Source organism: Nesoenas mayeri, assembly GCF_963082525.1.
Source record: "Nesoenas mayeri genome assembly, chromosome: W".
NCBI lineage: Eukaryota > Metazoa > Chordata > Aves > Columbiformes > Columbidae > Nesoenas > Nesoenas mayeri.
In genome coordinates this window covers 7,526,909-7,671,087 of record NC_137553.1, presented here as the reverse complement: position 1 = coordinate 7,671,087, position 144,179 = coordinate 7,526,909, and the positions used below count along the sequence as shown (strand labels likewise).

At 40.3% G+C, this 144,179-nt stretch overlaps 1 protein-coding gene across 2 annotated transcripts; it reads left to right on the top strand.

Moving 5' to 3' along the window:
- Positions 1-58,722: 58,722 nt before the first annotated feature.
- On the top strand, positions 58,723-143,196 carry LOC308051438 (transportin-1-like). Of its 2 annotated transcripts, XM_080361865.1 has the most exons (25): positions 58,723-58,848; positions 59,005-59,118; positions 73,408-73,483; positions 92,418-92,567; positions 99,559-99,665; positions 103,085-103,218; positions 112,688-112,769; positions 113,488-113,610; positions 118,498-118,616; positions 122,374-122,434; positions 123,096-123,264; positions 125,344-125,496; positions 127,212-127,437; positions 128,399-128,570; positions 130,057-130,143; positions 130,885-130,992; positions 131,221-131,379; positions 131,475-131,562; positions 132,700-132,798; positions 133,008-133,103; positions 135,884-135,959; positions 136,831-136,930; positions 138,490-138,564; positions 141,412-141,554; positions 143,087-143,196. In XM_080361865.1, exons 2-24 carry the CDS (start codon positions 59,014-59,016, stop codon positions 141,517-141,519), a joined length of 2,673 nt encoding a protein of 890 aa, XP_080217991.1. In that variant the 5' UTR covers positions 58,723-58,848; positions 59,005-59,013; the 3' UTR covers positions 141,520-141,554; positions 143,087-143,196. The 2 variants fall into 2 exon arrangements, with proteins under 2 accessions (XP_080217991.1, XP_080217992.1); XM_080361866.1 differs by lacking the exon at positions 133,008-133,103.
- The last annotated feature ends 983 nt before the right edge of the window (positions 143,197-144,179 follow it).

Below are 144,179 nucleotides of genomic sequence, written 5' to 3'. Positions count from 1 at the left end.
ATGAATGTGATGGTAAAATTTTGTGTGTAGTAGCTGTTATTTTTATTTCTAGCATGCTACCTTTATTCCAGCATTCAGACTTGCGCAACTCTGTGATAGGCTATGTCTCATCTCAATGTGCTTTTGTATGCACACCAATTAAAGAATCCTGGTTTTGCGATAACAGTTGTAGAGCACCAGATGAGGCACTAATAAAATCCTTGCCCAGTCCAGCTTGCTGCGGCAGCAGGGGGCAGGTGCTGATTGGGCTCCAGCGTGCACTGACCTGTTTTGTGAGGGAGACCCAGCGGTACTTCCGCCTGGCTGAGCAGTAAGCAGTTCAAAGGTGCAATGCTAAAATCAAGATATTGTCTTGAATAAGTGTAACTGTGATCCATCTGCATATTTGAACTTGGTATTTGGTTTTCATATCTGAGCTCAGTATTTTAGTTTGCATATATATATATTTGGTACCAAAAAAATTTTATTTGGGGAGATAATTACAAAACGGGAACCAGTTCTGCTGCTAAAATACTACCTTGCTCCCCCTTAGGATGAGTCCTTACACATTAGAGTAAATTTTGGGGAAATATTCTGATAAAAGAAAACTTGAAATGATATTGTACTTTAATGTGGCTTAAATGTGGAATTCTGGGTTTTAGTGCTGTATTGCAATTAATGTTGTTCTGCAGAACTTTGGAAAAAATGGGATGAAGTATGGTACTGTAAGTTAATTTGCTCTTATTGTTATCTAGTAATTTTGAGACCAGAAAAGAATTTAAATTGTTAAACTCTGATTCGCATTGAAAAAAAAAATAAATAAAAAAACAAACAAAAACAAACAAAAACAAACAAACAAAAACAAAACCGAAAACAAAACCACCCCTACATGCTATGATGAATGTGAACTTGGTGTTGTATGAGGTTGGATTTAAAAGTTGCTAGAATATGAACTGATTTGGATCTAGGAAAATGGAATAATGGATTGATGTTTAATATGCTGGTTTGTGACATCTGTAAATTGCAAAAGTTACATGGAGCTAAGGAATGTAACTATTGCTGAGCTACTTGGAATTGCATATAAAGTGTATTATGGTTGGAATGAAATGGGAAAACAAAAAAGCAAAATATCCCAGGCCTGTGTTGTGCAGTTTGAATATAAATCTCAAGCCTATGTCAAGCTGCAAGATAAACTCAGCTCATTGTAACCGAGGAGTTTGCCAGAGCCTCCCACTTCCTACCAGCGATTATGCCACCTGTGTGGCCTTGGCTATATCTAAACTGCAGCAAGAGAAAGAAAAAAAGAAATGGAAAAACCTGTTTGCCCGCTGCTAAGCAGAGAAAGGGGGGCTTTATTCACCCCGCTCTGTCTTTTTTTTCCTGGAGTGTTGTCATCCATCCTTGTTGTGGCGCTGCATTGCTTCTTGGCTCTGAATCTGAGGTTGTCAGTGCTGTTTCTTTTTGCTTCAGTCTTGTTTCTTAGGTTCCGGCACATCTTTGGAAAGAGCTCATCATTTTACCTCCTGAGATGCATGAATTGGTAAAACTGTATAAAAATACACTTGTGGCAATAAATGGTATCTACTCCTTTCATCCTGGAAGAACTTGGTCTATGTCGTTTGCCCGTCTCAACTGCATCACAGGTTATTTTTTCCTCTCTCCTTGCAACTGTAGGCAGTGACATTAGAAGAAACAGATGGACACAGTCCATTAATACATGCCTCCATGACTGATGTCACCACCACAATTTTTAGTTTTTTTATAATGGGATGGCCTACACAGGACCAGGCTTGCTGGCATCAGATAGGATTCACCTTTCTCAAAGGAGGAAGAGGATCTTTGCTCATGAGCTATCAGGGCTCATTAACAGAGCTCTAAAATAAATATGATGGGGGAGAAGGACAATATCAGGCTTATCCATGACAAACTGTGGGATAAGACGCCAAGGTCAGAGGGGCAGCTGAAGTGCCTCTATGTGGAGGGGTTTCTGTTAGATGGAGATTTGTTACTGAACCAGCCAGGAATTTCAAGGCCAACTCAGATGCTGAGAACAGGACCTGCTGTGGGAGAGAGGCATTTCACAATAACAAGGCCTCAACATGACATAAATCAACGGACCTATCATCAGTGAGACGCCAGAACGTGGACAGCTCGTGAACATAGATGATATCCAATCAGTGAATGCATACTTGGAGCATGGACACGTGATCAGAGAATAGTTGCATATGTAAGGAGGCTTGTTTCTGTAATAAATGGCTTTGCGTGATTCACATTGAATCGGAATGCTGAGTCCTTTATCGTTCCAACATATGGTGACCCTGACGTGATACTCTGAATGGTGTCTCACTACGATCGGGGAAAAGCCTGGAGCGGCCCAGCCGGAGGTGGTTTAGCTGGACTGAAGACAGGATGGAGGTGTACAGACGCCTCGGGGATAAATTCGTCGACGGATCACCGGAAAAGGTGAGCGGCTGGGGGCAGGAGGAAGGAAGAGTGAAGTTATGGAGCAAAACGTATTTTCTGAAGAACAAGCTGTAGTTAAGCTCCTCCTGCATATTCTCTCTGTGAGAGGACTTAAATAGGAAGAAAGTAACATACATAGACTGTTAATTTGGTGTAGAATTAACGGCTACCCGGGAGAAACCGAGAAGGCTTTTAAACGTTAACTTTGGGACGATAAAGGGCAGAAATTATGGGACAAGGTCAGCAATGGAGATAAAGAACCTAAATCATTAGTAACTACATGGAAGCTTATAAAAGATTTTAAGGCTGAACGGTCTGCTGCTGCCGGAGTTTTTGCAGCGTTACAGCCTGATAAGAATCCTGAAAGTCGCTGTGAAGTTTACCTGGTTCGTGTCTTTGATACCCTCCCTACTCCATCCCCTGCTGTGCTTTCGGCGCCCCCCAATGTCTCAGCAGTCCGGGGCGGGGGGAGGAAAAATGCCAAGCGGGTGTCCTGCTACTCAATTACCCAACCCTGATGGGAACAGCAAGTCCAAAGGATTGGAATCACAACTTGCCCAAAGAACCTGTGAAAGCTGAGAATGCTGAAGTTGTAAACAAGTCCTTTTGCCAATTTGTATCTGCTTTACCACCTTTTAACCCTCCAACTTCCATGAGAGAGAAGAAGAAGTTGCCGGATAAAAACTGGTCAAAAGAACTGTGTGAAAGATCAGTTATTAGCGAGTGAATCCAACAGTCAGCAAAGCGGTCATGCTGATCATGTCAGAAAAGGGGATGCGCCTGGGAACTCAGGTTATACGAATAATTATGATGCTAGAAAGAATTGCCGAGAATGTGCACTGTTCCGAACCCCCCTGTTACTAATGATTCTCCAGTTCGTGTGGAAGGGAACGTGTAAGCTCAAATAACGTTTTCTGAGAATTCTGTTTAGTTGCATGTCCTGCAAAAAGCTGCTTGGATGGTGCAGATCTGCTTGCTGCAAGTGAGAAATCTTCAAGGAAATTTTGAATGCTGTATTTCCACTAGTATTAACAGCCAATGTTTCGATAAAGCAAATACTACACTGATAGAACTGAAACAGGACTTTGATCCAGTAAGGGAAAACAATATCCAATAAATATGACAGCTACAATTGAGTTAGAAACTTGGATTAATAAATTTATGACAACCTTACAGGCTGACTGCATTTGATTGGACTTGCAGATTTGTCTGTTTATAGCTACAACATAGAAACAACCTGTGGCCATTGTGAGACAGTATGATAAGATTGCTAACAGACTGATATACCGATTGTTACTCTGATCAAGAAATGCAGGGAATTAATTTAAGTCTTAATAGGCCATGATCCTTTTGTCATATATGTACCATTTGTGAAATTTAATTCTGATTTTTTTTTTTAATTTTTGTAATCTATGTCCTTGTAAATTGCACTAGCTGGTTTTCTTAACAGCACAGCTTTTGGCATGCATAAATGTAAATTGCTGCAGAACCTGCAAATCTTTAACATCAGGTCACAGAGCATACTTGTTTTTGGTCTGATCCTACATACTTGCAAAGCTTTTGTTGATGTTTCTGGGAAGTCTCATAAAGCTGTAGTGGTCTGGTGTGAAGATAACAATTTGTATCATTCTGTAAAAATTATTGAAGGTTCAACCCAATTAGCAGAACTTGGCACAGCTTTAAATTACTTAGAGCTTTTTAAGGAGGAACCTCTAAATTTGATTTGTGATTCTGAGAACGTAGTCAAGGTCCAACGCACGTATCTGATTCTGAACTGTTTTTTGCTTCTTTTGTTTTCTTTAAAACAAAGAAAGAAAAAGGGGGAAGTGACTGCACTACTCCACATGACAGACTGAGCAAAGCATTATATGTTTTGAACTTTTTATGCCTCCCACAAGGGTTTGATATTCCACCTATGATTTGCCATGGAACAAGTTTAAAAGGCCATCTGACAGACCTCAAGGAAAATCAGTGTCAGGTCAAAGTGCACAGTGGTGTTACTGGTGAATGGGAAGGTCCTTTCCAATTAATAACTTGGGGAAAGGGTTATGCTTGTGTCATTACAGGCCGAGGATCAAAGTGAATTCCCGCTAAATGGGTCAAGCTATGGCTGAATAAAGACAACAAAGATTCAATGAATGCAGATGGACAGGAGGGAGATAAGTTGTGAGGACTGTTTCAGATGTAAACCATGGATCCTAATTCAGTGTTATAGATGCTCACAGACCTGGTGGTCTAGAAGCCTATTAGCAAGCAGGTGGTGTACCTTCTGTGGAGAATGGCAATTTGAACAATCAGCAGGAGAGCCAAAAGGGTGATATTACACTTAGATAGTCAATGCAAAAATGAGGTAAAATTATGAGACATTCCTACAAAATCTACAAAATCACGCAGTTATAAATTTTCTGCTCCTAACATTAGGATTTTGGTTGTGCTGTATTAACTTGTTTGATTATTCAGAATCTATTAATAAAGTGCTTTAGGCAAACTAGAACAGTACATTAATAAGATTGCCGTAGTAAAGTTAAGTTTTGACACATAGCTTATAAGTTTTGGAATAAGTAGGTAGTTGTTTGATCTTATTTAATAAGGCTTAATTGCATTATGTGTAACTGTAATTATTGTGTTAAACAAGTGCTGTATATTGCAATGTATTTCAAAGATGATTCAGCGCGCTGTAAATGGGGCCTGGCTGGTTCAAGAACAAAAAGGGGGAATTGTGGAGGGCTTGCTGTTAGATGGAGATTTTTTTACTGAACCAGCCAGGAATTTCAAGGCCAACTCAAAGGCTGAAAACAGGACCTGCTGTGGGAGAGAAGCATTTCTATAATAACAAGGCCTCAACATGACATAAATCAACGGACCTATCATCAGTGAGACTCCAGCACGTGGACAGCTCATGAACATAGATGATATCCAATCAGTGAATGCATGCTTGAAGCGTGGACTTCAATCACCTTGACATCTCCTGGAAATTTAGCACAGCGAGCTGTAGGAAATCCAAGAGACTCCTGGAGTGCATTGAAGATAATGTCCTCAGCCAGGTAATAGACAACTCTACCAGAGGGGATGCAATACTGGACCTGATGTTCACCAATGCAAATGAGCTAATTGGTGATGTCAAGGAGGGAGGCAGCCTGGGCTACAGTGATCATGTGCTCATGGAGTTCACAGTCCTGAGGGACCATGAATTTTAGGAAAACCAACTTGCAGCTCTTCAAGGAGTTAGCCAGTGGGACCCCCTGGGAAATTGCCCTCAGGAACAAAGGAGCAGAACAGAATCGGCAGACTGTAACAACGGACTTTTTTGCCTCAGTCTTCACTGGCAAGCTCTCTTCCTACACCTATTGAGTGGACGAACTGCAAGACAGGGACTGGGGGAGCAAAGTCCTTCCCACTGTAAGAGAAGATCAGGTTTGTGATCACTTGAGGAACCTGAATATACATAAATCTATGGGACCTGAAGAGATGCATCCCAGAGTCCTGAGGGAATTGGCTGATATAGTTGCCAAGCCACTCTCCATGATATTTGAGAAGTCATGGCAGTCAGGTCAAGTCCCTGGTGACTGGAAAAGGGAAACATTGCACCCATTTTTAAAAGGAGGACACTGGGAACTACTGACTTGTCAGCCTCACCTCTGTGCCTGAGAAGATCATGGAACAGGTCCTCCTAAAAGCTATGCTAAGGCACATGAAGACAGGGAGGTGATTCAAGACAGCCAGCATGACTTCACCAAGGGCAAGTCCTGCCTGACTAACCTCGTTGCCTTGTACAATGGATTAACTACATCAGTGGACAAAGGAAGGGCTACAGATATCATCTATCTGGACTTCTCTAAAGCCTTTGACATGGTCTTCCACAACATCCTTCTCTCTAAATTGGAGAGATATGGATTTGATGAGTGGACTGTTCAGTGAATGAGGAATTGGCTGGATGGTCACATCCAGATGGCAGCGGTCCTTTCAATCTTTGTCAGTAAAGGTGGGGCATAATTTTCTTGCAAACACAGTTTCTCTGTCCCTTCTCAATACCCTTGGCCCTGTGATGATAATGGATCGGCCTGGTGCCGGTCCTGATGACCATCACCTTACGTTGGCTCTGGCCTGATGAGGAACAGGTCATCCACACTTACCAGACATGACATGGCATGCCTACTACTAGAGCAGAGTCGGCTTTGTCTACACCATTAACTATTTGAATGCTTGATGGCAAGGAGAGACCTATCCAGTCGTCCCCCCCCGAGCCAGCATCTAAGGCTTAGTGGATGTTATAGCAGGGCACGGGCCCTGTGAGGTCCTCTGGCCTCACATGAGATGGCAGGACCCAGTAGATTAGGCATGTCGCTTACCTTCAGTTCGAAGCAGAGTAAAATTCTTTGCATAGACAGTGAGTCTGCTCATTCTTCCGGAACCGCTGGTACTATCCTGTCTATGTTTTATCCTGGCTGTGAGCTGGAGGGACTTTGGTTCAACCGGCACGTCTGTGGGGCATAAGATCGGGCAGCCCAAATACCATCAGCTGTACCAAGCCCCTAATTCTGGAACTTCCATCTAGATGGAGATGTTGCCTTCATTTGTCCTGTGATGAGTGACCTGACTAGACTTGGTGGAGAGGACACCATTACTTAACTTGGAAAGGGAATAGGTATAATTATATGCATATTCAAAATCTGGAGGGACACCGGTAACAAGTGGCATCCCTCAGGGGTCTGTATTGGGACCAGTGCTGTTTAATATCTTCATTAAGGACATAGACAGTAGTATCAAGTGCATCCTTAGCAAATTTGCGGATGTCACCAAGCTGAGTGGTGCAGTTGACATGCCTGAGGGATGGGATGCCATCTAGAGGGACCTGGACAAGTTTGAGAAGTGAGCCCATGTGAACCTCATGAGGTTCAACAAGGTCAAGTGCAAGGTCCTATACCTGGATTGGGGCAACCCCTGGTATCAATACAGGCTGGGAGATGAAGGGATTGAGAACAGTCCTGCCAAGAAGGACTTGGAGGTACTAAAAAATTAGACATGAACCAGCAATGTGCACTTGCAGTCCAGAAGGCCAATCCTATCTTGGGCTGCATCAAAAGGAACATGGCCAGTAGGTTGAGGGAGGTGATTCTTCCCCTCTGCTCCACTCTGGTGATACCCCACCTGGAGTACTGCATCCAGCTCTAGAGCCCTCAGTACAGGAAAGATGTGGACCTGTTGGAGAGGGTCCAGAGGAGGATCACTTTCCATGTCTGTAGAAAAAGCCAACTATAACTGCAAAAAATTTGAATGGTGTCTTTCAGACTCTAACTACCATTTCAAATTTGTGTCAAGATGTACCAGTACTGCTTTTTTATTACTACTATTATTAACTGCATATCAATTCATCTTCCTGGGCAACTGGCAGCCTAGCTACAACTACTATCTATGGCAAATAAGACCTGAAACCCTAGACCTGGCTGAAGAGAAACAAAACACTTGCCGTGAGCCAAATGCTCTTCTCTCCCATTGTTGTGTGTCTTTTGGGTATTGCTGATCTTTTGTTTCCTTTTGTTTTGTTTCCAGCCTTGGCTGGCTCCTTCTGTCTGACTGACTTCACTGCTGTCCTGCCCTTCATCCTGGAGCCTGTTTTGCAGGAGAGCTTTGTAGCTGCTTGACCTTCAGCCTTGCTTCTGATCACAGCTCCTGCACAAGTTCTTGGAAAGGCGCAAGTTTCTTCACTTCCTTACTAGGACTCACCCTCACTTATCTTGGAGATGTCTTGTCCTAGCATGGCCCTAGTCATTGGCCATGTCTGGCCATATCTAAATAAATATTGTCCTGCAACAGGAAGCAGGTTATGGCATTACATCTGCCATACTATAGTGAGTGTTTTCACTAGTTCCTTTTTCTTACGTAAACTTCCAGCTCAAAGTAGCTAAAGGATGCAGCTGCTAGGGTACCTGATATTATGTGAAATATGAGTGTTGACAGGCCAGGGAATTTTCTGAACAACCAGGTTTTCTAACACATCTCCATACTCTTCAAAACAGAGTGGGAGTTGAGATGCCTTTCATCACTGTGAAAGTAGAAACAGACCCTTTTTTGCTACTGCAGCTTTATTACCCTTCACTGGCTCATCTGCTCTTTCAGACATTTTTGGTGTTAAAGAGACTAACAAAGAGAGAAAAGAAATCAACAGATGAACAGAAGATGGTAATTCTGGCACCAACTGAACAAAGGCTTTCACTGCTGTGAGCACAGAAATCTTTCACATGGTCTCTAGAACATAGTTTCCAAGAGGTTTCTGAAGGCAACCTTGCATCTCAAGTGATCAGTCCTCATTTCACCTCCTTCCAGCTCTTCCTCACTCAGTTGCACAGATCCTTGTCCATTAAGCAATGGATTCTTAAAACAGAGGGTTGGGTGGCATGATAAAGTACAATGAAGATAACCTATTGCAGCATTTCATTACAGGGGGTGTAACAGATCAGAGCCCTTATGAATTTGGTCTTCACTGAGTGCCCAAATATCACCTCAGAAGGGCACAGCAAGTCCAGGCCAGAACAATTTCTGGACTCAGAATCACATTTACCCATGTACTTGATTTGCTTGACTAATGAGATAAATAGCTAGAACAAGCGTTAGGCTGAATTTTTCTTTCTTCTTTGCAATAGATAAGAATTAGGTTGACAGATAGAAGGTTCAGAAACCCAAAGAGGTCCTATGATTTACTAACAGAGTCTTACCAAGGCAATTTAGTGATGAGAATGAAATCTGAAAAGTATTCCTTTTCTGCTCATCTTGTGTAATGCAAGCATGTGTACATGAAGAATAAAAAATTCACACTTTATGGCAATCTGATAAATCATCAATGTGCCATTGTTTGTTGATATCCCCAGAGAAAGAAATTCACTACCCTGGATGTTTCAGTGATAAGGAAATAAAATTTGATTTACTATTCTGGTTATTACAAAGATCTTTACTATCAGAAGCCAGCTTCCCAAATACCCAGCACCTGAACTGTTGCCTCCTTTCCTTTTACAAACCAGACCTTTTTCTGTTATTCAGTACTCTTGTTTGTGATTTCTTTGGACATCACAGGGGGCAGAAATTTTGGGAAGTCTTTAGGAGGATGGTTTCCCCAGCATTTTGTTGCTTGTGGGCTGGTTCAGAATTGGTACCTTGAAGTTTCAAAAGACAGGGAAAAGAAGCTAGGTATATGTGGAGGAGATAGAAAGGGAACAGGTTGGCATGGGATAAAAGAAACCAAACAAATAAATTTTAGGTAATTAACTTTACCTGTAATATTAATCAGCCTAATTGCTCATTGTCCTGGTAAAGCAAATATGTATCTTTTTGTTCTTTTAAGTCTAGGTAATTATGTACCCCTGCTTTGCCATCTAATTTATTCCCAACCACTTCTTTTCTGATGGGACTTTCAATAGTTGAATGGTTTAAAACTTTAATATTTTCACTCTGGTTCTGTTTGAAACTTCATCAGCTCATCTTTGATTGCTCCAAAGCCTCACATTAATCCTTTAGCACATGGCCAGTGCAAACTTTTAAGCAAAGTAACTGAAAATGAAGTAAAACCAATTTGTCTAAAAGTGTTTTTAGAATAATAGAATTGTTTAGGTTGGAAAAAGCCTTTAATATCATTGAGTCCAACCATTAACCTAGCGCTGCCAAGTCCACCACCATGTTTTACATGTCCCTAAGCACTATGTCTACACGTCTTGTAAATACCTTCAAGGATGGTGACTCAACCACTTCCCTGGGCACCCTGTTCCAGTGCCTGATAACCCTTTCTGTGAACAAATATTTCCCAATATCCAATCTAAACCACCCCTGGCACAACTTGAGGCCATTTCCTCTTGTCCTATCACTTGTTACCTTGGAAAAGAGACTGATGCCCATGCCCACCTCACTACAACCTCCATTCAGGTAGCTGTAGAGATTGATAAGGTCTGCCCTGAGCCTCCTTTTCTTCAGGCTAAACAACCCCAGTTCCCTCAGCTGCTCCTCATAAGACTTGTTCTCAAGACCTTTCAACAGCTTCATTGCCCTTCTTTGGACATGCTCCAGTAACACAATGTCTTTCTTGTAGTGAAGTGCCTAAAACTGAACACAGTATTCCAGGTGCAGCCTCACCAGTGCTGAGTACAGGAGGGTGAGTCCTGCTGGCCACACTATTCCTGATAGAAGCCAGGATGCTATTGGCCTTTTTGGTCACCTGGGCACACTGCCGGCTCATATTCAGCCAGTTGTCGACCACCATCCCCAGGTCCTTTTCCACCAGGCAGCTTTCCAGCCACTCTTCTCCAAGCCTGTAGTGTTGCATGGTGTTGTTGTGACGCAAGTGTGAGACCCGGCACTTGACCTTGTTGAACCACATACAATTGGCCCCAGCCCATTAATCCAGCCAGTCCAGATCCCTCTGTAGAGCCTTCCTACCCACAAACGGATCAACATTCTCACCCAACTTGGTGTTGTCTGCAAACTTACTGAGGGTGCACTGAATCCCCTCATCCAGATCATTGATAAAGATACTAAACAGAACTGGCCCCAATACTGAGCCCATAAGAATAACATTCTCATGCTCCAGAGAAACTTACACAGATGATGCTACATTTTCATTTTAATAATTAAAGTTATTTTAGTATACAGACTTGCTTTGGTTGCAATGTTAATTTAACAGATAGCTATAAACTAGAAAAAAAATGCTCTTGTCAGCATTTGGAATTTCAGTAAGCATTTCATGATGTTATCAGCACTGCAATTTTCTTCCCGAAAATTAATAACTGGAATTATATATCATCTTATATCACAAAAGTATCCCAGAATTCAGATAAAATTGAATCCTGCTTTTTTAATTATATTTTCTACAATATTAAATTCCCAAATATATCTAGACATTTCCAGGTTAAATAAACATTGTTTTAAATGTCTTGGGTACCTGTTGGAAGACTGAGTTTTAAAAAGAAACAAACCATCAAAGCAATCAGTCAAATTTTATTAGATAACTAAGATATTATTGCAACTAGCAAGAAAACGGCAAACCACTGTAATAGATAAATTAGGTTTTTTTATTGTAATCTCTTTATATTTTATCAATAAAAAATGTACATCTCTTACATTAACAAAATGGTGATTCTTCTCTTTCTTTACATTTTTTGTTGAATATGCTATCATGTCTCTAAGTACTAAAAAGTTAGTTTTTAAAAATAAATGTCAGCCATTCTATTATTAGGAGCTAGAAGGTATCCAAACAATTAGGCAAATGTGTTTGCGCATGTTGGACTAAAATGGGTTAATCTTTAAAAAACTGAAGGTATTTCTTATCCTATGGCCAAATATTCTCTTCACCCACTCGAAAAGTAAAAGAACCAGTAAGTAGGAAAACATGCGGTATATAAGTTATTCTTCAACTGATTATACAGGACAAGAAACCCTCATAAATAAAAGACATCAATATTGTTATGTTGCTGTCAGATGGCCTTTCTGATGGGCTACTTTCAGCATTTATTTCATTAATTTTTTATCAGTATAAATCTATTTTGTGCAATTATGAAGGGCAGCTGTGCCTTTTTGTTTATAGTAAAGACTGTTTTCTTAATCATGTCATTAAAAATAATTTCATGAATGGACAGGAGTACAGAATATAACAGTGCAATTTGGGTTAGGGTCATCAACAGATTATCTCCAGGTTATCACAGGATTATGCGATTACCCCTGTGAAATATAAGTGTGTTACAAATTAAAAATGAATCAGATTTTACAGAAGCTATTATTAAGTCAAGATAACAACTGTTGGCCTACATGTATTTAAGTCATGCTGCATTTCAGCATGGATTTCATAATTAATACAGTGAAGCACGAAAACACTAGTAAAACTCAAATTCTTAAACTCCTCTAAAAACTGACTCCACCAACTAGTCTTGGAGTAGGGGTTTTGTTGTTCCCAGTCCACTCCCAAATTAATTTTAAATGTCTTTATCTTGACTACTTTCTCTTCCTCCAACATTCCTTCAACAGCTTTAAAAAAGTCATCTTAATTTTCAGTTGGTAAGTTATATTCTTGTTCTTTCTGGAATATAGTGCAGAAAAAGGTCCATGTGTTTCCCCAGCTATACCAAATTCAGCACAAAGGGTCAACACTGTAGCAAAGAGAAAAGACTCCTCTGAATTTCCTCTCACAAACTAAAACGTCCCTTCCACACGATCTCATGCTCCCACTAGAGGAAGCAAGCCAATTCCACAGGATTCTCAGAGAAAGTCTGACACATAAAATAGCCCTACTCACCAGCAGGCAAGTGCAGAACTCAGTGATCCCCCTGCATTTCTTGGGAAAAAATAAGTTTAGGAAATTGTAGGGAAGAGATAGTGCCACGATGTGTAGAAATCTTAAAATCTATATGCACAGATATTGAAATCCTTCCTTTATCTATCACACAACAGAAGCTACCCTTTGACTAGAGGACTAGAAAATAAATCAAAACACACATTCAAAACTAAGTCTGAAATTTACATGCACTCTTATGATGGTATTGCTAGTATCATTTCTTTTAAAAGTATATGTACAGGAAAATGTAAGTGCACAGATGACCAGTGTTGCTCTGAATGCACACTGTGGGACCCTAATCCACTATAGGAACTAAATTAAAATGCTGACTTAGAAATGAAGGATCAAATTTAGTTCAGTCAAATTCATATTAAAAGAAGTGTGAAACTGAGGCGCGGAATGACCTTACAACCCTTGAAGTTATAAGGAAGGTATGCATTTATTTACAACGCCAGACACATGGGGAATCATTTCACCTAATGCGTGTGTAAAATCACAGTAGCTGTGAACTTGGTTAAATGCAGTAAAATGTTACATATTCATGAAAGTTTTAGGAACGCCTATACATATTCATAACCTGTCCCCGAGAAGGCGGTTCTTATTACAATGAGTTCCGGGAGACCATTTCCATAGTCTCCACCTCTGGCTCCTCCTGGTTGCAGCTGCGCAGTGATTGTGAACCGGGTCCTCTTTCTTTGTACACAGTCACCTTTGGTCCAGTGTGATGAGTTGGTTAGGTCTCAGACTGCTGAGTTGGTTAAAACTGGCGTATCTCCTGTCCTGTGCCTAAGTTTCTGTAATCTAGTTCACCCAAGGATGCACCCAAGGATTATTATTTTTGCAAGGCGTCAGTGAAGTCCTGATTTTCGTACAATAAGTTACACAGAGTTAAGCAAGTCTAGGCAATAGTGAAGTGGGTTAAAGGGTTAGCTCTCCAAGTGTCTTTAGTGATGTGGGGTAGGGTTAGTTCCTTAAGTGTCAAGTGTTAGTTTTTAAGTGTTAATTAGATAATTGTCAATTCCCTGTATCAAAATCAGTGCAACCAGTCAGAAAAGTGATTTGAGATGCAAGTTATATGAAAATAATATCTTTCTGTTATTATTAATTAAATACTCCATGTGAAGAAAATTGTCTTTCTCCCACCCAAATAATGGACACACATAATCTGTATATTAGCAAGATTAATACAGAGACACATTAATGGATCATGATGGAGATGATTTGAAAGCTCTTTCATGCATGCCTAATACTTGCTATTTGTAACTTACCTATGTGTGATTTAGGATTTCATTATTTGTAATGCATTCTAATTAATGTTACATATCTGCCATTGAAGATTCTCTGTGTTATTTGTTTTATTTTTCATGCTACCTGGTTTTGGCAAAAATAACTTTCACATCCTCAGATGCGATCATTAGGAAATATTCTGTTAACGGCAACAGCTGTCAGAGCAACCTCGGAAGTCCTGGGAGAAACCGAGAGCATCACAGGTGCTTCAGGATGGATTTGCTTCTGCAATAGCCTGGTAACGGTGGTCATGCTGGTAGCACAGTAACAAAAGTATGAATTATTTGTCCATTATTATGCCCAGCCCTGAAAAGCATGTCCTCAGCTCTTTCTGACTCATGGCCTTGCAAAAAGTAGGCTGCAACTTTCTAGTTATTTAAGCCTGGAAGTCTTCTGTAGATTTTAATGAGTTAGGAGTCTTCAATCTGCAGTGCCATAAACTGCCTTCAGATGTTCAAGTATATACGACCAGCTCTTAGATACTTCTATGGAATTTAGGAATGCCAGTACATTAGTAGATATAAGCTTCTTTGTACATAAAAACTCTAAGGGCCTGGCCTTTATTGGCATATTTTGTATGTTTCAGCTTTTATGGGGAGAAAGGCAGTCAAATATTTCACCATTGTGAAATATTAATAACTGGAAATAAAACATCATTGTTATATAAACATTTCTATCATCTCTTGCTTTGTTGCTTTCTTGATTATTTTTTTATTAAATGGAAAAATGTTAGTAGACTTCCTCTGTGATAGTTTAATTGTGACTGTGGCTAGGATTTCATGGCACCAGAATATACATCTCCAGGACTTATTACTCACTTCATGTCTGCCCTTTTATGGATTTAATCCAGGAGATGCTTAAACACCAAACTCTTGAAATGTCTCCCTTGTAGTGGTTTAACTGCACTGAGCTGCATCAGCAAATAGCATTGACATGCACAAAGGCAGCAACTGTTACATTCCAGCATAGTTTGATTTAGTGTAGAATTTTTATAGATGTAGTCTGCTGTAACCCTTCTATATTCATTAGTTAATGCGAGCCAGGTCTAAAAATCAGTTTCATGGAGTTTAAAAGACTCTGATATTCTTCTGGAATTTTACCTTGCAAATATGAGAAATACCAGCACAGGTATGGTCCAACATGTGAAGAAACATCTGAACATGTAGTATTTTTTTAAAGTCATATTTAACCCCTTATAGAAAAATGGTGAACAAATTAATCATAACTACTGAAATATTTTTAAAGATACTTCAAAATATGTAAAATCAAAGATCATTTCTAGAAGGTGAGGCATAGGACCAGTTGTGCATCTATGGCTGCATATTCAGTTTTAGTGCTGAACTTTGGAAATAAAATTTAGTAAGCCTGCCGTATGTATAAAGATACTTGTGAGTGAAAAATTGAGTGTGAAATCATGGAAATATCATTAAATATTTGGTTCTAAGCTTTACACACATCAACATGCACTGAATGAAAAGGAGATTAGAGGAAGAGGTCAGTATACTGCTAATTCACTAATCAGCCACTGGTCTCTTACCAAAACCAGCACTCAAATCTCATTAAACTGCTCTTTATCAATGTGGGAGAAGAATGTATATCAACTGCTTTCACTGAAGGACAAATGGCCTGCAAGTGTTATGGCTCTTACTGCTCTCAGCGTTGAACGAGAAGAACAAAAATGTAAACACAAAGAGTATCTGCAAGGTAATTGTTAATTAACAGACAACACTGGAACAAGAAAAGACAGTGGCTGAACATTAGTGACTGATAAGAATGAGAAGTCCTCAATTTTGTGTAGGTCTGTGGTAGGTTGACCCTGGCTGGACACCAGGTGCCCACCAAAGCTGCTCTATCATCCCCCTCCTCAACTCAACAGGTAAAAAAAAAAAAAAAAAAACCAAAAAAACCAACATAATGAAAGGCTCATGGGTTGAGATAAGTTCAGGGAGATCACTTAACAATTACCGCCATGGGTAAAACATACTTGACGAAATTAATTTGATTTATTACCAATTAAATCAGAGTAGGATAATGAGAAATAAAATAAAATCTTCTTCTTGGACTTAAATTTATTCTCGAATTCTCTACTTTCTCCCTCTGAGCAGTGCAAGGGGATGGGGAATGGGGGTTGTGGTCAGCTCATGACAGATTATCTCTGCCACTCCTTCCTCCTCAGGGAAAGGACTCCTCACACTCTTCCTCTGCTCCAGCATGGGGTCCCTCCTGTAGGAGACAGTTCTCCATGAACTTCTTCAATGTGAGTCCTTCCCATGGGCTGCAGTTCTTCATTAACTGCTCTAGAGTGGGTTCTTTCCACAGGGTGCAGTCCTTCAGGAACAGATTGGTCCCCCACAGCATCACAAGTCCTTCCAGCAAAACTGCTCCAGCATGGGCTCCTCCCTCCTTGGGTCCACAGGTCCTGCCAGGAGCCTGCTCCACTGTGGGCTGTCCACAGTGTCACAGCTTCCTTCAGGGCACATCCACCTGCTCCAGCATGTGGTCCTCCATGGGCTGCAGGGTGAATCTCTGTTCCACCATGGACCTCCATGGGCTGCAGAGGGACAATCACGGGTTGCAGATGAATCTCTGCTCCAGTGCCTGGAACACCTCCTCCCCCTCCTTCACTGACCTTGGTGTCTGCAGAGTTGTTTCTCTCACGTTCTCACTCCTCTCCCAGTTGCTGCACCCCTGCCCCCCGGCAACCAAAACCTTGTCATGTAAACCAAATACAGTTGGGAAAAAATTGTGTTCGCTAGTAAGTAACATTTCTTACAAAATAAGCATGTTGGCTGTCAAGCTCTGCTACTAGCTGAGGGAAACCATTTCCAAACTGAAACCACTGCTGATCCATGTGGTCATGATAATTGGTCACAGACATATAGGGAACAATATAAGATAGCATAAAAAAAAAAAAAAAAAGTTGTGTTTGAAAATGTAATGTTGATCTGTACAAAACAGGCTGCAAGAAAACTTGAGAGTTGACACAAGTCCATCAATTCAGAAGGCTCTGGGAAAAAGAGTTTGCAGTAATGCCAAGAAATTGATACAGACTCTAAGGTCTGCAAAATTAATAATAAGCTCCAAAGTAATTGGATATCCATTTCTGACAAAAGGAAATAAACTGTTACAGAATCTGTATATGACAGAGCATGGGGGCCCTTGAAGAATTTCTCCATGTAGAACCACTTGGAACTGAAGACTATCTGTTAAGAACTTGGAGAAAAGAAATAGGGTTTCACAGCCTTGAACGAATTTAAACTAGAAATTTTCATGTCTAAGCTTTTCTTGCTGTCCAAGTTTAAGGCAAGGCAGCAATAAACCGTGGTAGACACTCCCTGTTATCCCCTTTCCCTCCTGCCACCCCTTCCTTTAGATCGGAAAGATGATAAGGAAGATAAGGGGAAAGGAAGAGAGACTTAGACTTCAAGTTGGAGAGTTTTAAAGGGTTTTACTAATAAATAGAGAATATATACAAAATATACAAAACCAATCTCAAGTGCTCGATGTGGAGTTGGCATCACTCCAGCAGCGGCGGAGCTGGGTGTGCGGAGCTGGCAGCTCTAGCAGGTACATCTCAGGCCTCTGGAAGTCATGGGTGGGACTTCACAGCAAACTGGAACCTGGTTGCAGGGATGCAGGGCCTGAGGCCTATGGATCACAGGCAGACAGACAGGGTCCTCTCTAGATGCTGGCCATGGTCAAAGAGAGCGTGACCCTCATGATCACCCTCTTATATAGGGGGTATGACGATTATGGGATGGAATACTTCCGTTGGTCAGTTTTAGTCACCTGTTCCATCCACCCCTCCTCAAACATGCCCCTCTCTCAACGGAACGTGGGAAAACTTATCAGTCTTTCTTGGCTACCATAGTAATAAATCTAAACACGAGCTTCTTCAGCATTCCATTGGTCTCTTATCAGCACCAAGTACAGCATCCTTGGAAAAATATGCAGGCTAAAACTCAGAAAAGTACAGCCACCTAGGAGAACTTAACTGAAAGAAAAATCACTAAAAGAGAACCGGTCTTGTTTTTAACAAAACCAGTACACTTGCTTATGTCAATTTTTTTATTTAAAAGTATTCAGAATTATGCCCACTGTGACTGTTTTTCCTTTCAACCAACACTAGAAAATAGCACTGGATGAAGATCATGAGAGCCTTTTATTGTAGGCCAATGAAAGAGAGCCACAAGCTTTATTCAAAAATCGATTAAGAGTTCTCTTTGTGAATGAAAACATTATCTATTAAGACAGTGCTGCTAAAAATGAAAGATATAAACAACCAACTTTCATTCCTTTTCTCAGCTCCTACATCTCCAAGGGAAGTATGCCTGGTGCAGTACAAAGAACCTCTCTGAGACCCTCTGTGCCTTTCTGGAAGTATCCTTCCCAATGCCGAGGCTTGCAGAGATAGAAGGGACAGGACCATGGCTACCACATCCTCCCCACTCCTTCACCTTTGAGACAGAGGTGAGAACTAATAATCTTCCATGCCCAATGATATGCAAAAGGAATAAGAAGACATTGCTTAGTCTCCACTCCTCCTTTTACATTTGCAATAAGATCAGACACAATTTGATCCCAAGCAATGAAATTATTATTGCTTTCAAACTGCAACAGAGAGCGTAAGCAAGGTTGTGCAGTAAATGCTTTTAGTAATCTCCAAGCTGATTCTGGCCAGTGTCACAGAATGGAATGTTACACAGCTTTAATCTAGCAGCCATTTAGGATTTATTAAGGTAGATCACAAGTTTAATATATGATTTCTAATAATGCTTAATCAACAGCTGATTAACAAAATGATTTAAAACAATTCAATGGGATTTCTTATAATTAAAACAGCAACTTGATTACAGATTCAATTATGTCAAAGGTCACACCATACTTACAAAAGAGAAAGTTAAATCACTTACATATAGACACATACACAGAGGTATATGATTAAAAGCTTACATACAAATCTATAAACACACACATACTCATGCGCATTAATCCATGGATATTTGAATATATTAACACACATTAACCTATGGCTTTGTGCATATGTATGTGGAAGTATACCTATAAAATTTCCCTCTCGAGTTAAGCAAATTACTCACTTTAATGCAATGGCATTCCTCAACGGGCGATTCATTGAAACTCGAGAAATCTGTCCTCTACAGCTTTGTGGTGTCGGTTCATCATGAGATGTCTCTGAGGGGCGTCCCGTCTCAGAGGGAGATACTGAGTCACAGCCAACTGCGATCCAGAAGAACTCAAAGGGTCTCATTTGAGGATTGCTATTTATAGGATCGTGAGATCATTGACTTGAGTCAGTATTTTTCCACCGTAGCTACTCTTAGGATGAGGTAATATTCTGGTAGCATCTGGCACTCTCTAGATCGTATAGTTCTGGTACTGTTTCACTTGGTCTGAGTCCCAGGTAGCAGGTGTATCAAACTCTCAAAAGTGACTGCTGGTTACTACCTTTCCCAGGCAGAAAGAGGGTCTTTTCCCATATGACAGGATTTCCAAGAGCATGGAGGGTATGCCTCATTTCTTGACTCACCGCACTTGTGCCTCAGTTTCCCCAACTTCACTGCACTTACACAATGGGGAACTGTTCTCAGCAGAGCTACAGAATGCATAGGGGTGCTTCAGCACTCCATCTTGCCGCACTCGCACAATGGGAATTGTTCTCCCCAAACCATGCCTGACCACCCTGGCATCCAGGTGGTCAAGTGACCCAGGAGATGGGAGGTTGCAACCACCACAGCCAGCAGTTAGAATGCCTTTGGGGATCATGAAGAAATATGTGCCAAAGCAAGACCTCTGCTGCAATTCAGCCAAACTTAGTGCCTCAAATGCTGTAAATTAACTTAGCTCAGTTAATGACTGTTTCAACCTGTGAGGATTTTTTCAGGCTTATCTCTACTTACACTTCTTAAAGAAGATTGGGGTATATTTTGTCCAGGAAAGGTCAGTTAATGTCTTTCTAAACATGTTGCCTTACCAAGAATGTTTACAGCTTGTTCTGGAACACTTTCCAGGGACATTTGTACTTTGATATATTTCCAGTATCTAAGTAAACACAAGTTAAATTACTCATTCTTTCTTTTTTGGGGAGACAATTTTTTTTCTCATGCCTAACATGTTCATCATTCTGTCTTCTGTTTTGAAATCAGCTTTCAATTTGCTGTGTTCAACAGCCATTTTTATTGGGGAGAAGAGTGATGCTTTTAAAATTTTACTTATGATGCCTTGCTCGAGAGAAGCTATTAGATTTTTCAAAGGTGGCTGTCATGGCAGTACTGTAATCACCCAGAGTTCCTTTGTTGAAGTTAAACATAAGCATTTTACTAAATGTTTGAGCTCATAATTATATCTAAGTAGATATTCTCATATTAAATAAGTTGGTGCCTTTTGGCTTCCATTGGGCAATGATTGAAATCCTAGTACCATATAAAATGCAGGAATGTTGTCAATGCTTTTGATGATGCCAGAGCTAGTTATGGATGATGTAATAATTTCATATTTACTATATATCTTTCCTGGCTATCTAGACCTGGATATAACTTGGATATTGTAATATATTTTCAGCTATATGTGTGAAACACATGCAACTTCTTTAAATCTTTAAGCATAACAAAAAGATTAAAAATAGAGGAGAAAAGCAACCTAATCTCATTTATAACACTGAGATGTTTCATAATATAGTTATTATACTTTGTGCAATTTACATTTGTCATATTTTCATTTCAACTTTTAGTATTAAGTTGTTTACAAATATGACTTGCTGGAATGTGAGTAACCAATTTCTCTATTTTTATGTCATCATAGAATCATAGAATCATTTAGGTTGGAAAAGACCTTTAAGATCATTGAGTCCAACTGTTAACCTAGCACTGCCAAGTCCACCACTAAACCATTTCCCTAAGCATCACATCTGCACATCATGGCTGAGCACTTTGGGACCATGTATGCTAATGATCAGTAGTTGTATTTCTTCTTAATGATAGAGTATAAGAGGGCACACAGAAATCACAGCTGTGTAAAAATTAGTAGAAATCTAGCCAACCTGATTACAAATGGAATTTGGTGTTTTTTCATTCCCTAGATGAGGATTTGTTGTCATCTCTTTGAGCAGAGCTGTCCGAAAGAAAAATAATTCTATAATTTGGGCAGAATACTGCAAGATGCATTTTTATCAGAATGTTCTGGGGCACATACAGGTGTGTCCTTGGGTCTCCCTTTTATCCAGACCCTTGAAACTGTTCCTGATCCCTTTTTAAAGGATTTGGTAATCACTCTAGACCTCACAGGCAGTGCATTCTTTGTGTTCAGGACCTCCAGCTATTACACAAAGCAATAATAACCTCTGAAATTTCTAGACAGCCTTTCCCAAAGTCTTTTTAGTCAAAGACGCTCTCTGAAAAATTAGTGGTATTCCATGGATCACTGTGATCAGCCTTCCACATCTGTCATCACCTCTTCCTTGCCCTGCCAGCTGTGCTGCTGGTGCTGGCAGGACTCACACACAACCAGGCTCATCAAGCAGGCAGGACCCTAGGTCAGGATCACAGCCAACTCTGCCCTGGCTCCCCAGCATGCTGGTTCCAGGAGCACCATGCAGTTGCTTCTTCAGGGCCAAGACAGCTTCACCAGGTAAGCTCTGCACCTCACATGGGTTTACACCTCACCATTAGCAAGTTGGTGCTTTAGAATATAGCAGTTTATAATAATTGAAAACAAGGACCAACAAAGAAAGTTTTTTCTAATCAAGAACTAGGTAAATTAAAAGGGGAGAGGAGAAAACTGGAAATTCTCCTTCTCTTCCCTTTCTCTGAGTCCTTCTTGTTCCCAGTTCCACTGCTTCTATATCTTGTATCTACCTGACAACTCCACTATCTCTCTCTCTCGTTGATAACCCTTCTCTTTTTTTTTTCTCGTAGCTTTTCTTTCTCTAGTTCTTCTTCACCAAGATTTTTTCATCTTTTTCAAGTCAGCCAATCTCTAACTTCTCACAGTATTTCTTTTCTTTCGACTTCCTCCAGCACTGCTATCTGGAAGATAACCGACATTCAGAACTTCACCAGTTGCTTCTCTGGTTAATGTAGTCACCAGCACTGCTCCTGGAAACAACAAGAGGAGCTTTCAAAACTCCTTTGCTGTTGTTGGCTTAACTGACCATAAAGACAGAAGTAAGGGGTCTCAGCCTTCCTCCTCTACCCCACTCTTTGTAAATTTTGTCATCCCCACATAATAAATCTTTGCCTGGTAGGCACTTATATCTTTTCTGCTGGTTCTACTACTGTCACTTTTACACTCACAAGAAAGGAGCTGAAAACTTTTATAAAACACAATGGTAGCAGAAACAGATGACATTCTCAGTGTAACTCATTCAACTCCTTCAGGTGGTCTCCTAAGATTTCTTCTATATCTATGAAGTCCTACTGTTTCCAGATGGCCAACCAGTGGCTTTATGAAACAAGAATCCAACAGGATCCAGTGTTCTATTGAAAAAACTTGTCTGGCCAACCAAGAACAACATGAATTTGATGGAAAATGTTCATGAAGAACAGTTCTGTCAAAAATGGTATCTGGACAGGTGATAAACTTGTTTATTATGTCTGCAACTGCCACCAGTCTTGGTTAATATGTTGATGTCCTGCTTCACACCTTTTCCCTGTCCATTTAACATTCCAGCTTTTAACCTGACCTTCAACCTGCACAATGAAACTATATCCTTAATATCATATATTTAGTTTGTTTTAGCTTAAACACACTGTGGGACTAAGGTGGGTCCTTGGATTCCCTGACGGAGAGCATGGGAACAGAAATTAGCCTTGAAGATATTAAGGCACTGTTCCAAACCCTGAACCGCCTGGTTACTAATGATTCTCCATCACCATTCAAGTCCACGTTATCTGATGATAAAAGGAAAACGAGTATGTGTATGTGTTGCCCCGAGATCAGATAAAAACCAGGAATTATTATTTTCCGTTGTGTTCCTAAAAAATCGGTATTGGGAGGTGTTTTAAAACATAGGAAAGCACTTGGAAATATGAGGAAGGGAGATCTTGTGAAATATTGAAATCATTGTTGGCTGCTGTATAAGTTAAATGATTGGGAAAAGTGTCCAGAGAATAGAATCTTGAAATATAACACCTTGTTGCAATTAATGTTGGTTTTGAGGCGATGGGGCTTCAGCGCGCACTGACCTGTTTTGTCATATAAACTCAGCTCATTGATTATGCCACCTATGTGGCCTTGGCTATATCTGAACTGCAGCAAGAAGAGAAAGAAAAAAAAATGGAAAAACCTGGCTGCCCGATTTCAAGGCAGTGAAAGGGGGGTTTTCTCCCCCCACTCTGCACCGATGTTGTAATACTGAATGGAGAAGACTGAGGGTGAAATTTAAAGGCATCACCAGTGGATCCGTAGTTTTAATGAAACTGGGAAATTAAAGCAAAAATTTGTTAATAGACTTATTCTGTGGTAACTAGCTGTAAAAGACTTCTTATTAAATTCACCATGCTAGTTTTTGAGGTCATGGGAGAGAACGAAAGAAAGGCCATTTTTTGAGACCAATGGAATGCCAAATTTGGAACTAAGTTTTACCATATGAATTCTTGTATTTGCCAGAAAGCCCTATACCTCTCTTGGGTCAAGATTTGTTAAGTAAATTGTAAGCTCAAATAACATTTTCTGAGAATTCTGTTTAGTTGCATGTCCTACAAGAAGCTGCTTGGGTGGTGCAGATCTGCTTGCTGCAAGTGAGAAATCTCCAAGGAAATTTCGAATGCTGTATTTCCACTAGTATGAACAGCCAATGTATGAACAGACCTATGCAATGTAAAAGCTATAGATCATTTAGGATGGAACGATGGGCATTCATTGAAATGGGTGGGTATCCCCCAACTCTTGGAAGAGACTGACTGGCACACCAGAATTACAGGCATAATTAGTTTCTGAAATCCTGAGGCAGTCAACAGACCTTGCATATCAAGCTATGATAAAGGTGCCTGAAACCCACAAAGCAGCCAAATCATTTACAACTATTAATCAGGGTCCCAATGAGAATTACATGCAATTTATTGACCATCTCCAAGAGGCCATCAATAATCACATTGAAAACTTAAAGCTAAGGACGCACTAGTGTTGAAATTAGCAGTAGAGAATGCTAATGTTTGCTATCAAGGTGTTATCTGCGAGTTTTACAGTACTGTCGAGGGTTAGATTGTGGGGTGACAATAAAACCCTGGCAGATGTATTGTTAACCTCCTCTCCCCCCCCACTTCCCCCTTTTGCCCCTCCCTCTCCCCCCTTCCCACTCAGGACAGGCGATCGGGAGGGAAAGAAGGACAGAGAGAAGAGAGTAGGAAAAAATTAAAGATGTTTTACTAATGCTACTAATAAGAATAGAGAAAATAATACAAAATATACAAAACCAATCTTGAAAGTCTCAGCAACTGCAGAGCTGGCACCCAAAGTCCTGGATTAGACTCTGCAGCCAACCGGAGCTGGATTCAGTCTCTCACTAGGCCTCAGTTCGCAGGGACGACTAGCAAGGTCCTCTCCTAATGTCGGCCATAAGCAGAAGGGAAAAGGCAAAAAAGGGAAAAGGGACGAGATCCTCGTGATCTCCCACTTTTATATGAAGTATTCACGTGAATGGAATGTTTTACACAGTTGGTCAGTTTCTTGGTCACCAGTTTCTCGTTGCCCCTCTCGCGAGATGTCCATCCATGCTTATCAATAAGTTTGCATTCCATTGCTAGGTTTACCAAAACATGTGTCTGGTTCTCCAGGAAAATGCAGTTAATATGAAGGCTTTAGCTGACAGGCAAATTCGCTAAAAGAGAAATGTGTTTTTAACAAAACCAGGACAAGTACATATTATGTGCTTCTGTGTATTGCGTCTCTGAAAATCAAGCACCTTGTCAGGAATGTGAGTTAATTGTTTTACTGATTGTTGTTAGAATTGTTTCTTTGTGGTATAAGTACGACGTAAAACCTTCTCCCCACTTTTCTCACTTGCTCTGCAAGCAGCCCTGTGCTTCCCCTCCCTCCCTCCCTCCTCTTACATTTTTTTTACTTAGGAGATGGGGTCGGAAATAACTGTTTTCAGTTGTGTTCCTAAGAAATTGGTATTGGGAGGTGTTTTAGAAAATAGGAAAGCACTTGGAAATATGAGGAAAGAGGATCTTGTGAAATATTATAATCAATGGTGGCTGCTATGTCAGTTAAATGATTGGGAAAAGTGGCCGGAGGATAGAACCTTGAAGTATCATACTTTGTTGCAATTAATGTTGTTTTTGAGGCGAGAAGAGCAGGACAAAATAAATCTCTACATAGATCATTTCAGACAGTTTTACAGGTGGAACGGTTTGAACTTGAACAAGCTGAGAGAGAATTAACTGATAACACACAGGTCATAGAAAACTTGCAAAAGTCTGCAAGATGCTTTCCTCGTTAAACTGTTTTCTTTGTGGGTATCCGATTAAGCATGTTGCAGTTTTAGTAGGTCTTTGTTGTGTGGTACAGTGAGTTCACAGACTGTTAAATAATAAGAATCCGTTGACTCAAAATGTGCGTTTTGTGATAATAGAGAAGACCATGAGTAATTTAGTTCTTTACTGCGTGAATGTGATGGTAAAATTTTTTGTGTACTAGCTGTTATTTTTCTTTCTAGCATGCTAGCTTTATTCCGCATTCAGACTTGCGCAACTCTGTGATAGGCTGTGTCTCATCTCCATGTGCTGGATTTGGCTCTTTTGTATGCACACCAATTAAAGAATCCTGGTTTTGGGATAACAGTTGTAGAGCACCAGATGAGGCACTAATAAAAGCCTTGCCCAGTCCAGCTTGCTGCGGCGGTGGGGGGGCGGGTGCCAATTGGGCTCCAGCGCACACTGACCTGTTTTGTCAGGGACACCCAGCGGTGCCTCCACCCGACTGAGCAGTAAGCAGTTCAAAGGTGCAATGCAAATGATACTGTACTCAAATGTGGCTTAAATGTGGAATTCTGGGATTTAATGCTGTATTGCAATTAATGTTGTTCTGCAGAACTTTGGAAAAAATGGGTCAAGTATGGTACTGTAAGTTAATTTGCTAATTTGGAGACCAGAAAAGAATTTAAATTGTTCAATTCTGGTTCGCATTGAAAAGAAAAAACAATAACAATAACAAAAACAAAGACAAAAAACCAACCAAACAGAAAAAAAAAAAAAACAAAACAAAAAACAGAAACAAAACAAACCCTAAATGCTATGATGGATGTGAACTTGGTATTGTATGAGGTTTTATTTAAAAGTTGCTAGAATATGAACTGATTTGGATCTAGGAAAATGGAATAATGGATTGATGTTTAATATGCTGGTTTTTGACATCTGTAAATTGCAAAAGGTAAATGGGGCTGAAGAATGTAACTATTGCTGAGCTACTTGGAATTGTATTATGGTTGGAATGAAATGGGAAAACAAAAAAGCAAAATATCCCAGGCCTATGTTGTACAGTTTGAATATAATTTTCAGGCCTGTGTCAAGCTGCAAGATAAACTCAACTCATTGTAACCGAGGAGTTTGCCAGAGCCTCCCACTTCGTACCAGCGGTTACTCCACCTGTGTGGCCTTGGATATATCTAAACTGCAGCAAGAGAGAAAAAATTGATTTTGAGTCGGGGTTTTTGGTGCTGTTTCTTTTTGCTTCAGTCTTGTTTCTTAGGTTCCAGCACATCTGGGGAGATAGCTCATAATTTTACCTCCTTGCTGAAGTTGGTCTTTTCACACTGGTCACCTTTGAGGGGTCAGAGTGCTCAGCGCTTCTTTGGAACAGATTGGTACTAATTTGGGTGCGGAGTGGAGCCAGATTGGTTTGATGTGGAGTTTGAACTGATTTGTTTTCATGCTGGGCTGGAGGTCTTGCCATCTCCCATGGGGGAAACAGGGTGATTTTACTCCTCCCCGTGCCCCGCCCCCCCCCCCCCCAAAGCAATGTTACTGCTAGAGAACTGTAATACTGCATGAAGGAGTCTGAGGGTGAAATTTAAAGGCATTGCCAGTGGATCCATAGTTCTAAAGAAGCTGGGAAATTAAACCAAATCTTTTTTTTAATAGACTTAATCTGTGGTAACTAGTTGTAAGTGACTTCTTAGTAAATTCACCATGCTAGTTTTTGAGGTCATGGGAGAGAATGAAAGAAAGGCCGTTTTTTTGAGACCAATGGAACACCAAATTTGGAACAAAGTTTTAATACATGAATTCTTGTATTTGCCAGAAAGCCCTATACCTCTCTTGGGTCAAGATTTGTTAAGTAAATTGTAAGCTCAAATAACATTTTCTGATAATTCTGTTTAGTTGCATGTCCTGCAAGAAGCTGCTTGGATGGTGCAGATCTGCTTGCTGCAAGTGAGAAATCTCCAAGGAAAATTTGAATGCTGTATTTCCACTAGTATTAACAACCAATGTTTCGATAAAGTAAATACTAGACTGATAGATCTGAAACAGGACTTCGATCCGGTAAGGGAAAACAATATCCAAGAAATATGACAGCCAAAACGGAGTTAGAAACTTTGAGGAATAAATTTATGAAAACCTTACAGGCTGACTGCACTTGATTGGACTTGCAGATTTGTCTGTCTATAGCTACAACATAGAAACAACCTGTGGCCATTGTGAGACAGTATGATGAGAATGCTAACAGACTGACAGACCGATTGTTACTCTGATCAAGAAATGCAGGGAATTAATTTAAGTCTTAATAGGCCATGATCCTTTTGTCATATATGTACCATTTGCAAAATCTAGTTTTGATTTTATTTATTTGTAATCTATGTCCTTGTAAACTGCACTAGCTGATTTTCTTAACAACACAGCTTTTGGCATGCATAAATGTAAACTGCTGCAGAACCTGCAAGTCTTTAACATCAGGTCACAGACCATGCTTGTATTTGGTCTGATCCTACATACTTGCACAGTTTTTTTGGTGGTTCTGGGAAGTCTCATAAAGCTGTAGTGGTGTGGCGTGAAGATAACAACTGGCATCGTTCTGTAAAAATTATTGAAGGTTCAACCCAATTAGCAGAACTTGGCACAGCTTTACATTACTGAGAGCTTTTTAAGGAGGAAGCTCTAAATTTGATTTGTGTCTCTGAGTACGTAGTCAAGGTCCATAGCACGTATCTGATTCTGAAGTGGGTTTTTTTTGTTAGTTTGTTTGTTTGGGGTTTTTTTAAACAAAAAGGTGGGAGAAGTAGGGAAAACACCACAAAACCAATTGTCAAAAGCATTGTATGTGATGAGTCACTTATATCTAAGTGGTGCAGCCCAAATTTGCCCTGTGATGAAACACTTTGCAAGTGTGACCCAAAAACATGCTAAATCAGAAAGAACCTACATTAGTTATGGTCAAATCACTAGTTAATGGAAAAGGCAACATCAATTGATAATCTGGGGGAGAGGCTATGCTTGTGTCTTTACAGATCAAGGGCCGTAATAGTTGCCAGCACTAAATGTGAAAGCTGTGTTATCTTCCTGACAATGATTGTTGCAGCTGCTGTGTTTTGGATGCCCGCACAGACAAAGACTAACGTGTGGATTATTTTAGCCAACATGACTGACCAGGACTCCATATGCCTAGCTACGGCATCTCTAGAAAAACCATTCCACACGTGCTCGGTTGGCATCTTCCTTGGTGACTACAGCAGCATCACATAACTGTTTCAAAATAGTGGTCGGTGCAAAGGCATTGCAACGAACTGTAATAATGCCAACATGGCACTTTGGATTAATTGCCTCCCGGAAGCATATATTGAACCAGAGGAACTGGAATTGCTGGCATCTATGCCCATGGACGCTTGTATCCAGCTGGTTTGTGAACAGTGTCAGAACAATATATAAGAACATGAATGGATAAAACTGCAAAATGTTAATGCTACCCTTGGTGACTATAGAAATGAAACTCGATGGTGTAATGCCTCGCAGAAGAATCCAAGGGGTGTGGGACAGTGACCCCAAAACCTCCTGTATGGTGTATTCTTGATCTGTGGAGATAGAGCCTGGCCAGGAATTCCTTCTAATGCTGTTGGGGGAATATGTATTTTTGGACGATTAACTCTCTTAAAGCCCAATGTATCTATGATAATAGATCGCAGAAGAGCAAGACGAGAAAAACATTTTTTGCATGTATATGATTCAAAATGTGATGATAATGTAGATTTTTGGGGATCAGGGTTAAGAGTTTTAGGATCTCTTGTATCTGGTGTTGGCACAGCTAAAGCTTTAAATATTTTAGAAAAATTAGGATGCTGGCTAGTTAAGCAAACTAACAGAACTTCTAAGGCTTTAAGTGGACTTTTGTTAGATGTAGATTCTGTAAGACATGCTATACTGCAGAATAGAGCCTCAACAGGCTTTTTGTTATTAGCTCAAGGACATGGGTGTGAAGATTTTTATGGGATTCGTTAAATAAATTGTTTAGTGGTTGGGGGCTTTCAGGGTGGTTGTTATCAGTAGTGAAAACGGCACTGATTGTCTTGATGATTGCTGTGGCTGTGTTACTAATGTTGCCATGCATGATTTCTCTGCTGCAAAGGGCCCTGCAGTGGACAATGAAGGCAATTTTTTTAGCAAAAATACAAAAAGGGGGAATTGTGGGACTATGGTGGGTGCTTGGATTCCCTGACGGAGGGCATGGGAACAGAAATTAGCCTTGAAGATATTAAGGCCTACCCGTGAGAAAGATGGGAGTAACGGAGTATCCAGAGATGTTAAGGATGTACCTGTGAGAGAGAAGGGAGTCAGAGTAACATTGATGATAGCAAAAACAGCCAATGAGATATTACTGCTGTAACTTGTAACCAGTAGTGAAGTCACACATGAATTGGTAAAACTGTATAAAAAAGCACTTGTGGCAATAAATGGCATCTACTACTTTTATCCTGGAAGAACTTGGTCTATGTCATTTGTCTGTCTCAACCATGACAACACATTAATATCAATACACTTTTGCCTTTACTGCAGAGCATTTATGTTTTGAATTCCACTTAAAATGCACTTGGTATCCTATGACTAATCTCAGAGAGATGAGTAGTGGATATTGATTGAGGCAATATCAACTTTAGTTGCTACTGTTAAATATCTCTTTAGTTGTGACTCAAAGCCTTTAGTAAGGCAGCTTATTCCTTTGTAGTGATACAAAACAGACAGTACCTTAAGATACTCAGCAGCTAACACTAAACACCATCTTGCCTATGTGTAGTTGAAAAAATATTTTTAGTTTAGAATAACATGGATCAAATTCTCACAATCAGTGACCCAAATGTAAAAATATATTATGTCATTTTGGTTAACAGTGAGTTCTTTAAGTCTCCAGCCGAATAGAGAGAGATCATGAACTTAACTAAAAAGAAATACTCTTTGGACAGGCAAAATAGCAGTGATATTTTCATATTCTTGTAGACAAGGATCTATTTAGTAATTTCGCATATACTGGAGATCAATGGAAATTTTTTTCTATGAAATTAATTAATCTGTAATACTTCTGCCTGAGTAGCACCTCCAGTTAATTATGCATTTCTCACAGTTAGTGACCAGGTCTTTGCCAAGTATTCATCTTACTTTATTCTTGCACATAATGCTTCAAAAAGATGCAAACTGCATATTGTTGAACAAATCCTGCTATATTTTATTAATTAACTATAGATAAATATATATTTCATTAACTTCTTAGACCTTCCTTCCTTCCTTCCTTCCTTCCTTCCTTCCTTCCGTCTTATTCTTCTTTTCACCTTAAAAACAGTGTATTAATGCAAATACTCATATTTTTACCTTGTGCTCCCTTTTTAGGACAGCAGTGTTCTGTCAGATTTCTCTTTTTTGCTAGTTTTCTTTCTCTCAGTCATTTCCTTTCTAGGGAAGATGATAACTCTAGTACTCTGACAGATCCATGAACATTAAGCAAGAATAAGCATCCCAGCTACTAGATGATGGAGAATCACACAAAACAATTTTTTTTTTCCCTTTACTTTGATGGTCAACAAACCAGCAATATTAACATCTAAATATGGTCCATGAACATTTGAGTTTAAACCTCACTCATACAAACTGAACTGTAACACCCCTTCCACCTGTTGTTTTGGAATTTGCGAAATCAGGCAAATATCACAACACCTTTACATTTAATTTCAAGGTTTTCTCCAATCATAATTTTATAGTTACTTACAAATAGAAGACAAAAACTTGGAGAAATCATGGGTCATGTTATAACCATTCCTAGAACACCGCAGGTTGATGCCTGTTGAACAAACCAAAAATTCAGTTAAGTATCAGGTTGGTGCAAAAATAATTGCCATTTTGGACTGTGACTTTATAATTAGACTCAAACACATCTTTGTTAATCAAAATAGGAAACATTACAGTCAACAAAGTTTTGCAAATGAGAAATAAGTTTGTTTATTCGTGTAGCATAAAAATCTGTGCTTTGGGATTCAATGAACTCTTGGAAATCATGTTCTGCATTGTGCTGGTTGTGGAAGAGTTTTCCCTGCAAAAAGTTGTTGAGATGCTTGAAGAAGTGGTAGTTGGTTGAAGAGAGGTCAGGTGAATATGGCGGATGAGGCCAAACTTCGTAGCCCAATTCGTTCTGCTTTCGAAGTGTTAGTTGTGCAACGTGCAGCTGGGCATTGTCGTGGAGAAGAATTGGGCCCTTTCTGTTGACCAATGCCAGCTGCAGGTGTTGCAGTTTTCGGTGCATCTTATCGATTTGCTGAGCATACTTCTCAGATGGAATGGTTTTGCCAGGATTCAGAATGCTGTAGTGCATCAAACAGGCAGCAGACCACCAAACAGTGACCGTGACCTTTTGTTGGTGCAATTTGGGTTTTGGGAAGTGCTTTGGAAGTTCTCCTCAGTCCAACCACTGAGCTGGTCATCGCCGGTTGTCATATAAATTCTACTTTTCATCACACGTCACAATCCAATCAAGAAATGGTTCATTATTGTTGCATAGAATAAGAGAAGACGACACTTCAAAACAACAATTTCTTGGATTTTCAGTCAGCTCATGAGACACCCACTTAGCAAGCTTTTTCACCTTTCCAATTTGCTTCAAATGCTGAATGACCATAGAAAGGCCACCAATGAGTTCTTCAGCAACTTCTCATGTAGTTGTAAGAGGATCAGCTTCGATGATTGCTCTCAGTTGGTCGTTGTCAACTTCAGATGGCCAGCCACTACACTCCTCATCTTCAAGGCTCCTGTCTCCTTTGCAAAACTTCTTGAACCACCACTGCACTGTATGTTCATTAGCAGTTCCTGGGCCAAATGCATTGTTGATGTTGCAAGTTGTCTCTGTTGCTTTACGACCCATTTTGAACTCGAATAAGAAAATTGCTCAAATTTGCTTTTTGTCTAACATAATTTCCATAATCTAAAATATATATAAAATAAAAAAATGAGTAATAAGTCAGCAGCAAAAAAAAAAACGTAAAGTGAGAAAAGTCCATTAAAATTACATATAATATTTCAACAATGCAAAAACTGCAATTCTTTTTTTGCACCAGCCTAATAATTGTTTGTATGCTAGAGAACAAATTTGCATGGGAACTGCATAGTTTCTCTTATGACTAAGAAAATTGCTCTTGCATCCAGATGACTTATATCCACTGCTTGATCCTGCAAAGGGAAATCAGATGTTTAAAAGGTAATTGATTAGGATAACAAACGATAGTGAAAATAACTAAATTTCCTCCTGAAAAAGATCTGCAGCCATACAGAAAGAAGTGCAGCCTCTGATCAAAAGAAAAATTAAATGTATATCTCTGTAATGTACCATCTAGTGCAATGTAGCTGTTTCCAAATAAATTCGGGAATTGTCTATCACGGAACTTTGAGACTGGCTTTCTCAGAATAACCTATTCTGCTGAGAAGACAGGTTAATTAGCTTATGCTTTTTTATCTTCTGTCATGGCTAGGCTGTGTTTGTTACCCAGGCTGCAACATGCAGCCACAGGAGATGGGACAAGGAGCAGGAGATGGGACATAAGGTGAACTGTGATTTACATGCAAACAACAAGCCACAGACAAAAGGCTGACTGATACAGGAGGTGGGGGGCACATTGAAGGACACACAGCTCCATGTTCCATAGGCCCAGCATGGCACTAAGGGAGAAGATCCCAGACCACTTGAGACCCTTCAAGGTCGCCCAAGACCCTTCGGGACACTTCCATCTTTCTCAATCACCCCCCAGTGATGCCTGTGCAAAAGACCAAAGATTACGCAAACAGGCAATCCAGAGGACTATAAAAAGCCCACTTGTACAAGCACTGGCAGCGTGCCCATCATTCTGAGGACTACTCCGCCCACCAGTCTCATTGTGGGAACCGAACCAGACATCGGAGGGCGCTGCACTTCACTGGATCCAGACTACAAACCCCATCATATACATCGCAGAGCTATAAGGCTGGTGAAATCTCTCTCTCTCTTTTTCTTTCTTTCTTCCCTATATTTCTATTCTTTTACTTTTCTTTTAATAAGTAATATAGCAACGTAAGGTTTAAAGCCCCATATGTGCCGCAAAACTCTTTTATGTAAATCTTTTTGCCACTAAACTGTTTACTAATTGAGCCTAAGTAACATAAATCCTTCTGCCACTAAATCATTTGCCAATTGGGCCAAGCCACAAAATAAAAGTATTTGTTTACGGATCTTAAGTATCGTGTATACTCTTTTCCAATCAAGACGACTGACAAATCTGAGTCACCTCTCCCCATACCCATACCTCTAGATGGGATGTGACATGAGGTAACTCACCATCATGACAGACTGCAGTGCCTGTATATTCTAAATGAACATGGAGGCAAAGTAATCCATTTCCATCATGCATTTTTGACAGAACATCAGCACCATCTGAAATGCACCATCAGGGAAGAACTTTCCTTTTTACAGAAGATGTCTTTGAAGGACCCCTTTAGATGAAGTTGAACATGTGTGGAAAGTCAAAGCTATTTAAACACATTTTTCTGCTGTCTATTGTTAGAGCAAAAAGGGAATATAACATATAGTTATATTGGCCTTGTTTAGGTACAGCAGCCTGAGGTATCAAGTCTGAAGGTATATTTCAATGGAGCCTAGCTAACTGCTCCTGAAAATGCTTATAATATTTCAGTTTATTAAAGCAGAAAAATCTTAAGAAAGTTGACAGAAATTTAGTACTCTGTATTTATCTGCAATCTGGTTAAAGTCAGGCAAAGGTAACTCTCATCTTTCGTTCTTCCCTCCTTTGGTCTCTACCCAGTGAAAGACCACACTGGGCCTGGATTGTTCTAATTGCAATAGCCACCAAAAAGGCTGTTCTGGCAATTGGAAATTGTGAAGTAAAAGGGCAGTGTGGCCACGCTGGCTTCCCAGTCACTTTTAGCAGGAATACTTGAGTAGTTGATTATGTCACTTTTGTAGCTTTATTGTACTATGAACTAGCTTAAAATACCTATAGTAGGTGCAGCGATGAGGAACGACGCACACAAAGATGCACAGAGAGGCAGAGATTGTGTTCAGGAAGGAGCACAGAGCCAGGCAGAGCAGAGAGCTGAGCCAGGCTGAGGCCCCCTTTATTAACCATTCACAATTTATAGGTTTTACAGATATGGGTCTGGACTAAGAGGTTAAACAAGATGTTTTTTCAATAATTGTTATTAAAACCACACCACGCTCATATTGTGTCTGTTTCAGTTACGTTCCTACTCGTTGACAGACCAGGCCAAACAACATTCACACATCGCATGTACTTGGGGGTGGTTATCCGGCCCAAAATACCATTCTCACAAGTCTGGGCTATCACTCTTTACAATTATGGAAAACATACTTCAGCACAACAAGCCCAAGGCCATTTATATTTTGACTAGTTGCTGTGATCTAATTATGTTAGTATTATTTCTTCTTTGACCGTCCAGATGATCATGTTAGTATTGATCTTCCTTTATCATCCAGGTGGCTGAAACCAAACATCTTGCTTTCCCACATCTTGCTTTCCCACATCTCCCCCTTTTTTGTTTTGGAACATCAGGTTCACAATGAGCCCAGCAAGGACCCTGGCTTATTCTTCTTTGCATTCTGTATGGTACAGAGTCTGTTTGGAGGCCTGTAGTTAGTGGAATTCCCCAGGGGTCAGTGTTAGTTCCAGTCCTGTTCAACCTGTTTGTCAATGACATGGATGAAGAGACTTAATGTACCATCAGCAAGTTTGCTGATGATACCAAGCTGGAAGGAAGGGTTGATACAGCAGAAAGTTCTGCTGCCATTCAGGGAGATCTGGACAGGCTAGGGGACTGGGCAGAGAAGAACCTAATGAAATTTAACAAGGGCAACTGTAGGGTCCTACACCTGGGGAAGAATAACCCCATGTACCAGTACAAACTGGAACACAGGAGGTGAGGCCGCATCTGGAGTACTGTGTCCAGTTCTGGGCTCTCCAGTTGAAGAAGGACAAGGAATTACTGGAGAGAGTACAGAGGCGGGCTACAAAGATGATTAGGGGTCTGGAGCATCTTCCTTATGAGGAAAGACTGAGAGAGCTGGGTCTGTTCAGCCTGGAGAAGAAAAGGCTGAGAGGGGACCTTATCAATGTTTATAAATATGTCAAGGGTGGATGTCAAGAGGATGGGACCAGACTCCTTTCAGTGGTGCCCAACGATAGGATGAGAGGCAACGGGCACAGACTGAAGCACAGAATGTTTCATCTGAATGTGAGAAGAAACTTTGTTACTTTGAGGGTGACAAAACACTGGAACAGGCTACTTAGAGAGGTTGTGGAGTCTCCTCTGCAGACATTCAAAACCCTCCTGGATGCATTCCTGTGCAATCTGCTCTAGGTGAATCTGCTTTAGCAGGTGGATTGAACTAGATGATCTCCAGAGATCCTGTCCAACCCCAACCATTCTGTGATTCTGTGAGATAAGGTCTCCGTAGTGCACATTGGGAAGTGGTTGGGGAAGGTGTTACGGATTGCTCCTTCTTTGAGAAAAGGCAAACCCATTTGTCTTCACTCATGGATTTGGGTCTACTGGGTGGGTAATGCGGATGGCTGTGGAGACCCGCTGTGTGCCTCAAGCAGGATCAACCTTGTGGGAAAAATACTCTGTGATGCAAGTGTCGCGGTTGAGACGGACAAATGACATAGACCAAGTTCTTAAGTACAAACAGCGGTCTCCATTTATTGCCACAAATGCTTTTTTATATAGTCTTTACCAGATCAAGTGTCTTTTTGCTATTGGTTGCAGGCTGCAATAGTAACATATCATTGGCTAATTTGGTAACATCAGTGTTACTCTTTTACTCCCTTCTTTCTCATGGGTACACCTTAATATCTCCAGATACTCCTTTACTCACATCTTTCTCACGGGTAGACCTTAATATCTTCAAGGCTAATTTCTGTTCCCATGCCCTCTTGTCAGGGAATCCACGGACTCACCCTAGTCCCCTACATGTAAGTTGTAGAAGTGATGTATCAGGAACTACCTGAACTGATGAAGAGGAAGCTTTGCAAGGAATCAGGCAAGTGCAACGATGACCCAAACCAAGCTGGTGTTGGTGCCCAACAATCAAATTATGTGGGACCTGAGCATGATGCAAATGGTATGAGATAAGGGGTGGAGATTATATTTGGTCTGGCTAGGATGGAATTAATTTTCCCCATAGCCCTCATAGTTCTGTGCTTTGTATTTGGAGCTAGAAAGGTGCTGATAACACACCAGTGTTTTGGCTACTGCTGAGCAGTGCTCCCACAGCATCAGGGCTGTCTCTCCAATGCCCCCACCCCAAAGGTCAGTAGGCTGGGGGTGGGCAAGAGGTTTGGAGGAGACATAGCCAGGACAGGTGACCCATCTGACCAAAGGGATATTCCATACCATATGACATTGTGCTCAGCAATAAAAGCTAAGAGAAAAAAAGGAGGAAGAGAGGCATTCATTATCAAGGTGTTTGTCTCCTGAAGGAACCACTATGTGTACCAAGGCCCTACTTTCCAGGAAGTGGCTGGACATCTCCTGCTGATGGTAAGCAGATAATAAATCTTTTTGTTTCCTTTGCTTCTGCGTACAGGCTTTGCTTTTCTTTATTAAACTGCCTTTATCACAGAATCACAGAATGTAAGGGATTGGAAGGGACCTCGAAAGATCATCTAGTCCAATCCCCCCGCCAGAGCAGGAACACCTAGATGAGGCTACACAGGAAGGCATCCAGGCAGGTTTTGAATGTCTCCAGAGAAGACGACTCCACAACCCCCCTGGGCAGCCTGTTCCAGTGTTCCATCACCCTCACTGTGAAGAAGTTTCTTCTCATATTTAAGTGGAACCTCCTGTGTTCCAGTTTGTACCCATTGCCCCTTGTCCTATCATTGGTTTTCACCGACAAGAGCCTGGCTCCATTCTTGTGATACTCACCCTTTACATATTTATAAACATTAATGAGGTCACCCCTCAGTCTCCTCCAAACTAAAGAGACCCAGCTCCCTCAGCCTTTCCTCATAAGGGAGATGCTCCACTCCCTTAATCATCTTTGTGGCTTTCTTGTTATCTCGACCCATGAGTTTTTTCCCCCTAATTTCTTACCAGTGTCTGCTGAGAATGGTTTAGTGGGTACCTGGCGGCCAGCGAACGTCAACCCACCACAGACTCCAACTCTCTCAGCCTTTCTTCATAGGAGAGGTGTTCCAGCCCTCTGATCATTTTTGTGGCCCTCCTCTGGACTCACTCCAACAGGTCCATGTCTTTCTTGTACTGGGAGCCCCAGAGCTGAATGCAGTATTCCAGGTGGGGTCTCACCAGCACAGAGTAGAGGGGGAGAATTACCTCCCTTGACCTGTTGGCCACACTTCTTTTGATGGAGCCTAGGATACCATTGGCTTTCTAGGCTGCAAGCGCACATTGCTAGTTCACGTCCAATTTTTCATCCACCAGTATTCCCAAGTCCTCCACAGAGCTGCTCTCAATCCATTAATCCCCAGAGAAGTCCAGGAAGACACTGGCTATGTACTTGTGTTGCTAATTCAAGATTAAATACAGGGTGATGCATCTTTGCTGCCTAGCCTTTAGTCTCATTTTTCATTTTCATGATTTTTGACACATATGTCAACCAGCTCCTGCAGAGCCCCTGCAGCTTGCTGCTGCTGCTGCCGTCATTGCTCCCCTGGTATGAGGGGTGCAGGTGTGAGAAATGCAGTTGTGATTCATACTAAGATGTTTAATGTTTACAGATATAACCAAATGAGGCACGGGCTCTGAACCTGGAAAAAGGAAAAGGTGGCTAAGTTCTATGTAAAAAGTTATGAAATTTGTTTATGAATTTATATTGATAGAGGGAACTAACATTTTAAGGGTTAGCCAACTACATAATAAGGGCCTACTAACGAACTAACACGTTAAGCCACATAATGAATGTCTAGTTTAGAGCTGTATGTAACCAATTGTGTTAAGAAAAAAACAGAACCTCATTGAATGCCGAGATAAGAAGTTTTACAGCACCAGCTGTAACCTTGAGGAGACAAGATAGCCAAGATTCACAGCAAAAAGTCTGATTTCGGTCGACTTGGCAGCTTGGGTTCCAGCCAATTCATCATAATGAGCCAAAGGTAAAAAGTTCACCGTGACGAAGCTGAAGGAGCGTTCATCCAAAGACCCTCAAAGACCCCTCCTCAAAATCACCAAGTGACACTGCGCAGGCGCAACAGGGGAAGGTCAAGGAGGAGACTATGGAAATGGTTATCTGAGACTCATTTTAATAAGAAGTGGGGAAAGGTTATGAATATGTATAGGCGTTCCTGGGGTTATTATGAATATGTAATACCTTACTGTATTTAAGCACACTTCTTATTGTTAAAAGGTGTGCGCGTTGGGTGGAGGCGAATCCCCCACACACCCAGCGCTGTTTTGCTTATGCTCTAATAAACACATGTTTAAGGAATACAATTAAGGAATTGGATTAAACATTGTTTATCCATAGAAAAAGCATAAGTTATTTATTTCACAGGGAAAAGAGCCTGGCCTGAGGACCCTGGCAGTGCACCAAGGGAAGGGCACCTGTAAGGGGCCCATTTGTGCCAGTGGGTCTGAGGGACAGGTACTGCTGAGGAGGTAAGAGAGCTCCTTATGGGTAGGTACATGTTGCCAGAGGGGTTGCTGGCCCTTCACACTAGTGCCTCTTTGAGGGAGGCTGTGGTGGGTCAGGAGAAAGGGGACTATGTGTGGGTACCCCTGAGGGCAAATGTCGCCCCTGTCCTCAGGCAGGAGGCAATGCCTGGGCATGAGGCCTGTTGTGCATGTGTCTCCGGCAGCAAGCTGTGAGGAAGCAGGGAGCAGGTAGGGAGAAGCAGCCCTGTGCATGGGAGTCCGGGAGAGGCCGAGGGCGGGGGCCGGGACTGAGAGGCTGGATGGGGCCAGGCAACCATTTCACTGCCCTCTCTATCTAACGCGAGGCCATGGATCCTAGACGAGGCTGCCGTTGCCAGGGTGACCGGCCATTGGCACCCCCGCCCTCCCCCGCGCGCCAAACCCCGCCCCCCTCGGCCAATCGGAGAGGTGATGGAAGCGGAGTGAGGTTCTCTTTGTTCCGCCATTTTAGGGGCCGGAGCTACGGAGTGGACGGGTCGTTCCGTCGTCATTCCTTTGTCGCTGGGTTCTGGGATGGTGTGGGTAGGTGTTCCTCCTGCGAGGGGCTGGCTGGGGCATCCTGTCTTCGGCAGCCGCTGCCTGCCAGCGGGCGGGGGGAGGGCCAGGTTGGGTGGGTAGCCGCGGGTCCGGCTGCTGTTAGGTTTTCGCGCCGCCGCTGGGAGGGGAGCCGTGCGAGCTCAGCCGTGGGCTGTCTCTTCCTCTCTCGCTGTCGTCGCCGTTATTTGAGAGCAGTGAAATTCCGTATTTGTATTGTAGTTTTGTTTGCTCGCTTGGGGAGGTTGTTAATTTAAAGGCTCAATGGAAATAGCTGATGGAACTTGTAGGGCCTTTGTGGAGTGACTGTAGAAAGGGCCCAAATGCTTTTTGGGTTGCTATAAGTGGCCTGCTTGGTCTTTGAGCTCTTAATCTCCTTGTTGTGCAGGTAACAATTCCTTTTCCTCGAATTTATGCTCAGGACCTGAGAGATCCTCTCACTGTGAGGCTTGTTCTGCTATGCACTCTGGCCTCCTCAGGTTCATAATTTGTTTTCTTCCCTTCTTGTATGTTTAAGTAGTCCTTAATGTGGTATTTTAATACTTTGCAGATATTGTTCAATCCTTACAACACTTATTGAACAAGAAGTTAACTTGTGCCCCTTTGCTGTGTGTGGCATGTAATTATTTTTTCTGTTTAAGATCATACAAGGAGGCTTTGATAGAACTGGAAACAGCCTGTTTTTCTAATCCAGAGTCTCAACTATGTTTGAAAACGACAGTATATGGTCTATTTCTAAAAGTCCTTGCTTTGCATCTGCTTTGTGAACTGTAGTTATTTTTGAGTTGTATGTGGAAGGATGAAGGAAAGCTGCTCACAACTGAGAAGAATAGTTTCTATATGATCAGAATTTCTTTAGAATGCATTTCTTCAAAATATCTAGCTAGTTTATACTCAAAGCAGCATAATACAAAGGGATTTAAAAAGGTTAAAAAGCAGTTTACTCTTGGTCTTAAAGGAGAAAAGCTCTGGTTAAAATTAACTAAGGATGATGTTTAACATTGGATATAGGCAATGATATAGACTTCAATAACTTCCGAAATTGATATAGATGTAAGCACAGCTGCTAAATTGAGCTAGGCATGCCTTGTGGCAGGAAGATGAAAATAACATTAATGATGGATGTATGAATATAGGCTTTTATGGGATTATCTGCCATTTTTCTAGTATATTTATTTAGATACCGGTTTAGGAGTGCTTGTATACAGATATTCAAGAGAATAGATATGTGCTTAATTTTAGGTCATGGTGTAAATTGGAGCAACCCCAGGGACTGAGCTACCTTATAATCAGGTGATAGGTACACACAGAGGTGTCCAGCAGAGTGGCCATATTTCTATTTCATTTAAACGCTACTCTGGAGTAGAGTTTAGTTCAATCAGGTTTCTGCTTCAGGCGCACCAAGATGCTATAGTTACAAAGGAGGGTGGCAGAAAGCCAAGTATAATTCACCTTCATCAAAGCTGATATTCAGAACCTGTACAGTTTAAAGATCAGGACTAAAATCAATACTGAGATTTTATTTTTGAAATGTTTCACTAATAGAGATATGCTTTTGTAGAATCACTGTTGTGGTCACTGTAATATAAAAATTTGGACCACGGGTTTATGAATTCTATACGCTGATCAATGCATTTTTGTCAATGGAGTTGTGCCAGTGATATGCAACAGGGGGAGGATTTTTCTTTGCTTTGTTTTTGAAAAGGCTAGGACTGAGGGTTTTTCCATTATTTTTATGTCTTCATTATGTTGCAAATTTGGTTAGTTTTGACCACAGAAATGAATTTTACCAGTTAATTCTGGTCCAGATTCTATGAACATTTAAATAAATGTAACAGTATGTTTGGATCACCTATTCCACTTCTTTAAACTGTTTTATAGTATTGATTTGGATATCTTGGATAGGTTTTCTATATCTTTTGATAGATTTCATAACTATATGATAGTTGTGGGGGCAAAAAAAAAGTATTTATATTTGTATGTACAATATGCTGAAGCTATAGGGGCCCAAGATCAGGGCTGCAATTCAAACTGAATTTTTATTTTCAAAATATTTAATTGGTAGATATATATTTATGTAGACCCAGTGTTGTTTGGTTTATGTATGTGATCTATCACATACGTGTTAAATCAGTGTACATAATAATGTTTATGCATGTACATATGGGTGCCATGGAATGTGGCATCTTTTAATGATATAGAAATAAACTACCAAACATCACTTTTAGTGTCCAGAAGGTTTTCCAGACCAGACTCCAGAGTGTAACTTAAACAATTTAAAAATTCACTGTTAATTTTGTGTGTACTGAATGCTTTTGAAATTGAGTTTGTGTGTGTGTATGTATATATACATATATATATTTTTAAAATGAGTCAAATCTGAGATAAGGCTCACAGTCAAAAATAACATGTGTAAAGGAAATTTTTATGGTTTTAAAGCCTTGAGTATAAAGTTTCTGTTAAGGTATTCCCGTATTAAATAATTGAATTTTCTATAGCATTTTGTACAAGCCATGGTGAATCTCTTAAACATTCAAAATATGCTGCTTATGAAGAACCTGGCATTAATGGCATTGATTTAACTAACTGATCAGTGCTAAATACAAAAGCAGATGGAAAGGCAAGACAATTTTTTTTTTTTTGTTAGAGAACAGAAAATAGACAGTAGGTGAGTAGGTACAAAGATGCAAGAAAATAGTTACTCTGTTAGAACCCTGTTGTGGTTTAACCTGACAGGCACCTAAACGCCATGCAGCTGTTCGCTTACTGCCATGTTGCAGTGGGATTTGGGAGAGAATCAGAAGGATAAAAAGGAGAAAACAATTCATGGGTTGAGATAGATGCAGTTTAATAGGACAGAAAAGGGAGGGAAAATAATAGTAATAATGATGATAAAAGAACATACAAAACAAGTGATATGCAATGCAATTACTCACCATACTGACTGATGCCCAACCAGTTCTTGAGCAGTGGCACCTTGGCTAACTTTCCCCATACTGAGCATGACATATACGGTATGGAATATCCCTGTGGCAAGTTGGGGTCAGCTGTTCCAACTGTATTGCCTCCCAGCTTCTTGTGCACTCCTGGTCCCACCCCTGCTGGCAGGGCAGTATTAGAAGCTGAAAAGTCCTTGACTTAGTGTAAGCACTGCTCAGCAGAAACTATTAGGTTGGTGCAAAAGGAATTGTGGGTTTTGCATTGTTGAAACTTCTCATTTGATATTGGAATACATTCTTAAATGTGGTTATGTTATACATAATTTTAATATGCTTTTCTCACTTTGTTTTTTTTTTTTGCTACTGACTTATTACTTGCTGTTTATTTTATATTTATTTTAGACTATGGAAATGATGTTAGACAAAAAGCAAATTTGAGCGGTTTTATTATTCAAGTTCAAAATGGATTGTAAAGCAGCAGAGACAACTTGCAACATCAACAATGCTTTTGGCCCAGGAACTGCTAATGAACATACAGTGCAGTGGTGGTTCAAGAAGTTTTGCAAAGGAGATGAGAGCCTTGAAGATGAGGAACATAATGGCTAGCCATCAGAAGTTGGCAACAACCAACTGGGAGCAATCATTGAAGCTGATCCTCTTACAACTACACAAGAAGCTGCTGAAGAACTCAACATCGACCATTCTATGATCATTTGGCATTTGAAGCAAACTGGAAAGGTGAAAAAGCTCTAAGTGGGTGCCTCATGAGCTGACCGAAAAACAAATAAATAATCGTTTTGAAGCATAATCTTATTTTACGCAACAGTAACCAACCATTTATCGATTGGATTGTGACATGCAATGAAAAGTGGATTTTTATATGACAACTGGCAACAACCAGCTCAGTGGTTGGACCGAGAAGAACCTCCAAAGCACTTCCCAAAGCCAGACTTGCACCAACAAAAGGTTATGGTCCCTGTTCGGTGGTCTGCTGCCAGTTTGATCCACTACAGCTTTCTGAATCCCCATGAAACCATTACATCTGAGAAGTATGCTCAGCAAATCGATAAAATGCCCTGAAAACTGCAGCACCTGCAGCCGGCATTGGTCAACAGAAAGGGCCCAATTCTCCTCCACGGCAACGCCCAACCGTGTGTCTCACAACCAACACTTCAAGAGTGGAACAAATTGGACTATGAAGTTTGGCCTCATCTGCCATATTCACCTGACCTCTCACCAACCGACTTCCACTTCTTCAAGCATCTCAACAGCTTTTTGCAGAGAAAATGCTTCCACAGCCAGCAGGATACAGAAAATGCTTTTCAAGAGATTGTCGAATCCTGAAGCATGGATTTTTACACTACAGGAATAAACAAACTTATTTCTCACTGACAAAAATGTGTTGATTGTAATGGTTCCTATTTTGATTAATAAAGATGTATTTGAGTCTAGTTATAACAATTTAAAATTAATGGTCCGAAACTGCAATTATTTTGCACCAAGCTAATACAACTTCAGCATGTTATCAACATGATTCTCACCCTAAAACCAAAACACAGCTACTTTAAAGAAAGTTAACTCTATCCTGACTGAAACTAGGACAGTATCCACCCCTTATTCTATACCATCTAGATCCTGCCCAGGCCCCGCACTTTACAATATATTTCAATTAATCACCACTACCTTTCCTGTCTTTATATATATATACACACAGATATCATTCCCTTACTGTATGGTCATCCCTCTAAAATGTATTTTGAGTTCATTTAGTCCATGACTTTGGGTTCCATCTGTCATAACCGTCCTTCAGGGCAGGAGATAAAATGTGTGGTGTTGGACTGTTGCATGTTGAAGACAGTTCTGGTTCCATCACTGCTGCACTTGTTTGGTTCTATTATCACTGCACTTTGCTCAGTTTCATCAAAATTCATTCTTTAATCAGAATCATTGTTACTGTAATACCATAGATATTGCATATAGCAACTATAGTAGCAATAAGAAATGGTATTATATAGCAATTAACATCATACAGTTCAAATAATTGGGTATTCTTACCCAAAGTTGGATCTGCTTGAGGTACATACTGGACTCCTCCATCCTTCTGCATTACCCACCAAGTGTACCCAGCTCTTTGACCAAAAGCAGTCTCACAGACGGAGTTACCTTTGCTTAAGGCAGGAGTAACCCAGACTGTCTTCCACAGCATATTGGGATCAAGTCCACCCTGAGCAAGTTTGTGGATGACACCAAGCTGAGTGGTACAGTTGACACACCTGAGGGATGGGATGCTATCCAGAAGTGGGCCCATGTGGACCTCATGAGGTTCAACAAGGCCAAGTGCAAGGTCCTGCACCTGGGTCAGGGCAACCCTTGGTAACAATACAGGCTGGGGGATGAAGGAATTGGGAGTACTGGTGGAAGAAAGATTGGACAAGGTGTGGCAATGTGCGTTTGCAGCCCAGAAGGCCAATTGTATCTTGGGCTGCATCAAAAGGAGTCTGGCCAGCAGGTCGAGGGAAGTGATTCTGCCCCTCTGCTCTGGTGAGACCCCCACCTGGAGTACAGTGTCTAGCTCTGGAGTCTTCAGTACAGGAAAGATGTGGGCCTGTTGGAGAGAGTCCAGAGGAGGGCCACCAAGATGATCAGAGGGCTGGAATACCGTATAAGGACAGGCTGAGAGAGTTAGGTTTGTTCAGCCTGGACAAGAGAAGGTTCTTAGGAAACTTTGTTGCATGTATTAAGTACTTTAAAAGGAGCCTATAAGAAAGATGGGGACTGACTTTTTAGAAGAGTGTGTTATGACAGGACAAGGGCTAATTGTTTTAAACTAGAAGATGGGAGATTGAGGTTACTTTTTTGATCACATTCATTGGGATATGACAGCATCCATCTTGCCTTTTTACTGCTAATAAATGGATCTCCTGTGTAGGTCCCTTGACCTTTCTTTGTTTTATGGCAAAACCAGCTTTCAGAAGGATTTGGACTATTTTCTTCCCTTTCTCAAAACCTTATGTGTTGTTCCATATGATGATGTCAAAAATGTATTGCAGGTGTTCCAGAGCTTCATCCTGTTCCAGTGCAGTGTGGATCAGTCTATAGCAGATGGTAGGGCTGTGTTTCTACCCTGGGGCAGTAGATTCCAGGTGTACCAGATACCCCTCCAAATGAAAGTAAGCTGTAGCCTCCACTCTGCTGCCAAAGGGATTGGGAAAAATGCATTAGCTATATCACTTGTGGCATACCACTTGGCTGCCTTTGGCTCCAGTTCGTATTGCAGTTCTAGTATGTTTGGCATGGCAGCACTCAGCAGTGGTGTGACTTCATTCAGGCCACAATAGTCTGTCAGTAGTCTGCTGTTAGTCTCCACTCTCCATTAGAGTTGCACTGGCCATGTGGGTCTATTAAAGGGTGAGTACATCTTGCTGATCACTCTTTTGGTCTCCAGTCAATGAATCAGCTTATGGATGGGAATCAGGGAGTCTTGGTTGGTGCAATATCACTTCCAGTGCACTGTTGTGGTAGCAATTGGCAGCTGTTGTTTTTCAATCCTCAGCAACACCACAACAGAAGGGTCCTCCAGGAGACCTGCCAAGGTGGACAGCTGTTTAATTTCCTCCATCTCCAAAGCAGCTTTACCAAAAACACATGAGTATGCTTTTGGGTCCTTGAAATCCCCTCTCCTGAGGTAGTCTATGCAAAGGATGCATAGAGCATCTGGGCCAGTCACAATGGTGTGCTTTTGCCACTTTTTCCCAGTTAGGCTCACTTCAGCATCTATTACGGTCAACTCTTAGGATCCCCTAGTCACTCGAGAAATACTCATGGGTTGTGGTCAAGGGGGAGGAGTCTAGTCGGAGGCCTGTATCTAGTGGAGTGCCTCAAGGGTCAGTACTGGGGCCAGTATTATTCAATATATTAATCAATGACTTGGATGAGGGAATAGAGTGTACTATCAGCAAGTTTGCTGATGACACCAAACTGGGAGGAGTGGCTGACACGCCAGAAGGCTGTGCTGCCATCCAGTGAGACCTGGACAGGCTGGAGAGTTGGGCAGGGAAAAATTTAATGAAATATAACAAGGGAAAGTGTAGAGTATTGCATCTGGGCAGGAACAACTCCAGGTTCCAGTATAAGTTGGGGAATGACCTATTAGAGAGCAGTGTAGGGGAAAGGGAACTGGGGGTCCTGGTGGACAGCAGTATGACCATGAGCCAGCACTGTGCCCTTGTGGTCAAGAAGGCCAATGGCATCCTGGGGTGTATTAGAAGGGGGGTGGTTAGTAGGTCGAGAGAGGTTCTCCTGCCCCTCTACTCTGCCTTGGTGAGACCACATCTGGAATATTGTGTCCAGTTCTGGGCCCTTCAGTTCAAGAAGGACGGGGAACTGCCGGAGAGAGTCCAGCATAGGGCAACAAAGATGATTAAGGGAGTGGAGCATCTCCCTTATGAGGAAAGACTGAGGGAGCTGGGTCTCTGTAGCTTGGAGGAGACTGAGGTGTGACCTTATTAATGTTTATAAATATATAAAGGGTGAGTGTCACGAGGTTGGAGCCAGGCTCTTGGTGACAACCAATGGTAGGACAAGGGGTAATGGGTTCAAACTGGAACACAAGAGTTTCCACTTAAATTTGGGAAGAAACTTCTTCTCAGTGAGGGTGACAGAACACTGGAACAGGCTGCCCAGGGGGGTTGTGTAGTCTCCTTCTCTGGAGACATTCAAAACCCGCCTGGACACATTCCTATGTAGCTTCATCTAAGTGTTCCTGCTCTGGCAGGGGAATTGGACTAGATGATCTTTTGAGGTCCCTTCCAGTCCCTACCATTCTGTGATTCTGCCCCTTTATATTTTGATGAGATTATGGTACACTGTGCACCAGTCTCCACTAAAACTTTTTAGTCTTGTGCGTCTGATGTGCCAGGCCATCGAATATACGTAGTCCAGTAAACTCAGTTGTCCCTTTCCTCCACCTGGCTGGAGGCAGGGCCACTCTAGTCTGGATCGTAGTATTCATTACTTGTTGTAAATACAAATCAGAAGTCCCTTTATTAAGATCGGAAGGTCAGCCCTTCTGCTCTGTCTGGGGAACTGCCTGCTGGAAACTGGAGCAGCAATTTTCCTGGAAGAACCTCCTTTTGTCATTCTTTTTCCTGGCAACTCATGTACCTGTGCCTCCAGGATCAAGGTAGATTTTCCATCCTACTTCCTCATGTCCATGGTGTGTACCCTCTGTTTTGTATCTCTTGAGCAAAGAGACTTTTACTTCTAATAGCTGAGGTACTGGTCCATACAGGTAGGACATACCCTCTTTGAATTTCTAGACTTCCTGGGACAGTTTCTCTACAGTTAAGATGCAGGTTTGTAGGGAGGAAGAGAGATTTTCTTTGTGTTGCTAGAGTTGGCCAGCCAATTCATCCACCATTTGTTCCTCTCCGTCTTTCCAGCTCAGTACTGACAATGAGTTGGAATATGATGATGGCGTGCTCCATACAAACTTCTGCCACATGGGTCATGTGCACTGGACTTCATCTGGATCTTTGGATAACTGCTTGGTTTCCAGAGTCTCCATAAATCACCTCCAGTGCGGCTAATTCCCTCAGGTACTGGATACCTCTCTCCATAGTGGTCCACTTGCTTGAGTGACATGTACCATCTTCCTTGAAGGGATAACTTCACACCTGACAGGAGTCACCTCCAGAGGCTGGGGGCTTGCGCCTCTTTTCCAGTCACTTTGTGACCAACACCTGCAGGTCCTTTGCCACCAGGCAGCTTTCCAGCCACTCTTCCCCAAGCCTATAGTGTTGTATAGGGTTGTCGTGACCCAAGTGGAGGACCCAGCACTTGGCCCTGTTGAACCTCATACAAATGGCCTTGGCCCATCGATCTAGCCTGTCCATATCCATCTGTAGAGCCTTCCTACCGTCAAGCAGATCAACACTCCCACCCAACTTGGTGTTGTCTGAAAACTAACTGAGGGTGCACTCGATCCCCTTGTCCAGATCATTGATAAAGATATTAAACAGTACTGAGCCCTGGGGAACAAACAGGGAGTTGAATACTGTTCATATGCACCTGCCACTAATCTTTCTATGCTTGAAAGACTTTTAAGCTGGCAAAAAGCACACAATGAATTACAATGACTGAAGAACTCCTGCATTTGAATACCCACTTACCCCCTTGGAATAGATTTGGCCCGTTACGATGAGTGGGGTTTGTTACCCAGGGCACTGCATTCTACTTTGACCTCCCAATCCATAGTTATCCTTTATTTTCCATGTCTTCCCAAATCCCTCTCATGTTAGAGAATTAAAGAGGTTCACATGCTTTATGTAGGAGATCTAAGTAAAGTACTCCAGAATTTGGAGAAAGAAGCTTATGTCCTAGTGGGGAGTGAAGGGAAGGTTTTACTATTTTAGACTTCAGTTGATAGATCTTCTGTCGCAAATTCAGGTGATGGTTTTCTTAGAGAGCCCTCCATTCAGATTAAGAATGTGTGATGATTGTCACCATTAAGAATATGTACTACCATTTTAATAACTAGCAAGCGTGATTACAATGGGGAAAAGCACTAGCAGAACAAGAACTTTCCATTTGGTATCTCTATCTGCAGAAATGAAATAACAGCACATTTGAAGAGATGATATATCGAAATGCATCCTTGTCCAGAAGATTAGTTGATCAAAGGCATTTTAAATCAACACATCTCTGTAGGTTTGCATTATGCCTACAACTTGTTCAGTTAGCTGGACTTTTTAATGAATTATAAGAACAGTATTTCATCCTATCAAAATAGAATTGAAACTGTTCCTGATGATTTCCAAATTGGTGAAAGCATAAACCCAAGAACTGCAATAGACAATGCAATAGACTGCAATAGACATTGCAATAAATAAATTTGTTTTCAGTTCTGACTTGTATGTAAACCTGCGGCTATGAGGAATGACGCAGACAGATGCACAGACACAAAGTTCTTGTTAGCAGTGAGAACAGAGCTAGGCAGAGCTAAGCCAGGCTGAGCTGATTTTTATTAACAGTTCTCAATTTATAGGTTTACAGATACGGGGCTGGACCAAGAGCTTAGACAGGGTGTTTTTTCAAAAAATGTTATCCCAAACACACCACACTCATGTTGTGACTGTTTTCAGTCACATTCCCATGCATATCTTGTGGGTGGCATTCCGACCCACTCATTCACACGTCCAGGCCTAACACTCACACATCATACATACGGGGGTGGTTTTCCAACCCGAGATATCATTCTCACTGGCCTGGGCTATCACTCCTTACACTCATAAAACACATACTTCTGTATAACCTGTCCAAGGCTGTTTAGCTGGAACTGCACATCCTGCTGTTCCCACATAAACCTGTGATATGTGTTGATGTTTATAGACCTAATTTGCATTAAGTCTTAATTATTATACAAAGCATCAAATGTTTGTGCATGCTGTGGCGCATCATCCATTTTATCTGCAATGCTGTAGTGGTTTTGCACGTTTGTATGTATGGGAACTATATTGTTCTTCGTCAAGACTGGTGGCAGGCTGGGCTGCAGTGATCATGCACTGGTGGAGTTTGCAGTCCTGAGGGATATGGGACAGGTGCAGAGTAAAGTCAAGACCCTGAATTTTAGGAAAGCCAAACTTCCAGCTCTTCAAGGAGTTAGTCAATGGGACCCCCTGGGAAACTGCCCTCAGGAACAAGGGAGCAAAACAGAGTTGGCAGATCTTTAAGGACACTTTCCATAGAGCACAAGAGCTCGTGATCTCCAGGTGTAAGAAATTGGGTTAGGAAGGCAAGAGACTGGCATGGCTGACTCAACACCTGCTGGTCAAAATAAAGGGTAAGGAGGAAATGCACAGGCAGTGGAAACAGGGACAGGTGGTCTGGGAAGAGTATGTGGACGCTGCCTGGTTGTGCAGAGATGGGGTCGGGAAGGCCAAGAGGCAACTGGAGCTGAACTTAGCAAGGGATGCAAAGAATAACAAGAAGGGCTTCTACAATTATGTCAACGAGAAAAGGAAGGACAAAAAAAGCATACCACCCCTCATGTGCAAGACTGGCAAACTGGTACAATGGATGAGGAGAAGGCTGAGGTACTCAACAACTTCTTTGCCTCACTCTTCACTGGCAAGCTCTCCTCCCACACCTCTTGACTGGATGAACTTCAAGACAGGGACTGTGGGAGCAAAGTTTCTTCCACTGTAAGAAAAGATCAGGTTTGTGACCACTTGAGGAACCTGAATATACATAAATCTATGGGGCCTGATGAGATGCATTCCAGAGTCCTGAGAGGATTGGCTGATGTAGTTGCCAAGCTACTCTCCATGATATTTGAGAAGTCATGGCAGTCAGGTGAAGTCCCTGGTGACTGGAAAAAGGAAACATTGCACCCATTTTTAAAAAGGTTAGAAAGGAGGACCCTGGGAACTACTGACCTGTCAGTCTCACCTCTGTTCCTGGGAATATCATGGAACACATCCTCCTAGAAGCTATGCTAAGGCGCATGGAGGACAGGGAGGTGACTTGAGACAGCCAGCATGGCTTCACCAAGGGCAAGTCCTCCCTCACCAACCGAATGGCCTTCTACAATAGAGTAACAAGATCAGTGGACAAAGGAAGGTCTATGGATGTCATCTATCTGGGCTTTTGTAAAGCCTTTGACATGGTCCCCTAAAACATCCTTCTTTCTAAATTGGAGAGATATGGATTTGATGGGTGGACTGTTTGGTGGATGAGGAATTGGTTGGATGGTCGCATGCAGTAGTGGTCAATGGTTCAGTGCCTGGATGGACACCAGTGACAAGAGGTAATTCTTCCTCTCTCTTCTGCTCTGGTGAGACCCCACCTGGAGTACTGTGTCCAGTTCTGGAGCCCTTGGTACAAGAAAGACAGAGACCTCTTGGAGAAGGTCCAGAGGAGGGCCACCAAGATGATCAGAGGGCTGGAACACCTCTCCTATGAGGACAGGCTGAGAGCATTGAGGTTGTTCTGCCTGGAGAAGAGAATGCTATGGGGAGACTTTTGCAGCCTTTTAGTACTTAAAGGGAGCTTATAAGAAAGATGGGGACAGACTTTTTAGCAGGGACTGTTACAATAGGACAAGGGGTAATCGTTTTAAACTAAAAGAGGAGAGATTCAGACTAGATAAAAGGAAGACATTTTTTACAATGAGGGTGGTGAAATACTGGAACAGGTTGCCCAGAGAGCTTGTAGATGCCCCGTCTCTGGAAACATTCACAGTCAGGTTGGACAGGGCTTTGAGCAACCTGATCTACTTGAAGATGTCCCCGCTTATTGCAGGGGGGTTAGACCAGATGACCTTTAAAGGTCCTTTTCAACCGTAACCATTCTATGATGATTTTATGATGATTCTTTTATCTATGTTTGTTGGATACATGAGGAGCAGAGCTATTAATTAGAGAAGGAACATACTTCTGTCTTATTAAGAGTGGGATTAAAAGCTGTCAGGTTATCATGCATACTATTTTATCTGCTCAGTGGGATTCCACAGTGCAGGCTTTTATGGACATTATCTGCAAAAATAAATAGTGCTCTTCACCTTTGGGAAAAGAAACCATAAAATTGTAGACAGTGGTGTCACCACAATGATGAGCCAGAACAGCTCTCTTCCTCACAAGCAACAGTCTAGGAGATTTCCTGAGCCAGGTGCATTATCATAACTTTAGGTACTCTCAGAAAATGTCCATTATCAAGTTGATTTTCTGTGAAGAGCAAATCATATTACAGATTTATTTGCTTCTGATATTGAAATATTCAGTGTTCCAGGAAATTTGAGTTCAGCTTCATTACAAGGTGTCACACTATGGGAGCCATTTCACACGTACATAATTTCTAGTATGATACACAACATAAGTCAAAACCAGTTATAAAGATAATATAATTTCTCTTAGTTTCCTCAGCTTCTTATTCTACTTGTAGACCTATCAGCCATAGGGAATGAGTGAGAATAGGAAATGAAGATCAAATAACTACCCAAATCTGAAATTGTATTATCTGAAAGCACATACATTTGCTGCTTTGAATGGTATTAAGAAATTGCTCCTTATGGATAGAAGAAATTCTTCTATAAAACAAAGTTATTTTTAAAGATAATCTTAACCATATCAATGAAGCATATTCTTTCTTTGGTACATTCCACAAAACTTTTTACTTGAGCCCAAGGCTTACCATCATACATTGGATCATGTTGGATTTGTCTTACATTCCATTTCATGGATTTCCTGTTGGTACTGTCTTAGTCAGCCTTTTGTCATCCTCTGACATCAAAGAACTCTTAAAATGTTTTTTGTGTCTTTAGGTACCAGAAGAGATCCCACTCCCGCATATGGGAACTTAATACTATTTGTGCAAATATTACAATGAAGTCCTGTTTTCAACTTCTGGGGAATATTCTTTATGTAATTTCACTTTTATCAGTGAAATTAGTTACTGTTGCATTAGCTAGAAAGTAATAAGCTTGCAGCCTCTTATGGCTAATATTTTTATATCATTCTCCTCAAATATACTGTTGAAATCCCATATTAAAAAAATTTAAAAAGTTTCCTTAGACTTCTGTTTAAAACAATCCATCAATTTACTTGTATCACAATAACTAATCAGTTCTGGAAAAGTAGAAAATTCACTTCATAGATGTTTCAGTCATGGACATAAAATCCTTTCAGACTGTCTTTCCATTTCCATCTGCCTCCTCAGTAACCTCTCTCATGCTTCACACAGCCAAACTATCTTCTTCTAAAGATTATCCAAATAAATAATTGTGTAATATCATATCATTGTGTATCATATGTCTGAACTCAGGAAGAATGTGCTAAATGTTTTAGAATGGATTCTCGTTTGATATGCTGGGTGTGAGGACTACCAGTATTTTTTTTTAAGTGAAAGCTTAGGGCACGTTACCAGGCAGAATGCATTGCAAAATAATGTGGTGATAGCTATTCTGCATGATCTCCTTCACATAGACACATTTATTCTGTGTTCTAAGAGCTTTTTTTTTTTTTTTTTCTGCTTAGCTTAGTTCACATCTCTCTTAGCCTGAAATAAGAGATTTTATACAGAGAGCTATTATGGAATATCAGTTATTTCCTCTTCTGTACATAGAGACACTGTAAGCAGTCTGCATGGAAACTTGGAAGCCTGGATCTTAGCAATGGATTGGGTGATTGATTCCTATTATAAAATACCAATATTACAGATAGCAGTGCCTAAACTTCGTGACAAGAAGGAAGGTAGCTCATTAGAATTCTCTCTAAAAGAAAAAAAATCCAATATTACCAATGTAGTAAAACTAAAGACAGGGAAAAAGTTTCTAAATGGTAAAGTGGCTGAAATTGTCTAACAATTCTGAAATTAGGACAAAATTGAGAATTAATTTTGATTACAGAATAATTATTTGAAACTAGTTTCAAAATTGCCAGCAGCTCTTGCTGTACTTCCCAAAGGTACAGCATGGAGGTATTTGAGGGATGGGACATCTCCCTACTAGTTCAAATCTCTCTTCTGGCTGGGTGTTAGTAGGGATTTGTGCCAGAGTCTCCTGTTTCTCTTTTCAGTGCACTGAGACTACTGGAGGGGTGTAGAGGATATTCTAAGTCTCCTAACTATTTGTGCTGTCTACATTTGTCTTTTAAGTATTAACTGTCAATTATTATACAGGATGATGATTAGGAAATAATTTCTAATCCTAGTTCCTGTTAATATCTGTTTATAATAATATGGAAAACAACTTAACAGGAGAGATTAAAAGACCTAGCACCAAGTACACTGTAATGCGATGGTAAGGATACTTTCCAGAAAAAAAAGTGGTTTCATAACCCTAGGAAGAAGCAAGAATTGAAGCCTGCCTTGTGTATTCAGAGCTACTACTCTAACTACTGGGTTTTGACTGAAATAGCAATGCTATATATTTTAGCCATTCCTTTTGTTTCCTTGTATGAAAAATGCCAGAAATGCATCATTTCAGCCTGATCTAATGAGACATTCTGATAAAGGGAAAAGAGCATTGGCAACAAAACCAAAGATAAAAAATTTACTTGTGGGCGTTTTGTGTATACTCGAGTAGAACAAGGCAAGGTTTGGAGAGAGAAATAAATTGAAGATATAGATTAGTTTGTTTGTTGGGATTTTTGATTTTTTTTAATATTATGCACTGTTGTGATACCAGTGGATTCTAGATAGTGTGTGACATTTGAAGCTTGGATAATAGAGAAATCAAAGATTAGCCTCAGCATTTGTGCAAGACTCCTGTCTTCAGTGAACATTTGTCTTCTTAACATTATATATGTGGCGTTTCAAATTTATTTCTGGTGCATTCTACTGATTGAGTGGGATGAACTATAAGCCATCATATGTTTTGATGAGTAGCTTTCCTGCTTCTGCCTGGTACTTGGTTTAACATTGATTCCTAATTCCTTTTTATACAAGAAGATTCTTGCTTGAGGGAAACAGGTACTAAGAAACAAAGACAAAGGATACAAAAAGAAACAATTTTCTCATTTTTTTTCTATAATATTGCTTTCAGTCTGATTTTTTTTCTTGACTCAGTTAAATTATTTTCCCCTATCCTGTTTCCTCACAGAATTTAAAGGATTAGAGATGGATAAGAATAACTTCAAAGTAATGATCAAGAAGATAAGGTATCCATCAATATGAGATACTTGCTTTGATTTCTATATATGCTGAGTAGTTCCCAGTGGTAAAGGATCCTGTATAGAACCTAAGGAGGAACCTACCCTAGGAGACAATCATCTAAAGCTTTTAGACATCCCCACCAATTGTAGAGCTCCCATTCATACTCTGATTTGTAGGCTTTTTTCTATCTTTTCCACTGCAGAAAGATCTTACCGGGATTTAATTCTGGTCAAGTTGTGGAAAGGAAACCTATGTCAATTTTTCTTAATTATGGATCCTCTTCCTGCTTTTTCCTGTTCTGTCTCTCAGCCTTCCTTTCTGGTCTCTTCCCTTGTTTTCCATATTTAATCTTTTTTTTTTTTTTTGTCTAGTGCACTTGGTTTCCTGATAAATCAGATGGATGTAATCCTTGTGTCATAATTTCTGAACAGTAACTTTTGAAGCTCTAATGAATTTCAACCAAATTTGACAGTGGGCCAAAAGTCTCAAAGATAATCAAATTTCTACAGCCTTACTGGCAAGGCAGCAGTTAGGGTAATGAGATCCAAATTAGCACTTCCTTGATTTGTTGGACCTCACCTTTCATCTGCTCCATCTGTGCAGGTATCACTACTGAGAATTCTCCTGCCCATATGGTTGTGAGCCATCAACATAGGTTTTTAATGGTCTGGGTCTGGTTAACCCAGATCCTTTGCTTGACACTTTTCTGTACTAGAGGGAAACTAGTGGAAATTTCCACTGCTCACAAAAATCTCATATAAACCTTTGTGCCCATCCTTTCCTACTAACTTCTGGCAAGCCTTTACAATCCTACCTTACTGGCTCCATCTTGTAGGTATTTCAGTACGATAACCTCTCAAGAGGTGTGCTGCATTAGCTGTCTTCCAAACAGTTCTGTGATAACTATGACAATTGCTTAAACAGAAGAGGTTAAGAAACGTGTCCTGTTTCTTGGTTGTTTTTTTGTTTGTTTGGAGGGGTTTTTTTGGTTTTTTTTTTTTTTGTTTTTTTCTTTTTGTTTTTTGTTTTGTTTTGTTTTGGTTTTTTTTGGGGGGGGTGGTGTTTTTTTTTTTTATATGCGTGTTTGTTTTTTAGCTGGTTTTGTTCTCTTATGTGCTGTGCTGTACACTGTACACTTCTCTGCTGTGTAGCTGTTTCCTGCTTCTTTTTCTGGTGTGCATGCTTTCCTGATTCATCAAGTACCCTCTTTTACTGTCCTCATTATCCAGATATGCAGATATTACAAGTACACTGCCCATCTTACTAGTTGCCTATGATGGCTCCCTTTGCTGTTTTGCTGGACACTATGCTGTGGGTACTAGTTTTGGCTCCTTCAAGAGTGGTGGCTCACAGTAATAGAAGGAAAGTTGGTGCAGGACACTTGGCACCTGAGACTGGACAGCTTAACTTAAACACTGATTTAATTGAAAGTGTTGGAGAGGTGAGATGATGAGCCACACAGCAAATTACCTGGGCCACACTGTTAGGAACCACTAATGTTCCCTGTCCTCCATGCCTCTGAACACTTGTTAAGTCTGTGATGTGCAGCATGTGTGTGACACTCATATTGAGTACTGTGCTGCAGCAGAGGAAGCAGAAAGTGAAACTAGTTTTCAGTTAGAGTATAAGCAGGATGATAACAAACACAATGACTAAAAATAGGATTGTAAAAAGCTAAGGAATTACTGGGTTTCATTTTCATATTTTAGATCAGTTTTAAGCAGCATATGTTCTTATTTTGCCCAGTAGCATATGTATAAAATAGTGATATATATATGTACGTAATGCATATGTATTTATATATATAAAAGTATTGGGTAATCATTAATGGCATGAAATGTAACAAGAACAAATGCTGGATTCTGCACCAGAGTAATGCTGGGCACAAGTATAAATTGGGAGAGGGAGTGGCTGGAGAGCAGCCCTGCAGAAAGGGGTCTGGGGATGCTGGCTGACAGTAGGCTCAATAGGAGTCAGCAGTGTGCCCCAGCAGCCAAGAGGACAAACTGCATCCTGGGGTGCGGCAAACTTAGCATAACCAGCCGGTCAAAAGAGGTGATGATCCTGCTGTATTCAGCATTGGCGCAGCCTCACCTTGAATATTGTGTGCAGTTCTGGGCCCCCCAATTTAAGGATGTTAAGGTCCTTGAATGAATCCAGAGGAGGGCAACAAAGCTGGTGGCAGGGCTGGAAGGCATGTACTATGAGGAGCAGCTGAGGATTCTGGGTTTGTCTAGTTTGGAGAAAAAAGAGGCTGAGGGGTGACCTTATTGCTCTGTACAGCTTCCTGAGGAGTGTAAGTGGAGAGGGAGGTGCTGATCTCTTTCTTTTCCCTGGTATCCAGTGACAGGATGTGTGGGAATGATTCAAAGCTGCTCCAGGAGAGGTTCAAAGTTGACATTAGAAAACATTTATTTACCAAGAGGGTGGTCAAACACTGGAATAGGCTTCTTAGAGAGGTCCTTGAGGTCCCAAGCCTGTCAGTGTTTAAGAGGCCTTTGGCCAATGCCCTTAATAACATGCTGTAACTTTTGGTCAGCCCTGAAGTGGTCAGGCAGTTGGACTATATGAGTGTTGTAGAGTCATAGAATAGTTTGGGTTGGAAGGGACCTTCAAAGGTCACCTAGTCCAATCCCCCTGCCATGAGCATCTGCTTTACCCAGATCAGGTTGCTCAGAGCCCCATCCAGCCTGGCCTTGAATGTTTCCAGGGATGGGGCATCTACCACCTCTCTGGGCAACCTGTTCCAGTATTTTACCACCCTCATTGTAAAAATTTCTTCCTCATGTCTAACCTCAATCTCCCCTCTTCTAGTTTAAAACCATTACCCCTTGTCCTGTTGTAACATGCCTTGCATCCCCATCTTTCTTATAGGCCTCTTAAGTACTGAAAGGCCACAATATGGTCTCCCTGGAGCCTTCTCCAGGCTGAACAACCCCAACTCCCTCAGCCTGTCCTCATAGGAGAGGTGTTCCAGTCCTCTTTTGATTTTCTTTCCCCCCTTCTTGTCTAGTTGTCCTATTCTCTCTTTACACATGAAATCTACTCAGCATTAAACCAAATCATGTGGAAGTCAAGCAGACGGCAAAGCAGGTACCACGATCTTAACTTCTGGGTCTGCATTCGCATCCCTGCTTCTCCGTGGGCGGCAGTCTCCTAGCTCGCTGGCAGGCACTGCGGATGCGCGGCCGCAGCTGTCCCGAGGAGGCCGGACTAGAGCTCCGCTTCGCCCCTCGCCTGCCGGAGCTGCTGGAGTTTTCTCCTTGTTTTCGGGTGATGGCGGGGAGGGGCTGTGGAGGAGGCGCCCTATTTTCTGCCGCCCGGGACTGAGGGGCTCGTGTTTTGTCGCTCCCAGGCTCCTGACGGTGTGGGACGCACTGGGGAAAGGCTGACGGCAGCGCCGGCGTGCCCGAGGCGGCTCGGGCGGGCGGAGGCGTGTCCGGCGCTAGGACCCAGGAGGACGCGAGGCAGCTCTTAGGGCCAGATTGCAAATTCGCCGTGACTCAGTGTGCTCGGTGCGGTGTACAGTGGGTAGCGGCAGGAGCAGGTCAGTGCTGTCCGTCTGTGGTTTGGGTTTGGGGATTGGCGGGTTGCGCGGGTGAGAACGGGTCGGGCGCTGCGCGGCTAGCTTGCTTCCTCCCCCCACCCTCGGCCTGGCGCTTGCTGCGCCGCTAACTGCGGCCGCTTGCTTGGTGTTTTTCAGCAAGCCAAGATGGAGTATGAGTGGAAGCCTGACGAACAGGGGCTTCAGCAGATCCTGCAGCTGCTCAAGGAGTCCCAGTCCCCGGACACCACCACGCAGAGAGCCGTGCAACAAGTATCCTTGGTTGAGGCCTACACCGCGTGGGCGGGTGGGGCAGGCAGAGGGGGGCCGCGGCGGGTGCTGGGGAGGCCGGGAGGGCTGCGGCAGCAGCCGGGCCTGCCCAGGGAGCCGCCACAGTGAGCGCTGTGGGCCGAGCCTCTGCCGGAGCGGGTGGCCGTGGCGCGGCGTTTGAACCGCCGAAGCGGCCTATGGGTCGCGGGGGCGCCTTCCCTCGCCGGGAGCCTGGGCACCTGTTGCGAGCACGGAGCCAAGGTTCTTTTTTTTTTTTTTTTTTCTTGTTAAAGCCCTGGCTCTGGCATGGCTGCTTCGCTATCTGCTGCTTTCCCAGGTTACCCCACGCTGGGCCGCTGCCAGCACCCAGTCCTCAGCCGCAGTGGATCCCGCCGAGAGGGCTGGGGTGGGGGGGCCGCTGCCCACCAGGCTGAGTTGGTGGTGTGGCGCGGGGTACCCGTCACCTCTGTGGCAAAGCGGGGGTGGACAGGGGTTTCCTAAACTAATCTGGCGCTGCGATTCAAGGCAAAAGCTGTAGCTGGTGGGGAGGAATGTCCCTGGTGGAGCAGCTGCCTGCATGCTCTCGCTGGCCTGCTGGCTCTGACAATGTATTTTGCTACGTTGCGACAATGTTTCTGCTTGCCTAGAATCCTGAGGTTGAAATGCTGCTCGTTACACTTTTTATATTTCACAGGAAGGGGGAAATCTACTGTATGTGGCTTCTTGTGCAGCTTTGCAGTGCAGTTTATGTTAATGTTGTATTAGGTTGGTGCAAAAGTAATTGCGGTTTTGGACCATGACTTTTAAATTATGATAACTAGGCTCAAACACATCTTTATAAATCAAAATAAGAGCCATTACAGTCAACACATTTTTGCTATTGAGAAATAAGTTTGTTTATTCCTGTAGCATAAAAATCCGTACTTTGGGATTCAGTGAACTCTTGGAAAGCATTTTCTGCATCCTGCTGGTTATGGAAGCATTTTCCCTGCAAAAAAAAAGTTGAGATGCTTGAAGAAGTGGTAGTTGGTTGTTGAGAACTCAAGTGAATATGGCAGATGAGGCCAAACGTAGCCCAATTCATTCCACTTTTGAAGTGTTGGCTGTGCAACATGCAATTGGGTGTTGTGGAGAAGAATTTGGCCCTTTCTGTTGACCAATGCCAGCTGCAGGTGTTGCAGTTTTCAGTGCATCTCATTGGTTTTCTGAGCATACTTCTCAGATGGAGTGGATCAGACTGGTAGCAGACTCCCAAACAGGGACCATGACCTTTTGTTGGTGCAAGTTTGGCTTTGGGAAGTGCTTTGGAGGTTCTTTTCACTCTGACTACTGAGCTGGTCGTCACAGGTTATTGTATATAATCCACTTTTTATCACACGTTACAATCCGATCGAGAAATGGTTTGTTGTGTAGAATAAGAGAAGGTGACACTTCAAAATGACGATTTTTTTTGATTTTTTTTTTTTCAGCTCACGAGGCACCCACTTATCGAGCTTTTTCACCTTTCCAGCTTGCTTCAAATGCCAAATAGTCATAGAATGGTAGACATTGAGTTCTTCAGCAACTTCTCGTGTAGTTGTAAAAGGATCAGCTTCAATGATTGCTCTCAGTTGGTCGTTGTCAACTTCAGATGGCCGACCACTATGCTCCTCATCTTCAAGGCTCTCATCTCCTTTGAGAAATGTCTTGAACCGCCACTGCACTGTATGTTCATTAGCAGTTCCTGGGCTAAATGTGTTGATGTTGCAAGTTGTCTCTGCTGCTTTATGACCCATTTTGAACTCAAATAAGAAAACAGCTTGAATTTGCTTTTTGTCTTAAATAAATATAAAATAAACAAGTATTAACTCATTAGCAAAAAAAAAACCCAACACCATAAAGCAGGAAAAGCACATTAAAATGATGCGTAATATAACCACATTTATTTAAGAATGTATTCCAATATCAAACGACAAATTTCAACAGTGCAAAAACTGCATTTCCTTTTGCACCAACTGAATAGATTGTTGGTTTGTTGTTTGAACGTTGTCATTCCCCTCCTCAAGTCTCTCCTTATCGTAGAAGTGATGAAATAGCAAGGTTTTAAGGAAGAAGGGCTGAGAGAGGGAAATTTTATATTAAGACAAATAGAAGCCTAAGTCTTGAAAAATAAAGCTCTCATCTACTGTCTCCTAGTCCTTGATCAAACTATATAATTTCTTTAAAATATCTGAAAGTCTTGAAAGGATATCCTCCTATGAAGGATATGAGTTTAGCATCTTGATCCGTTTTTATTTAAGGTATTTGCTTCAAGGTCTTCACAGAAAGCAGCAGAATTCATTTACATAGATGAGAATATATATATATATATATATATATATGTGAATGTATTTAAAGAGTTTAGCTTGAAACCAAATTTGCTTGACTTGTAGGCTTTCCTAACAGATGCGGTCAAACTTTGGAAGGCTTCTGTTCTTATCTGAAAGGTGAAGGTAGTTTTCATCTTGTTCTTGCAGCTATATTTTGGATTCTTAACATGCTATTGCTTTCTTTGAAAAATACTATACAGAAGTGGCTAAGTAAATAATTCTGATAATTCCCCAAACTTAAACAGGTGCTCATTTTTAGTATTTCAAATGTAAAAGTGTTTATAGCAACAGTGTTTATATTGTAGCTTTCATGTAAAATTATATTTTAAAGCTCTGCTTCAAATAACTTAATGGCATCTGGTTTGTTTTTGAAAAATAGCAGTGTATGTGTAGGATGGGCAATATAGGTGATGCTGTCTGTCTTGAAGATGAGTAGAAGTTTACTGAACAAAAGTGCTGTTAACTGGTGTTTGAAATTCTTCTTAAACAGCAGTGGTAAGTTCCTGCTCTGCTGAAATACCTGTGCTTTCAGGGAGGTCCTCATATGTTGGTCTGTAACCGTTAGGTAAGTGGCACATTTTTACCATTTTTTTATAAGTTTGGGAAAATGTTCTTGACAGGCTGTGTCCTATAATTAAAAAAGACTGTTTCTGCAAAAATTTGTGGTGGTTGTTGTACTGTGGAATGCTACTTAATAGCATGTCCAAGTAGGATGGTGATTAATGGTTTCAAATGTAATGTACTTCCAGTCCATAATTTTTAAATAAGATTATCAGTGTGTTAACTCTCTCATGCTCTTTATGATACAGTTTTGGCATATTTAGGTGTTTAGAACTCAAATGTAATAAAGTGAGGAGCGTAGGTTAGCCAAAACCATTTGTTAACAAAGTTATACATTGATAAGCCTTTTAAACATTTTTTTCAAATGAAGATATAGATATTTCTTGGAGTAAAAAAGGTGAAGTGGGTGAAGAAATTTATAAGAAAATATGGCCTTGTGCTGGGTTGGCTGAGATAGGGTTAATTTCCACAGGAAGCTGTGGGGAGGACACATCCAGGACAGCTGACCCAAAACTAGCCAAAGGGATATTCAGTACCATATTAGGTCATACTCAGTTTTAAAAAGAGGAGTGGGGGTGGTGGAAGGTGTGGTTCCTCTTTTCACTGCCAGGGAGCATGGTGGTCTGGGATGCTCTTGCTTCTCTGAACTGCGCGGTTTGGTGCTATTGTGTTTTGAGCGCGAGCTGCTTTCTGGGACAGGGGGGAAGTTTTGGCATGAGCTGTGGTTGGGAGTTCATGATCGCTGATTAGAGGAATAATTTGCTTGGAAAGGTGGGCTGCACACTGGGATTACCACGTGGTGAGAAATTGCACTGTGTATCCCTTGCTTTGTATAGTCTTTCATTATTATTACTGTTTGTTTTTTTTTCCTCTTCTTTTTTGCTGTTCCATTAAACCATTCTTATCCCAACCCACAAATTTTGCTTTTTGTTTCCTGATTCTCCTTCCCATCCCACTGGGGCCAGGGGAGGGGTGAGCAAGCTGCATGTGGTTTTAGTTGCCAGCTGGGGAGGGGCTGGGGCTAATCTATGAGAATCCTTTTTGATGCCCAGCATGGGACAATGAAAGGTTGGGTTAATGACAGATCTGACCAGAGCATGTTAAAATACACATTTACTATATTAGTTAAGTAGTTGCTGGTCATGATATTGCTTTTTTTGTCCATGTGGTTGTGTTACATAAATTCTTGCATGCACTATGTATGGTGCTGTTTATCACCTCTGGGAGAAGGATTAGGCTTATCATATTGCTGTCCTGTGTAATATCAACTTGTGAGATGGTGACATCAGTTGTCGTGCTTTTATGTTGATATTCTTATGCAGCATTGTTGTCATTCCCATACCTCGGGTGCCACCTCTTGGAATTGATTAGTAATTGCACCCAATCTATGGGGAAGAATGGGAGAGAGGGACCTTTCCCCTGCTTTTTCATCTACTTTTTCTCCTCCAGTGGTTTGGAAATTGACTCGTGAACAACTACAGGACCCTGATGAAGTGCTGGTTTGACTAAAAAAGAGTTAAATTTCTTAATGCAGTTAGAAACCTTTCTTTTTCATAGCTAGCACGGTCATTATTTGGACTTAGTTTGAGAACAAGAGATAACACCCCAGCACAGAGTTAATGTTTTTAATTGCTCTAGTCTGAGAGCCAAGGATGTTCTGAGCACTCTGCCCACAGGTGCAAGGCATCGAGGAAGGGGGGCATAGATGGGGCAGATCTTGACTGACATCCAGACTAATCAGTAAGAGTATTCCATCCCATTAGTGTCATGCTTCATATTTAAGGAGAGTCAGGATCTTCTGGTCTCTCTTGCTCTCTCTCGGGCGCTCTCTCTCTCCCGCCTTCTTCTTCACTCTTTTTGTCAGAGCCGGGGGAGTTCAGTTTGGGATGTTTAGTTTGGCCTTTTGCCATTTTGCAGAGGCCTCTGAGCCTTTCTACCTTTTTTTTTTTTTTTTTTTCCTCTGTTCTCTTGAGATTGGCTGTTTGGGACCAGGTACTGCTTTCTGGGACTGACTGCTCAGTGTGGATAGAGTTTGTGAGGAGTTGTCTTAAGTATCTTTTATTTCTATTTTATATATATATTTACTAGTAGTATATTAGTATTTTGTTATTTTATTAAGCTGTGTTTATCTCAATCCAAGTTTCTCCTTTCCCCTTCGATTCTCACCTATTGGGGGGTGAGTGAGCGGCTGTCATGGTTGCATTGCTAGCTTGGGTTAAACCACGACAACTATTTAAAAGGCAAATGCTGCGGTTATTCCAAAGAGGCACAACTGATCACATTGTGCTGGCCCCTGGCAAGTATGTACCAAAAACTGCTCAATATTCTGCAGCACTCCCAAAGTGAAGGGGGGGAAAACAGACTGACACGCACTGTGGCTACTCCTACCCTCTTGCCAAATGCTGCAGTTACTCAAACTCCAGAGACAGACAGTGTGGCTACTCCAAACCCAGGCGACAGGTGCTGCAGCTGAACCAGAGAACCAACCTGTGCCAATATCAGTTGCCCCTATACAGAAAAAGAAATACACAAAGAAATCAGCTCATTTAATGAGGGATGATGATGAACCAGGGTCATTATGAGAACAGGAGGAAGAGGCAGAACCAGAGATAATCACCCAGTATCTATCGCTGAGTGAGCTGTGAGATATGCAAAAATATTTCAGCCACCAGGATGACAAGCACATCGTTGCCTGGCTGCTCCAATGCTGGGATAACAGGGCCAGTAGCTTGGAAACAGAAGGTAGGAAAACCAAGCATCTGGGATCCCTTTCTAGGGAAGGGGACATTGACAAAGCGATTGGGGGAAAAATACATAAGCCCTCAGCCTCTGGAGGTGACTTCAGTCAGGTGTGAAGGAAAGATACCCCTTCAAGGAAGATGTTACCTGTCACCCAGGCAAGTGGACCACCATGGAGAAAGATATCTAGTACTTGAGGGAATTAGCTGTGCTGGAGGATCCAAATAACGAGGATTTATCCACAGATACAGATGAGATCCAGTGCACACAACCCATGTGGTGGCAGTTCCTGCAGAGTGCACCGTTGTCGTATGTCAGCTTGTTGGCAGTAATGTCCTGGAAAGAAGGCAAGGGACAAATGGTGGATGAATTGGCTGGCCAACTCTGGTGATACGAAGGAAATTTTTCTTCCTCCCTACGGGCCTGCGTCTCAGCTGTGGAGAAACTGCCAGATGTGCTAGCTGAGAAACTGTCCCAACAGTCCCAGCGATTTGATAATAAGTTCTACTTCCCACTAGAATCTTGGCTATTTGGAATGAGTCTTTCTTGGCTCAAGAGAGAATGTAAGGGATATACAAAATGGACCACCCTGTGGTTTTTCCTGTGTGGCCATGGAGAAGACATGAGGAGGTGGGATTGAAAACTTACCTCAGTCCTATAGGCATGGGTATATGAATTGCAAGGAAAAACAACCACAAGAGGGGTTTCTGCCAGGAAAAACACTGCTCCAGTTTCCGGTGGGCAGTTCCCCAGATAGAGTAGAAGGGCTGATCTTGCCTCTGATCCTCTTGAATGGACTTCCAATTAATTTTTGCAAAAAATGAGTAATGAATATTATGACCAGTATTAGAGTGGCCCTGCCTCCAGCCAGATGGAGGAGAGGGACAACCGGGTTTATTGGACAATATGGATCTAATGGCCTGGCATGTCAGACCCACAAGAGTACAAGGCTCTAGTGGATACTGGTGCACAGTGTTTCCTAATGCTATCAAACTATGAAGGGGCAGAACCTATCACTATTTCTGGAGTGACTGGCGGATCCCAACAGTTGACTCTATTAGAAGCTGTAGTGAGTCTAACTGGGAAGGACTGGCAAAAGCACCCTTTTGTGACTGGCCTGGATGTTCCATGCATCCTTGGTATACACTGTCTCAGGAGAGGGTATTTTAAGGACTGAAAAGGGTATCGGTGGGCTTTTGGCATAGCAGCCAAAAGACAGGGGACATTAAACAGCTGTCTACCTCACTGATCTCTCAGAGGACCCATCTGGTGTGGGATTGCTGAGGGTCAAAAAACAGCAGGTGCCAATTGCTACCATGATGGCGCACCAGCAGCAATATTGCACTGAGGCTCTCTGATTCACATCCATAAGTTGATTTGTCAAATGGAGAGTCAAAGAGTGATCAGTAAGATTCACTCCCCCTTTAACAGTGCAGAAGTCCAATGGGGAATGGAGTCTAGCAGTAGACTGTTGTGGCCTGAATGAAGCCATGCTGTCATTAAGTGCTGCCATGCGGGACATGCTACAACTGCAATATGAACGGGAGTCAAAGGCAGCCAAGTGGTATGCCACAATTGACATCACTACTGCATATTTTCTCAATTCCTTTGGCAGCAGAGTGCAGGCCACAGTTTGCTTTCACCTGGAGGGGTATCTGATACACTTGGAATTGACTACCCCAGAGGTGGAATTACAGCTCTGCCATTTGCCATGGACTGATCCACAGTGCACTAAAACAGGACAAAGCTCTGGAACACCTGCAATACATTGATGACAAAATCATGTGGGGTGACAGTGCAGAAGGAGAAAAGGGAGAGAATAATCCAAATTATTCTGAAGCTGGTTTTCTATAAAACAAAGAAAGGTCATGGGGCCTACACAGGAGATCCATCCATTAGCAGTAAAATAGCAAGATGGATGTCATCATATCCCAATGGATGCGATTAAAATAAATCCAGCTATGTCTTCACCAGTTAACAAAGAAACACAAGCTTTTGTAGGTGTTGTGGGTTTTTGGAGAATGGACATTCCAAGCTACAGTCAGATTGTAAGCCCTCTCTGTTATGTGACCTAGAAGAAGAATGTTTTCGAATGGGGCCTTGAACAATGGTAAGCCTTTGTGCCAGTCCAGGCAGGACAGGATTATGAAAGTATGCTCAACGCTGCAGCCAAGGAGAATGGTCCTACCTTGAGCCTCTGGCAGAAAGCACCAGGGGAGACTTGAGGTAGACTCCTGGGGTTTTGTAGTCAGGGATACAGAGGATCTGAGGCCAACTATACTCCCACTGAAAAAGAGGTGCTAGCAGCATATGAAGGAGTTCGAGCTGCTTCAGAAGTGGTTGGTACTGAAGCACAGCTTCTTCTGACACCTTGACCGCCAGCGCTGGGCTGGATGTTCAAAGGTAGGTCTCCTCTTCACATCATACAACTGATTCTACATGGAGTACGTGGCTCGCACTGATCACACAATGGGCTTGAATGGGGAACCCTGTTCATGCAGGGATCTTAGAAGTGATTACAGACTGGCCAGAAGGTAAAGATTATAGCATATCACCATAAGAGGAGTTGACATGTGGTGAAGAGGCCCCACTGTATAATAAACTACCAGAGAATGAGAAGCAATATGCCTTGTTCACTGATGGGTCCTGTTGCATTGTGGAAAAGCATTGGAGGTGGAAAGCTGCTGTGTGGAGTTCCACGTGACAGGTTGCAGAAACCACTGAAGGAGAGGATGAATTGAGTCAGTTTGCAGAGGTGAAAAATATCCAACTGGCTTTAGATATATCTGAAAGAGAAAAATGACCAGTACTTTATCTTTACATTGACTCATGGATATAGGCAAATGCCTGGTGGGGGTGGTTGCAGCAATGAAAGCAGAGCAAATTACAGCGTAGAGGCAAACTCATCTGGGCTGCCACATTGTGGCAAGATAAAGCTGCGCGGCTAGAGAACCTACTTGTTAAAGTATGTCACATAAGTGCTCAAGTACCAAAGTGTCAGGCCACTGAAGAAAGTCAAACTGACCAGCATGTGGATCAGGCTGCTACGATTTGGGTGGCTGAGGTGGATTTGGACTGGCAACATAAAGGTGAACTATTTCTGGTTCAGTGGGCCCATGATGCTTCAGGTCATCAAGGAAGGGATGCAACATATAGATGGGCTCATGATTGAGGGATGAATTTAACCATGGACACTATTGCACAGGCTATCCATGATTGTGAAACATCTACTGTGATCAAGCAAGCCAAGCGGTTAAAGCTTTTTATGGTACGGGGGGGTGGGGAGGGGCAATGACTAAAGTATACACGTGAGGAGGCCTGTTAGATTGACTATATTGCACTCCTGCAACCCCCCAGGACAAGTGCTATGTGCTTACAATGGTGGAAGCAACAACTGGATGGCTGGAAACATAGGCTGTGCCCCATGCCACCATTTGGAATACTATCCTGTGCCTTGAAAAGCAGTGATATGGCACCCCAGAAAGAATTAAGTCCCGAAACAACATCATAGACACTTGGACCAAAGAGCATGGCACTGACTGGATGTATCACATCCCCTATCATGCACCAGCCTCCAGGAAAACCGAAGAGCACAATGGACTGTTAAAGACTACACTAAGGGCAATGGGTGGTGGGGCTTTCAAACATTGAGATACGCATTTAGCATAAACCACCTGGTTAGTCAACACTAAGGGATGTGCCAATTGAGCTGGCCCTGCCCAATCAGAGCTTTCACGTACTGTAGAACGGGGTGAAGTCCCTGTAGCAAACATGAAAAATATGCTTGGGAAGACAGTCTGGGTTGCTCCTACCTCAAGTAAAGGCAAACCCATCTGTGCGATTGCTTTTGCTCAGGGACCTGGGTGCACTTGGTGGGTAATGCTGAAGGATAAAGGAGTTTGATGTGTACATCAAGGGGATTTGATTCTGGGTGAGAATTCTCCATAATGTAAACTGCATGATGTTAATTGCTACATAGTATCATATGCCAGACTAACAGTATTCAGTAAGTACCTTTCAGGTTAACGAAGAATGAACTTTGATAAAACTGGACAAAGTGCAGTAATGATGGTACCAGAGCTGGCTTCAACAACTGGCATCCAGCCACCTCTTTGTGGTCAATATCTTAAACCTTCAGGCCGTGGGCAAGAACTGTGCCAGATGCACTAGCTATGAGTTCAAGATGCAGCATGCAACAATCAGAATCATAGAATAGTTTGGGTTGGAAGGGACCTTCAAAGGTCATCTAGTCCAATCCCCCTGCTATGAGAAGGGACATCCTTCAACTACATCAGGTTGCTCAGAGCCCTGTCCAGCCTGGCCTTGAATGTTGCTAGGGAAGGCGCATCTGCCGACTCTCTGGAGAACCTGTTCCAGTCTTTTACCACCCTCATTGTAAAAAAATGTGTTCCTCGTGTCTAGCCTGAATCTCCCTTCCTGTAGTTTAAAACTATTACCCCTTTTCCTATTGTCATAGGCCCTACTAAAATGTCTGTCCCCATCTTTCTTATAAGCCACTTTTATGTAGTGAAAGGCTGTTATAAAGCCTCCCCAGAGCCTTCTCCAGGCTGAACAACCCCAACTCTCGGCCTTTCCTCATAGGAGAGGTGTTCCATCCCTCTGATTGTCTTGGTGGCCCTCCTCTGGACCCTCTTCAAAAGCTCCATGTCTTTCTTGTACTGAGCTCCAGAGCTGGATGTAGTACTCCAGGTGGGGTATCACCAGAGCAGAGGGGCAGAATCATCTCCCTTGATCTGCTGGCCATGTTCCTTTTGATGCAGCCCAAGATACGATTTGCCTTCTGGGCTGCCAACGCTCATTGCCACACCTTGTCCAATCTCTTCCACCAGTACTTCCAAGTCCTCCTCTGCAGGACTGCTTGCAATTCCTTCATCCTCCAGCCTGTATTGATACCTGGGGCTGCCCTGACCCAGGTGCAGAACCTTGTACTTGACCTTGTTGAACCTCATGAGGTTCACGTGGGCCCACTTCTTGAGCTTGTCCAGGTCCCTCTGGATGGCATCCTGTCTGTCAGGCATGTCAACTACATCTCTCAGCTTGGTGTCATCGACAAACTCAATCCCACTGTCTGTGTCATTGCTGAAGATATTAAAAATTATTGGGTCAAGTATGGACCTCTGAGGGGCACCATTTATACCAGTGTCCATCCAGACATGGTGCCATTGACATCTACTCTCTGGGTATGACCATCCAGCCAGTCCCTCATCTACCAAACAGTCCACCCATCAAATCCATACCTCTCCAATTTAGAGAGAAGGATGTTGTGGGGGACCACGTAGATGAGGCTGACACTTCAGTAGTTCCCGAGGTCCTCCTTTCTACCCTCTTTGAAAATGGGTGCAATGTTTCCTTTTTTCCAGTCATCAAGGATTTCACCTGACTGCCATGACTTTTCAAATATCATGGAGAGTGGCTTGGCAAGTACATCAGCCAATTCTCTCAGGACTCTGGAATGCATCTCATCAGGTCCCAAACTTTTATGTATATTCATGTTCTTCAGGTGATCACGAACCTGATCTTCTATTACAGTGGGAGGTACTTTGATCCTCCAGTCCCTACCTGTATGTCTATCCACTCAAGAGGTGTGGGAAGAGAGTTTGCCAGTGAAGACTGAGGCAAAGAAGTTGTTGAGTACCTCAGCCTTCTCCTCATCCATTGTACTAGTTTGCCAGTCTTGCCAGTCTTTCTTTGTCCTTCCTTTTCTGATTGACATACCTGTAGAAGCTTTAGTTGCCAGCTGGGGGGAGGGGCTGGGACTAAACTATGTCAGGCTTATAAATTATTCTTTGATACCTAGACCTATTAGGTGTTTTCTAATTAATTCTCTAATACAGCTCTTTTAGTATTTTCTGCTTGTTTCTGTTGCTGCTGCTTATTTGAGCTGTTGGAATTCACAGCTATTAGTGATGTTTGACTGACTGTTGTGATTATGTTTCTGAAGTTGGAGAAGAAGAAAAATCTTTCGGAATGTGCTACCCTGCTTCTTAGCTGTTCTTGAAAGAGTTCTTTGGCATGGTACCTTTCACAAAAATCTTTGGATGTGTTTATTCATTTCCATGGGCCATTTAGAATGTTTTGTATTATTTTCGCTTCCTATGACCATCCTTTTGTTTACATTTTGTCTACCGTGTATTTCACAGCAGAGGAACTTGTGGCTGTGATAAGTACATTTTACTCTCTTATTAAGTGGAAAGAGAACAGATTTCTCTAGCAAAGTTACTAGTTGATGCAAGCAGCTTAAATATTTAAAAATGAAGTTTCTTAAGTTTGTGATTGAGACACTGGCTGTTGGTCTTTGGAAAGGCCATCAGTGTCCTAACATAAATACATCTAAGGTTTAGCGAATTTTAATATTTAGAGGTTTAGCTATACAGCAAGTAAAGTAAATGCCTATGAAGCAAATAATCTTATTAGGTTGGTGCAAAAGTAATTGCAGTTTTTGCATTGTTGAATTTGCCATTTCATATTGGAATACATTCTTAAATAAATGTAGTTATGTTATACATAATTTTAATGCAATTTTCTCACTTTATGGTTTTTTTTTTTGCTAATGACTTATTACATGGTGTTTATTTTATATGTTTTTAGACTATGGAAATGATGTTAGACAAAAAGCAAATCCAGTGATTTTCTTATTTGAGTTCAAAATGGGTTGTAAAGCAGCAGAGACAACTCACAACATCAACACATTTGGCCCAGGAACTGCTAACGAACATACAGTGCAGTGGTTGTTCAAGAAGTTTCTCAAAGTAGACGAGAGCCTTGAAGATGAGGAGCATAGTAGAGTTGATATCGGAAGTTGACAACGACCAACTGAGAGCAATCATTGAAGCTGATCCTCTTACAACTACATGAGAAGTTGATGAAGAACTCAACATCGACCATTCTATGATCATTTGTCATTTGAAGCAAACTGGAAAGGTGAAAAAGCTTGAAAAGTGGGTGCTTCGTGAGCCGACCGAAAATCCAAGAAATCATCGTTTTGAAGTGTCTTATTCTACGCAACAATAATGAACCATTTCTCGATCGGATTATGACATGCGATGAAATGCGGATTTTATACGACAACTGGCAACAACCAGCTCAGTGGTTGGACCGAGAAGAACCTCCAAAGCACTTCCCAAAGCCAAACTTGCATTGACAAAAGGTCATGGTCACTGGTGTTCTGATCCTCTACAGCATTCTGAATCCCGGCAGAATCATTCCATCTGAGAAGTATGCTCAGCAAATCGATGAGAGGCACCGAACACTGCAATGCCTGCAGCTGGCATTGGTCAACAGAAAGGGCCAAATTCTTCTCCACAACAACGCCTGATCACACATTGTACAACCAACACTTCACAAGTGGAACAAATTGGGCTACGAAGTTTGGCCTCATCTGCCATATTCACCTGACCTCTTGCCATCCAACTACCACTTCTTTGAGTATCTTGACAACTTTTTGCAGGGAAAACACTTCCACAACCAGCAGGATGCAGAAAATGCTTTCCAAGAGTTTGTCGAATCCTGAAGCACAGATTTTTACCCTACAGGAATAAACAAACTTATTTCTCATTGGCAAAAATGTATTGACTGTAACGGTTCCTATTTTTATTATTTTTATACTATTTTTATATTTTTATAAAGATGTATTTGAGCCTAGTCATCATGATTTAAAATTCATGGTCCAATAGTGCAATTACTTTTGCACCATCCTAATACTTCTTTTAAAAATCAGTTTTTGTTAAATGTCTTGATTGTTTGCCATACTGATCATATCTACTGGGTTTAGTAACCTAAGGACAACTCTGTGTCCTTATAACTTAAAATATTTTTGACCATAATACTAATTAATAACAGGGTGTGAGAACAAGATACAAGGGAAATGCCATATTGCTGTTCTAGCCAATCAGTAGCAGAATACTTGGAAATTTGAGGGAGAAGTAATGACAAATTTTAGAAAAACAACTACATATCTTGTAGCATTTCAGAAACATAATCATTCTTCCTGCAGTTTCCCCAAGGACAGTGAAGAGGCTAGTATTGCTAGTAAGATACTTGTTCAGAGAGGTGTCACTCTAGACAGTCAGTTTGGATACAGAAGGATTTGGTTGGTTGGTTGTTTTTTTGAGACCATGAAAAAGCATTAACTTCTTGGTATAAATATTTGGGCATTTAAACAGATTCTCGCTGTTGAAATCTCAGGCTGTGGCTAGTTAGCACTGTGAAAAAAGTAAATGACTAATATTAAAGTGAGTAGCTTATAAGAATCATAATAGCTGTTGTATTTTAATGCTGAAATGCTTTTATTTATTGTGGAGAAAAAAATGACCTATTATGGGATTGTGTCTGAGTGGATTCCTTAGGTTTGGCTGGCTGCTAAGTGTAAATATTGAAATCTTAAACTAATTTCTGTGTCTGTCCCTGGATTATTTTTTCAGATTTGAACTAAACTAAAACCTACTGCTTCAGTGTGAAAAGTACAGAAACTGTTCTGAGATTGTTCATGCTCTGTATGTTGTGAGCTTATAGTCACAGATGTTTGAAATGACGCAATAGTACGTAACTCAATAATCATAATATCCAGAAAGCTATAAATGCTTTGTGTGAAGATTCAAATTTCCTTAACAGTTTCTCTTTTCAGAAACTAGAACAACTCAATCAGTATCCAGATTTCAACAACTACCTGATTTTTGTTCTTACAAAGTTGAAGTCTGAAGGTAAGTTCTTGAGATATTGACTGGTTTATTCTATTTTTTTCTTCTTTTTAATTTATTTTATTTAGGTTGAAAGAAATAGGAAGCTGATTTCTGTAGTCAGTTTGCTGGTTGGTTGATCTCCATAGTCATGTAGAATTCTTTTTATCCTCTCAGGAGCCTGTGAAAAAAGATCTGATAACATGTTGGTGCTTGTAGTTTCAGTCTTGGAATAGATTCCATTCTAAATGTCCTGTAAAATCTTCCCAGAAATGTGGGTGCATCATATTTTTATCAGACTATAGTGAAATTGTGGAAAAACTTTGCACTTCATGGTGATGAGTTGTGAATATACACATTATAAAATGTGCTGCTAAATCCAGTTGTTATTGTGATCTCCTTAGTAATCAACCTGTTAAATGTTTTGAATATCATATACTAGAGTTGTCCAAAGATTGCCTGTCAGAATCTTAATTCTAAAGTCTTAATTCTAATAAAATGTAGTTACTTACTGTTGGCTTATTTGTATAGACGTTAGTGCAAATTGTTTATGGCACACTTTGTAGCCTCTTTCAGTAGGTAAATTCAGGCAGTTACTTATTAATGATCAGGGTGTGTAAAATACTTTTTCCAGTGTACTACAGCTACTGATTTGTAAGGTCTTTGCCAGTGAAAGAGAATTATTTTAAGATCTGTTTTGGCACATCTTTTGTCTTGATTACATTCGTTTGTACTTAATGTGTTTGATTTTTGTTTTGGTTTGTTTTATTCTTAGTGCCCTACTACTAGTGCTTTTTCTGCCTTCTAGTGCTTCACCTCCAAGTTTCTGAGTGCTTGCTTTTTTCACTTTGAATTAGATTTTGCTTACATGTGGCCCCGTAACATTCAAAGCATCAGCAAGAACATTTATATTATGTTTGAACTAGTGTTTTGGTTGTGCTGTCAGCTTACTTCAGGAGGAAGGAAAGAGAGAGAAGGAGGAAAGTATATTTTCATATTTGAAGGCTGGAATATATTCAAATGTTTTTGTGTGTTCTATGAAGGAAATCTCCTGATAATTTTTAAGGCCTTGGGGGAATACCTCAAGTTTGAGAGAGAGCGCACTTTCAAGAACTGAGTTGGCCAGGATATTAAATTTTTGAGCAAGGTATTAGTGTAGATATAGAATATTCAAAACTCCTTAATGAGTATGCTGTCATACTTCAATTGTTCATGTAGTTTATACCATTAATAGAAAAATGAAAAATGGAGTAAGTCTGGTGGTGGGAATTGAAGTCTGTACAAAGGACATGGCAAGAAGATTGCTCCATATCTCTCCTACCTAAATATATTTAATAACTGTTGAGGGTTAAGATTGCGGGGTGACAATAAAACCCTGGCAGATGTATTGTTAACCTCCTCTCCCCCCCCACTTCCCCCTTTTGCCCCTCCCTCTCCCCCCTTCCCACTCAGGACAGGCGATCGGGAGCGAAAGAAGGACAGAGAGAAGAGAGTTGGAAAAAATTAAAGATGTTTTACTAATGCTACTAATAAGAATAGAGAAAATAATACAAAATATACAAAACCAATCTTGAAAGTCTCAGCAACTGCAGAGCTGGCACCCGAAGTCCTGGATTAGACTCTGCAGCCAACCGGAGCTGGATTCAGTCTCTCACTAGGCCTCAGTTCGCAGGGACGACTAGCAAGGTCCTCTCCTAATGTCGGCCATAAGCAGAAGAGAAAAGGCAAAAAGACAAAGGGGAAAAGGGACGAGATCCTCGTGATCTCCCACTTTTATATGAAGTATTCACGTGAATGGAATGTTATACACAGTTGGTCAGTTTCTTGGTCACCTGTTTCTCGTCGCCCCTCTCGCGAGATGTCCATCCATGCTTATCAATAAGTTTGCATTCCATTGCTAGGTTTACCAAAACATGTGTCTGGTTCTCCAGGAAAATGCAGTTAATATGAAGGCTTTAGCTGACAGGCAAAATTCACTGAAAGAGAAACTTGTTTTTAACAAAACCAGGACAATAACACTGCCTTACTTGCCAGTTTCCCTTTCTTTATTCTGTTCACCACTTGAGCTTGAGATTCTAGATACTGATGTGCGTTTAGGGATGTGTCAGAATGTCTTTCCAACAGATCTTCTCAGATTATCTGATAGTCTTTTTTCCCCCCTTAATGTTTACGTGCATCAGTCTGTTTGGAATGGAATCATGGAATCATAGAATCATAGAATAGTTTGGGTTGGAAGGGACCTTCAGAGGTCATCTAGTCCAACCCCTTTGCAAAGAGCAGGGACATCTCCAACTAGATCAGGTTGCTCAGAACCCCATCCAGCCTGGCCTTGAATGTTTCCAGGGATGGGGCATCTACCACCTTTCCGGGCAACCTGTTCCAGTCTTTTACCACCCTCACTGTAAAAAATGTCTTCCTCATGTCTATAGCCTGAATCTCCCCTCCTTTAGTTTAAAACAATTACCCCTTGTGTGGGAATAGCGCAAGAATGGCAAGGAGAATAATTGTAAATATGTTCAGGCAACTGCAGCTGGGGTATAGAAAAACACATAAATCATATATTGTCACAGAGGTGTTACCACTGTCACTGATGGGCTCAGCTTTGGCCAGCAGTGGGTCCATCTTGGAGCCAGCTGGTACTGACTGTGTTGGACATGGGGGTAGCTTCTGTCATCTTCTCACAAAAGCTACCCCTGCAGCCCACTTGCTGCAAAAGACCTTGCCACAAAAGCCCACTACAGTAAGGCAATTCTGTCAGTTCCCTGGAACTTCCTTATTATTTTTAAACTGGAGTTTCACCTTGCTTTTTTTCATACACTATGCTGAGCTTTGGGAATGAGAGGTGGATTTTGTGTATGCTAAATTATCAAAAGATGATGACCATTGTCATTCACCAAGAATACCCTCCCGTCTTCAGAAATTCAACTTGTCAGTTAGAAAGTATTGGATGTGATGACTGTCATAATTTTGCCATCATATTTTGTTGATACAAAGTTGTATCAGCATACACTGAGATGATGCTGTCTGCTTGCATCAGCAGAGACTGCTGTGTTGCTTCCTGATAACGTTTCTCTGTTGAACTCTAAAGATAAACTAAATTGAGACTTTGTAATCTTTGCAGACTGTTCTTACTGTGTCTGTTCTTTCCTTGAATGAGGTCTTCACATTTATGAGAGAACAAAAAAGGAAGATGTCTTTATATGGTTTCAGAATTAATGTGGCATTCTAATTAGCCTAATATGGCCTTCATGTCGGTGGTTGTTTTGTATGAAAATTGCAAGAATAGAAGTGGTCTCAAAGCTTACCACTTTTTAGGTAGGATATGACATACCTAATTCCTTTCTATGTGGTGAAAAAAGAACAGAACTACTGATGAGAAGATCTGTTCTAGTTAAGATTCAGACTGTCCATCATTTTGGCAAAACATATATGTCCTTTCTCAGATCTACCTTTTATCTTTCTTGGACGATAGATAAAGGACATGGTTAGTTTGCACATAGTTTCTGTAAAGTTTTTAGTTTGGTTTCTTCTCTGTTCTTTAGGAGCGTTGCTGGACTCTTGGCAGGACCTAGGCTAATGGGAACATATATTGAGAGAAATGCATCATGTTCCTGATCGCTTTCTGCTGGCCTGTATAGCCATAGTTATCTATCCTGTTGCAGCTATGCAAAGTCCTTGTGATCCCAATCTTGGATCATGTTTAGGTGACTGATTCTTCATCCAGTCCTAATGTGAGAACTCTAGTCTTTGGTCTTACTAGAGTGTTACCTTGATGGATTGATCATGGCCTGGTGTGAGGCTACCACACTCAAGGATCAGAATCCTCCAGATGAATTTTTAATCTGAAGGTAGATGAGCTGGGATTGAAAACACTGCTTGAGTACTGCCTTTGTCATTATCTTTAAAGATGGTCTTTTAAGTTTATTTCCAAAATGCTTTGGATTTTTAAGACCAGTTGAAGATAGAGTGATGTCTCTGCAACTCTTGATCTTGTTCATATGATGACTAAGTCATTCAGAGTAGCTTACTTTGACATAAAATATTACCATGGAGGAAGATCCTGTCCCCATCCTCCCCCAAGTTTTTGTTTCACTAGAAGTCACCACAGATGTTTTGGTTTTTTTTTTTTTTTGTTTTTTTTTTTTTTTTTTTTGTAATAATGACACAATTAATCTAGATTGCAGTTCTGCAAGCAGAATTTGAAATGGCTTTTTATAAACTATTACTGGGATCCAAAGTGGTTTTGTGGGTTTGATGTGAATATTTCTTGATGAGAGTTGAAATTTAAATTTGATCTGGACAGCAGTTTTCTTGAGTCCATTCCATTGTCAACTTTCTTTGTGTGTTGGTGTTGAAAGATCTTTGAAGCTGAGTAAGAAAAAGACCATTCTGTGAGGTCAGGTGTTGATTAACCAGCTTCTGGTTTCAAGAAGATATTTTTGATAAGCAGGATTAATCCTGAAAAGTGGCTCAGCAGCTTTAACTGTTTAACTAAAACAAATACCTCCCTACTACCACCACCTCCCATCCCAAATACCATCATCCCACATGATGTCATAATTGAATAGACTAAAATAACTGCCAAGGAGTGAATCTGATCAGATTACAATTCAGAAGTCAAGTCAAATTAATGTATCCTTACAACTTAAAATGCTGCATAACATCTGTAGTGTTCTATTTAAACAACGGTGAAACATTTTTTTTCCCTTCAATTCAGATATGTTAAGAATTTCAAAAACAAATTAAGCCCAACTGAGTTTTAGTAACCAAAGTATAAAGTAATTGAGGTGCATAACTATCTTAAGGGAAAGCAAATTATGAGAGAATGAATTTAGTCAGATCAGACCACTAAAAATTCCATTCCTTCCCCCACCACTTATGATGGCTAATTCTTCCTTTCCATGCTTCATATAGATATTGTAATGCAGATTTAAGGATAATGCTTCTCCTAAGTAGTTCTATGGCATACATAGCATTTGTGAGAAGTGACAGATTTTAGTTTTTATTTCTTCATTTAAGAGTCTTAAAAGAAACTTTGAAGTTATCCAGTAGATTGTGTTATGTGAGTCAATGCTTCAGGAATACTTTCTTGAAACTCCTTATTCTGAGCATCTAGAATGAGTGGAATATGTGATCTCTATTATCTCGTTCCCTGTCCCTGAAACGCATAAAAGGAAAGCATTGAAAAAGTGTGGGAGATTTGAGGGATTTTCTTGAAGTTAATGTGTGGATGAGTTTCTATTAGATGGAGATTTGTTATTGAACTAGCCAGGCCCAAAGGAATTTCAAGGCCACCTCGGAAAACTGAAAGCAGGATCTGCTGTGGGAGTAAAACAGTTCAGCAGCTACAAGGCAGCAACACGACGTAACAGATCTATTAGCAGTGAAACTCGGGCGCGTGGACAGCTCGTGAATATAGACAATATCCGATCAGTTAATGCATGCTTGGAGCGTGGAACAAGCCCCGGCTGGAGACGGCGCAGCTGGACCATGACCGGGATGTGGTCTGTGGGCTGCGTGACTCCTGATTGATCGCTACAGAAGCAATGGAGGAGGAATAGAGGATCCCACATCGTTGCAACGGACACCCAAAGAGGTGAGCAGCTGGGGGCGAGAGGAGATGGAGCAGAATATATCTAAAGAAGCAGCAGCAATACTGCATCTTCTCTCGCATATCCTCTTTAAGAGAGGGGTGAAATATGAGGAGAGTAACCTCAAAAGGCTATTAATTTGGTGCAGAGGCCATGGGTTCCCTGCCGATCCGTCAGGAGCTTTTCAAATAGAGGCTTGGGAAAAAGTGGGAACTGTGTCGTGGGAGGTGATCAGTTGCGGTGAAAAAGATATTCTTGGCCTTGTAACCGCCTGGCAACTGATAATTACTACATTGAAGCAATTAGAAGCCGAAAAGACTATTACACGAGGCCCGTTTGCAGCATTAAGTCCGACAAAAGATGAAAAGACTGTTAGGAGCATTAGTGACTCAAAACAGGCATTTCCAGCTCAAATGCCAACTAAGTTGCAAGTTTTTGCTCACGATCCAACAAAGTATTCGCTCCCAGAGGAAGTGCCAATAGAGGAACCATCTGCACCTCCCCTGGAAGAAGAATCATCAAAAAACAGAGCCAGTGTACTGAGGACATGGAAACTGATCAAAACGTACCGACCGACTCGACAAAGAAGAAACTATTTTATCCTCCTTTGCCACCGTCTACACCACCTACTCCTGAACCTCTGATTCATCCTAGGTTTCCTGATAAACCTAAATGGGCCCAAGAGCTTATTCGGAAACTGGAAGGTTTGGAAGGACAACAACAGATTCAACAATCTTATTTAGAAGATCAAATGAACAGAGAAGACGTGATAATACATAGACTGGAACAGAACATTTCTGATAAGCATTCTGAGGGGGCGGTGGGAGGTGCTGTGGGTGCTGCGAGTGGCAATCCTACCATGAGGTGGCAGAGTGTTATAAAAAATGCATTGCTTGAGGGGGAAGTTTTACCGTCTGCTTATCCAGTAATACTGGGAGATACAGGGAAGGACGGGAGACACAAACCTAATTAGTGGGCTGCTTTTCCCTGGGAAATAATTAAGGAGGCAAGGAAATCGGTAAAAGAACATGGGTTACAGTCACCTTATACTCAAGCATTTATTGACAGTATTTTTACTACTAATCTTATAGCTCCTTCAGATTTGCATACGTTGATGCAAATGATACTAACACCAATTCAGCAGCTACTCTGGTGAACACGTTGGTATGATTTGATACAGCAAGCAGCAGTACAAAATCTAGATGGGGGGATGGAGATCCATTAAAAACAGCGACAGTTGATATGCTCTTAGGTCAGGGAGATTTTGCTGATGTACAAAGACAAGCTAGATTGCTTGCGCCGATATTGCATCAGTCAATGAACTTAGCTAGGGAAGCATTGAAAACGCTGCCTAGGATGGAAAAGTTATACCTCCATATACTACTGTTAAACAAGGTCAAAATGACTCTTACGTGGCATTTTTAGAGCGTTTGCGTGATGTGTTGGAAAGGTCACAGTTAACTGATCTGGTTCGTGAATCACTGCTCATGACTTTAGCAGTGGACAATGCTAATCCTGCTTTTAAGCATATTTTACAGGTGATGCCAAAGAACTCGACTTTAATTGATATCCTGGAGGCATGTTCAAGGGTGGGTACACCAGAAGAGCAAGCTGGTTATATGGCTAGTGCTTTTGCAGCAGCCATAAAGCCATTGATTCAAAAAGGTAAACAGGAATCAGGACCTTTGTGTTATAATTGTGGAAGATCAGGTCACATAAGGGTGCAGTGTAAAGCAAAGCCGAGACAACTGGCAAAAAAAATCAAGTAGTGCCAACACAGGTGTTCTGTACTTGTAAAAATTTTGGACATAGGGCTGTGGATTGCAGATCAAGGTTTACTAAAGATGGTAGGCCTTTGGGAAACGGATCACTGAGCACGGGGCAGGGCAGCACGATGACACAAAACAGCAACCCTCTCAGGCAGGCTGTTTGGACAGCATCGCCGCCGCTGCCACCTCAGGGAGTGCAGGAGTGGATGTCTCAACAGCAGTAGAGGCAACCCTGGTGGACTCACAGGTTTGCTGCATACCTACGGAAATGCATGGACCTTTGGGTTGGGGGTTGAGTGCACTACTGACTGCTAGGGAGATCTTCTACATCCAGAAAAGGAGTTTTTGTGTTACCGGGAATAATAGATGCTGATTTGACTGGAGTGATTTCTATTATGGTATGGATACTTTTTCCTCCAGTTCATATTCCGAAAGAGTCAAAAATTGGACAGTTAATTCCTTTCTATTTAGCAGTTCCAAAAGTTCAACATATGGAATGTGGTGAATGGAGGTTTTGGTTCTACTGGACCTCCTGAACTCTATCTGGCATTGGAAATCCAAAAGAAAAACCCTACACAACGGGTGACATTGTCACATCCTGATGGAGGAAAACTTTGTCTGTCAGTGCTTATAGACACTGGTGTAGATGTTACTTTCGTCAGCCTAGAACAATGGCCTTCTAACCGGCAGTTAGAAACTCCGAGCTTACCAGTCATGGGTGTGGGTGGTGTGCAAGTGTGTACACATACGCAGGCATGTCGCAAGAAGAGCCAGAGGCCACAAATGCATTTGCAAAGAGCAAGTTTTATTTTAGTTACCTCTCTACTGGGGGATCTCCGAAGCCACACCTAAACTCCCAGGCAGAGGTGACACAAGCGGGGACGCAGGCGCTGGTCAGTTCAGCCCTGCTGGAAGATCACGGGGCCTGCTGAGCTCACCTGTATTTTACAATTCCAAAACAGAGTGGAAAGTGGCGTCTTTTACATGACCTCAGGAAAGTTAATGAAGTAATGGAAAACATGGGAATGCTACAGCCTAGCTTGCCATCCCCTAACATGATTCCACAGGAGTGGGATGTGTTAGTAATAGATCTGAAAGATTGTTTCTTTAAAATTCCGTTACATGAGGATGATTATGAAAAATTTGCTTTCTCAGTACCATCAGTCAATAAGCAAGAACCTATGAAAAGATATCATTGGGTTGTTTTACCCCAGGGCATGAAAAATTCACCTACTATGTGTCAGTCTTATGTTGCTTGGGCATTGGCGCCTCTACATGACAAACACAGAGACTTGATTATATATCATTACATGGATGATATTTTGATTGCTGGAAAATCGCTACGAATAGAATTGATAGTTGCAGAACTAGAAAAAGAGTTAGGGACCAGAGGTTTAAAAATTGCACCAGAAAAAATTCAACAAACACAGCCTTGGAAATACTGAGGCTGGGAAATTACTAAGGCTACGGTTCATCCGCAAAAATTGACTATCAGGACTGACATTCAGACCCTAAATGATGTTAAAAAAATGATGGGTGTTTTCAATTAGATTCGTACCTGTTGTGGTATTACAAATGCTGATTTACTGCTAATTGCTAAAGTATTGCAGGGAGGAGGTGGGGTTGATGCTCCACACTCAACAAATGCTGAAGTACAGCAAGCATTAGTGAACATTATGCAAAAAATTTCCAATCGTTATACATACAGATGGGATCCAGAACAAGAAATTGGATTAATGATTATTAATAACTCTGCACATCCTTTTGCTTTGATCATGCAGTGGGCAAAAGAATCTGACCCACTCAGAATTTTGGAGTCGCTGTTTCTCTCAATTCAACCCAAACAATCAGTAGTTACCAGAATAGAAACATTCACTCAATCGATAATAAAAGGTCGGTCCCACATAGTGGAAATAAGCGGAAAAGAATCAGATTATGTATCACAGTATGTTTGGGATTGGAAGGGACCTCAAAAGATCATCTAGTCCAATCCCCCCGCCAGAGCAGGAACACCTAGGTGAGGTCGCACAGGAACATGTCCAGGTGGGTTTTGAATGTCTCCAGAGAAGGAGACTCCACAACCCCCCTGGGCAGCCTGTTCCAGTGCTCTGTCACCCTTACTGAGAAGAAGTTTTTTCTCAAATTTAAGTGGAACCTCTTGTGTTCCAGCTTGATCCCATTACCCCTTGTCCTATGATTGTTTGCCACCGAGAAGAGCCTGGCTCCATCCTCGTGGCACTCATCCTTTATATATTTATAAACATTAATAAGATCACCCCTCAGTCTCCTCTTCTCCAAACTAAAGAGACCCAGCCGTCATACCTTTGTCAGCTGAATGTTTGTAATGGGCATTACAGAATTCTATAGCTCTACAGTCTGCAATGTTAGATTACTCAGGACCAATTAGAGTGCATTACCCTCCACATAAGCTTATGGGATGGTTACCAACATTTCAAATAGAACGGATGCCTCTTCTGTCTCTGAATCCGGTAAGAGGTATCACTGTTTTTACAGATGCAGGAGATCATTCACATAAAGCTGCAATAACATGGCAGGAAAAGGGAGAATGGAAGGGTCTTGTGCTAACTGATTTAGAGGGTTCAGTTCAACTCTTAGAACTGCAAGGAGTAATTCAAGTCTTTAAGATGTGGGACAAACAACCTGTAAACGTAGTATGTGATTCACTATATGTTGTAGGGGTTGTATTGCGGTTAGAAAGAGCAGTTTTGAAGAATGTTGACACTTTACTACAATATAGACTATTTAAAGTTTTATGGGATTTACTGAATCAGCGAACACATCGCTATTTTATCACTCATATCAGAAGTCATATGGGAATTACTAGTAGCTTAGCTGAAGGTAATCAGTGCACAGATAAGTTAGTTGCACCTGCTTGGACAGGTCCTTCTATAGACAGGTTTGCTCAGGCTTGTCACTCACATGATTTTTTCCATCAATCAGCTAGTGTTTTACAGAAACAATTTCATATCCCTGAGATTGATGCACGTAACATTGTTTTGTCCTGTGCTGATTGTCAAAATTGCTCTGGTGGGCTTTCAGGAGGTGTTAACCTGCGAGGTCTTGGGCCTTTAGAAGTATGGCAAATGGATGTCACACATTTTGCAGAATTTGGACGTCTCAAGTATGTTCATGTTTCGGTTGATGCTTTTTCTCATGTTATCTGGGCTACTGCTCAAGCAGGAGAGTCTAGCAAATACGTTCAAAAACACTTGAGGGCAGCTTTTGCGACTCTTGGTATCCCAAAAGAAATCAAAACAGATAATGGTCCTGGCTATATTGCTTGGGCTACCAATCAATTTTTATCCTTATGGGACATTACCCATACAACACCACATCAACCAACAGGGCAAGCTATTGTGGAACGTACACATCACACCTTAAAACAGCTGTTGCAAAAACAAAAAAAGGGGGAAACTGGCCTAGCACCTCAGGAGCAATTACAAAAAGCAATATATGTTATGAACTACCTTAGGTTACCCAAGGGAGAAAAGATTCCTCCCATGATAACTCATGGTGCAGGTTTAACAGGAGGTTTAGAGCAAGTCAAAAAGTGACAAGCAAAAGTTTGGGTAAAAAATGGAGTTACAGGACAATGGGAAGGTCCATGGAACTTGGTAACATGGGGAAGGGGATATGCCTGTGTCATTACAGGATCAGGATCACGCTAGGTTCCAGCAAAGTGGATCAAACCCTGGCTATAAAACACTGCCCAGAGCACAGAAGTTAGAAAAAGCAACAAGACGCGTCATCTAGTGGTGAAACTGGTTAGATACCTAACATATAGTTAGACAATAACAAAAAAGGGGGAAAATCAAGACTGACTAGTTCTAACCTGTTGGGATAATATAACTGCTTTGATTATTCATACAGAGTTCAATGATGCTATGGATTTTGCAATGCGTAGTAGGCATTACTCTAATAGTGCTAAACATAAGCAATGCTTTTTGGCTTCCTTCTCAGCCAAAGACTGACATTCGGATAACTTTAGCCAACATGACAGGTCAAGACTCAATCTGTTTAGCTACTGCATCTCCGAGCAATCCTTTTTCAACATGTTTGGTTGCTGTTCCACTAGATACCTGGTCTATACCTGGAAACAAGAAACAATTGGTTGTTGGTAAAATGTGACAGATAATTGGGACAGCTGGGTTGTAGACCTACCACAAGGAGGTTTGGAACCTCAAGAAATGGAGTTACTAGGATCAATGAAAATGGATTTCTGTCTATATTTCAATTATTCAGGAAAAAACATCTCTCTTGTGTAAGTAGTAAACGCTTCATCATCTGTATATCGTAATCGGAGTTTTTGGTGTAATTATGCCAGTCCAAATGTGTCTAGGGCTACCAACATTCCTTTGAAATTACCTCCAGGATTTTTTTTAATTTGTGGAAATAGAGCTTGGCAAGGAATTCCTTCCTACATAAAAGGAGGATCATGTTCTTTAGGGAGATTGACCTTATTGACTCCAAATACATCAACCATTTTAATGCATAAGAAAAAAAAAAAAGAAAGAAACATCCATGCCTATAACAAAGACTGTAAGGATAATATACAATTTTGGGGAAAAGATGAAACTATAGCATCTTCTATTTCTGCACCTTGAGTTGCAGCAGCACAGGCTTTGACTATGCTTAACAAATTAGGATGCTGATTAGCAAAACAGACTAATGCTACTTCTTTAGCATTGTCTGGACTTTTAGCAGATACAGATTCAATTAGGCATGCTACGCTTCAAAATTGTGCTGCCATAGATTTTTTTGTTGTTTAGCACAAGGGCATGGTTGTATTAGTAATGTTAATGCTTATTCCTTGTATCTTACAATGTGTAAAACAGACAGTAGAAAAATCCATGAAAGGTCTTTGGTTGGTTCAAAAACAAAAAGGGGTAATTGTGGGAGATTTGAGGGATTTTCTTGAAGTTAATGTGTGGATGGGTTTCTATTAGATGGAGATTTGTTATTGAACTAGCCAGGCCCAAAGGAATTTCAAGGCCACCTCGGAAAGCTGAAAACAGGATCTGCTGTGGGAGTAAAACAGTTCAGACCTATTAGCAGTGAGACTCGGGCACATGGACAGCTCGTGAACATAGACAATATCCAATCAGTTAATGCATGCTTGGAGCGTGGACACATGATCAGGAAATAACTGCATATATAAGGAGGCTTGTTTCTGTAATACATTGGCTTTGCTTAAATTCACATTGGATTGTTTGGAGTCCATGATTTTTCGCCCTCGCAAAAAATAACAGGTACAATAACAAGGTTCTTGACCGTAGTACCAGTTTGCTAGCCTAGCGCCCTCATGTACTAGTGAGGTCCTTTGGTCTGCCATCTCAGTGGAGGTAGGGGTTGGAGAGCTGAGCAGCAGCAAGGACACTAGGGTTATTAATGAGTTAGAAAGCACAGAAGGGCCTGAGAATGGTCACATAGGAATTAGGGCTTCTCCTCCTACAAATGCGATGGGATCAATAGCCCAGCTGAAATGCATCTATGCGAATGCACACAGCATGGGCAACAAACGGGAAGAGCTGGAAGCCATTGTGAAGCAGGAAAACTGCTATAGTTGCCATCATGGAAACATGGTGGGATGACTCACACAACTGGAGTGCTGCAATGGATGGCTATGAATTCTTCAGAAGGGATAGGCAAGGAAGGAGAGGAGGTGGGGTAGCCCTGTATGTTAGGGAGTGTTTTGATTGTCTAAAAGCAGGGGTGTCAAACTCATTTTCACCAGGGGCCACGTTAGCCTCGAGGTTGTCTTCAAAGGGCTGAATATAATTTTAGGACTGTATAAATGTAGGAGTAGTTACATTTATAGAGTTCTAAAATTACATTCAGCCCTTTGAAGGGAACCATGAGACTGATGTGGCCCCCAGTGAAAATGATTTTGACACCCCTGGTCTAAATTTTGTTGATGGTGGCAACAGGGTGGAGTGCTTATGGGTAAGAATCAGGGGGAAGGCCAACAAGGCAGTTATTGTTGTGGGAGTCTGTTATAGACCATCCAACCAGGATGAAGAGGCAGATGAAATATTCTGTAAGTTGCTGGGAGAAGTCTCACAATTGCTTGCCCTTTTTCTTGTGGGGGACTTCAACCTACCAGAAGTCTGCTGGAAATACAACATAGCAGAGAGGAAGCAGTCTAGGAGGTTCCTGGAGTGTGTGGAAGATAACTTCCTGACACAGCTGATCAGTGAGCCAACTAGGGACGTGTCTTTCCTTTTCAGGAAAGACAGGCCAGCCAGGCGTGGTGGTGGAGTTGCTCTTTACGTGAGAGAGCAACTACAATGTATTGAGTATTGTCCAGGCACGGATGAAGAGCGAGTTGAGAGTCTATGGGTGAGAATTAAGGGGCAGGCTGGCAGGGATGATACTGTTGTGGGTGTCTATTACAGTCTACCAGATCAGGGTGAGGAAGTTGATGAGGCCTTCTACAGGCAGCTGAGAGCAGCCTCACAGTCACAGGCCCTGGTTGTTATGGGGGATTTTAACTGCCCAGAGAGGTTGTGGAGTCTCCTTCTCTGGAGACATTCAGAATCCGCCTAGACGCATTGCTGTGCAATCTACTCTAGGTGAACCTGTCTGAGCAGGGGGTTTGGAGTAGATGATCTCCAGAGGTCCCTTGGAACCCCAACCATTCTGTGTATATTTGTGGTTAAATGGAAGCTGTTGCTTTGTCTCTTTTGTGATCATAGCTACGCATTCTAAAGGATTAATATTTTTTCTTACACAGTAATAGTTTTTTACTGGAATTTATATTAATAGTGGCTAATCTACCATATTTTAATCAGACCTTGGTTGGAACTCTGACTCTCTTCAGCTCCCACCCAAGAAGGTACTGCTGGCTGATACAGAATGAGTAACTGTTGTATTCTCAGTTGCCGAGTCAAGCAGCACTGGTGCAGGCACGATTTGCAGTGGAGTGCTTTAGCATGCTGCACAGTGGGGTACCCTGAACCGGGGGGAGCTGAGAGAGTGCCACCAGGAGCCCACATCTTGCATGACAGTGGCTGATGAGACCTGGGCAGGGCCAGGAGGAACAGCAGCTGAGCCCCCCCCCCCCCCCCCCCCCAGTTGTAAAAGAAGCCCATGAGGAGCACCAGGGACTGGGAGCTCATAGAATCATAGTATTATTTCGGTTGGAAGAGACCCTCAGGATCATTGAGTCCAACCATAACTCTAGCACTAAACCATGTCCCTAAGAATCTCGTCTACACACCTTTTAATCACCTCCAGGGATGGTGACTCCACCACTTCCCTGGGCAGCCTGTTCCAATGCCTGACAACCCTTTCCATGAATAATTTTTTCCTAATATCCAATCTGAACTTCCCCTGGCGCAACTTGAGGCCATTTCCTCTTGTCCTATCACTTGCTACTGGGAGAAGAGACCAACACCCTCCATGCTACAACTTCCTTTCAGGTAGTTGTAGATAGCGATAAGGTCTCCCCTCAGCCTCCTTTTCTCCAGGCTAAAAAGCCCCAGCTCCCTCAGCTGCCTCGCATAAGACTTGTGCTCCAGGCCCCTCACCAGCTTTGTTGACCTCCTCTGCACTCTCTCTAGTACCTCAATGTCCTTCTTATGATGAGGAACCTCAAAATGAACACAGTATTCAAGGTGCGGCCTCACCAGTGCAGAGTACAGTGGCACAATCACTTCTCTAGTCCTGCTGGCCACACTATTCCTGATACAAGACAGGATGCTGTTGGCCTTTATGGCCACCTGGGCACACTGCTGGCTTATATTCAGCCAGCTGTCAATGAACACCTCCAGATCCCTTTCTGCCAGGCAGCTTTCCAGCCACTGTTCCCCAAGCCTGTAGTGCTGCCTGGGGTTGTTATGACCCAAGTGCAGGACCTGGCACTTAGCCTTGTTTAACCTCATACAATTGGCCTCAGCCCAACAATCCAGCCAGTCCAGATTCCTCTGGAAAGCCTTCCTACCCTCCATCAGATCAACACTCTCCCCCAATTTGGTGTAATCTGCAAACTTATTAAGGATGCACTCGATCCCTTTATCCAGATCATTGATAAAGATATTAAAGTCAACAGGCCCCAATACTGAGCCCTGGGGAATACCACTTGTGACCAGCCGCCAACTGGATTTGGCTCTGTTCACCACAACTCTTTCCCCTTTTGAGAAAGGTGTGTTGCATTTGTCGCTAGCAGGCCAGGTGCCATGTAAGCCAACCCATGATCAAAATACCCAAAACTCTGCCAGTGACACCAGTCCTGCAGCCAGGTATTGATCTGGTGGGTCTTCCTACATCTTTTCTTGTCATACCCTGCAACTGTGGGGATAGAGGAGAGCACTACTTATCCTTTGACCATGCGTTCCAAGACCCTGAAGTCTCTCTTGATTGTCTTTAGTTTTCCCTTTTCAATTTCATCACTGCCTACCTGAAAAATTATTAGGGGATAATAGCAGCTAGTCCCAGGAAGCAGCACCCTGGTCTCAAACAGTTGATCCCAGAGAGAGAAATGAGAAATAAGGCAGAAAGCCCCAGAGGCCTCTGCAAAATGTCAGGATGGCAAAAGGCCAAACTAAAGAAAGTCCTGAACAGAACTCCCCCAAACAGGTCTCTGTCCCGGCTCCGACAAAGAGAGTGAAACTGCAAGATCCCGAATTCCGACAAAGAGAGCGAAACTGCAAGATCCTGACTCTCCTTAAATATGGAGTATGACACTAATGGGATAGAATAGTTTTATTGATCAGTCTGGATGTCAGTCAAGATCTGCCCCATCTATGCCACCTCACACCTGTAGGCAGAGCACTCAGAATGTCCTTGGCTCTCAGACCAGAGCAATTAAAAACATTATCTCTGTCCTGGGATGTTATCTCTTGCTCTCAAACTGAAATCAAACAATGTCTGTGCTACCTACAAAAAAAAAAGGTTTCTAACTGCATGAAGAAAATGAACTTGTTTTCAGTCAAACCAGCACAGGAGCTCAAATAAAATCGGTTTATTAAAATGAATTTTAACAAACTCCCCTTTTCTGAGAAGTGCCATTTCTGTTCTAGTACAGATCATGATATAAAGTATTTTTATTGGTCCCCAGTCAGTCATCATGGGTGTACCAAGAGTCCTGGTGTTGTGATGCAGTAACTTTTAATTTTAAAATACATGATAATTGATAGTTATATCTCTTATTTTGCCTATATTTTTGTTGGGATGTTATTAGTTTTGAAGGCCTAGAAGAGATCTGTGTGCAGTCTCTAACTCTTGGTGCAAAGGATCTTTGAACATCCTTATTTCTTGCCAAAATCAGGGCTTCTGTTCTGGTTTGGACCAGGATAGAGTTAATTTTCTTTATAGTGTTCATAGCTTGTATGGGACTGTGTTTTGGACTTGTGCTGGAAACAGTGTTGATAATACAGGGATGTTTTTGTTGCTGCTGAACAGTGCTTATACAGAGTCAAGGCCTTTTCTGCTTCTTATACCACCCCACCAGCGAGTAGGCTGAGGGCACATAAGAAACTGGGAGAAGACACTTTTAGGATGGCTGACCCCAACCAACTAAAGAAATATTCCATACCATATGACATCATGCTCAGCATTAAAAGCTGGGGGAAGGAGGAGGAACGGGGGATGTTCAGAGTGATGTCGTTTGTCTTCCCAAGTCACTGTTACGTGTCTGATGGAACCCTGCTTTCATGGAGATGGTTGAACACTTGCCTGCCAAGGGGAAGCAGTGAATGAATTCCCTGTTTTGCTTTGCTTGCATGCGTGGCTTTTGCTTTCCCTATTAAACTGTTTTTATCTCAACTCACGAGTTTTTTCACTTTTACCCTTCCGATTCTCTTCCCCCATCCCACTGTGAGGGGAGCAAGCAACTGTCTGGAGCTTAGCTGCCTATGGAGATTAAACAACATCAACTTCGTACAAAAAAAAAATTAAACAAGTGCCTAAAATGCAAATTAGAATTATCATCATGTGCCATTTAGAATTGCTGTGAACTGTAAAGTTAAATGTTCTTATACTATAAACTAATCCTTTCTATGTAGAACATCTAGATCTCACTTTAGACATGTTTCAGAAGTAATACCAAGTTACTCATGCCCTTGATTGAAGAACTAAACATGAGCCTGCTGTAGTATAACTGAAAAATCTAGCCTGTTCTTTTTCCACTCTTCCCCTTGTCTCAATAATTTAGAGGAATTTGCAGGCAAAAAGAGCTCAGTGGAGAGAACTCAAACTGTTACCTAAACTTAAAATATTATTCTGTCTAGGTCAATTCTTTTGTCTTTTTTCTTATGGTTCACACTGTATAACACTTACCTGTTAACATTGTTTAAAGCCTTTTTTCTTCTCCCTCCAATTATTAGTTTAATAGTTTAATAGAACAGCTGGTATCTGAAGACAGTACAATGCTTTATTTTGTAGAAAAATTGAACACTGTTTTTGTGGCAGTAGGGGGCAGTGAACTTACTGCATAGTCCCTACCTCACTTCTAGGTCTTACTATGGTGAAAGCTGGGTTGTCATCTATTTTGTACAATAATAGTGCTACAGCAAGCCTGTCAATATAATCAGAATGTCTGAATGTCTTTGGTTGATTAATCTCTTTCATGAGTCTCCTATATTCCATGAGTTCAGATCTATTCCTTGCTGTCACTGTTTATTGCAGTGCAATAATAGTGTGGCAGATGCTCTCTATTAATCCCCCCCTATCCCACTAAGGAAAGGGAAAAGGAGGAAAAGGGAGAGAGACAAGTTGGAAAGTTTAAAAAGTTTTACTAATAATACTAATAATGAGAGGAAATTATGCAAAATATACAAAACCAATATTGAATTTCCTGGAGTGGCACAGCAGCCCTGGCAGTTGCCTGCCAGAAGCTGCAGGGCAGACACTGGGAAGTCCTGGACTGGACGCAGCAGTACACAGGAATTGGATTCAGGGATGCATGGACTGGAACCAGGATCAGGACTGCAGACAGAACAGGCAGGGTCCTCTTCAGATGCCAGCCATGGTCTCCCAGCTTTAAACTGTGTATGACATGGATGGCATGGAATAGCTAGTTGGTCAATTTAGGTCACCTGTTCTGTCTGCTCCTCCCTGCAAGTATGACCCTTTTATGACCCTTTACTTATGGAATATGAAAAGTTTATCAGCAACCTTGGTCACTATAGCAATAAAATATAAATGGCATACCATTCCTATCTTTAGCTCAGTGAAACTGTGAACATCAGACATTATCAACTCCAGAGCAAACACTGTCCAAAAAACATACAGCCAACTTAAGAAAAATGCAGTTATTTAAAAGAACCTAGCTGAAAGGAAAATTCACTAACAGGGAACTGGTCCTGTTTTAACCAAAACCAGGACACTTGCTTATATCTATACAAAACTTTCTTAAAATGTAGAATTTGCAATAGTGATATTCTAATTTTGAAGAAATAGAAATAGTGAACTCTGAAACTAAAAAACTTTACATTGTGAATTGATGCGGTGTATTTGGAGGGGGAGATAAGGAAATAAAGATTAATATCTCTCACTATAAGCTTTGATCTTGATCCATTGTTCTGGAAGTCTCCTATGAGCTGATTAAAGTTTGAATGTACTTATTTTCTGTTGCAGATGAACCGACACGTTCCTTGAGTGGTCTCATCTTGAAGAATAATGTAAAGGCACATTTTCACAGCTTTCCAAATGGGGTAACTGATTTCATTAAAAGCGAATGTCTGAACAATATTGGTGATTCCTCCCCCTTAATTAGAGCTACTGTAGGTAAGTTTACTCTTATTGCTGTCTTCTACATGTTACTGATATAAGTGAGAGCTGCACTAGTGAGATTTATTAAGCTCCTAAAACTGTTTGCTTCTGATAATTGTCATAACTACACCATATTTTGATGCTGATATAATGTTCATTGTAAATAAAGTCACACTTATTTTTGTTTCTTATTCTCTTAAAACTGATTTAGCAATTCAGTTCATATCTCTTGAAATGTGACTGAACATAACTTTAATTTACTAAAATTCAGCTTGCTGCCACTTTTTATGCCTACAAACAGAAACAAGGTAAAGGTCTGACTTCAGAACTGTTTCAGCACTCCACTTGCATCAATGAAACACTTCTGTTATCTGATTTCCTCCCTGCCACCCCATATGCACACCCCTTCAGGGAATCATTATACCATGTGTGACACACATTAACATAATGAATTTCTGCTTTTTAAATACCTTTTGTCAGAAAACAGTAGATAAGGTGTGGTGATCAGAACATCAGCTAGAAGTGGTTTTTTTGCATGGATTTCTGATTTCCAAATACTGTATTTTAGTACACCTCTTCCATAACATACATATTTGCATTATTTTTACTTATTTCTAGGTAATGTTGCTTTTCTGTCTGCTCTTTGAGAATGTGATTTCCCTCAATTACTACAAGCATGCTAATTTTCCTCATCCACCTCAAAAACTAGAAAAAAGTAAAATAAATGTATATTTAAGTACAGTATAAAAAAGCAGGGGCAGGTGCAAGTTCAGAAAGGAATTCAGCTTGTATCAGCTGATTTCTGTTATAAAATAATCTACCAGTTATTGGTCCTTTAGAATCCTTTGTTTTTTCTATAGGATTCCTTCTCCAGACACCCAGGTTAAGGACTTTGGGCTAGAGAAAAATGTCCATCTCTGCTTTTTCCTGCTATCTCATCTCTTGTGAAGCTGCTTAACTGTGAAATCTGTTAATGCCCCATTTCCTTAATGACAGTAGAAATGAGTCTTTGAGTGGCAGGTACTTTCATTATTTCAGGTTGTAGAAGAGTTGTGCTTGTTTGTTCATAGGAGTTGTCAGTGGAGTATAATGGAGCTGACTAAAGAATATAATAATATATTACAGCTCTGTTTGGATTGCTGTCTTAGGGTGGTGTGGTGGTGGTGGTGACAGCTGGGGGAGGGTAGAGGGTGCGGGCTGTTGTTTGTTTGGTTTTGAGCAGTTTATTCTTTGATTTCTCTTAGTAGGAAACATTTGTGGATTAATGGCTCAATTATTGTTGAGCTTTAAGTGGTCCTTGCAGGGATTATTCAAGCATATATGAATTCTGAAGATGCGTACCAACTGATTAACTGTATGCTTACATAATAAGAATTGCTATTTAGCTTGTGTTTGGCACCCTCCTGTGTGAAGTAATTAAATGCTGGATCCTTGTAGGCTTTTGTCTTGATAGTGAGGTTGGTCCAGTACTCTCACTGGTCTCTTGATACTGACTAGTTATAAATATATTGCTACCTGCCTAGGCTGCCTTGTTAGCATATGAGTTGGCATGTACTAGTCATAGCTGCTCTTTGAGATGCATACACATTTTTGTTGTTCAAGCACTATCAATTTAATGAGCCAACCGCAAATAAGATCTCTGGAATTCTGAGATGAAGATGAGCAAGTACATCAAAATAGCATCAGGGAAGAAGTAATGCAGCCTTTGTGGTCTCTGGCATCCGGTACTAACCAGACAAAAGCTGATGCCTTTTGGCCAAGATGGAGGCAAGTTGATTAATCCCATTCTCAGAAGTCAGCTCACTGAGGACAATGAAGATGGCAGTAAAGTCTATTTTAGAACTGTGATTCAAGACCAAATGATAACTACATGTTGTTGTGTTCTTACTTAGCTTTTCCCTGTTTTAACCCCAAAATGAGTAACAGTGTGGAACCTCTCTGTGCTGTGTGGTACAGGTTTTAAAAAAAATTGTGCCAACATTGAAATATGGATTCAAGTTCAAAAAAGACATTACATGTATTGAGGACCCACAAACATACCAGGAAATAAATGCATCTATTTAGGAGGTGTCTGTCACAGAATCACGGAGTGATCGGGGTTGGGAGAGACCTCTGGAGATCATCTAGTCCAACCCACCTGCTAAAGCAGGTACACCTAGAGTAGATTGTATAGGAATATCTCCAGAGAAGGAGACTCCACAACCTCTCTGGGCAGCCTGTTCCAGTGCTCTGTCACCCTCAAAGTAGTTTCTCCTCATGTTTAGATGGAACTTCCTATGCTTCAGTCTGTGCCCATTGCCCCTCATCCTATCGTTGGGCACCACTGAAAAGAGTCTGGTCCCATCCTCTTGACATCCTCCCTCGAGATATTTATAAACATTGATGAGATCCTCTCTCAGCCTTCTCCAGGCTGAACAGACCCAGCTCTCTCAGTCTCTCCTCATAAGAAAGATCCTCCAGCCCACTTAGTAGCTCTCTGCTGGACTCTCTCCAGTAATTCCTTATCCTTCTTAAACTGGGGAGCCCAGAAATGCACACAGTACTCCACGTGCGACCTCACCAGGACAGAGTAGAGGGGGAGGATAACTTCCCTCAACCTGCTGGTCACACTTTTCTCAATGCACCCCAGGATACCATTGGTCTTCTTGGCCACAAGGGCACATTGTTGGCTCACGGTCCACCTGTCGTTGACCAGAACTCCCAAGTCCTTCTCTGCAGTGCTGCTTTCCAGCAGGTCAACCCCTAACCTGTACTGGTGCTTGGGGTTATTCCTCCCCAGGTGCAGGACCCTACACTTGCCCTTGTTGAATTTTGTCAGATTCTTCTCTACCCAGTTCTCCAGTCTGTCCAGGTCTATGACTGTTCTTAAAACTTTCTGGGGATTCTAGTCTAGGCAGGACCTTAGAGTAGCTCCCTGCTTAAAAGCAAGCAGGGGAAATAGTTTGAGTGTTTAAGAGTAGTGGCAGGACTGGAGAGCTTCATTGCAGAAGGAAAGTGAATGATTGCCCTATGCAGGGGGAATTTTGTCATGAAGTTCAACTTTTTAGAATCACGAAGTTCAGAAATCAACTTTCGGAGCTACAGAAGCAAACCACCACCCCAAAACCCCCAACCTTTCTCCTGTCCTGTTATTGACATGAAAGTACTGAAACATAGTTGATTTTTCTTTACATTCAGTTTTTTTTTTATTGTAGAGTTGATTCTATAAACTGGAGTTGCACGTAATTGGAATAGTGACATAAAATATACTGTCATTACAATTACAGTTCTTTTTTTAACAATTTCTGACATCCATCTGGACTCTGTTCTCTCATGTCGGGGCACAGAAATGACCTTACAACCCTTAAGACTGTAAAGAAGATATGTATTTACAGCGCTGGACACATGGGATAGCTCCGCCCAAGTTGTGTGTGTTTACAGTAGCTGTGAGCTTGGTTAAATGCAGTAAAGTGTTACATATTCATGAAAGTCTTAGGAATGCCTGTATATATTCATAACCTGTCCCCGAGAAGGTGGTTCTTATTACAGTGAGTTCTGGGAGACCATTTCCATAGTCTCCACCTCCGGCTCCTCCTGGTTGCAGCTGCGCAGTGATCGTGAACCCAGGTCCTCTTCTCTGTACACGGTCACCTTTGGTCCAGTGTGATGAGTTGTTTAGGACTCAGACTGCTGAGTTGGTTAAAACTGGCGTATCTCCTGTCCTGTGCCCAAGTTTCTGTTATCTAGTTCACCCAAGGATGCACCAAGGATGCACCCAAGGATTATTATTTTTGCAAGGCATCAGTGAAGTCCTGTTTCTCATACAATAAGTTACACAAAGCTAAGCAAGTCTAGGCAATAGTGATGTGGGTTAAAGGGTTAGCTCTCTAAGTATCTTTAAGTGTTAGTTCTTTAAGTGTTAGTTCTTTAAGTGTTAATTAGTTAATTGTTAATTCCCTGTATCAATGTGTTTATTACTCAGTTAGGTTAACTGCTGTACTTGTTAGATTTCACATTTGTCAAGTGAAATATCAACAGATTCTCTAATACTGATTTGTAATTAAGTTCATAATAAATCAAGGGCCACCTTTATAAAGATTTTCAGTTTCCAGTTTCTAACCTTGCAGCTTAGTATGTTGGTCAGAAGGAAAGGCCTCATTTAACTGTCAACTCTAGCCCAAACCTGTCAAAAAGCTGCAAGCTACTACATTGATTATTTCTTTGATTATTTCTCCGACATCCTTGTTTCTGTGTTGCAGAGAAAGCCACAAAGGCAAATCTCTGGTGTCTTCTGTTCCCTGCTAGCCAACTAAAGCAGCAGGCGGGTGGGAAATATTTCACATTTGAAAGGAAATGAAGCTCATTAGAAGCCCATGTAGATTTCTTTTAACATGAACATAAGTGCCTAAAACTTTATTTTATATAGCTGTTTACTTATTGCTCTAAAAACCTCTTGCAAAGCTTCAAATTCTATACCTATTGCATCTTTAAGTTCTTGATAGTCTGATATCTATTTATTTATTTGTTTTTGTCCCCACCAAAGTGTCTCTTCATCATTTAAAAAAATAGCACAACTTTAAATGGCTTCTCTACAGACCTTTACAGAAAGCTTGTAATGACATGTATGGTCTGAATTGCATGTGCTTCTGTTGCAAGGGGACGATAGCCTCAAGTGGCTTCTTGCCTACACATCTGGAAGTATTTCCTCCTAGGTTATCCTGTTGCTGTCTAGGATAAGTCTTTTTGAAGAACACTTAAAGTAGTTTTCAAATAGTCTTTCCTTTAGCTGTGAAAGCTTGCATGTGTTACAAGTACAGACAAACCACTTGTCATCTTCAGAAAACTTCTAAGATCTTGAAAAGATTTTAAACCAACTCTTTTCCAAAACTACCAAGCCCTTTAAGACTTATGACTTCTCTCACATGTTGATCCAGAGGAGTTCCAGGAATTTCATTCTTAAGTTTGTTTCTCAACTTGTGTTAATTCTACAAACCTGTGCCAGATCTAAGTCAGGGAGACAATTTTGCAATTTAAGTACATTATCTAGGAGGCAAGAACATACATTTGTTTTGTTCTGTTTATGAAGTTCAGTTTAATTTTTTTAAAAAGCAGATCATTAATATCCAGCAACAATAAAATATGTATTTTCTATTAATGCATCTGATATTCTTTGCAGGACCATAATATTCAGGAGAAATAGTCTTTAAGACTCCATAGATCTCCATAGGCTTTTGGGAGTCTTTTCTATTCAGTTGCAATTATGAAGACAACTGGATACAAACTACTTCTGGAGCTGTAAAATTGTGTTTTATTTCTGTCTTCGTTTTTGCCCATTGTCTTCTTGGGTTCTCCTTATTGCATCAAAGGAAACACAGTGCAAAATATCTTTGTGTCTTGCCCAGAATGTCCATTGCTCTGTAATGTCATCCTGTATTCTTGTATATTTAATAAGAATTTTAAAATTTTATTCCAAAGAAAAAGGATATATGGTGATTAGCTCAATGAAAAAGCTTAGGAAAGCTTTTTTACATCACTTGTCACTTGGGAGATTACTAGTTGAGGCAAAATGGACTCATAGTTGGTCCTAGTTTATAAGCAGACTTCCCCATTCCTGTCACCTAATTGGTTGTTCCTGAGATTTCTGTATGTGCTGGAAATGGAATTAGTGACTCTCTGGGCTGTCCTATCTGTTTGCTGGATCTGAATCAGCCAACCCCTGCAGCTGATCACTGAATGACCTGCCATAGTGTGTAAGCTCTTAGTAGGTATCTCAGAATGTGTCCTTAATGTTTTGCATAAACATAATAAAGCTGTGAACACATAATTTACCATTAGGTTATAATAGGTTATAAGTTTATTGAATGACAACTTCCCATGTTCATGCTTTTGTATCATAATAAAGAGGAGGTGACTTGAGGTAGATACTCTATGTTTACTGGAGATCAAGATTTGTATAGTATTTAGTAAACTTAGAGCAGAAGCTGCCCTGCAGTGTTTGGGCATGATTATTTCCTGAACTGGAATCACTTTGTGCTTGACTTCTCATATCTAAGCCCTTGTCACCAAACTGTGGCAGATGCTCTCTATTAATCCCCGCCCTCCCCACTGACGAAAGGGAATAGGAAGAAAAGGGAGAGAGACTTACAAGTTGGAAAGTTAAAAATGCTTTACTAATAATACTAATAATGAGAGAAAATAATGCAAAATATACAAAACCAATATTGAATTTCCCCAGGGTACGGCAGCAGCAGCCTGCCGCTGTGGGGGCTGGCATCATGCCAGAGGCTGCAGGGCAGGCATCCAGAAGTCCTGGACTGGACGCAGCAGTAGACAGGAACTGAATTCAGGGATGCACAGACTGGAACCAGGATCAGGATTGCAGGCAGGAGAACAGGCAGGGTCCTCTTCAGATGCTGGCCATAGACGAAGAGAGCAAGACTCTTGTGATCTCCCAGTTTTATACAGTGTATGACGTGGATGGCATGGAATAGCTAGTTGGTCAGTTTGGATCACTTGTTCTGTCCGCTCCTCCTTGCAGATACGCCCCTCTCACTTATGGGACGTACAAAATTTATCAGCAACTTTGGCTGCCATAGCAATAAGGATAAACCTGGGCCTCTTCTTTATACAACTGCTACACTTAGCTCAGTAAAACTGTAAATATCAGCCATTATAAGCTCCAGAGCAAACACTGTCCAAAAAACATGCAGCCAACTTCAGGATAATGCAGTTACTTAGAAGAACATAGCTGAAAGGAAAATTCACTAACAGAGAATTGGTCTTGTTTTAACCTGAACCAGGACAGCCCTTCATAGTAGCAGGAAGGAACAACCTGCCTTTGCATTTCAAAGACTTGCAAATACCATCTGTAATTTAATGTACTTCCTCTTATTATGCTTGCCAGCTCTTAATAAAATGAGAAATTTCTTAACTGCTTAGATCTTTGAGAGGAGTAAAATGAGAAAAATTGGTGTGAAACCTGTGAAGATATGAGATCTCATTTCCTTTACTCCTCTGATTTACTTAGGCATTCTGATAACAACGATTGCTTCAAAAGGGGAATTACAGAATTGGCCTGAACTCTTACCAAAGCTTTGCAGCCTGTTGGATTCTGAAGATTACAATACCTGTGAGGTAAGGAGACTTATTTTGAAATGGATTATCATCTAAATTTGATTATTTTTTTTGTTTCTCTTGTTTCTCTTCATAGATACTATATGTATGTATAGTATTTTGTGTGTGTATATGCATGTATATAATCTCTTCAGAGAACACTGGGTCATATTCAATACATTTATTCTACGTGCATTCCATGTTCTTAGTGTTCATTCAAATAAATTTGTTTTCTCTGCATAAAAACAGAATAAGACTGTAGTCATAGCATCTCAGCTGAGAAGCATCCTAAAGTTACCACTTTGTGATGCCAAATCTTTTAGGCATCATCGAGTTGACTCTGAATTTTCTCCTACTTAAAAGTAGTGTTGTTAATTCTTCTTATGACTTAATCTGGAAATGTGATCTGAGGAGACTGAGGGGTGACCTCATTAATGTTTGTAAATATGTAAAGGGTGAGTGTCAGGAGGATGGAGCCAGGCTCTTCTTGGTGACAACCAATGATAGGACAAGGGGCAATGGGTACAAACTGGAACACAGGAGATTCCACTTAAATATGAGAAGAAACTTCTTCACAGTGAGGGTGACAGAACATTGGAACAGGCTGCCCAGGGAGGTTGTGGAGTCTCCTACTCTGGAGACATTCAAAACGTGCCTGGACGCCTTCCTGTGTAACCTCATCTGGGTGTTCCTGCTCTGGCAGGGTGATTGGACCAGATGATCTTTCAAGGTCCCTTCCAATCCCTAACATTCTGTGATTCTGTGATCTGTCATTGCTATATCAGGCTAGTATTAAATGAACATTTTTGTTCAGTGTTTATGAAGGAAAATAAATAACAGCTCAACTGGAAAAAAGTCTTGTCTCATTTTTAAAAAATAAAAATCTGTGGTCACACAATTTTAATTGATGCTGTCTCCATAAGTGTGTGAAGCATTTTGTATAAAATAATCACAGAATCACAAAATAGTTGGGGTTGGAAGGGACCTCTGGAGATAATCTAGTACAACCCACCTGCTGAAGGAGGTTCACCTAGAGTAGGTTGCAGAGGAATGCATTGAATGTCTCCAGAGAAGGAAACCCCACAACCTCTCTGGGCAGCCTGTTCCAGTGCTGTCACCCTCAAAGAAAAGAAGATTTTCCTCAAATTCAGATGGAACTGCCTATGCTTCAGTCTGTGCCCATTGCCCCTCATCCTATCGTTGGGCACCACTGAAAAGAGTCTGGTCCCATTCTCTTGACATCGTCCCTTGAGATATTTATAAACATTGATGAGATCCCCTCTCAGCCTTCCCCAGGCTGAACAGACCCAGCTCTCTCAGTCTTTCCTCAAAAGAAACGTGCTCTAGACCCCTAATCATCTTTGTAGCCTGCCTCTGGACTCTCTCCAGTAATTCCTTATCCTTCTTAAACTGGGGAGCCCAGAAATGGACACAGTACTCCAGATGCAGCCTCACCAGGACAGAGTAGAAGGGGAGGATAACCTCTCTCGATGTGCTGGTCACACTCTTTTTAATGGACCCCAGGATACCATTGGCCTTCTTGGCCACAAGGGCGCATTGTTGACTCACTGTCAACCTGTTGTTGACCAGAACTCCCGAGTCCTTCTCTGCAGTGCTGCTTTCCAGCAGGTCAATCCCTAACCTGTACTCTGGTGCCTGGGGTTATTCCTCCCCAGGTGCAGGACCCTACACTTGCCCTTCTTGAATGTTGTCAGGTTCTTCTCTGCACAGTCCTCCAGTCTGTCCAGATGTCACTGAATGGCAGCACAGCCTTCTGGTGTGTCAGCCCTTCCTCGAAGTTTGGTATCATCAACAAACTTGCTGACGGTAAACTCAATCTCTTCATCCAGGTCACTGATGAACAGGTTGAACAGGACAGGACCTAACACTGACCCCTGGGGAACCCCACTAACTACAGACTTCCAACCAGCCTTTGCACCATTGATCACAACCCTCTGAGCTCTGCCATCCAGCCAGTTCATGATCCATCTCACTGTGTATTCATCCAGCCTGCACTTCTTGAGCTTTCCTATGAGGATGTTGTGAGAGACAGTGTCAAAAGCCTTGCTGAAGTCAAGGTAGACAACATCCACTGCTCTTCCCTCATCTACCCAACCAGTCTTACTATCATAGAAGGCTATCAGGTTGGTCAAACATGATTTCCCTTTGGTGAACCCATGCTGACTACTCCTGATAATCTTCTTTTCCTCCACATGCTTGGAGATGATGTCCAGAATGAGCTGTTCAGTCACCTTTCCAGGGATGAATGTGAGGCTGACTGGCCTGTAGTTTCCTGGGTCGTCCTTCTTGCCCTTTTTGAAGACTGGAGTGACATTGGCTTTCCTCCAGTCCTCAGGCACCTCTCCTGTTCTCCAGGACCTTTCAAAGATGATGGAGAGTGGCTCTGCAATAACATCTGCCAACTCTCTTAGCACATCCCATTGGGGCCCATGGATTTGTGGATGTCCAGTTTGTGTAACAAGTTCTTACCTGTTCTTCCTCAAGCAAGGGAAAGTCTTCCTTTTGCCAGACTTTCTCTTCTTTCTCTAGGGTCTGGAATATATGAGGGCCAGTTGTAGCAGTAAAGATGGAAGCTAAGAAGGTATTCAGTAAATCTGCCTTCTCTGTATCATCTGTCACCAGGGCATCCTCATTCAACAGCAGACCTACATTTTCCCTAACCTTCCTTTTGCTGATTATATACTTGAAGAAGCCCTTCTTGTTATCTTTGACATCCCTAGCCAGATTTGCTTCCAAGTGGAGCTTGGCCTTCCTCACTGCATCCCTGCATACTCTAACAGCCTCCTTGTATTCCTCCCAGGTAGTCCCTTTTTCCACATGACATAAACATCCTTCTTCCACCTGGGTTTGACTGGGGTTCCTTATTTCCATGCTGGCCTCTTACTTCCTTAGAGATATGACAGTGGTCCAAGATATCATGCTGCTATATAGTGTTTTAGCGCTGCTTTCTTAAGAAAAAAAAACTTGAAAATGAAACTCATATTTACCATCATGTCCAGAGTTCTGTTTTGCCCTGTAACAAACCATGAAAGGAAATAAAGTTGTATATAAAATTAAATTGGATGCTTCTGCAACTTGTCATTTGTTTTTAAAAGAAGATCTTGCTCATAAGCTTTTTAAAAATATGATTGAATAAATGAACATTGAATGCTGAAGTTAAAATTACCACTTATCTATTAGAGATTCGTTCAGCTTGAGAGCTTACAGATGACAGTATAAAGTGCTTAAATAAAAAGCCTTTAAGGATGTTTTAACTCCATATTTAGTTAGCTACGTTTACTTTGTTAATTAGCTACATTTACTGTGGTATTGTGCTAAAAATTACGTGTTCTGTACAAAACTTAAAATGTTGCTTTATTCAAATGTAAAAAACCAGACTGATTTATTGTTTGATTGATTTATTTATTTTTGAAAAACAGGGTGCATTTGGTGCTCTTCAGAAGATATGTGAAGATTCTGCTGAAATTTTAGATAGCGATGTATTGGACCGACCACTCAATATTATGATACCTAAATTCTTGCAGTTCTTCAAGCACAGCAGTCCAAAGATAAGGTAGGTTTAGGTGTTGTACTGAAGTTACCTGTTAAAAACTTATTTACATGAGCAGCGAGGTTGATGTTTTGTAGATCTGTTTAAAACATACTTACTTGCGTGGGCGAAAAATCATGGACTCCATACAATCCATTATGAATTCAAGCAAAGCCATTTATTACAGAAACAAGCCTCCTTATATATGCAGTTATTTCCTGATCACGCGTTCACGCTCCAAGCATGCATTAGCTGATTGGATATTGTCCATGTTCACGAGCTGTCCACGCGCCTGAGTCTCACTGGTAATAGGTCTGTTGATTTACATCTGGTTGAGGCCCTGTTATTGTAGAACTGCCTCACTCCCACAGCAGGTCCTGTTTTCAGCTTTCAAGGTAGCCTTGAAATTCCTTTGGCTAGTTCAAAAATAGATCTCCATCTAATAGAAACACATCCACACATTAGCTTCAAGAAAATCCCTCAAATCTCCCACAATTCCCCCTTTTTGGTTTTGAACCAGCCAGGCCTTGTTTACAACATGCTGAATCATCTTTGAAATACGCTGCAGCGTACAACATATGATTAATAACAGTGATTACAATTACATATAATGTAGCTAAGCCTTACATAATAAGATCAAACAACTACCCACCTATTTCCAAGCTTTTAAACCATTTGTCAAACCTTAATTCTACTATGACAATCTTATTAACGTGCTGTTTTAGTTTGTCTAAAGTACTATGAATAGATTCAGAAGGATCAGACAAGTTAATACAACACATTCTCTTGAATTCTTCACAAGCATGACCTAGTGTTAAAAGTAAAAGATCTATAACTGTGCGATTTTGTAGAGTAGTATGCCTAATACCATCAACATCTACTATTAATTGAGTTAGTATCTCAGAAGTTAGATTAGCCTGTTTAAAAGACCAATAGCTTAACTTTGACATGTCTCCTAAAGCTTTACTAGCTGCTAGACTAGGGAGAAAGAGTGCAGTAGATAGTATGGTAGGAATGTCTCATAATTTTACCTCATTTTTGTACTGACTATCTAAGTGTAATATCGCCCTCTTGGCTCTCCTGCTGTTTGCTCGAATTACCATTCTCCACAGAAGGTACACCACCTGCTTGCTAACAGGCTTCTAGACCACCAGGTCTGTGAGCATCTATAACACTGAATTAGGATCCATGGTTTACATCTGAAACAGTCCTCACAACTTGTCTCCCTCCTGTCCGTCTCCATCTGTTAAATCTTTGTTGTCTTTATTCAGCCATGGCTTGACCCATTTAGTGGGAATCCACTTTGATCCTTGGCCTGTAATGACACAAGCATAACTTTTTTCCCCAGGTTATCAATTGATGTGGCCTTTTCCATTGACCATTAACTAGTGATTTGACCATAATTAACGTAGGTTCTTTCTGATTTAGCATGTTTTTGGGTCATACTTGCAAAGTGTTTCATCACAGGGCAAATTTGGGCTGCACCACTTATATCTAAGTGATTCATCACATACAATGCTTTTGACAATTGGTTTTGTGGTGTTTTCCCTACTTCCCCCCCTTTTTGTTAAAAAAAAAAAAACAGAAAAAACCAAAACCAAACCAAAAACAATAACAAAAAAACAAAAAACAAACCAGTTTGGAATCAGATACTTGCGTTGGACCTTGACTATGTACTTAGAATCACAAATCAAATTTAGAGGTTCCTCCTTAAAAAGCTCTAAGTAATGTAAAGCTGTGCCAAGTTCTGCTCATTGGGTTGAACCTTCAATAATTTTTACAGAATGATGCCAATTGTTATCTTCACACCAAACCACTTCAGCTTTATGAGACTTCCCAGAACCATCAACAAAAACTGTGCAAGTATGTAGGATCAGACCAAATACAAGTATGGCCTATGACCTGATGTTAAAGACTTGCAGGTTCTGCAGCAATTTACATTTATGGATGCCAAAAGCCGTGCTGTTAAGAAAACCAGCTAGTGCAATTTACAAGGACATAGATTGTAAATAAAAAAATCTAAATTAAATATCACAAATGGTACATACATGACAAAAGGATCATGGCCTATTAAGACTTAATTCCCTGCATTTCTTGATCAGAGTAACAATCGGTCTGTCAGTCTGTTAGCATTCTCATCATACTGTCCCACAATAGCCACAGGTTGTTTCTATGTTGTAGCTATAAACAGACAAATCTGCAAGTCCAATCGAATGCAGTCAGCCTGTAAGGTTGTCATAAATTCATTCCTCAAAGTTTCTAACTCAATTGTAGCTGTCATATTTCTTGGATATTGTTTTCCCTTACCAGATTGAAGTCCTGTTTCAGTTCTATCAGTGTAGTGTTTGCTTTATCGAAACATTGGCTGTTAATATTAGTGGAAATACAGCATTTGAAATTTCCTTGGAGATTTCTCACCTGCAGCAAGCAGATCTGCACCATCCAAGCAGCTTCTTGTAGGACATGCAACTAAACAGAATTCTCAGAAAACGTTATTTGAGCTTAGAATTTACTTAACAAATCCTGACCCAAGAGAGGTATAGGGCTTTCTGGCAAATACAAGAATTCATATGGTAAAACTTTGTTCCAAATTTGGCATTCCATTGGTCTCAAAAAACAGCTTTTCTTTTGTTCTCTCCCATGACCTCAAAAGCTAGCACGGTGAATTTATTAAGAAGTCTCTTACAACTAGTTACCACAGAATAAGTCTGTTAAAAAAAATTTTGGTTTAATTTCCCAGCTTCATTAGAACTATGGATCCACTGGCAATGCCTTTAAATTTCAACCCTCAGACTCCTTCATGCAGTATTACAGTTCTCTAGCAGTAACGTTGCTGGGGGGAGGGAATAAAACCTCCCTCTCGCCCCCATCTGAGATGGCAGGATCTCCAGCCCAGCATGAAAACAAATCAGTTCGAACTCCACATCAAACCAGTCTGGCTCCACTCCACACCCAAATTAGTACCAGTCTGACCCAGAGAAGCACTGAGCACTCTGACCCCCTAAAGATGACCAGTGTGAAAAGACTGACTTCGGCAAGGAGGTAAAATGATGAGCTCTCTCCACAGATGTGCCAAAACCTAAGAAACAAGACTGAAGCAAAAATAAACAGCACCAACAAACCCTGATTCAAAGCCGAGAAGCAGCGCAGTGCCACAACAAGGATGGATGATAACACTTCAGGGAAAAAAAATAAAAGACAGAGCGGGGGGAGTAAAGCCCTCCTTTCTCTGCTTAGCAGAGGGCAACCAGGTTTTTCCTTTTTCTTTTTTTTTTTTCTTTCTTTCTCTTCTTGCTGCAGTTCAGATGTAGCCAAGGCCATGCAGGTGGCATAATCGCTGGTACGAAGTGGGAGGCTCTGGCAAACTCCTCAGTGAGCAAACTCCTCAATGAGCTGAGTTTATCTTGCAGCTTGACACAGGCCTGGGATATTTTGCTTTTTTGTTTTCCCATTTCATTCCAACCATAATACACTTTATACGCAATTCCAATTAGCTCAACAGTCATTACATTCCTCAGTCCCATTTACCTTTTACAATTTACAGATGTCAAAGAACAGTATATTGAACATCAATCCATTATTCCATTTTCCTCGATCCAAATCAGTTCATATTCTAGCAACTTTTAAATACAACCTCATACAATACCAAGTTCACATCGATCGTAGCATTTAGGTGTTTGTTTTGTTTCTGTTTTTTGTTTTGTTTTGTTTGGTTTTTTGTTTTTTTTTTTTTTTTTTCTTTTCAATGCGAATCAGAATTGAACAATTTAAATTCTTTTCTGGTCTCAAAATTAGCAAATTAACGTACAATACCATACTTCGCCCATTTTTTTCCAAAGTTCTGCAGAACAACATTAATTGCAATACAGCATTAAACCCCAGAATTCCACATTTAAGCCACATTTGAGTACAGTATCGTTTGCATTGCACCTTTGAACCGCTTACTGCTCAGTCGGGTGGAGGCACCGCTGGGTCTCCCTGACAAAACAGGTCAGTGCGCGCTGGAGCCCAATCGGCACCTGCCCCCCCGCCGCCGCAGCAAGCTGGACTGGGCAAGGCTTTTATTAGTGCCTCATCTGGTGCTCTACAACTGTTATCCCAAAACCAGGATTCTTTAATTGGTGTGCATACAAAAGAGCCAAATCCAGCACATGGAGATGAGACACAGCCTATCACAGAGTTGCGCATGTCTGGGTGTTGCAATAAAGCTAGCATGCTAGAAAGAAAAGTAACAGCTATTACACACAAAATCTTATCATCACATTCATGCAGTAAGTAACTAAATTACTCATGATCTTCTGTATTATCAGAAAACGCACATTTTGAGTTGACAGATTCTCATGATTTAATAGTCTTTGAACTTACTGTACTATATAACAGACAAAGACCTGTAATATTCTTAAACAGATACCTACAAAGAAAACAGGTTAATGAGGAAGGCATCTTGCAGACTTCAGCAAGTTTTCTATGACCTGTGTGATATCAGTTAATTCTCAGCTTGTTGAAGTTCTAACCGTTCCGCCTGTAAAACTGTCTGAAATGATTTAATGATCTCTTGTAGAGATTTATTTTGTCCTGGTCTTCTCGCCTTAAAAACAACATTAATTGCAACAAAGTGTTATACTTCAAGGTTCTATTCTCCGGACATTTTTCCCATTCATTTAACTTATACAGCAGCCGCCATTAATTACAATATTTCACAAGATCTTCCTTCCTCATATTTCCAAGTGCTTTCCTATGTTTTAAAACACCTCCCAATACCGATTTCTTAGGAACACGACTGAAAACAGTCATTCCTGACCCCATCTCGTAAGTAAAAAGCATGAGAAGAGGGAGGGAAGGGGGGAAGCACAGGGCTGCTTGCAGCGCGAGTGGGAAAAGTGGGGAGAAGATTTTTTACGGTGTACTTATACCACAAAGAAACAATTCTAACAAGAACCAGTAAAACATTTAACTCACATTCCTGGCAAGCTGCTTGATTTTCAGAGACGCAATACACAGAAGCACGTAATATGTACTGTAAAACTCGCAGATAACACGTTGATAGCAAACATTAGCCTTCTCTACTGCTAATTTCAACACCAGTGCTTCCTTAACTTCTAAGTTTTCAACCTGCTTATTGATGGCCTTTTGAAGATGGTCATTAAATGACATGTAATTCTCACTGGGACCCTGAAAGTAGTTATAAAAGATTTGGCTGCTTTGTTGGTTTCAGGCACCTTTATCATAGCTTGGTATGCAAGGTCTGTTGACTGCCTCAGGATTTCAGAAACTAATAGTGCCTGTAATTGTGGTGTGCCAATTAGTGTCTGTTCCAAGAATTGTGGGATACCTGCCCCTTTCAACGAGTCCCCATCATTCTGTCCTAAATGATCTATAGCTGTTACATTGCATAGGTCTAATTTTGCTTGAGTCTTTCATGGTTTTTATCTGATCTCGGGGCAACACGTACACATACTCTTTAACTTTAAAAAAAAAAAAATGCTGCACAACCTCATCTTCATACGAGTCATCAGATAATGCGGACTTGAATGGTGCTGGAGAATCATTAGTAACAGGGGGGTTCGGAACAGGGCACATTCTCGCCAATACTTTCTAGCATCATAATTATTCGTATAACCTGAGTCCCCAGGAGCACCCCCTTTCTCATCACGATCAGCATGACTGTATTGCCGACTGCTGGCTTCACTCCCTATTAGCTGATCTAATCTGTCACGCAGTTCTGTTGTCCAGTTCTTATCCAGTGACTCCTGCTCTCTCATGGAAGTTGGAGGGTTAAAAGGCGGTAAGGGCAGATAAATATGGGTAAAAGGACTGACAGTACACTTGTTTACGACTTTATCATTCTCAGCTTTTACAGGTTCTTTGGGCAAATCGTCTGACTCCAATCCTGTGGACTTGTTCTCACCAGGGTTGGGCAGTGGTACAGGAGGCCACCCGCTCGGCATTTTTCCTCCCCCCCCCGCCCCAGACTGCTGTACCAGGGGTGCCGAAGGCACAACAGGGGATGGAATAGGGAGGGTATCAAAGACACGAACCGGGTAAACTTCACAGTGACTTTCAGGATACTTATCAGGCTGCAATGCTGCAAAAATTCTGGCAGCAGCAGACCATTCAGCCTTAAGATGTTTTAAGGTGGTAATTATAAGCTTCCATGTAGTTGGTAATGATTTAGGTTCTTTATCTCCATTGCTGACCTTATCCCATAATTTCTGCCCTATATCGTTCCAAAGTTCAAGTTTAAGTTTTGAGTCACTAATGCTCATAACAGTCTTTTCAGGTTTTAGTTGCTTCAGTGTAGTAATTATCAGTTTCCAGGCGGTTACAAGGCCGAGAATATCTTTTTCACTGCGACTGATTGCCTTCCACAACACAGTTCCAACTTTTTCCCAAGTCTGTATTTGAAAAGCTTCTAACAGATCAGCAGGAAACCCATTGCCTCCGCACCAAATTAAGAGTCTTTTGAGGTTACTCTCCTCATACTTCACCCCTCTCATAGAGAGAATATGCGAGAGGAGACGCAGTATTTCTTCTTCTTCTTTAGATATATTCTGTCGCATCTCCTCTCGCCCCCAGCTGCTCACCTCCTTGGGTGTCCATTGCAACGATATCGGATCCTTTATCCCTCCTCTGTCGCTTCTGTAGCGATCAATCAGGAGTCACGCAGCCCGCAGACTGCGTCCCAGTCATGGTCCAGCTGAGCCGTTCCAGCCTGGGGCTCGCTCCCCGCAGCGGTCTTCCCCCTTCCTTAAATTCTCCTTATGGATCACGTCGGAATCACCACTTGCGAGGGCAAAAAATCATGGACTCCACACAATCCAATATGAATTCAAGCGAAGCCATTTATTACAGAAACAAGCCTCCTTATATATGCAGTTATTTCCTGATCACACATCCATGCTCCAAGTATGCATTAGCTGATTGGATATTGTCCATGTTCACGAGCTGTCCACGCATCTGAGTCTCACTGCTAATAGGTCTGTTGTTTTACGTCTTGTTGAGGCCCTGTTATTGTAGAACTGCCTCACTCCCACAGCAGGTCCTGTTTTCAGCTTTTGAGCTGGCCTTGAAATTCCTTTGACTAGTTCAAAAATAAATCTCCATCTAATAGAAACCCATCCACACATTAGCTTCAAGAAAATCCCTCAAATTTCCCACACTTAGTTTTTTTAAATGATCCTGCATGTGCAAATGTGAGAAGAGAAGGCCGGATATTTCATGCATCACTAATTTTCACACTTATCTGCTTAGTTAATAGATCAGCCTCACCTCTTTATACATCTTCCAAATCTAGAATCTGTCTGACTTTGAAAATCAAACTGTTTCTTTTATGATTTTGCATATTATTATGAAAATTTCAGTGCTGTGGTTAAAATTCCATGTTCTTATTATAAAGAACTATCTCACCTTCATTTTTGTAATGACTGCATCAAGGGGAGAGTAAAAAATTGTTTGCTGGTACTAGTTTCCGAGTTCTTGCATAAAAATATTTTTCTGCTTTAACTGCACCAAAGCTTAGAAAGCTCTTTATCTTTCAGCTGGATCAAATTAAATGGGTTCAACATCTTCTTACTTTAATAGTCTTAATCTCTCCAAAGTAACAGAAGTATAGGATAGAAGAAAAATTCCATAAATAACTTTTTATTGCTAATATTTATCAACAAGAACAGTAGCTTTTACCCTGAAATGAGCCAGCAATGTGCCATTGCCATAAAAAAAAGGTGAACGGTATCCTGGGCTGGAGTGTTGCCAGCATGGGAGGTGATCCTTCCCCTCGCCCTACAGGTGAGGCCACACCTGGAATACTGTTTCCAGTTCTGGGCCCCCCAGCACAAGAGAGACATGGAGCTACTGGAGAGAGTCTAGTGAAGGGCCATGAAGATGATGAAGGCACTGGAACATCTCTCCTGTGAGAAAAGGCTGAGAGAGCTGGAACTGTTTAGCCTGGAGAAGAGAAGGCTTGGGGGGATCTTATCAGTGTATATAAATACCTGAAGGGAGGGTGCGAAGAGGACTGAGCCAGACTCTCTTCAGTGGTGCCCAGTGACAGGAGCAGAGGCAATGAGCAAAAACTGAATCACAGGAGGTTCTGTCTTGATATCAGGAAACACTTTTTCTTACTGTGAGGATGATCAAGTGCTCGCACAGGTTGCCTAGAGAGGTGGTGGAGTCCCCGTCTTTCAAGATATTCAAAAGCCATCAAGATGTGGCTCTAGGTGGACCTACTTGCGCAGGGGCAGGCATTGGACAAGAAGACCTCCAGAGGTCCCTTCCAATCTCAACTATTCTGTGTGATTTTGTGAAATGTGTTTTTGAACACCTGTTTGAAAATCATATTGAAAGATTCTACAACTTGGAGGTGGCAATTATTGCCAACAGTAGTAGATGGTGAAGACTAAAAGGAAGAGTATAACTAGGAATATATCATGATAGGATTTAAATAAGATTTAGAAACTCACCTAAAATAGATGCACACTAAGAAAAATATATAGCAAAGCATGAACTTGCACTTGTGGAAAGATAAGCTTAATATACTACTTCATTGGAGCTGAGAAAGGTGGAGAAAACCCTCCTTTTTTCCGTATCACATTAAACAGTCTTTCACTTTTTGTTTGTTTGTGGCTTTGAGATAGTTAAACCAGTTTCAACTTTAAAGCAGATCACCTGTTTACCCATGGCCTGGTTTCAGTACATAGTGCTGAAGTATGAAGAATATTAGTAGTGTCAATAAAATACTTTTTATTTAAATCTGTCAAGAGACAACTTTTGAACACTGTTTTATGAGACTGTCTTCCAAGAAATGTCTGAACAGACTAGACATTTGGAGTTAGGTTAGTAAAAATACTTGAATGGATTTTCAAAGACTTTTAAAGGTAGCTTTACCTTGTATCTTTACTTATGTAATTTGGCTTTCGTATCTCTGAGAATGAAAAAGACTTGTAAGTAATGGCTTTGCATAAGTGGAATAGAAAAACTAATTCTTCACTTTTAGTATGTTCCTACCACAAGTGTTTTAGTATGTATCCTAATGCAAGTGTGCATTTGTTCTAAGTTACAACTATATTACTGATGCATATTGGTCTCATTAAATACTAAAAATGTTGCAAAGGCAGTTGGATACTTAGCAACCAAGTAGGGTGTGCTAAAATCTCATTGTGTTGACTTGTATGGAATTGTTAATATCAAAGAAGATAAATAATCGTAATCTGAAAAAAAAATACATACTGTTTGGAACAAATGTGCCAGGTATAGTCATCCTGCTCTGTTTTTTATTTACTGAATACTTTATTTTAAATTATTTATTAGATATATCAGAGAAAAATGTGGTTTAGTAATTTTTTTTGTAACAATATAGATGTGCAGATTTATTCCCTCTTGCCTCTAGAAGATGCTTGGACAATGTGATTTGCTTCCTAATGTTTTTGATGCCTATATACAGTTTAGAAAATGTTTAAGTAATGAAAAATATATATTTTAACTGTTCCATTTGTAGGTCTCATGCTGTTGCATGTGTCAATCAATTTATCATCAGCAGAACTCAAGCTCTTATGTTACACATAGATTCTTTTATTGAGGTGAGTGTGCATTCTTGGTTGGGAGGTTAAGTCAAATTACATATCTGATTTATCAAGAGCTTTGAATAATGTTTTACAACCACCACTATCCTCAAACTTCACATTACTGGCTTCCTATTCTTAGCTTCAGTCCCCATGGATCGAAGTTCATTCTGTATGCTTATACTCAGATTAGTCTAAGCACTCTCCCAACCCAAGAAATAGTATTTTGAAAGATGCTTCCTTTTCATAAACAGAGGAAACTCTTGTTGCATAAAGGTACTGGCAGCAGTCTGTCACCTGTGATGGAGAGTTCAGTACGGGGATCATCATGTCACTGAGTCTGGATGATGGGTCTCTCTGAATACTGCTACTGAATGTGGATTAGAAGGGTGATGTTTTGGGTTATCTAGAGTATTTTATTTGCTGCTGTTATATCCTGAACGAGTTTTCTAGCTTCAGAACTTCATTAATGTTTAGGGAAAAAAAAAATCAGGAAATAATGTTTTTGTGTCTAATGTACACATGATAAAAATATTGGGTAACAATACACACTGAAAGTCTAAAGAGTTCATTTGCTAAACCGTATGTCTTTAAGAAATAATATGGCATTCCGAGTTGTGGGGTGGGAAGGTACAGAAGTACATGTTTGCATACTTTAGTTTGCCAATAATTTCAATTTAAATACAAGTTAAACTAGATGAATTGTTGCTTTTCAACTGGTATTACTTTCCAACAGAATCTTTTTGCACTGGCTGGTGACGAGGAGCCTGAAGTACGCAAAAATGTTTGCCGTGCTCTGGTAATGTTGCTGGAAGTTCGAATGGATCGCCTGCTTCCTCATATGATTAGTATAGTTGAGGTGAGTCTCATTTCCTAGATTGCATGCTGAAACATGATTTGGGTTACAGAAATAATAATAAAAGCATTAATCAGAAAAGGTATGTTCCTCTTGCGCTTGCCTACTCTGTTTTCCTTCAAGATTGAAGTTATGAAAGTTTCTTTTTAGCTAATTAGCAACTTGACATTGTATTTAACATACAATGCATATGGCAGTTGTTCCTTCTTCATTAAGTTAATTGATCCTGAAATCACCAGGATCAGCTATACTGTGACTGACCACAAGTGAGATCATTTAGTTCTAGTGCTGATACTGCTACAGTTTACACATTGAAACTGTCACCTTTTTTTGGATCTTTTGACCACAACAAAGATAAGGAATGTTATTTTATATAGCTGAGATGCTCTTTTAGCTACTAACGAAGCTGCCTGCTATTGCATTCAGTTGTAGAGGTTAGTGTCATTTGATAGTACCTTTATTATTCTAGATTAGTTCAGACTTTCCTACCAGAGAGCAAATCAGCTGTTTTTTGTCTGCTCAACTGATTGAGTTTTAACTTCCATGTTTCTGGGAAATACTGTCAGTTTCTAGGTAGCCTTTACATACACTACTTGCTAGACTGGAAATATAGTGAAGATCAGTATGTTTTTCATGCAGATTTCATGTGAACAAGTGGGTCATAACCCAGTGTCAAATTCCATAAGGGCTATGTCCAGACAACATGAAGAAAATGGGTTTTTTTGCTCCTGGACAAAGGCATTAGAGAAACATAAAATTGAGGTGACCTGTGACAGCCTTAGCTTGCTGACTAGTCTTCCTATGTGTTGTCTGGAATTCCATGACACCAACCCTGGCAGACATGTTCTCATCTAACAGAGAACAAGGAGGTGTTGTTGGTATTTGAGGTGGTTTTTTTTGTTTGGTTGGGTTTGGGGGTTGTTTGGTGGTTTTTGTTTTGTTTTGGTGGGGTTTTTTTTGTTGTTGTTCTGGTTTTGTTTGTTTGTTTGTAAGAGAAACACAAGGGTTATTGATGTGGCAGAAACTGTGGAAGCACTTGAGGATGGCCACAAAGGAATTAGGGCTTCTCACCAGAGAAAGGTGGCAGAACCAATGGCCTGGCTGGTACATCTATATGAATGCACGCAGCATAGGCAACAAACAGGAGGAGCTGGAAACCATCGTGAGGCAGAAAAACTACGATAAAGTTGGCATTTCAGAAACATGGTGGGATGACTCTCATAATTGGAGTGCTTCAATGGATGGCTATAAACGCTTGAGAAGCGATAGGTGAGGAGGTGGGGTAGCCATGTATGTTAGGGAGTGTTTTGATTGTCTGGAACATGATGAGGGTGATGATAGGGTTGGGTGTCTATGAGCGAGAATCAAGGGGAAGGGCAATAAGGTGGACATCCTGGTGGAGGTCTGTTACAGACCACCCAACCAGGTTGAAGAGGCAGATGAAATATTTTGCAGGCAGCTGGGAGGTGTCTTTTGATCACTAGCCCTTTTTATCGTGGAGGACTTCAACCTACCAGATGTCTGCTGGAAATAAAACACGGCAGAGAGGAAGCAATCTAGGAAGTCAGAAGGGTGGTCAGCAGAACTGCTACTTTGGACTTTGGAAGGGCAGACTTTGACCTGTTCAGAAGGCTGGTTGGCAGAGTCCCTTGAGAGGCAGTCCTGAAAGACAAAGGAGTCCAGGAAGGCTGGTCTCTCTTCAAGAAGGTAATCTTAGAGGCTCAGGAGGATGCTGTCCCCATGTGTGGAAAGGCGAGCCAGAAGGGAAGAAGGCCAGCCTGGCTGAATAGACAGATGCCGCTGGAACTTAGGAATAAAAAGAGAATTTATAACCTTTGGAAGGAGGGGCAGGCTACTCAAGAGGAATACAAGAATTCTGTGCGATTGCTCAGGGAGAAAATTAGAAGGGCCAAAGCCCAACTAGAGCTGAGCCTGGCTACTGCTGTGAAGGGCAACAAGAAATGTTTCTATAAATATATTAGCAACAATAGGAAGGCTAAGGAGAATCTCCATCCCCTGATGGATGCAGAGAGAAACATAGTGACAGAAGATGAGGAAAAGGCTGAGGTACTACATGCCTTCTTTGCCTCAGTCTTTAATAGTCAAAATAGTTGTGCTCCAAGTACCCAGCCCCCTGAGGCAGAAGACAGGAATGGGGAGCAGAATGAAGCCCAAATAATCCAAGGGAAAATGGTTAGCGACCTGCTACACCACTTGGACACCCACAAGTCTATGGGGACAGATAGGATACACCCAAGGGTGCTGAGGGAGCTGATGGAGGTGATCACTAAGCCACTTTCCATTATTTATCAGCAATCTTGCCTAACTGTGGAGATCCCAATTTACTGGAAGTTGGCTAACGTGAAGCCCATCTACAAGAAGGGCCAGAAGGATGATCCAGGGAACTACAAACCTGTCAGTCTAACTTTGGTGCTGGGCAAGGTCATGGAGCAGATGATCTTGAGTAACATTACACAGCACATACAAGAGAACTTTCTGATCAGGCCCAGTCAACATGGGTTTATGAAAGGCAGGTCCTGTTTGACCAACCTGATCTCCTTCTATGACAAGGTGACCCACCTAGTAGTTGAGGGAAAGGCTGTGGATGTATCCCACAGCATTCTCCTGGAGAAGCTGGCAGCTCATGGCCTGGGTGGGTATACTCTTCGATGAAGAACTGGCTGAAGGGCTGGGCCCAAAGAGTTGTGGTGAACGGAGCCAAATCCAGTTGGCGGCCAGTCATGACTGGTGTTCCCCGGGGCTCTGTATTGGGGCTAGTTCTGTTTAATCTCTTTATCAATGATCTGGATGAGGGGATTGAGTGCCTCCTTAGTAAGTCTGCAGGTGACACCAAATTGGGGGGAGTGTTGATGTGCTGGAGAGTAGGATTGCCATACAGAGGGATCTGGACCGGCTGGATCATTGGACTGAGGCCTATTGGATGAGGTTTAACAAGGCCAAGTGCTGGGTCCTGCACTTGCGTCATAACCACCCCAGGCAACGCTCCAGGCTCGGGGAAGAGTGGCTGGAAAGCTGCCTGGCAGAGAGGGATCTAGGGGTGTTAATTGACAGCTGGCTGAATATGAGCCAGTAGTGTGCCCAGGTGGCCAAAAAGGCCAACAGCATCCTGTCTTGTATCAGGAATAGTGTGGCCAGCAGGACTAGAGAAGTGATTGAGCCACTGTACTCAGCACTGGTGACGCCCCTCCCTTGAATACTGCATACAGTTTTGGGCCCCTCATCATAAGAAGGTCATTGAGGTACTAGAGAGTGCACAGAGGAGGTTGACGAAGCTGGTGAGGGGCCTGGAGCACAAGTCTTATGAGGATAGTTTGAGGGAGATGGGGCTGTTTAGCCTGGAGAAAAGGAGGCTGAGGGGAGATCTTATCGCTGTCTACAACTACCTGAAAGGAGGTTGCAGCATAGAGGGTGTTGGTCTCTTCTCCCAAGTAGCAAGTGATAGGACAAGAGGAAATGGTCTCAAGTTGCACCATGGGAGGTTTAGGTTGGATATTAGGAAAAAATTCTTCATGGAAACAGTTTTCAGGCATTGGAACAGGCTGCCCAGGGAAGTGGTGTAGTCACCATCCCTGGAGGTGTTTAAAAGGCATTTAGACAAGGTTCTTACGGACTTGGTTTAGTGCTAGAGTTGGACTCGATGATCCTGAGGGTCTCTTCCAACTGAAATGATTCTATGATTCTAGGAAATGACAGTGTGAGGAGCACTTTGAACAGAGATTTCTTTTTGTCATTCTGGTTTTGTCTTTGTGATACAATTGTATACAACAAAATAGTGGATTTTCGAGCCCTCTGGGGAAAAATGCCATATCACTTTAGGTGCATAAATGGAGCCTTGCTTGCAATGGAAAGGACAGTTTTCAACTTTTCCAAGCTGTAATCTGTTGACAGCTCTTCTTAGAACAGTATTTCTGTTACTGTGAGCTCTTAATCACAGTAGTGACCCTTTAGGAAACACTTGTACTTTAGTGCAGTTATGTTGGAAGGGATGTGTTTGTGGCAGATCTTGCATCCCTGAAATGCATAAGGGTTATATAGGTCACCTCATTCTATTTCATTTTGAGAATAAAATGATATTCTGAAGAAGGATTTCCTTTGTTTTTTTTTTAAATCCATGTGTGAGGAAAGATAGCTGCATGGACTTCCATGAGGCTTCTAAAATGAGTGGAAGAACCAACTATTTCAGAAATAAGGGCTGGCATGGAAGAATGCAGAAATTGCTATTTTGGAAATTGCAGGCATCTTCCCTAAATTGTTTTTGCAGTTGTGTGTAAGAAACTGACGTGGCTGTGGTATACTTAGGCTTTCTCTTTGTGCAGGTATCTGATTATTTTTTGTTTAAAGGGGTTTTAAATTTTAACAGCAAGCTTAAAGATTTGATACTGAATCTCTGAATTACCATCCATGCTAGAAAAAAAGTGAGATTTTTTTTACCTGTTTTGCATTCTACTTAATTGCATCCTGTCAAGGAATCAAGATTTGAAAGGGAAGCTTTTTTATTGTACTGGATATAATAAGTACTAAGTGTATAGTTGTACCTTTTTATTCAAAGGGGCGAAACTATTATTCTCCAGAAACTGTTGATATTGTCTTGGGTCTCTGTCAATAGTTTCTTGGTAATAATGTTCTCACTTAAGCAGTGAAGAATCTTAGAATCTTAATCATCTAGCATTAAGAAATGTGGCTTTTGGCTTATTCTCACCATAGCCTTAAGTAGTCTCTGATATCTGTTTCTTCTCCTTGCCCCAAAGAAACAAAATTACTCTGGTAGCATAGTCTGATTTTGCAAACACACTTTGAAATGTTAATAGCTTCTTCTGGGCACTTAAAATATATCTTATATAAGTGATTTTTTTTTTTTATATTGTGCAGTATATGCTTCAAAGGACCCAGGACCAAGATGAAAATGTGGCTTTGGAGGCTTGCGAGTTTTGGCTAACTTTGGCTGAACAGCCAATTTGTAAAGATGTGTTATGTCGGCATCTTACTAAGTAAGTATTAAGTATTAGAACTCCTAGTTATAGTCATCTTTAAACTTCAGTTGACTTGTTCCAGGTTACTCTTATAGAGACCGTATCTATATTGCTGTATGATTAGAAGGAGTTTCCTATAGCTAGTTCTTGTGCATATTAAAAATGGCTGTATCACAGAGGTCACTGAAAAGACTCGGCTCCAGAAACAACCTAAACTGTGTCACTGGTTCTTTACCTCAAGCTTAACAGCCTGTTAAGCATCAGGTGGCTGCAAAGTTATAATAATTGTGAGCATATTTGTGCAATGCTTCTATGTGCATAGTCATGCCAAGGTTCCCTATCTTTATGAAGAACATAACAAAATGACAAGATCATTTAGATTTAGGACTCAATTTCATATCAGTTGCCACTACAATTTAAACTTGAAGAAAGTGTGTATTATAATGTGTTTCTTCATACTTCTTCAGACTGACAATAGTTATTTAAGTTTCAAAAAGGTATCCTAAGCCTTAAAATGTAGATCCTTGATTGAACAGGAATGAATATCCATGTTTGAGATGTAAACTTCTGCATGTCTGCAGCAGTGCTCATAACTTTTTTTTCAGACTAACCTGAAGAATTCTGCAATAGGAAAAGAATTCTTCAGTGTTCCCAGAAAACTGAGACTGTTTTTGACATATGCATGGAAGGTTTTTGAAAATACTAGAGTAGTTCTGTCTATGATTCTTTTCTTCCAGTCAAGATGTTGAGAGAAGAGACACATTCTTTTCAGCAAAAATGACCATTTTAGATGTATAGCAATTAAAAAAAAAAAAAAAAAGTGTGCGTGGGGTGTAAAAATTTCAGTTTTCATAAGGAATTAGAAAGCAGAGAATTGAGATTAAAACACCTGTAGCACTACAGGAATAGGAGTTGAAAACAGGAGAACCAATGATATGAGAAATTATTTTTAAGTCTTAAAATGTTTTTACTTAACTCCTACTCTTATAGCTCAAAAGACAAAAGAACAATAGCACAGTTCTTGATTCTACCTACCCCCTTCCCAACACACATATTAATACTAGTCACCTTATCAGTATAAAACTTAAACCTCTTCTGGCCTACATGAACATTGGCATTGAAGAGCTTTATCCTCGGTTGTTGTGGGGTTTTTTTAAGAAGCTTTTAAATTTCTAGAAAAACAAATAAGAGTAACGTTACATCTCTCTTATCTTTCAGTGTCATATTTGTTGAAAGCAACTTGTTGGTGAGTCCTTCTTGACTAGGGAGCTATATAAATTTGCCAATACTTGATGATAATCTTAAATTCCTTTTTATTAGATTAAGTGGGACAAGATCTTCTAAAAACCTGTTTGTTCAATATCTTGTTCCATTTTGTTCCTGTAGGCTTTCCTATAAAATATATAGTTCCTGCATACTTCATGAAGTATGCTGCAGAAATGTCAATGAGTGGGTGTTAATTCCAATACTTACTATTCTTTCATTAAAAGTTCAGAAGGTAACATGCCATTGAGATGTGTGAACATTATTGCTGGCCTGAGTACCTTCAGAAACAATACACCTCAGCTGCAGAATATACAGGGATTGAGTCTGTCACTGGTGATGGGTCAGTCCATGGTGATTTCAGTATTAGCTTGATTTAGCTTGTAATATATATTTTTATTTTTATGGTATTATTTTTGTAGTGAATGTGGTTTTATGTGCAGTATTTGACTTTTTATCCCCTAGTATTACTTCTTTTTTTTTTTTGCTATACATCAGTACTGTTGGACAGTATACCCAGGATTACCCCATCCCAGATGCAGAATCTGGCACTTGCTCTTCTTAAATTTCATACAGTTGGTGATTGCTCAGTTCTCTAGTCTGTCCAGATCTCTCTGTAAGGCCTCTCTACCCTCGAGGGAGTCCACAGGTCCTCTTAGTTTAGTATCATCAGCAAACTTACTTAATGTACGTTCGATTCCTGTGTCCAGATCATTTATAAAAACATTAAAGAGCCCTGGCCCTAAAATTGGCCCTTTGAGAACCCCACTGGTGACTTTAACTCTTTGAGCGTGACCCACCAGCCAATCACTTACTGTCACGGGGGAGTGATTTTAGGGTTCTGCTTGCTGCAGAACAATGTTTAGATTTCTTAAAGAGAAGCGCAACTTAAAAGAGTTTGGTGGCAGGTTCACTCTATTATTTATTGCATGGGAAAATATGCCAAGCTGAATGCTGCTTACCTTCTCTCCATGTGCCTGTATCCGTTCACGAAGCAAACTTTCAGGTGACTTCCCTCCCTGATAACCGTTCACTCCAGGGGCTGTCTTGGAGCTTCGGAGACAAACTTTCAGGCGAGGCTGTATCCGTCATGGTGCAAACTGTCAGGATTCCTCTTTCCCTGATAACCATTCGCTCCGGAGTCTGTATTTTAGAACTCCAGCAGCAAACTTTCAGGCGAGGCCTTATGACCATATGCAGAGCAGACTTTCAGGAGACAAGATTCTCAGAAAATAAAAAATTTAATGGAGTAGAATAGCAGAAGGGTTGGCTCAAGCTGGGTACCTGCGCAGAGTTCTGCCCGAGCATAGAAAACTACAAACTTTTATATCTTTACAGACCATTCACACCAAGATCCAGTCCAACAGCAAAATTTCACCACCTTTTGCTCCTTTTGCTCCCCATTGGACCCTTTTTCCCTGACTCCATGTGGGCCTTTGTTTTGTTCAGTTGTAGACATTGTTTTTGGTCCATATCCTTGAAGGTGCCGCTTTGTCTGGATAAATCCTTTCTTCTCAGCAAAGTGCAAAAATAGGCCCCGCTTCGCAGATGTCTGTGATGTCTCTGTGTTAGCCTTGGATCATTGTTTTCCCAGTCAATTCCATTTTTTCCCAGCAAAATGCAAGCTAGACTTTATCTTGCAGGTGTTTAGTGTAGTCTGCAGTTGCTTTTGGTAATTACGAGCTTAAAATTTTAGCAAATCTAGTCTACCAAGTAACACAAATCAAAGAGTATATTAAAAATCATACAACCTTATATCTCTAAATAATCTGTTACATTTGGTGTGCACCTACTTAAGCTAAATGATTAATATTGAACTTGAATTGGGCTTGTCCAGTGACCTGTGAGTAGTAAAACCATTGCCATACAGCTCACTTATTTAGCAGGGAGAGCTCAAAGTGGGCTCATCCAGACTGTTGTATTTATAGAATGAAGTGGTTGACTTGTAGTCAATTGCATACAGTAGGAGAAGTATGCATGAGATTCCCTGTGCCCACAAGTTACTGGTGTTCAGTGTGCCGTTCTGCTTCCTTGTGGGTCTCCTGGAAGGAGTTCTTGGCCTGGCTGCAGCTCAGGCCTTTATGTCCTCTGGAGCCTGGACCAAACTGCTGCTGGTTTGGCTGGGGGGGGGGGGGGGGGGGGGGGGTGTGTCAAGTGCATCTGCCATACTTACCACTTATGGGTCTAGCTGTATGCTGGACATTTTGTCCAGAATGATACTGTGAGAGGCAGAATCAAAAGCTTTGCTAAAATCCAAAACCTCCACAACTACTGGCTTCCCTTGGTCAACTAGATGGGTGATCTTGTCATAAAAGGAAATTAAGTTGGTTAAGCAGGACTTTCCCCTTGTGAACCCATGCTGGCTATGACCAATAACTGCATTGTCTCTCACGTGTTTTTCAGTAACTCCGAGAATAACCTTCTCTATAATTTTACCAGGCAGTAAGTGAGACTGACAGGCCTGTAATTACCAGGGTCTTCCTTCTTGACATGTATCAATATTTCTTTGTAGACTGATACCTGTGCTGGTAAATGGTATGAAATATTCAGAGATTGATATTATTCTCTTGAAGGTAAGCACTGATTTCTTTTATACTCAGTAAGAATATGTCTTTAGCTTCTGACTTGTCAATCAGAATGATTGAACTGGTAGACCAGATTTGGTCTGCCATCTCTTCAATGGAGATTTAGCTTTCTTGGGCAAGGTGTGCTGTTCCAAAAACTACATGCAACTGCTGCTCTGTTTGTTGGAAAATAGTCTGTGGGCTTTCCTGCTTTGCCCCTGTCCCCTCCCACCCAGCTTTGGCAGAGATGGGATACTTTTACCCATGAATTACTGCAGCACCGGAACCTTAAAAATATGATCAGAATTCATTTTAATGACCTTCTAGCTTGAACTGCACAACTTTTTCCCCTCACAACATTTTACAATGTCTCTGTACTAGAATTTCTCTATTTCTTCTTCCTTCTACTTCCCTTCCATCAAGCATAATATCTTAGCAAGAAAGATACTTTGTGCTTTTGTGTGAGCTTACCTCTCTTGCTTCTATTTTCCTGTCATTTTTCTGGTAAATACTGTAGCAGAATGCAGGAACGATGGCCATTTTAGTTAGCTAGGCAGATGTGAATCTTTCAAATGTTTATAAAATCTTGAAGTAAAGTTTACAATACATTCTTAACTTCCATGAGCAATATAGTTGCAGTAGTTTTTGTAATCAAACATTTTGATGACAGGGGGATGTTGAAGAAGATGAAGCTATTCCAGATAGTGAACAGGACATAAGACCTCGTTTTCATCGTTCACGGACAGTAGCTCAGCAACATGAAGAAGATGGTATTGAAGATGATGACGACGTTCTTGATGATGATGATGATGATGACACTATTTCTGACTGGAATTTAAGTACGTCAAAGTAACATCTAAAATGTTTTAAAATATATCTACTTGCATAATACAGTAAAAAGTTTGTATATAGGAATACTGAGGCTTTCCTTTTGAATAGAAAAAGAACTATCCGCTGATATAATTGGTGGTTGGGGAAGCGGGGGACACTTTCAGGTGATGTTTTGGCTATGTAACTGTACTGACAAAAGCTAGCTATCTGTAAGCTTATTTTGAATATGGCTGATAGAGCTGATAACATCTGCTGAATGCAATTCAACAGCAGCTTTGGAATTTGAATTTTAATTCTACGAGATAATCGAAATCACGGATCACCTGTCTAACATTACATTATTGAAAAAAGTTTTACACATTGTTCTTAGCTTGAGGAAGCTTAATAATGCTTTCTTTTACTTAATTCTTCCCTCTAAATCTGGTTTGTGTATTTGATTTTTTTTCCCCTCCATTTGAACATACTGCTTTTGACAACTATTACCAGTAGTTCAGATGTAGTACAGATGAATGTGCCTTGAAGCTTACGGATCAAACAACTTTGAGACATATTTAATCAATTTAAATTATTATTATTATTTCAGAAGAAAGTAAAGTATCTTTTTAATGTAGTTTTTAATTCGTAATGCTATTCTTGTAGTCGTTGTGTGTAGAGATCGCAGAATACATATTTTCTGAAAAACGCGGCTGAAATGACAGAGGGCACTCTGTGGTCCACAGTTTTGGTTAAGATGGCGAGGAAGCTAAAGCTAACTAGGAAAGAGGGAGAACAGAACAGTTAAGAAATCTGTTTTGATGTATGTCATGTGGATTTAAGATAATTTGGATTATCTGAAATTCAGAATTGCATGCCCTATTTCTTGTCCAGTGTTCTATATTTGACTTCCAATTGGAACAGAAAGGAAGCATCAGCACAGCCTGACAATTAGCAGCATTGCTTACTAATGAGACCTGGTAACTAAATATGGGAGCCCGTCTTTTTTTCCTCAAGTAGAAAGCTGAAACAGTCTTAGCTGAAAGCAGCAGGTGCTGGTCTTGGGGAGTCTGTACTGTTTATTACTGTGTTGCACTGGAGATCTGCTCTGAGTTGAGGGCTCATGTTTTCTTTTGTTTAAACCTGTTGGACATCATCTAGGAGCAGAGCAGTTTTGTATTTATTACCTATTCTAGTAGTTGCTACCTCCCAGCTGAAAACGTATCTGTGTCCTGTTTTGGCTCACTAGCAGTTTAGGTCCACTTTAGGATTTTTGCATGTTACATTTGCCACATATATTTTGCCTGATTACCTGTCTTGTATATACTTTTGTTCCAGTTGGATCATTTCCGGCAGATTAAGAAGAAACTGAGATCATAATAAGCAAAAAGAGTGCAGTATAAATTCTGTAATACAAGCATTCTTTATAAATCCATCTTAGCATTATTTTTCTAGACAGCACCACAGCAAAAAACCAGAGTAAGGATTTCTGAATCATGTTTTGAAGTTATTCTTTTATGAGCTTTTGTGTGCTAAAAATATGAGATTAAAAACTTTTGAACAAATTTTGAGGTAATGTCCTTTGTATTGGTGCATCACAGAATTAGGAGTAAGATATAAAAGGTCAGAGCAGAGGTCAGTGAATTTCTTTCAGTCTCTAGAGATTGATGATTTTGCCCTTTTTTTGCTTTGAGACATGGATCATGTTTCAATATTTTCCTTTTAATCGATTGCTAATATTTTTAGGCTATTTTTCCTTAGTTTCTTCAGTATGTTGCATTCATGTCACAGACCTTCTGTCTTATATAGCGTTACACTATCCTGAAGTTAGGTAATGTATATAATGTTGCAATATAATGGTGTGGTTCCTGTCAGTGAGTGTTTTAGTATCCCCAGTGTACAAGTCCTTTTAGTGACTATAAAAGTGCTGCAAAATTGGCTTTGTAAGAGCTGTAGCTTTGTACCAGAGTACAGTGGATTCCTGTATATTGTAATGAAATGGAAGTATCTTTCCTTCTAATGCGCTAGCAGCTCACAGTTAAAATGAGGATTATACTGTCTAACTACAACTGCTTATATAATAACCAGAGATTAACACTGTTAATTCCCCTCAGGGAAATGTTCTGCTGCTGCTCTAGATGTCCTGGCTAATGTATTTCACGATGAACTTCTGCCACACATCTTGCCCCTTTTGAAGGAATTGCTCTTCCATCCCGAATGGGTAGTTAAAGAATCTGGTATTCTTGTTCTTGGAGCAATTGCTGAAGGTAAGGCAACAGTGCATATCAGGTTGCTGAATTTTTTATTGGTTCTAAAGCAGCTCTGCGATTCCTTCTAGGTGATTTTACTTGTGCAAACAAGCATACATCCTTAGTTGATTTGGTTTTAGTGATTAATCTCTACATCTACTAATTAGTGACTGCAGTCATTTGTTTAATTTTTCATTTTCAAATTATGCATGTTTCAGAGGATAAATAACTTAGATAATTTATTTTATTCCTCCCTTTCTTAACTCTGCAGCATATATTTATTGGTCTCTCATTAAGTACCACCTTGATTTGATGCAACAGGAATATTTAATAAATTTGAGCCTCACATTTCATTCAGTGTTTTCAGAAATGGAGAAGACAGGTTCTGTGACTTCAGTATCCTCAGCTGCTTTTTGTGGATGGTTCTCTCATTTAAATGTGATAAATTCCATTTCTTTTTATTTACTCACAGGCTTGGCTTTTTGCCTGTATTTCTAGCATCTCTGTCCATTTTGCAAACTGAAGGAATATGTTTGGATTGTTTATCTTTTCCTACAGTGCCTAGTAAACATACTTTTTCTTTGCTGCTAGAAAACTTTTTTGTTGGTTTTGATTTCAAGTCAAGCAAGGGCAGTAATACACTGAGATTTGCCAGAAGTACTAACTTAGTTTGATTCAAACCCCAGCCAACAACTAAGCACCACACAGTTGCTCACTCACTCCCCCCTCCACCAGGATGGGGGGAAGAGATTTGGAAGGACAAAAGTGAGAAAACTCATGGGTCGAGATAAGAACAGTTTAATAATTGAAATAAAATAATGATAATAATTATAATAATAAATTGTAATGAGAAGGAAAATAACAAAGAGAGAGAAATATAACCCAAGAAAGACAAGTGATGCAAATGAAAACAATTGCTCACCACCAACCAACCGATGCCCAGACAGTCCTTGAGCAGTGCACCCCCCCCCCCGGTGAACCTTCCCCCTAATTTAGTGCTGACCATGATGTCATGTGGTATGGAATATCACTTTGGTCAGTTGGGGTCAGCTGTCCCAGCTGTGCTTCTTGTGCACCCCCAGCCTACTTGATGGCGGGGCAATGTGAGGAGCAGAAAATACCTTGATTCTTTGTAAGCACTGCTCAGCAATAACTATAACATCTTTGCATTATCGACACTGTTTCCAGCACAAATCCAAACCATAGCCCCATACTACTGTGAAGAAAATTAACTCTACCCCAGCAAAAACCAGCATAGTAGCTTTTATTGCTGGTCAGTATTTGTGTGATATTAGGAGAAAACAAGAAGAAAATTTAATTTCTTAAGGAATATATTTAATGATACAATGATTTGTTTTCAAGGCCTAATCTTTCTCTACTTGTTGTCTTGGTCACTCTGCGTAGACTGGCATAACACTTCCAGGCTTTATAAACTAATTTTATTTGGATGTTCTTGCTATACTACATTTAATAAATCAGAATTTCTGGGGATTTGGCAAGCCCTGAAGTAGAAATGTAGTTGAAATGAATATAAATTTGATTGGAGATTTCATTTATTGTTTATGGTGAGGTTTCTTTTTAGGACTTAACATAAATTAGGTAGACTTGCTTCATATATTGTTAAAATGTATTACTATATGACAGAGGATGAAAATATGTCCCTTCTAGGAAATAACAAAAAGTTCTATTAGATTTTGTAATTCTCATACTGTAATAGCTATTTTTCCTTCTAGGCTGCATGCAGGGTATGATTCCATATCTTCCTGAGCTGATCCCTCATCTTATTCAGTGCCTCTCTAACAAAAAGGCACTTGTGCGCTCCATTACATGCTGGACTCTTAGTCGCTATGCACACTGGGTAGTTAGTCAACCCCCAGACACATACTTGAAGCCATTAATGACTGAATTGCTAAAGCGTATTCTGGATAGCAACAAGAGAGTACAAGAAGCTGCCTGCAGGTGAGCCAAAGCTTAAACAAAAAGCACTATCCATGACACTGCTTTTTCGTGGGAAACTATTTTAATGCATTTATCGATTAATGGACTGTTCCATTTCTAGCTCTTAATGTATTTTATTTTTTTCCTTTTAAATTGGAGTAGGTTCAGCTTCTTCTGAAGTAGTCACAAATTACTCCAAGTTGTAATAAAATGAAAACAGATAATTTGTATTTCTTTTGTCCAGTTTTCAAGGTATATGAATCACCAAATTAAACAATCTTTTGCAGTAAAAGAAATGGTCTGTATGTGCCATCTCTTTATTTTCAGTATTTGAAGTTTCATTGACCTGAAATCTGGCTTCTGTATGCCTATGAACAAGGTCAATACTGATGACAAAGGAAAACTATCCTATCATTGCACTTGTGATATTGTTTATACTTAGCTCGGGATTACCAAAACATTTGGGTTACAGTTATTTCAAGGCATATTTGCTTTCTCTTGAAAGGAGATCCTTGAACGTAAGATTCCCTTCTCCCCCTTGTCTGCTGATATTTAAAAAAAAAAAAATGGACACACTTTTAATGGAATGAGTACACCTCTTGTGCAGGAAGCTCAACAAATAAAGCTTTTATGTGTCAGTTTGTGTGGGGAGGAGTATACATAGCAGACTGCCAAGAAAGTTTCTTCATAAAGCAGAATTAGATCTGTAACATGTATACATAACTGGTTTTACAGAAACATTTTTAAATTTTGCTCATCACAATGTCAGAGCTGAATCTTTGTGTTCAGTCAAAATAGACTGAGTTTGTCTCAGTAATACCATTTTGAAAACATACCTTGGATGAATTTGAGGATGAAATGCAGTTCTCTGTTTAAACAGAAATGGGCAGTGTGGGGCATTTTGGGGTGGTCTTGTTTTGTTTGTTTTGTTTTTTACCAAGATACTGACTGACCTCTTTGGGGTGGGTTTTCTGTCATTCAGTGCCTTTGCTACTCTAGAAGAGGAGGCTTGTACAGAGCTTGTTCCTTATCTTGCATATATACTTGACACTTTGGTCTTCGCATTTAGTAAATACCAGCATAAAAACCTGCTCATTCTTTATGATGCTATAGGAACTCTAGCAGATTCTGTAGGACATCATCTAAATAAACCAGTGAGTATACCTTATGTTCTGTAGAAGCACTTGTCATATATTGAAAAACTGGTTTGATGGTTTTTGTAGTATGCTTTACATGTTATAAAACAGAAACGCTGACCTTTCTGTGTAGGCTTCAATAATAATAAATATTTACATGTAAAATACATAGACTGCATGTAAATTTCCCAGTACACAAATATTCCCCATTTCACATAAACAAGTGTGTATGTGGTGGCTTGTGAAATGTGCTTCTCATTATTGTGACTTTTTTCCATCATTCTCAGAATGTTTCAGCTCAGAGGAGATACATATATCAATCTAGATATGAAATGGGACTTTAAAGAAATTGGTGGAATGTATGTACTAATTTCTAATGATTGGGGTTTTTTTTCTTTGTAACCACTTTCAGTATAGCTAAGCTGCTCTGTGTGTCTTTCCGATGTATTGGAGCACATCATAATTAGAAATTGCTTTATCAGAGAGTAGGACACACATATTTTATATATAAAAACACAGAATCCTTTGGACAAAGCACAGATAGCACACAGGCAAATATAGTGGGTTTTTTGAAGTCTACATATGTTCATTAATAGGATATTCATACGTGTTACATGCGCATCTTATGATGACTATTGAAATTTGTTTTATTTCTCTGTAGTGCTTCACATGACATAGACACACTAGAATAAAACAATTTGGTTTGTTGCCATGGCATTTTACTTGCCGTCCAAGACTCCACACCATCAAAAGACATATTTTCCAATCTCTCTCTGGCCCTGGCCAGCTTGACATTTGACAGCACCAGGAGGAAGCTAAATGGGAGCTCCTGGTGACGGTGGGACTTTCTTCAGTCACTTAGAATATTTTATCTTTGGACATAGCATTAGCTGGCAGCAACTGTTGGCTCTTTAGATACTTTCTGGGAGCAACAGTACTACAGGGATGCCTTGCTTAATGTCCTTGTGACTGTGACAGCAGTGTCAGGGAAGATGCAACATCTTTATACAGAACTGGTAAGTTTGCCCTTCTGGAGGGATAGAAAATTTCTTCATGGATGGGTAGTTGCTTGAGGAAGAGGTTTCAGGAACTTGGTGGGATAGGGTTGTAGCATCAGGGCAATGGGAGATGGTTGAGTAAAGCAGGTGGCAGCCAGATTGCATTGCTGGTTAAAACATTTTCTGTAGGCCCTGAGGCAATCCTATAGATTTGTAACAACCAAGGCAGCTATTAAAAGTTGCTACACTGAAGCAAAACCTGGAGGAAAAGATTCATTCTGCAAAGGTACTTATGTGCCTCAGCAAAAAATCTTAAGACATAAATTGTAAATTCTAATATTAAACTACTTCTACATATTGCAACAATGATTCAGTTACAGTATATCAATTTTCTTTTGCTGAAAAAGTATAATATATCAGTTCTTAATATATCAATTTTCTAGCTTTGAAATAAATTAATATGGAACGAAATGTTTCAGTAGATGATGCATTTTCATCCTAAACAGGAATATATTCAGATGCTAATGCCTCCATTAATCCAGAAGTGGAATATGTTGAAGGATGAAGATAAAGATCTCTTCCCTTTATTAGAGGTAAATGTTAAAATTTAAATATGTTTTATCAACTTCTTTTAGGAATTATCCCTTTTACTAAAGATGCTCCTACTAGGAAGTGTAACTATAAAAGCTATTTCCCATTATGGAGAAAATATGGCTGTACCGAGAAAATCTTGTGAGTGAGGAAATGTCATTAGGTTTAGCAGAAATCTTTTAGATTTTTTTTCTGCCATTCTCGAGTGTTTTCTTTGTGATTCTTTTTTAAAAAAAATGTTCCATTCCCCTGTTTTTCTTTTTTCTCTCCTTGCTCTCCCTTCATCCCTCCATTGAAACTGTTATCATACAGGTTGAAGGTATGAACCAGACCATTCAGTCTGTTCTCTGTACTTTCTGAGTGTGAAGCAGGAAAACACTTCTAGAAAAATTAGTTTTGTAAATTGGGTAATGTTAGGGCTTCAGGATACTGAAGTTTAGTGTAAGTGTTAGCTGAATTATAGTAACTGTATTCATATGAACTTTCTGGGCCACTTCTAAGAAGATGCTGCTTTTGAGAAATTTTTTCAACTGACATATGTAGGAGAGAGTAACAATTAGCTGACAGTTGCCTTGGCTCAGCTCATTGGTGCTGCCTTTTTAGGTTGTTTTTATTTAATAATTTACTTGTGAGTATACTTAAAATGCTTTTAATTTATGCCTCCCAAGTAAAAGGTACTTCAGGCAGATGAGGAAAGTTAGTGTGTCTCTCTCGCTCTTTTTTTTTTTGTTATTTTATTCCAGTGCCTGTCATCAGTTGCTACTGCCTTGCAATCTGGCTTTCTTCCGTACTGTGAACCTGTGTACCAGCGTTGTGTAAATCTGGTGCAGAAGACTCTTGCTCAAGCCATGGTATTTTTCTATTGCTATTCCAATGTTTTCAGAATAGCTCCTTAAACCAATGTATTAACTATGTAAAGTTACGAGTTTGCAGGGAGATTTGTAGTATTAATAACTGAATATTTAAATGAAGCTGCAGTTCTGAAACTAATTTTTTGTTTGTTTATTTTGTTTTGTTTTTACTTTTATGCATACCCCTGAGAAAATCTACCCCTGAAAATGCATACTTATTTGTTGCAGTTGCACAATGCTCAGCCAGACCAATATGAGGCTCCAGATAAAGATTTCATGATTGTGGCTCTTGATTTACTCAGTGGTTTAGCTGAAGGACTTGGAGGCAACATTGAACAGCTAGTGGCTTGCAGCAATATCCTGACACTAATGTACCAATGCATGCAGGTGAGATGAGTAACCTGTTTAATCCAAGGATTTTCTTTCTTAAGAGAATCAGAAACACTTCTAGAATTGTCAGGTTTTTTTCTTCCTCTCTTTAGGATAAAATGCCTGAGGTACGGCAGAGTTCTTTTGCATTGTTAGGTGATCTGACAAAGGCGTGTTTTCAGCATGTTAAGCCTTGCATCGGTATGTTTCTTTTACATATTAAATAATTAACATGTTTTACAAATTGATAAGAGGTTGATTTAGCCATTGTTAAGTTCCCTTTTCTGTGATTTGCCTTGTCATAGTGTTGTAAGTTTTAATTTCCCTGATCAGCAAGAGTCTGTAGTCTTTTCTCCTTTGAACTGTGTGTTTAAGACATGTTCTTTTTGTAGGCAGTGCAAAAGTTCATTTTGCTGCTTGATTTTTATAATGTAACATGCTTCATGTTGTGCTGCAATACAACAAAACAGATGTACTTAGACTTCAATTAGAACAGTTGCTTTCTTTGATAAATTCTTGAATTTATAGCTTTTTCTATTAGAATCTATTGTTACATATAATTTATATATATGAAAAATAGAAAACTTGGCTAGAGGGTAGGTTTGGAGTTATGTTTTGTTTTGTTTTGTTTATTTCAGTAGGGAATTAGCATCAGTTATACACTTCCACAATATTCATTGTATATTACCTCGGATAGTCTTGAGGTACACTTAACTTCACAAATGAATGGTTGAATAAACTTGGAATTTAAAATTTATTTGGCAATGTTATAATCTATCTTTCTGATTAATATTTTATTAAAATTTAATCAAGGCTGTAATTTGCCGTCTAGGCTTCATTGTTGTTCGCTGGGTTTTGGAGGAGGGAGGTGGTGTGTTTGGTATTTTTGTTGTTGTTGGGGAGGTGTTTGGTTTGGTTTGGTTTGATTTGGGGTTTTTGTGGTGTTTTGGTTTCGTTGTTGTTTTGGGTTTTTGTTTGGTTGGTTGGTTTTTGTTTTTGCACATCTGATTATATAGCTATCCAGGTGTGTTTTTTCTTCCCCCACCCCTGGGAAGGGGAGAAAAAACATTTCTAGAGTTAAATAAAGGTAAAGCCTATTAAAAATATTTTAAAATCTTACTTTTAAAAGATTTGCATTGATCTGCTTAGGTTGTAAAATCCAGGTTAGTCTGATATAGAGTAGAAATACAGCTCTTGCTAATTCAGGTGTAATGCTTTACAAGAATTTAAATATGCTTACTGTTTTTTTAAAAACTTTTTTTTCCTCCCTGTGATCTTATAATAATGGGACAAGATGGTTGTATTGTGTGATGAGTTTTTAAATGTCGTTCTTTCTAGCTGATTTCATGCCCATTTTGGGAACCAACTTAAATCCTGAATTCATTTCTGTGTGTAACAATGCCACCTGGGCAATTGGAGAAATCTCCATCCAAATGGGTAAGATTTTAAATTTTTTTTTCTTTGAATCTTTGCACATTTAGAATGGTTTGTTGTTGTTATTATTATTATTATTGATGCTTTCATATTAAAATTTAAATTAAATTTGATGTTCTTGTCCTTGACAGTAAGTTCAACGTACCAGATCTAAATTGATTATGTATATTAATGGTCATTTTCTTCTGAATGTTTCTATTTGGTTGTTTCAGGTATAGAGATGCAGCCTTATATTCCAATGGTGTTGCACCAGCTTGTAGAAATAATTAACAGACCCAACACACCAAAGACATTGTTAGAGAATACAGGTACCCAAAAATGGAACCATTCATGGTGAAGGGAATTAGAGGGTTTTTTAATATAATGATTTAAAAAATTCCATAGAACTTATTTTCTTGCTATGTATTTGGCTTTTATAAGCAAAACCAACTCTGTTTTGCAGAAGCTCTTACAAGTCTCAGTCTTGAAGGAAAACATCTATCATGTATCTAGATTAAAGTTATTGCTTTCTCACCTTTATAACATTTTATATTTATTTATCATCTATTTAAGTATTCTTCCAATTTTATTTATGTATACAATATGACAAATGTATGCAGTAACACTTAAAGACTTAGTGGCTTTACACTGATTTTAATATATGCATGTCCTTACTACATGTGTACTGTATATATACGTCTAGTGTTTGAAACAAATGTAATTGGCATATATAAACCAAACAATGAACTCTTTCGATTTACCAAAAATGAACCATTTTTTTAAAGATTATTTTGTAGTAATATGCACAAAAATCTAGATCTGTGATGGCAGTTTTACCGCAACATAATTGAAATTACATATAACTTCTATTACCTGGTCTCATAATAACAAGTTTCTAAAAAGAAGTCTAACAGTGGCATGCATGTTTTTATGTTCTGGCCAGCAACTTTGCCTTCCAAATTGGGATAAGTCCCCAAATGTCTTATTGAATAGGAATTTCTGAGGCTTGTTTATTTTGCGTTTATAGAGGGCATGTTCTGGTATGAAGAGCATCTTCCATACTTCAGCAAAACTTTATTAATAATTTAACAGGTTTCTGGTTTACTATTTTACTAATTGAGAATCGATTTTTTTTCTCTTTCAAAACTGTCTTGTAAGAAAAATGATAGTTTAGTTATTATACTTGACATAATAGAAAATTATGCAAACTCAGTGCTACAGTTACATTTTTTTGAGCTAAGTATGAGATAAATTAGGGAGAGATTTCTTTCAATGCATATTTTTCCTCCAGTATTCTCTGTACCCCACCCCCTCATTTAGTATGGAAGGTGAGCTTGAAGGAAAAATTGCCTAGTTGTCTGGCATAAGTACTGCTTTTTGAAAAGATAATTTTGGAGCAAATAACTACTTGTTATGAAATACACCATGGAACAGTATAACAATATAAATTTTCTTTGCCCCAACCCCCTTCGTCTGTGCTGATGAATGTGTAATACCTGTAACTGAGAAGCATCCAGTATTAAAAGTTTGCTTCCATCACTGCTAGAGAATTTTTTTAAGCATTCAAACACTGACTTTTTTTTAGTATCTTAATATTTACTTTAAATGTGGATGCATAACTGCAAATAAATGTTGAGTGTGGTGTACTTATAATAAGTTTGTTGTGGGATATTGTGCTACATGCCATTGGTACGTGCAAGAGCATTACTGTTCTCTGCTTTAGGTTGTCATGTAATTAGCTATGAAAATACTTCTGTTGAAAGATATGAGACCACCTTAAGTAAAAGTAGTTGCATAGAAAATAATGAGTACATGCCAAAAAGTTAAGCTTTGGCAGAAATTATTATTCCTTGTACAGACTGTAGCTGTGAGAGCTTACAAATAAACCTTAAAAGTATATTTTCATTTGAAAGTAGCACTTGATATGCAGTTTTATAAGTTAGATCTGCTGAAAATTTGAGATGCTGCATATTGAAATTGAGCAATGTCTGGGCAAAATAATACATTACCAGTGAGCTGCAGCTTTCATGGAATGAGAATGTTTCAAACTGGTAGTATATCCTGCATTAAACTTTTATTGGAGAAAGCATCATCTGCTTTATTGCATGTATCATGAAACTGTTCACAAATGCCTGTTAATTAGTGTTGTGTTAGGTTGAACATAGATTTCCTTTCTCTGCTTCATATAAATCTGCTGGATTTTAGTATTATTCATGTATTTTGCTTCAAGTAATCCTGATACATTATTCCCCACCTTCTCCTTTTTCTAAAGTTTAATCTTTCATGAGTTGAGCAAACACCATTAAAACACATTTGCATGATAATATTTTCTTCAGTCTGCCCCTCAGAACAAAGGACCATACTACCTAATCATCCAAAGAAGCAGTTTTGCTTTTCATGTGTCCTTAAGTCAGATTCTTATGCAACTTTTATGAGGAAGCCTTTTCTGAACAGGAGAAATATTGAGATTAAAGAATTAATTTTCTGCAGTCAGTTGCCATGAGTTAGAAACCACTTTAAATTCTCTACAAGATTGTGAAGAAAGCAAATATTTGGTGCTCTTTGAGAAGTGTTTCATCTATTTAGTGTTTATTAGGTAGACCACAATATATAGTAAATGCAAAAGTATTTATAAATAGTAGGCCTATTGAAATATTGAATTCAAAATATTGAAAAAATAAAATGTTTATGACTACCTGATACTAAAACTGAAAAGGGTTAATTCCTTTCTGTCAAGAGTATCCATAATAGTACTTTTTATTAAAAACTTGTATGGTAGGTAAATTTACTGTAAGATTCTGAAGAGGGCAGAATGACTGCTTACATCAGAAAGCCTTTGGATTTTAAATTGTAGTTTTTGGTGTTCTCTCATTTTCTTCTTGAATTTTTCTTTTACCCTGGAGAGTATACCATTATGTTGCTGCCTCTTATTTAGGGGGTGGTAATAAACAGCACTGGTGAAATCTTATGTTTACTATCATACACAGATTCTGTTGGCTTCTGTTTCTGAGTTATTTGTTGTTTTTTCTTTATTTTTTCTCCTCCCCCCTCATTTGCTCATGTCTTGGTTGGCGTTTGGTGGTGTATAACCGTGATTGCATTACCTTAGCAATAACAATTGGTCGTCTTGGTTACGTTTGTCCTCAAGAGGTGGCCCCCATGCTACAGCAGTTTATAAGACCCTGGTGTGTATTATTCAATCTTTTTTTTTAATTCATTTTTCTTTTTTCTTTCTTTCTTTCTTTCTTTCTTTCTTTCTTTCTTTCTTTCTTTCTTTTTCTTTCTTTCTCTCTCTCTCTTTCTCTCTCTCTCTTTCTTTCTTTCTTCTATCTCACTTTTAGATATATTTTCAGTTGGTTACAAAATCTCAATCCTTAATCATTGCCAACCATGTGACTAATCTTGTCCTATCAGGTTTGTGAGTTTTTAGTAGCACCGTCATGTATTCTTTATGTTGTGGCTAATGACTAATTTATGCATGGGATAAGATTGTCACATGCTTGTGTGTTAAAGCTTGACTATGAAAGAGCATTTTAAAATCCACCAGAATGATAATACAATGCATGCAAATACTGTAAAATTTAAACTGTGCATTACTTTACTTAAAATTCAGTCTGAGGCTTGAATTGCTGTAAGGAATATGTTTCTAGACTTGTTATGCATAAAATAGCTTGCTTCTGTAAAAGTTAAATAACTGTTCTGTAAGTGGTATCTGACATAATTCATACTGCAATAGTATTATATATTCTTCTAATAATGATAGTTTCTATAAATATTTCATATACGTGGTTTTTTTTTTTTTTTGTATTTAATGGAATACAGGTCACACTTTCTAACTGTATATAGTGCAATAGGAAAGCAAGATTCTGGAGATCATGCCTAATGGGAATATACTAGTAAAGACTGTGTATAACAAGTATCTTTCTAAATGTTCAAAATAGTGTTTCAGATAATCTTAGCAGTGTGACTTATTCCATCAAATACTGTCATCTAGTTCTGACTTGATTAAATGAAAAAGTAATAGAATTAGCTAAGTTTTGCTCTCCAACTTACTAGGTGCACCTCTCTGCGAAACATAAGAGACAATGAGGAAAAGGATTCAGCATTCCGTGGCATATGTACCATGATCTCAGTCAACCCCAGTGGAGTAGTCCAAGTAAGATACATAAATAGATCTTTTTTTTTTTTTTCTTTATTCATGTGAAATTTAGTGACAGCTGTATATGGAGTATGAAAAAGTTTAGCTTGATGTTGATTCCCTGTAGTACATGCTGTAACTGCTTTTTCGATGTCAAGGAGGCCAAAATGTTTATATTTCAAATTATACATAGCATGATACTTCAGGATTTCTGTTTCAGTAATTATCACTTATGGAAAGGACAGTATAGTTAAATTCATTTTTTGTCTTTTGCTTACAAAGAATATGTAAATAATGAACTTTGATTAACTGTATTTTGATACTTCTGTCAGTCTTTTTTATATTGAGGATACGTATGAAAATACGAGGCAAAAGTTGACATACTAAAACCTATTTTTCAGGCTTTTGAAAAAAGAAACAAAGCAAAAACAATAACCACCCCTTCATTCTTAAAACTTTGGTAGGGAAAATTCTGTTTCAACTTGGGATGTATTGCTTAGTCAATATGACAAGGAAGATGTATCTCTTTAAAATAAATGGTACATCTAAAGAATAGAATATGACTTGCTCTTTAGTCTCCACAGATTCAAAGTAAAGCTCTACAAATGTAATATTTTATAAAAGGAAAATGAAGATGAATTTCCTTCTCCTCTGCCTGAAATCCTCCCTGAAACACAATAATTGAACCTCTGTCTTGTTTTGGTTTTTTTTTGTTTGGTTTTTTTTTGTTTGTTTTTTGAATTTTTCAGTTCATTTCACTTATCCCTTATTTTGTCCTTAACATTTCCCTCTTCTGCTGTCCATTTGTTCTTTCACACAGCTTTAAGGGAAAGAGTAATTAAGGACTCTCTTCATTATCCCAGATCTCCTCCTATGTAGTTGTTATCCTCAGTTCCTGTCCAAAAACATATGCATTATCAACTTAATCATTAAGACTGATGTTTTTAATGGTGTAGTAGGAGGTAATGCATGACAGCAGATGAACTAAGCATAGGGATTTTGGGGTGGCTTTAGTTTTGAACCTGTATGGTAAACATTCTGCATATCCATTGAAAACACATGAGAGTGAGTTGCGAGTGTGGTCTTGAGTTTGTCGATTGTTATTAAGATGATCGGTTCTCAAACTCTGTATGTGTACTGAAACAATTAGTTAGACAAGTGTGGTGTGGGAGGGGAGAAGGTGTTGGTTTTTTTTGTTGTTGGGGTTTTATTTTGTTTTTGTTTTTTGTTTGGTTGGGGTTTTTGTTTGTTTGGGGTTTTTGTTTGTTTGGGTTTTTTGTTTTGTTTTGGGTTTGTTTTTGGTTTGGTGGTGTTTGGGTTTTTTTTAACTGTGGTTTTATTGCATCAAAAACCTGATTAAACAAAGCTATTCCTACACTCAGCTATTTCTATTTCTATATACTTAAGCATACAATAACTTACCGTTATTGTCTGAATTAACTAGAAAATAAAGACACAAAACCAAAAGCAGTTGTGAATTAAGATCAAATACCCTGCATAGTTCGTAGAGCAAACAGCAGACATTTTCAGGCTTATAAATTGAGGTTTCTAATCTATGTGATTGTTTAATCTTATAGGACTTTATTTTTTTTTGTGATGCTGTTGCATCATGGATTAGCCCAAAAGATGATCTCCGAGACATGTTCTGTAAGGTAATGTTTCTAGTATGACAATATATCTGAACTGTGGTGATTTTGGATCCTCTGTTTCTTTCTTGCTTTCTGTTTCCACTATTAGCACTTACTGTATTTGTGGTCATGAAGGCTTTCTTGCAAAGTTATAAACTTTCAGACAAAACATCAGAAATCTAATTTTTTTTTTACCTATATTTTCTTACGTGCTTTCGGGTTATGCCAAAATTCTTTTTAACAGTGTTGAAAAGCTCACTTGAGATCAAAGCTCAAAGAGCTTTTCATAATGTCCAGCCTACTATGTTTTAACTGCATTTGGAAGAACAGGGGGTTTTATACCACTTATAAGACTTTTTTTTTTCTTCCTAGACAATGAGATCTGTGAGGTTCAAGATTCCCCCCCAAAGATGCCTACTTTTTTTTGAGAAATATCTAGAAAATTGCAAATGAAAAATCTTCTAGTGGTACCCTGATCTGTTTATCTTGCTTCAGCTGAAAATAAGCTTTTGGGATTGCTTAACCCTCCTCAGAATCCCTCTTGGATAAGCAAGTCTTCAAGAAAGTATTGTACAGTGATAGGCAAGAATTCATCCCTAGACAAAGTGTCAATAGAATTTAAGCAAAAGGACTGTTTGCCTTGTGTAAAATAAACAAAACAAAACATCCAGAAGGTAATATATTGTGTTTTGGCACTAGTGTCTTTGGTTAAAAACCAGAACAAAATAAACATTTCATTTTCATGAACAGGTTCTGTTCAGTAGTGTGGCTCCCCACATATGTTGTGAAGTGAAATCTGTTTTTAGGAAGGATGTATATAAAAAGTTAATGATCTTCTTAAAGCTAAAACGGAACATATTTCTAAGTGTGTACTTGGATCATGGGTCAGTATTGGCATTTTCTCTTCAAGTAATGCCAAGTGTGCACATCAGAATGTAAGCTAGAACTTTTGAATCCCATCTTGAGGAGCAAGGACAAAAATCTCGCTGTCCTAGTTAGGAGGCCATTTATCTGAGAGGCTTCGAAGGAACATCAGGGTCAGGAAATACATGGCTGTGAATATTCTAGCATCAGCAGAAGGAAACAGCAAATACAAGCTGAAAAGAAAGTCCAGGATGCTGTCTGTGATGATTGTCCAAAGCAGTTTCAGTATATGTTTCTGTCTTGGTCCTTCAGCATTCAATACTTGCTTCTATAAGCTATGCTCCTCTTTTTCAGATTCTTTCCAGGATATCCATGTGGGATCTAATGCATTCAAACTAGACACAATCTTTCTTGGTCACTTGGCATAAGGACAACCTTGCTTTTTAAAGTGTATTCTGTTGTGCTTTTTGCCATACAAGAAAGGAGACAAAGTTTTCTTCAATTGATGGCATGCAAATTTTTTAGATTACTTCCTCATTGGAGCGAGTTTTTATGCTATCTGAATACATTACTGTAGTCCAGTTACATGTTTTTCCAACAATAATTATGCTTTTTAGGAACAATGGAAAAAAACTGTGTAGTCCCATGAGGTCTTTCTCTTGTTAGTGGATTGTCCAGTGTTTGGTTTTTGGGGTGGGTTGGTTTGTTTGTTGTTTTTGGAGCACTAGAGCTGAGAGAAAATACCCCTTCCAAGAGCATAGGTAGATGAGCTGCCAGTGTTGAGATCTGATACATAACCTAAGAATTGTATCATGTTTTATAGAAGCAAGAAATCTGAAGACTGTAGCTGAAGCTCTCACTTGCTAAAGCTGTACTGGAAGAAGTGTTCCTTTTGTTGTACCTGTACATTCTTAGATTTTTTCAGTAGTTTCTTGGTAGCTGGCTAATCAGGTTCTTTGGGTTAGGAAAGAGGTGAATCTGCCTATGGAAGGTCTCCTTCAGGGAGAAAAGCAGTAAATTAACTGGTGACACTGTAATGTTATTATTGCTACATGCTGTTTAAGAACAGCTCTGTTTGAAAAAGTTGTGTTGAGAGTGAACTCAGTACCATGAGCTTTAACTCTGACATCATTGCCTTTTTTGTGAGGATGTTTTCATGACAGACTGTTCCACAATCCAGTATCCTTGAGTTTAAAAACCAAAACCAAACAAAACCCAAAACTTTAGAAACTCCCTGCATTATTTTCTATTAGGAGGAGGCATTTCATCTGCTTTTGTTCTTTTGTATGTTTGTCTTTTAACCTGCTGTATTCAAGCTAAAATACTAAGACCTTTTTGACAGTATCATTCAATATTCATAATTTTCATTTAATTTATTACATTAAAGGGTCCAGACTGAAACCTGTATTTTATATTTTTTTTTTTCTCTTCCCCTCTTATGCTGGCTGTGGATCCCTGTTCTTTCAAAACACAGAAGACTTTAATAGCTTCCTTTTTAGTAATAGTTGTCTACAGGTTCCATGGAAAAAACACAGCTCTCACAGGATGCTTTTGTGATTACTAGAAATTGACAGGCATTCATTCTGTCAAATGCTGGCGGTGGTTCTGGCTCAGCTTTCCTCTCAGAAAATATTATATGTATAAAAAGTAAATGTATAAACAGTTTATAAACATATAAACTGTGTCAACTGACAAAATATTTAGCATTGTGAAATGTCCTAACTCTATGTTGTAAGTCACCATAGTAATTAAAAATACATGCACACACATATGTATATTTATATTTATAGATAATAGAATATATGTTTTTTTTTTCTTTTAAGAAGGACATTACTAGACTTCCTTTGTTTGTTAGTAACATTTAAATATTAAACTGGGGAATTACAATGGACAGATGCACAATCCAGCAGTTTGTGGCTTGCTGCATATGTTGCTGGTAAATAATGATCATGTATCTGCTGTTTAATGATTATCATGACTTCCCCCCCACTCCCATCTCATTTGTAGATTCTTCATGGATTTAAAAATCAAGTTGGGGATGAGAATTGGAGGCGTTTCTCTGACCAGTTTCCTCTTCCCTTAAAAGAGCGCCTTGCAGCTTATTATGGAGTTTAACCTTATGCACTGTAGCTGCAGTCCCATAATTAGAGGTAAGCACACAAATCTTCCTTGCTAAACAGAGCTGTATAACAGACTTCCTTCCTGTTTACATTATATGAAACACAATTAATTCACTAGACTAAAATTTTTCAGATAAACTGGAACAGATATCTTTTCTTCCTATAAGAAGAAAAAAAAAATATGATAGTGTACCTAAATGATAGCAAAAGCAGTTGTCTGATTCTGTTCTTTTATTTTTACAGAGAGAGAGAGAGAGTGTACGATATGCACAGCAGTTTATCAAGATAAGGTGTAACAAAGTCCCTGTTCAGGTTTAATAAGCAAAATTATTATTATAATCCTCAAGCCATCATAATAAAGTCACAGGCTCCCTTATGTCTTATGAATTAGTAGATGGTGAATGTGATCTAAGCAGGAATATTTCCCTAGGATAGGAAAGCAAGTTTGTTAAGACACTTTAGCCATGAGAAGTTAAATACATTCCTAACCACATACTAGATGATCTTTGCATTGAATAAAGGATATTATGCTAATCTGTAACTTCTGACTGTTGTCAGTCAGTCAGCTTGATGTTTTGGGGAGGCTGATGTGTTTATTATTGCCATTTTACACTTGATGCACCAATTCAGAATTGTTACAGTTCAGTCTGGAGAATGATTCAACTTCAGCAAAGAACAGTGATTGTGCATTCTAGAACACTTGTGTTATTATACCACCTTACTTTATACGCTGTTTGTGAACACTGTATAAAGTGAAGTTCCTGCATGTAGTGTGATACTGTGAAGAGATAATTATACTACCCAAAAAAGAGGGCAAATTAAGTTTATTCATTTAGTCTTTATATAAATTTGATACTTGCTCTAGAATTTTTCTACTTTTATGGGAGTGAATCATGCAATTTTCTTTTATTGATGAATGGACAATTATTTAAAACTCAGTCTAAGATTTGTCAGTTGGTGACATACAAAATTGTTTGAATTACATTTTTTACCTGAACAATGGATTAAAAATAAACCCATTTTTACATATTTACATATTTATAAATGAGGGAATTTTAGTTCTGAAATAGGTGGGTTTTTTCATCCTAAAGAAGAGGAATCCAATGTGGCAAAATTGTCAGTTATTCTCACTTTGTACTGAGGAGACACTATGGCTATCTTGTTTAATCCACCTAAAAGTGAAATTGTTAGGTCAGTAGAAGATATGTTTAATATTCTTTCTCAATGTCATAACTACCTCATAATCTTGTACTAAAAAGGCAAAAGCTTGTTAGAATATATAGGATCGTTTTTATCTTAAATCTAAGCTTAGCCACAATAATGGAACTGCCAGTGTAGCTTTAAAGTATACAGTGTTGTTTCATGAATAATAAATTATCTGGTATAAATGGGCTCTTTTCTTAAATGGACTTAAAAGGGAAAATCTAGGCATAAATTCATTTTTAAGTTAAAGGTTGGCACCTACTACTTAAAAAAGGAAAAAAAGCTCTTTGTTTATGCACTGATCTGTTAGTTAAGGTTTAAGGTAAGATTTAACTATAGCTCTGTCTTTTCTTTTACAGGTCCTTCAGTCTGGGAGACTATGAGGGAGCCTCTGCACCCAGGGAAAAAGTTACCCTTTACTGGGGGGAAGGGTAAACCAGTAGGGAATACAGTACAATCCCAACCCTACTGGGAGGGGCGGGAGGGAGGTGTTGCCATCACTGTATTAAGTCTATGTTGGGAAATGTTTTAACATCTGAAGCCTTTGTGGGTGGAAATCTGTCTCTGATTACAACTCTGAACTGGATGTGAAGAAGAAGAAAAAATCTGTTAACAAACCAGCACATTCTGGACTATTGTGGGGAATTGTACCAAAATAAGAAGAACCATATTATTGAACCATAGGGATACGTAAAGAGGAAAAACTGTTTTGTTCACAATAAAGGAAACCTAAGAATGGGGTCACAAACAGAAAAAGGCTTTCTTTTTTTTTCTTTTTTTTCTTTTTTTTTTGAAGTAAGGGTTTTCTACATTATTTCATCCTGCCTGATGGGATTCTTAGGTAATTTGCATGTTAATGAATAACTACACAAATAAAGTTAGTACAGTTAAAATGCAGCTTGTGTCTGTATTAGGAGTAGGCACCTGCAGTGTACAATATAGAAACCCTGTCGTAAATTAATAAAGGTTAACTTGGACAAAGTGAAACAACTTACAAGCTGCCAAATGAGTCACTCCTTTCATTTTTGGGGTAAGGGGAGACACTTCAAAGGAAAGATAGACATCTTAATTTTTATATTTAAAATAAAGTAGCTGACATGATTTGGTTATTGTACTTAATTAGATTTAATTTCTAGAGTAAGGCATTATTCTTAATGTGCAGTTTAAGGTTCAGTTATGCATTCTGGCTCATAGTGGAAAAGTAGCATGCTTGCATCACATAGAGTGAAATTGGTATACATTTACCTATGTTGTGCCAGTCTTGTGTTGCAGTTTACCAATTCAATATAGCCCTGCATTTAAAATTACTTTTCTGAGATTCTGTGGATCTTATTTTTATTAAGAATATAGGTATAAAGTACTGTAGTTAACAATTAGGCCTTGAAATACCTTTTTAGGATCTGTTAAGGTTAAGATTAATATTGTATTGTGTGTAACCTGCACAATGTGGAA

Excerpts from the sequence above, each read along its gene's own strand:
- LOC308051438 (XM_080361865.1), top strand. The coding sequence starts at position 59,014 with ATGGAGTATGAGTGGAAGCCTGACGAACAGGGGCTTCAGCAGATCCTG. Across the intron at positions 112,770-113,487 it reads ACATAGATTCTTTTATTGAG|AATCTTTTTGCACTGGCTGG; the intron begins GTGAGTGTGCAT and ends ACTTTCCAACAG. Across the intron at positions 138,565-141,411 it reads TCCGAGACATGTTCTGTAAG|ATTCTTCATGGATTTAAAAA; the intron begins GTAATGTTTCTA and ends TCTCATTTGTAG.